The sequence below is a fragment of the Coturnix japonica genome, chromosome 5 (assembly GCF_054131305.1).
Source record: "Coturnix japonica strain WE chromosome 5, WE-NBRP24, whole genome shotgun sequence".
In the NCBI taxonomy this organism is placed as follows: domain Eukaryota; kingdom Metazoa; phylum Chordata; class Aves; order Galliformes; family Phasianidae; genus Coturnix; species Coturnix japonica.
In genome coordinates, this window is record NC_140667.1 from 43513966 (window position 1) to 43658144 (window position 144179).

Consider the following 144179-nt stretch of genomic DNA (forward strand, 5'->3'; position numbering starts at 1 on the left):
GTTGCTTGACCCATCTGCTTTTTTGTACTGTATTTTAACATTTAGGTGAAAATTCATTGATAGGTTATTTACATATGTGTAAAAAATGACCTGTCATTTCTAAAGTCTCTAATCCTGTTGGGTTGCATTCAACTAATGGAAGATTCATTAACTGCATCTTCTTAAATACATCTTAAGTCCTATGTGAATCTTTTATTCATTCCAGGTTTTGCATTGTTTATTCATGGTTTCAGTCTGAAGTGATAATTCTGCACCACGATGTTTACCACTAACAGTTATTTAACACTTAGTCAGGTGTTAAGCCTATAAATAGTTTAGCTGTTTGGCAGCATTTAGACCCTGAGCCATAAAAGTCACTGGCTTTCTTTCACAATGAGGTCAAGTCTATTTGAAGGAATAGCCTGTTACAAGGACACAGAAGTCCCTGTACCAGGTTTTTTGTTGTTGTTGTTGTTGTTTTTAATTATTTTTCTTTTTTTAAACAGATTCTCTTTAAAGTCTATTTACATAATTCGTGTGAAATATCACACTAGATTAATTTCCTTGTTGAATCACTGCAGACTGTCTCTATTCATTCTTCAATCTTTATTTTGAAGTAACAACCTATACATTACTTGCTGAAGAGTTTTCCTATTTTCTATCTCACTGTGTCTGCCAGAAATTAGATTCCCTGAGATCAGAAGCTTAAAGCCCTCAACAGCAGAGGTATGAAGTCCAATGCATTTTTCTAACTAAACCCTGAAATACAGTCACTTCAGCCACCTTATTTTCTTCTCTCTCTTTGGGAAGAATGAGGTTTGTTTCCTATTGTGAGAGCTTCTCCAGCAAAGGCACTTTATATAACCTCAGACTTGCTAATAGTTTGGACTCAGCAGACTGGGCAGCAATCTCCATCGTTCAGGTAGGGACTGTGGGGAAAAGAACAGTGGGTATTTTTTTTTTTTCTCTTTTTTTCTGAGCAACCTGTTTTAAGCATCTTCAAAACTGTGGGGAAAGACCTTGAAAATGTAAAGTTCCCACATTTAAAAACTGGCAATTGCAAAGCAGTACCAATTTCTATTTTCAGAATTTGTGATTGACCTCAAGATATGGTAGAGGGGAGAGCTGAGTGCTGACTTTTGAGTGCTCCTAGCTGGTTATCTTGAAGCAGTTCCCACTGCTAGACAGTACCCAGCACTGAGATTAGGTTGTTATGCAGATATCCTGGTCCTTTATAGGTATTGCAAGGTGCAGGCTCTTCTGCAGGGGTCTCTAAGCAGTTAGAACGTACTTGGCACATATCATGCAGAGAAAGCACAGTAAAGCATAGGTGATAGGTGGTAGATTGTACATATACCCACTTTGCTGTCCATTTCCCTTGTGTCTTCCTACTGATTACCTGGAATATGGTGAGGCTTCATGGCAAGAGCTGTCATCAGGAAGCACGATGCTTTCTCAGCTACAAACCAAAACGTAAAGGATGTAGCCATCTTGTCAGGCGATTACAACAAAAGGCAGATGACCTCGAAGCCTTTCTATGGGAATACAAAGCTAGAAAAACTGCATTGTTTTTAAACATATTGTTTATGGTTTATTGAGCCAACAGAGTCACGCTATCTTAAAAACTAGTTTTGTGGTGCTGAATGTCCTGCTTTTGCAAGAAAGCCTTAGAGCCCAGAACAGTATATAGCAGCTGAAGAGAACGTTTCTCCAATTTTTGCTGATTGCAGATGTAAAATATATTCCCCTCGTGAACATGCTAGAAAAAATTCTTGTCAAATGAGTGGTGTCAGTGGCCACTGCTCAGCCTGGACTCTCTCCCCAATTGAAATCTCTCATGGATATCAAATGAGTTCCTGGAGAGGGGCCAAGCACAATTCAGGCCATGGCAATATACAGGGTGCCTGAAGACTAATTTTGAGCCATGTTTATAAAATGTTGCTACTGAAGTTGATTTATTATAGTTAAAAGATTTCTCCCAATATTTTGGTTAAATTAATCCTTGTTATTCATTATTTTAATTTGGATTTAAAAAAGAAAGTTTGTCCCAACTGAGAAGAGAAAGCCATCCTACAAAATTCCATGTCTTCATCTCTTCCTGGATCTGATGTTCCAGGACAGCACCCAAGAAGGTCAGCAGGGTGGCTCAGGTGTCACCTGCCAGGCCTGCTGGCACTGCTCTGGAGCTTTTCCTTCTACTTGCCAGTGGCTGAGTGCTCATGTTATGCTGCTTGAGGTTCACCTTGGTGAACTTTCTGCAGACACAGAAATGCAAAAGCTCTTTGCAGAGCCTTAAGGCTTGTGGAGGCCCAGCCTACGCTTGTGCTGGCCCAGCCCCAGGGAAGGCTTGGTAAATACGCAGGAGACTCTTGGCATCACATAGAAGCTATTTTGTAACTGGGAGCCATCATAGGTGGCCTTCTCTCTGTGAGCGAGAAATGCAACTTCAGGTAAGCTTTCTCATTTCTTCCTCCAGACATGGTAAGTGAGCTTTCTCAGCTTTAGATGGATGGCAGCATCTTGCAGAAGAACAAACTGGAGCTACATGTCACCCTTGAAAATGTTCACGTATCAAGTGAGCAGGCTGCCCAGAGGCCAGCCAGATCATGGGGAAGGAACAGGGCCAAGGACAGCAACGAAAGAATTATTAGGAAGCTTCCAAAAGAAAAACTGAATCCCCCAATGGGATTTGTATTCCTTATGTCTGATAGGATAGAGTTAACTTTTTCCCTGGTATGGAGCCGGTATGGAGCTGTGTTTAGGATTTAGGGTGAGAAGAATGTTGATTTCATGCTGATGTTTTTGTTGTTGCAGAGCAGTGCTTACAGTACAACAAGGACATTTCAGCTTCTCTTACTGTCCTGCCAGCCAGGGGAGGCTGGGGGAGTGCAAGAAGCTGGAAGTAGACAGAACCAGGACAGCTGACCCTCAGTATATAAAGGGATATCTCATGCCATTATGGTATCATGAGGAACTACAAACCTGAATGAAGTTGGCAGGCAGAATGTGAAGCAGATGCAGCTCAGGAGCTGCCTAGTCAGTAGTCAGCAGTTTGCGAACAATTGTGTTGTACATCACTCATTCTGTACATTGTTTTAACATTATGATTATTATTTTTCCTTACTTTTCTATTAAATTCATGCATTTTATCTTTTTCCTTGTTCTCTCACCCATCCTACTACAGGGGGAATATGCAATCACTATATGTACATCTACACGTGCAGCATGCACACTGCACAAAGCATTGCTGATCTCATCTTGCTGCAAGTCTGTAACATGAACAGCAGAAGATTAGGCTCCTTTTAGTCAATCTGGCACTAGATAGGGTGTAAAAACTGTTCTTGGCTGAGAGATGTCACAACATGTTTTTCAAAACTGATCTTTTCAGGACTCAGCCCTGGGAATGTAAACCTGTGGTGTGGAGTATCACTGCTGAAAGCTGCAGAGCACACAGGCTGCTAGAATGAATAACTACGCTCAGAGACTGCTATATATGGACATATCTAGAAAGTGAGAATTGTTATGGTTTTTCCATTAGTATTTCAAGGGCTCTTTTCAGCCTGTCCCATAGCAGTTTGGCAGAGTAAATCTCTTACTAAGGAGATAGCAGATGCAGAGAAATACTTGGTTAGAGGGCGGTCAGGGGAAGGGCCACAAAGAATTCAAAGACATTTTTCCCAGGCTGCTATGGCCTTGGGCCCAGCTCTGCACCTTGACTCAACTCTTTCAGTCATGAAACAAAATCCTGAAATACTGAAACAGGGCAAAATAATTTACCTTACAGAAGTGAAAGGGAAAGAGGAAATCAGTTCAGCTTATAGTCTCAAAGCCCAGATCATGGAGATCTAGTCTGCATATCAATGAGTTCTGAGTGAGGGCAGGAAACCATACAGGTAGTGTAATGATAATGATAACAATAAGTAACCCCATTACCATATAGTTAATGGGATACAGAGTCAGACTCTTTTTGCACGTTCTCTGACCCCGCTCTCCATGCATTCCTGGCTACAGTGTGCCAGCAGGGATAACCTCATGCCCACTGAATGGAGTAGGCTACAGTGCGAGGGCTCAAATCTTATAGCCTTTGAGGGAACTGGAGGCAAGTAGTGGTTTCCTGTAGAAGAATCCTTTTCATTTCCAGAATAGAACTGCACAGAACCTGAGAAACTGCAGTCTGGTTTTGGAGACCAAATTCAAAGCAAAAAGTTACCAAGAAATTACAAAAACAGACCTTTGTGAGCAGCTCTGCACAGATCTCCTCCTGCTGCAGGATCCCTACACTGTGTTGTCTCAGCAACCACAAACCTGCATGGAAGTGACTCCTTACCTACAAAACATGGTGGTTGAACTACAGGATTTTAGTGGCCTTTTCCAACCTTAATGATTATATGAAACACAGGGGATCTGCTGATGGCTGGCTGGTAAAGTCCTTGCCCAAGATTTACAATGTCATAACAGCACATTCAGTTCACAGTCCTGCATGTTGCCAAGTCCCTGTACAAGAGCAAGGTTGCTGGAAAACACAACAAAGTGGGATAGGAATCCTCTCACAGTACTTTACACTGGAAGGTAGTGAACCAAGCCCTTGATTTTTTCCTCACACCTATCTAAACAGAAGAGCTGTTTATGCTAAAGTTTTGTTTATGAAGAGTCACTGAATTAGACACTCCTAAGTGAGTCACTGGTTGATGAAACAAGAGGCATTCATTGCAGGCAGCATCAAGTTCATTCAGATCTAGCTTATAACTTTTCCTTTTTTCCGAGTCCAAGGGTAGCATCAGTTTTAATAGCTGCAGCCACTCCTCAAGATCAGCCCTCCTTGACTCACCAATTATCCAGCTAGTAAAAAAAGAAAAAGATAGGACAGCAGATGAATACTGCTCATGCTCTTAGCCAAAGCACAGTGGACAGTGGGCTGGGAAGGGCTAGAATGACCAAGATGACACTTTTGCCTTCCAACTACACAGAGCATGAAAGAATTTCCTGCAGCTGGTAACACAGATGGGAGACCATCTGCAATGGCTTCTCCTTCCAGAAAAATTTGATGTAGCGGTTCAGTGGCTCAGCCGTCATGAGATGAGAGACCCAGAATGAACCAGTATTGTGGAATCATAGAATCATTAAGGTTGGAAAGATCAATAAGATCATCTATACCAACCATCAACCCTTGCCTGTGATCGCTCTAGACCATGTCACTCAGTGCTTTATCTACTCTTTTTTGAGCACCTCCAGGCATAGTAACTTCACCACCTCTGCCAGTGCCTCACCACTCTTAATGAAAGGAAGTTTTTCCTAACACTCAACCTGAACCTTCCCTTGCACAACTTAAGGCAATTACCTCTCATCTTATTGTTGTTACCTGGGATAAGAAACCATCCCCCACCTTGCTACAACCTCCTATCCCAGTGGGCTATATGGAAATAAAACAACAACAGCAATAATAATAATAGTAATAATAATGGTAATAAACAGCTGTGCTCACACTTCTTTGGAGAAGGACTAGGATCTTCCTTCAAATTTCAGAGGGCACTCTGAAAGAGGGCACTCATCTTGTTCTCAGTCCTTATTCCAACCTGGATTGACGTACCTGAGTTTGTTAGCTTTCTCTCAAAAATAAGCAGCAGTTAGTGCCATGGTGAAGGCACAAGAATAAGAGACCTGGGCTCTTCGTTCTTCTTGAAAGGCATGAGTTAAATCAGCTCATCCTATGTTGCTGCACGTACAAACTGATGTGATATTTCTCTTCTGTCCTTAAGTGGTGTGTGGGCTCAAGTCAACATCCTATGTAAGCTGGGTGAAAAATGAAATTTGCAGGGCCTTTAGATCTGCAGTTTGCTCTCTGTCTCCATCAACTTTCCTAGAGGGCAGGGCATTGCACTGCTCACCCCACACAGAGCGAGGCCAGGGCCTCCCAGGGTGAGGAGGCTGAGGGGTTACTTGGGGTTCCCAGACCCAGGGACGTGGGAGAATGACAGCTGCAAATGAGAAGCACAACATGCAGTTCTGGCTTTGACAGTGGTCTTTCATGTTTTTGGAGAATAAGTCAGAATTTTTCGCTGAATGAAACAGTTCAATTTCAGCAATAATGCTTTTCCCCCTCTAATGAAATGCTTCAAAGCACTTCAGCCCAAACTGAAAGCTTCTGCCTATCATTTTTCTTTTATTATTCTTTTCCTTCAGCCACTCAAAGTCCCTTTTTCCATGAGAAAAGCAAATGCTTGGCATCACTCTGGGCTTTGTTTCTGTGGCAGTGCTACTAGAGCAGAGCAGTGCCAATGTTACACTAGGTTCCACTGGCATAAATCAAGAGCCCAGACACTGTTATGGCCGGAACTCAGAAGCCGTTCATTTCTCCTCATTGCATCCCTGTAATGTAGCCTGTGCAGTGTATGAAGCACAACAAAACCAAACACGATTCAAATCCTTTAACAGATAATGGGCAGAAGTTAGTAGGCCTGACATTTCCAGACTGCTTTATGATGTGGAAAGACACAAGTTAAATGATAAATCAGACTTTTCCAGGCTCTGGAAAAGCTGTTTGTTTATAGTATGGGTCTCAGTAGGATGGCAGGGCTATTTGTAGACAGCTTGTGATAATGTTGTTTAGGTTCCCTTCTTCCCTCTTGCTACAGAACCTACTTCCAGAATTAACTACATTTTACGCTGACCAATAGCTATGAATCAAGTTGATACATAGGAATCAATATGCTTCTGAATCAAAGATGTGCTTAATGATGCTATTAAGAAATGACTGTTTGAGTGCTGGCTTTACCAGCTGAGTGAAATGGAGGTATAATCAGAACTATCACAGCTGGGTTACATTGGGATGTAACTTTGAACAGTCGCTTTCTGCCAGAAGTCAAAAGAACTGTTATGACCTAAGACGTTGTTTTCCCCTCCCTAAGAACAACAGGTTGTATGGTTCAGCTTGTGATATATTGGTGGCTTGGAAAACACCGAGATAAAAATGCATAATGCAGAAAAGCAGAGAGGACATGTCACCAATAAAATGCTTCCCCTGTCACATATGTATCCATATAGCAAGATCTGCTTGTTGCCCTATACAGAGGAGTAATTGTGATTACTACTTTTCCTACTGCTTTTCCTTTGCTTTGCTCCTACTTTCACCCGGGAGGAACCCTTAAAGGTACACACACTGTCAGGGCTGTTGAAGCAAAGTCCATGGCACCAGCAGCTGCGTTTACCGGGGTGTCCCTGCCACCCAGCGTCTGTTCCGCGCTATTGCCAGGCGTCCCGGTCTAATTGGTCCTGCAAAGGAATTAGCCGACGAATCTCCCGGTGCTTTGGCTGGGTGCAAAGATACTCGAGAGGGAGAGACAGCCTCTGTGGCTTCCCCAGGCACACCATCATCGAGTCATTAGGCACAAGGGAGAGACAAACGCATCTACGTTATTCCTTCTGCCCGTCCTTGTTCCTGTTTCTATATAATCACAGCTTTTGTAAGCCTCTATTCAGATGGGTCTGCACAAAGCAGGATGGTCTCTGCTCATCAGAAGCCAGAAAACCCTTACTCATGCTTTTTACAGAAAACTTGAGACCTTTGGTATAAGATGCCAAAACTGCATTTAATCAGAGGAGAGCAAATCAAAACAGGTATTTTCCATGTTGAGTCCTGCTGTAGCAGACAATTCTGTGTTAGATCATTTGCATGTTTTCATCTAAAATGTTGCTGTGGTCCACAAAATAGTAAAAAGGGTAAAACACAGGGGAGCTTAGTGCATGCAACACAGCTGGGTGACTAGAAGGGGTGGAACCAGGATCCACCTGTTCTCAGACCTCATTTAAGGGTTGGCAGTGGAGGTGAGGGTATTCCATTTAGAGATCCCTGCTTGCCTGTGGACCTTTTGGGCCTTCCAAAGGTAAGCAGCTTTTTTTTTTTTTTTTTTTTTTTTTCCCTTTCTTTATTTTTGTGCCCATTGCTGTTGCATCTGAGTGGATTTTCACTTGTTGCGGTCTAGGATCTTGTTGCCCTGATGTCTTTTCTGTTGTGTTACAGCATAGGGCTGTGGGTCTTTTCCAACATGTTGCTTTTTTGTTTGCTTGTTTGTTTTCTTAAGCCTTTCCCCATTCTAGTCCTGCTGCAAAGGCCAAGCTTAGGGCCTCTGCTAGCCTACCTACCTTTGATGACTGGGAAAAGCATTGCTTGCATAGAAGGGACCTAAACAGATTATCCTGCCTAATTTCTTCTAGGGGCTAACATTTATAGCATGTTACTGAGGGCACTGTCCAGCTTCCTAGGGATGTTTGCATGTTTTTTCCATGGAGGAGCTGACACCTAGATGCTGAGCATTTTGTTTGATAGAGAACATTAAAGGGAAACATAGCACCCCAACTAGGAAGTCCTAGGGGCTTAATTAAAACTGTACTGCCCTATTTTGAATTAAAAAGAAAACTAATACAGGACATTTTAACTTAACATTGGCTTAGTTATGATTTCTATGTGAGGAATTAGCAGGAGCATAACCACTGCATTTATCTTAAAAACTTAGGGAGTTCCTAAGTTGCTGGAATGCAGCTACAGCTGGCAAGAGTTTGTTCTGGTGCAATAGCTGTATAAGTAAATGTGGGGAAATGTGCATATGCAAAAGGAACAGGGGGAGTAGTAGGGACTTCTATTGATATTTTCATTATCAACCATGATGAGCATCAGCCAGAGACTGTGTTGTGATAATACTTGGAGAAGTGCCACAGCAAGGCAAGGGACTTGGTGGCAATAAGATACTGAGACAGGACTCAGAGGATAGAGAACACTCTTCCTTTCTTCTTATCATGCCTCATTTTACTTTTACAAGAAGCAGACAGGGCTCCACCAAAACCAACACTTCTAATCGTACAGCCCTGATGTTCCATGTCACATTCTGAAAGTATAACAGAACTGGAGTCCCCCTAGGGCCTCTGTGAAACAAACACAGAGCCCATTAGTGTGATCTCCCAGTTTGTTGGCTGCTTCAGTGCGTGGTGCAATTCATAATCTGACAGCAAATTGTATTTGTTTATTTGAAATTCAGTGCTGGTAGGGAAAAATGTACTGCCAGATTTGCCGGGACACATACAGCCAATGAACAGAGAGGAGACCTGTTTACTGATTTGGCACCCCAATGGGCACAGCCCTGCAGGGTCCAGTCTATCCTGTGCTCAGTGCCTGTAGTGCAGGGAGCAGGCAGGAGCTGCAGCCCCGTGTGTGTGTGCCACAGCATAATAAGAGCTGGCACAGATAGGCAGCCGCTGCTCATCAAGCTGTCACTGCAACCCAGTCCATCCCCAGCACCTAGAAGTATTTCATCTATTTTTTGAGTGTTTACTTTTTCCACACAGAGTCCACTGAAGAGTTACATGGAAAGGGAGAACACATAGTTCTGGTCACTACATGTCAAAGAAAGACTTGTCTTTCTTCAGCTCCCTCCCTCTCACCTCTTCCGCTTCAGCCATTTGTGGCAGGGCACATTCACCACCCCTGTGTGTACCTGTGCACTGGGAAATGGTGCCACACATTCAAGAGCCTGGTTTACTTTTCAGGGCATACAGCACAGATATAAATACAAGTAAGCTAAAGAGCAGGAACATTTATTTAGAGCACTACTTGCCTCAGCAGGGAACCAATGTTGCACAGTTGATTGTTCTTGCAGTTTCACCCCATTGTGGCAGATGGAATTCATTGCAAACTGAATTCTGGTCCCAGCCCCTGCATGTGAGGAATGGTTTAGTTAAAATGCAGCAACAAGGATAGTTGCCACTGCCAAACGCTACACAAACCTCTCTGTCAGATTAAGGCCCTCCAAGAGTCTGTTGTCTCAGGATCTTTTTGTTGTTGTTTTCCTTGTAAAATAAGGCATTACAGGAAGATGAAAAATGCAAACATCATCTTAATGGCAAACAGAGCTGCCATAGCTTCTTGTGACAATCAGGCTCTTGTGTACAGAGAAGCACAGGGATAGTGATGGTGCTATTTTCTAATTAAACAGGTCCTGATAAACATTACTCAATGTTTATTTGGTTCTCTCATTGATCGTATTTTAAACAAGACAAAAAAATGAAGTTTCATCAAGCTAGAGCTTTTTACACTCCAATCTCAGGTCTTGAGTCCTTCTTAATCTTTTTTTTGGTCAATGAATCTGTGTCATTTTTCTTGCCTTCATGTGGGAAATTGGGAAGAAGGAAAGTTGGTATCAGGCATCTTTTGTTTCAAAGGCTTGAAGATGGTGCTTTTTTTTCTTCAAGATTTAGCTGGGAGTGAATACTGAAACACTATGACATTTTCCAGTTAGCTTTTCCTTTGTTTTTCTTATTAGGGAAGCATGTACTTTGAGTGAGAAGTGAGAACACCCTAGTTTCTGTTAGCTAAAAGCTAGGTTATGTTGCATGTATGAGTACATACACATATGATGGAATGATCTGCTAGGAAATGGACTTTTGAAAATGTTTAAGAAGGGGCACATTATGCATCATAAATGTGACTGGTAATACATGGGAATAAGCTTTATTCCCATCTGGAATTTAGGAAACTTTAAGAACCTGGGAAAACAAATTAAAAAGCAGAACAAAAAACCTATGAAATGTTTCAGCAAATGTAATTCTCACAGATTTTTAAACTTGCCAAGAAAATCATGCTGCGAGGTCATCTGAGAGCTGTGAGGATGGAAGTGACTTCACTTGAGCTGGCTTAGAAACAACACTGCAGTAAACAAGCACAAAATGGGTGGAAAATGGATCAGCAGCTGCAGCCTCCTCACACCTTGCCCCTCACAGCGCTGTCATTGCCAATACAGGTGCAGAAATCTAATCGATTCCCGTCAGTACTAAAATCACTTATACTGTGGAAGGTATTCCCATGAGGAAAAGAGAATAAATTTCACTCGTATATGAGTATCCACAGTACTAATTAGACTCTTATGATTACACCAATAATAAAAGGACATCAAACCTCTAATTAAGCCAGGTGTACTTTGTAGTGCTCTCACTCATTTTTGAGCCTAGGATTTGGATTAATGTTCTGAGACTGTAGCCATTCCCTACAGGAATTTGGCAGTTTATGCCATCAAGTTGGTTGCTCTGGAAACAGGCCTCCATTTCTTCCAGCTTAACAACAGGAGCTGTTGAACTCCAAGACAAACAAATGTAACAGCCCTATTCCCTTGCTTTCAGAAGCCAATGAATTTGCCTTGGGAGTAGTAGATTATTAGTTTTCACTTTTCTTATCCATTCTGCAAGACTGGCCCCATGAGGAACTTTTGACTGACTCGATGAAACACTGGTGCCCTTAAATACCTTTCATGTAAGTAATCTGGAACAGGTAATCTCACGTGGACAAGAAAAATGTCAAACAATTGCCTTAGTATCAGAAGGGGAAGCAGCTACAGGGGGTTACAAAACCAGCACCATTTCCTGCAGCACAAGGGCCTTTTCTCCACTGTCCCCTTTTTCTGCTCCAGTCCTACAACATCACGTTTTTCTGTGAAATGACTGGATATCACTTCAGCAGTGCTTGCTGGATTACCAGTCCTTTGCTAACCCCTCGACTTTATGGTCATCTGAGCTCCTTCCTTCATCAAGTCATTTACTAGACAGCCTAGAATTAGGTATGCCAAACTGACCTTGTTAGCACAGTGCATATCATGCTTTCTTGAGTGTTAAAATACTACTGTTTCTTACCAGCTTTTTCTCCTGGCATTAGAGCACAAGCTGGAAACCATTGGGAGTGTGCTTTGCTTCCTTCTTGCCTCCTTATGGATGTGGATTTGCAAGCTGATTTAGGAGAGCTGAGCAAGGGCAGGCACTTGCTAAGCATCATCTGCTTAATTACTGTTTCCTCCACACATGCCCTCTCCCTGTGGTGAGCATGGTGATCATGTGGTGTCTGTCCTGTTCTCAGAGAGGTGCAAATTATTTCCTACATGCCATGTGAGAGATGCGTGCCAGAGCTCTAGCATGTGGTAAGGCAGCTCTCCAGTTTCTGCTATGCTGTTTAATTTACACACAGGGGAAGAGAGAGGAACGCTACAAAGTTTGGGAAACTTAACTGTCTAATGGATGAGATCCTGTCCAAACACTCTTGTTGGCAGTTGTCAAACCACAGGGATGCTTCCTTCTTCTGTGTATGAAGTTGACTGACCTTCCGTATTCACAACATAAAAGGGAATAAAAGCCTCAGAATCTACTAGGGTTTCAGTTTTCTGTTATGTAGTACTGGTGGCTCTGTACCAGCTTGGCCACCTTAAACACTACACTGCATTTGTGCCTTAATTAATCTATTTGGAGATTGCTCTTACAGCCTAAACAAACCTAATTAGTCTATCAATTAATGGGTATTTTAGTAGACATAAGCTGCCACAAAACACAACATTACTTGTTTGAGGCCTTAGCATAACTGTTATGTCAGTAGAGCATTACAGAGGTATTTCTCTACTACAGATTTTATTAAGTACTGAAATTAAATTCCTCATAGGCACTTGATGTAAAATTATTCAAGTCTAATTTGTAAAACATTGGCAAGTAATTAGAGCTGGAGAAAACTATTTCTCTGCCACCTTCTCCTCCTGCAGCAACCAATTCTACATTGGAGGAGAACAGTTAAGCAGCACTACTTTAATGTTTATGTAATGTATGTTTACATTTGTTAAGACATGATAGGGTTCTTCCTATAGGTAGAAGATTCAGGGTATTCTGGTAAGAGACTCATAAGGGAGAGAGGGCAATCAAAAGAGAGCTTGCTGGGTGTTAGACAAGTATCCTTTTTAATACAGATATTTTAGGGTCCAAGCATGGCTTGGGTTGCTGTAGGGGTACAGCATCAGTAGATTAAGAACAGAGAACTCATGCTGAATGCTTCAGTAAAGTGTGGGAGAGAACCAACAGCAGAACATGGCATAGGCAAGCATGAAGAAGGTGAGGAGGAGTGCAGAAGTGTCATGCTTCATCTTAGGAAGACTCAGCAAGACAGTGGGTTGAGGGCCAGACAGAGGGGTGGGAGTGTGATAACTAGGCTGTTAAGCACAAGTAAAGAAGAGCTGAAAAACTCCACAGCAATGATCTCTGAGAGGAAATTATATTCTCCCTACCTTCCAGGTCAATTCTTGTTGCTATCACATGGAATTATAAATTGCCCAAGCTGTCCTATCTCACACAGATTTTCATACAAGGAAGCTCTGGTGTCAGGATTCTGATTTAATTTTGTCTAACGAATTGTAAGCAAAAAATATATCACAAGGTACAGAAAAGGCCCACCTGGTCTTCAGGCCTTCATGGATGCAAAAGACAACCAAGTTTTCTTTCCATAGCATGAGAATGTGATTTTAATGGTACAAGGATGGGACAGAGGAGAGACAAGGTGTGCTTGGCTTTGCTCAATTCCTTTTTCCAGCTTTCCATGCAAGGAACGTTCTCTTAACTGTGTAGTTTTTCAGATGTCACAATGATTCCAAAGCTGTTTCATCTTTTTATGTGGGTGAAAATAAAGAATCTCACAATTTCTTCCTTTCTCTCTCCACCAAAAACTCCCCCTTACACCCCAAAGGACATCAGATGAACAGTGAAGCAAGAAAAGCTTCATATAGAATTGATAAGCTCTGGATGCTTATCATAAAAATTGTCACTGCTCTTCTTCCATAATGCAAGGAAGCAAGTGAGAGAAAAGTCCTCTGAGGGATAGAGGAGCAGGGGAGTGTTCAATTATTTATAAAGGAGCAAAGACCTTGTTTTTCCAGAATCAGCAAGTGGTGGGAGGGGACACAATTCCATGCACAGATTTTGCTTTGATTAGTTGAGTCGAGTGGTGCGGGTGCGCTTCCTAGCAGGGCAGTGACAGAGGTTCCATACCTGAGACACAAACGCTTTTCTCAGTCTAGTGCTGGCAGGTGGAGATTCTCTGTGCTCCCACCAGTACCAGACTCCCAACCAGTCTCTGTTGTGTCTTGCCTTTTGGGTGGTTTTATCCTGAATTCTCTCACCTTGTCTGCTAAATGTGACAGGCATGAGCTAAGAAAGACTTAGAAATCTCAAGTAATTGAAAGAAAGATACAGGCTTTGAGTTTTATAGCAGGTACAATTTAACAAAAATTCAAAATACTTTTTTTTCTGACATAGCTTAAAAAATACTCTTAGAAATTATTTTCCTGATCAGGTAAAGTGATTTACAAGTACAGTTATCAGAATGCACTCTTCAAAAGTGATGTTTTACATCATTTCCATTAAAAGAAAGGCTATGATTCAAATATGCTTTCAAACACAGACTCAACTCCAGATACCAATTAATAAAATGTTTCATAGCAATAATCATTCCTGAGAAGTTTGCTTGGATTGTAAGTCTAAGATCAGTTCTGGACCCGTGCCACCTTGACTTTTTTCCCCCCCATGTTCTGAAACACATTAACAAAGGACTAAAGTAATTAGTGTGTAACAGAATTGAGAAATTAGATCAGCAGAGAAAGAAAACTGGGAAATACTCCCATTACTGGAACTATAGGCTTGTCGGTAACGCTACCTATATTTGCTGCCTTTCTCAATGAACTGCAGTACAAGCTAAATCTGTGCTGTCAGCAGCCCAGACTGTTCTGACATCCTTTAAAAGAAAATTAAAATTCAAATCAGTTTGTTCACAGTGAGTTTTACCCAGTAACTTTTACATGTCTTATAAAGAGAAGCAATGAACAGAACTATTCCAAAGCTAATCAAGTTATAATAAAATAGAGAGTAAGGAAAAAAAGCCTAAGAAAATAAAATCAAAGACGAGATTCAGGAGTAACTCCATGTTAACAGTGCCTTTTAGATAAATGTTTTGCTGTGTGCCTGCACTACCAAGACAAAAGCACCGTCCCGATACTGTGTGTCTTCTAGCAAAATATCTTGTCAGCCTTGTTAGGGATAGTTCTTGATTATATTGCAACTAGTGAACTTGCTCAGTCTAATTTGGTTTTACTGATTTCTTCCTCTTGGCTTGTTTTTTTGATATGATACTCAGAGCAGTTTCTGTATTGCCAGCTGAAGTCTGAGGCAGGAGTAGTTTCCCCATCTGTGTTGGGTACTTCGTTTTCATTAGGACTTTAAACAGTGGCTGGGACAGCATGAATTTCAGTTGTTTTTTCATTCCTTTCAGCATCTTTTGCTTCTGGCTTTCTTCTTGCTCACTAGTTTTTTTCCCTTTGGGAAGAAAAACAGAGTGTTATAACACAAGAAGAACTTACACTGGCCTGTTTCATCAGTCTCTTGCAGTGGTAGGGGGGAAATTTTATGTATGGGAGGAATGACTGAAACTTAAATTTGTCTCCAGCAAGCTATGCAAGAAATAGGGACTAAATAACTGGCAAGATTCCGGGTGGCAATTACAGAGTGCTTCACTCAAGAGCCACAAGTAACTTGGATTGGATGCACTGTTTTGCAACTCACCTCAAAGTACAGAATACTCAGAGTGTGTCAAAACAGAGTGCTAATTATGCACGTACTCCTAGAAAGTTTAGATAGAGCTGTTGCACTGCCAGGCTCCTGACCTGCTGCCAGACTACAGGTGGAGGGAGCAATAAGTAGAAGTGAATATATAGCTTCTTTGACACAGAGGACTCAAACAGGACACACCACGTTGTTAGACTGTTTTAAGACAGTTACTAGAAGTTAAACGGTTCTTTTCCTGAGCTGTGTAGACTTGGCTGTGACTTTCCACAATTGTCACGTTTTCCCCACTGACTGCAGCACTACCTACTATACAGTCATTCTGAAAACACCAGCAATACTGCATACTAAGTAGTAACACTTTTGCTTCTCCCTTCTGTCCTGCAAAGTTTAACTGCTTCTGTGCCATAGTGGCACTCCTGCACACTAGTGCTACAGGTGTAATGGGTATAATCAGTTACAAGGTTTTCTACTTGCCCATAAAAAGGTCTTCATCAATATCAACTTCAAGAGCCTCTGCAGCCTGCTGGAGCCAAGAGTCATGTTGCTTTGCACGACCATTGAAAAATTCTGCCTTCTCGATCTGTCGTGCCAGATTCACCCGCTCCTGCAACAAAAGTGCATTTCAGATATTTTAATCAAGTTATTTTAATCACTCTAGCAGAATCAATGTTTCAGAGCGTGCATTACAATGCACCTGAGGTGTCAGTATTGCAGTTCCTTACTGCTGTTCTAGCAGATACCTTACATAATACAGATGTCATCACTTGCCAAAATGATACCAGATATCTGTGATTGAAGAAAATACCTTCTTCCGATGTCCATGGTGAAACTGGACATGGTAATTTTAATGATACCTTTTTCTGATAAGTTTCAGTGGCAAATGAGGCCTCATAGTGTAGGACAGGTTTTAGAAAAGCAGACAACTCAATACTTAAAAGAAGAGACTGACAAAGACCATTAAGGGTCATGCTTTAGTCTGTTCCCAATACAAAGACTTTAAACATCTGAATAGAGCCATCCTGACTTTTCAGCAAAAAAAAATATATACCCCTTCCCTGTACTGTTTTTGGGGATCTAGTAATAAGAAGCTCTATGTAACAAGTAAGAAAAAACATAAGTGATATTTACATCTGGACAATTTTCCTGGGCCAGTTATTGAGGAGAAACCACAAATATTGGTTTAAAAAAAAAAAAAGTGTGATTAACTTCATCTTCAAATCCAGGTCCTGAAGAGTAAATGTCATATGAAAGTTGTAAAGAATGTGATTGGCAACACAGTAATGTTGATAAGCAAGCAGTTACTTAGGATGCAAAGACTTCTTTTATTTCTTTACCTTGATTGCAGTCATATACTTTGTTTCAACTGGGAAAAGTGGCAGCTCTTCACTCTTTGCCAAGGTTTTATAAATTTTCCTAAAGTTGATCAAGTCATCAGGGCCAATCAACAACAGGGTAAGGCCTTCGTTGGCAGCTCGAGCTGTTCTACCACTTCTGTGTACATACAACTCAGAAGTACGAGGGACCTGCAAATATTCAGACAAATCAGTCATGAAGCTGGTCATGGGAGGCTAGCAGCAGTTTGTCATATTTTGATCAAGAGGTTGTCAGATAGCATCAGGTCTTACGATAAATTGCTTTTATATATCCCTGACACATTGCATGCAACACAGCTGAAGCATGAAAGATGTTGACTAGAGACAATTTCTGTCTCCTGGTCTAGTATTCTTCCTGGCATAACCCCTTATGAGCCTTCTAGCCCTCTGTCATTTCATTTGCAAATGAAATGTGTCATGTGACAGTTTTTGATCTTAAAGTTGAGCAAAAAGCAAGGAGAATCTTGTATGTTATGCCATTTCTTATATATAATCACACATTCATAAAGTACTACATATCACTGACAGTCGCTGTAGCAACAGTACAAAGTATTACAAGATAGTTCAATTAAAGATGATGAAGCCCCTGTACTCTTAAGACAGGACTAAGAATTGCAGCTTTACAGTTTTGGGGCTGCTATCAAAAACAGTCAGAAAAGCTTGCTTCAAAACCAAAATAGTAAAAGTAAAAACGTCAAAGGTATCTAACCTGGTAGTGGATGACATGCTGCACATTAGGAATATCAAGGCCACGAGCTGCAACATCTGTTGTCAGGAGGACACAGCTGAAGAAGTGATAACATTTAATGAACATAAAATTGAAGAGTAAACCATCTGCTAAGAAACATAAAATACATGACCCACAATTCTACCACAGCAGTTTAAGAAACAAATTTGTACTATCTCATCTGCTGGGACTACACTATTCATTTGCCAGTACAGAAAATGATATCCAATATTACCTCACAGGCAGTCTTGAAATAGCAAAAATAATGCAAATGTTACCTTCAGCGGGTTCGTTCTGTTTCCAATTATGGAATTCCCTACTTTGTTGGATCCCGTTTTCCTATGCTTTTATTCTCTCCCAGTTCATAGCAGCTAGCACAAATCACTATTCAACAAATAAATCCAACCTCTTGGTAGGGGGGTAAAAGCTCTCCTTCAGTACATTTTTCAGTGCTCTGCCCAGGCTGAGTTTAAAGTATAATTAGTCTAATATGACCGTACCATTAATGATATGGTTGGTACCTTGGCAGGACAGAAAAACTAGTGTTCCACTAGTTAAAGAAATCACATTATTATTAAGATTTAATCAACACTTTTGGGGGCTGAAGTACCAAGCTGCACTCAAATCTCTAAGTAAATAAAAGGTAGAAATTTAAGGTGGCTAATTCTGATCTGATAATTAGTATTTTCCCTCACCCTTAAGAACGAAGGGCTTCTCTCAAAGCCATTCTTTTACATAGTCTGTTGCACAGACTGAAGTCTGCCTAGGGTATGGAACAACCTGTTTAAGAACAATAAGTACATCTCCCAGCAGCTGAAAAGTTAGCTGTAGACAGCAGGAATTTGTTAAGATTTTATGACATCTGACTGCATACCCTATGGCTACAAGGATCAAAGCAGAAATAAATAGAAAATTCTGTGGCATAAATTCTGCAGGCAGCTGTTATAGATGGTTTCACAGATTTCCCCTTGCCATGAAAATCAGCATACTCTGAAAATGCCTGGTCTGCCTCTGCCAAGGCAACTGATATTACATTCTGCAAAGGGATACTGCAGATCAGTCATGACAATACAATCTCTATTTCTCATGCCCAAGTCTGCTACTAAGGTACAAATTCCAACATAATCAGACAGCTGGTTTACTGAAGCACTGAGACCACCAACCTGACTCACAAAGACTAATCCAAAGCCAGAAGGAACCAAAGATTCTTAAAATGCCAAGACAGGCAAACCAGGGTAAATCTGACTGCCTTCTTTCATAACATTGCTCTAGGTTACCTTGACCCTCAACAAACTAATTTGCCTAAGCAAATCTGAAGCCTAAGCTGACAAAAAGTGATTTATGTTTTGATGCTTAGTGAGATGAACCAACTTACAACAGAAGGTGCTGCAGAGCCAAGGCTGAGGGCAGGAGGAGGTATGCAACATAGTTACAAAACCACATGACTGACAATGGGACAAGTAACAGATCCTTCAGCAATAATGATCTGACAGGTTGAAGAGTAATTTAGATTTCAAGGTGACTCCCCAAAACCACCCCTCTTCTAACAGAGCTGTTCTTGCCTATTCCCCCTTGCCCTTTACATGATTTCTTTTCTAGTAGGACATAAAAGCAACTTACCTCTCTCGCTCAGCAAACCGTTCTAAGTTTTTTAGCCTTTGCTTCTGGTGCATGTTGGCATGCAAAGGAAGAGGATCACAATTTAAGATTGTGAGGAGAGAACAGAGGCGTTTTATACAGTCTATGCTGTTTGCAAAGACCATAGTTCTTCCTGGATACTGGAGAAGAAAGTAATATAGGTAATAGTCTTTCTCATTTGTGTCACAATGGATTCTGGTCTCCATCAGAGTCTCAACAGTAGCTTCTTTCCTTGTTAAGTCTACCACTTTGGGTTTGCCCTTTATTCCTACTTTTTCCATCAACATTTCTAGTTTGGTCTTCTTGTCCATCTTTTTAGCATTCTTCTTCTGTAAAATTCTTATGGGAGTCTGATGGACTAATGTCAGAGTGGCAGAAAAAACGAAAGTCTGTCGTTTAGGATTATATTGTGAATCATTTAAGACTTCTAACAACTGAGAAAGCTCCAAGAAATGACCTCTTTCAACCATTCTGTCTGCCTCATCAATCACAAGGCACCTGTCAAATAGAACACAGAGTATAAATAGAGTTGCGTAGATAAATGCATATCTGATATACTTCAAAAGAACCTTTGCTGCCAAACACATAGGGAAAATTCTGCAAGTAAAACCCAAAGGAAAACTAGATGTGCTAGCACAGCTTCAGTAGCTTTCATATTTCCTTTAGAAACCTGTTATATCAAAAAGAATAAGTGAGTCAGTAACAAAAAACTTTAACATTTCCCTCTCTTAACATAAGCACTGTGCGCTGCACTAAATTACTCTGGCAAAGAAATAAGTTATCTTACAAAGCTTAAATCGCTTCATCAGTTAATCACACTATGCAAGTGACACCCAGTTCAGCATTTAGCAGTTAGTATTAAAGGCAACTTTACCTGAGCTGACGAAGATTTGAGAGATGTGGGTGTCTTTCTTTAATTAGCTCCCACAGACGGCCTGGGGTTGCTATCACAATTTCTGGCTTGCGATTCAGTACACGTTCTTGCTTCTGCGCTGCCATGCCTCCAACTAGAATAGCAGTTTTAATACCTAGGAGATAAAGATAATAGTCTTTGTCTGATTTATCAGTATGTTTACATATTATCCAACTCACAAAAATCTGTATCATAATTAGCATTAAGCATCTTAGCCAAGAAACTGGTCAAGTTCTGTACACCACCGAAAACTTGATGGCAATGCTGTCAACTTAACTAAGTAATTCTCATTATAGCAAGATGCCCCAAAATACCAAAACCAAAGCCAGCATTCCTTCTTCCATTGCATACAGTAATGGGAGGATAGTTGGACTACATGATCTTGTAGGTCCTTTCCAACCTTGCGATTCCATGATTCTATAAGCACATTACTATTAAGAATAACCAGCAGGTTCCTCTAAGAAATGGACTGAAGAATATCCATTTTGCTAATAACTGCTCATTTGTTATGGACTAGTCTTAGCATGAATATCAGTCCCCAGTTAATGATTCTCTGGACTGGTAGCGCAGAAACCTCAAGTTAGGTTTAAGCAATTTTCAGGTACAGAATGAGTTCAGCTCTGGGAAGCGCATACCACACACACAGCTTATTTCCCTTTGATTCTTCAAAGGATACAGTGGCCCATGTGGTGAACTCAGTGCTACTGTGCAAGGTTCTTCCAGTATCTGTGCTACCTCACATCTCTTTTCTCTACTTCTTTTTCTGTAATTCTATGCTTTTAGGTGAGGATTTGTTCCGAGTTTATTACAGACAAAGCAGGCACACATCAAAACTGTTTTCTCACAGGCTATAGCAAATATATAATCACTTGGGCAGTAGATTTGTATATACAAACAGCACCACTTTATCAGAATTGTACTGACATAAATTGATTGTTTCAGGCTACGAGTTAAAATTAGCCTTGCAATCAGCTGCAGACTGATGAGCACAGCAGGTTACATAGACACCAAAGGAAGATGTGCTTAAACAGTTCACTGCACTACATACCCTCTTCAATAAACAGTTGCTGCTGTTGGAGAACAAGGGAGTTAATTCCCAATTCTCACTATCTTTAGTACTTCCACATCTTCACTCATTCACTTAACAGATATGCTAACCTTTGATTTGGAAGAGAAAGCAGGATGAATTTGATTTCATTAGACATGTTACCCAGCAATGTGCCTAACTACTGTTGGAGGTAAATCAAATAATCTACCATCTATGTGGAAGAAAGTATGTACACTGGAAATGCTAAGTCATGGCTTCAACCAGTGATTGAGCACCTGGTAGGAAGGCAAGGCCAACCCAGGGCAGCTCAGGTGCATGCAGTAGAGCTGAGTAACCTGAAGGGGTGGAGCCAGGATCCATCCCTTCCCAGACCTCATTTAAGGGTTGGTAGTGGAGGTAAGGGTATCTTGCTGAAGATCCCTATATACTGAAGGTCTTCCAAAGGTAAGCAGATTTTTTTCCTTTGATTTTGTGTCCGTGGCTGTTTTATTGGTGCTTGCTTTCATTTACTGCAGTTTAGGATTGGGCTACCTCACTATTATTGCTGTACTTTCTTTTACATTATAACATTACAGTATGTTACATATTCTGACTCGACACCAGTACCAAGACCCAAACTTGGCGTTATCTGGAGTGAAGCCCATGAGGTCTACATACCTGTAAACTTTGCAACTGCATCAATGTGGTGCTTCACTTGCACAGCTAATTCTCTTGTAGGAGTAAGGACCAGTCCTAGAAGAGGTCTCTTTTTATGGAGTCCAACAGCATGTTCTTTGTTGCTAGAATCATATTCAGTGTTTTCCTCCACCTTCACAGATTCTGTCGCAAAAGATGCATCATCTTCATCTCCACTGTCTTCAGCCTGCTGATGTTTTCCTTTTTCTGCTTCATCATCATTTTCCCATCTCTTTTCATCGTGATGCTGATAAGGCTTTTTAGAAACAGTGTCATTTATGCTCACTGAGCTATTTGATTTTTGCCATTCCAGTACAGAGTGAATCATAGGAATTGCAAATGCAAGCGTTTTGCCACTTCCTAAGAAACAAACAAACAGAGTAAAGCAGACTGACAGAACATGAAGGTTACTTGAAAAGATGAAACAAGCAACAACCAATCACACTCTGTTTTTTAAAACATACAGTTGTAACGGGCACAAACTCCTGATCTCTAGAAAACCTGAAACTTGCAAGAGTTGCAATTCCTGTTCTCTTGATACATCTCTTTCAGGTCAGCAATAACGTATTTCTGAAGGAACAGGTATTTTTCCTATCTCTAGCAGGTCAGGCAGATTCATTTATTATGAACGTAGTTTTAAAAAGCTGCATTTTCAGTCAAGGTTTGTTTTTTTTTTAAAGAACTGTGTGCCTGTAAGGAAAATACAATGCCCTAATTGACAGTTCAGATCTATGCCCTCCAAGTAAAGAAATAAAAAATGAGGCCAAGGACAAACGGGAAAGTATCTGATGGATTTGCTTCCATCTTTAATTTGCAGTAGTGTGTGTCACTTTCTGAGACTGTATTTTGACATACTCCAGCCTATAACTTCTTGATCTATCAGCAGCTCACATTTTTATAGTCAAAACACACAAATTTGATTTAAAATAGATAAGCCAGTCTAGAGAGAAGGTTGTCAGCAAAAAGAAAGGTGATCCCTACTATAATTTCCAGGGTTCGATGCACCAAACTGTGTGTCACATCCCTGATATGTATTCCATCCTGAACTATCTACCACTAACAGAGATGTTAGGAGAACCTTGATAATACAGTAACCTCAGTTAAGCTTATCATAAATGTCAGTTTATTAGTCATAAAAGAAGCATGCAGAGCACAAGACACTATTACACTATTCCTGGCAGTGTGTTGCTGCTGGAGAGCAGTCCTCTGGAAATGTCAATTCCTTGGGCAGTATTAGTCTATATTAGAAACCCACAGTTGCCTGCCAAAGACAGCAGCACAATATTTTGTCTACTGAGAGAAAAGCACTTGTTGTCAGTACCACTACCCTGATATTAGTGATCCCGAATCAAATGCAAAGCAGTCAATGTGGTGCTAATGTCAGCTCTGCACCTAAATAGATTATGGCAGTGATAATCAGAACCATTCTGCAAATTCTAGATTCACTCACAAATTAAATAATCACCACACAGAACACACTATCTTCACGATACACAGATCACATCTGCAAAGCCAGAACAGTCTACCTTGGTGTCTCCAAATCTGAGAGCATAAACTAATGGACATCCTTTTTATTCATTGTAGATTCTGAGATTTTACAGATAAAATTTGGTTTCTTAACTGAAAATCTTCAGTAGTTCTTCACCATAAATAGATGGTAATGAACAGAACTAGTTAGCTTCACAGTAAAAAGAAAGAAACCTTGATGTTTTCTGTGTCTGATCCCCGTAGGGATTCACTGCCATATCAATATCTTGCTACGGTCTCCTATGGTGCTAACAAAAAGTGAAGAATAGTTGTTTCATCCATCAGTGTCCTTCCTCAGGCCCAATGCTGAGGGAAGCTGCAGGATGTGAGAAAGGAGTGTTTCAGTTTCTCCCACCTGCAACACTTTGACAATTGCTCACATCTCTCAAGTTTCTGCAGGAATGCTGATGACCCATTGGGCTCTTAGGAGGGAACCAGACTTTCTCTCATAAAAGAGAAAAATAAATGAGCAAACTAGCTCAGGGTTATGCAATATTAGGACAGTGAGAGCACGGCTGACCATTAACTGTGATTTCTATTCTGCAGCTAGGTATGAGAGGGATTTGTTTTCGTGCACTACCTAAATGGCACCTTTTTGCAGCACAAAAGCACCATTTAATTTTTCAGTTTCATTTTCAAAGACGCTCCCTGTGGATCTTTCCAATCTTATTAAAATCTAATAAGACCAGCATGGCTTCTAATTAAAATAAAAATGCAAATGACTGCATATCATATTAAATTAGTAACTATGCCTCTATGCTTATGAGCAGTAAATGGCTTTACAAGACAAGCAGAGAGATGAGGGAACTAGAGTAGATGAGAAGAAAGTGAAAGAAACCTTTAAACCAACACATCTTGTGTTTGTGCTTCCCATTTTTACTTATGGGGAAAACAGGTTGCAATGTAAAAGTAGACAAAATTAAGGTGTGAGCAGCTCAGACTTCACAGTACTGTTAGGTAAAACAGAAACTATAAGAAATGGCAAACAAAGCTAACAGTGCTCAAAGAAAAAAAGTACCAGGTGGTCCCAACCTGGACATGAGATTGTACCTCTACAGTTGGTAGAGCAATGTAATACTTCAAACAGGGCACCTGGTGAGCTTATTTTGCTACAGTAATGTCATGGTATCACAGGCCATATTCACAATGCATAATACTCTGAACATGGTCTTTCATATTTGCTGCTTCAAACCAGTACTAAATCATACCCAGAGAAGCCTGGTTCTTTGCTTTGCCTTGACACAGGGACATCATTAAAACTGGGCTGTTAAAATATGGCCCTGACTTCATTCTGCCCTTTGTAGTGTGTCACTTTGCAGTTCTTAAAATAAGAGCTAATATGAGAAATAGCAAAAAAAGAGACTTCTGTCAAAAGCATAAAAACTCATCAGGATTTCAAAGCTTTGCACGGTCTACCAAGTATAGTATTAAAACCTTGTAACTGATGAGCACAGAATAATTCCACCCTTACAATGAACCATTACTAATTCATTGGACAAGAAAAATCTAGAAGCCTTTAACTTGCATACAGAAATCGTTAACAAGCTGCATTTGAAGAGGGGAAATAGAAACCTTACTGCACGTACTACCAGGTTAACAGATTCATACCTGTTTCTGCAGCACCAAGAACATCCATGTTATCCCGGATGGCAGAAGGCAAAGTTAATGCCTGAATAGGAGTTGGAGCACTAAAACCCAGGGAACTCAAGGCCTTCAGCACTGGCTGAGGCACAAACAGGTCTCTCCATGCAGACACATCAGCTTGGTGATCAGTTGAGGTAGACAAAACTTCTGTTGTCCAATTTTTTACCTTTTTTGAAGTAGTTACTGGTGGAAAAGCATCCTGAACTTGAGAAGTCTTATTTTTAACTGCCTTCTCTTTCTTCTTTTTTTTCTTTGCAGCATTTTTTGTGTTTGACGTGCTCTCAGCTATATGTGCACTGACCTTATGATTTGCCCCTTTGACTATTTCTTTGCATCTTTTCTCCTCACCAACTTGCACGTCAACTTCTGTTGCATTGGTATCATCGCTTTTATCTGCTCTGGTTCTTAAATCTTTGCACTTCTTTTTCTTTTTGGGAGGGGTGACAGCTTCTTCTTCCTCCTCACTTTCTTCTTCTGAAAGATCCTCAGACTTTCTCTTCTGCTTGTTTCCTTTCCCCACTTTGTCTGAACTTACAAGCTTGTACTCCGTAAGCTCCTCCAGGCACACGACATCTTTAAACTGCTCATCAGCAAGTAGATTGGGGTCAATTTCCACAGCTTTCCATTTTCCCACTACTTCGATACCCTTTTGCCTCAGTTTAGCAGAAGATGTAAATCTTCGTTTTCTGAACTTCATTTTTACCTACGAAAACACTGTGAGAGAATAAAAACAAAACAGGGCATCAGATCAAAAGAATGAGGATTACATTGAGAATACTAAAAAGAAGTGAATTCCAAAAAGCATAATTATTTTCCTTTCTTAAAAAACACTTATGACTGTGAAAAGCCTTGAACATACCTTAAAAAACAAAACAAACAAACAAAAACCTAAAACATGCTCTTGTTTCAGCACCATTAGTACTTAACACCTCCCTTTTCATCCTCTACTGGATATGGCCCCATCTGTTTGATTCCTTCACTTTAGATATTTATAAACAGTGAGGTCCCCTCTTAGTCTTCTCTTGTCCAGGCTGAACAGCCCCAGGTCTCTCAGCTCCAAGCTTCTCATCACAGAATCATGGAATCACTCAGGTTGGAAAAGACCTTAAGATCATTGAGTCCAACCACAACCTAATCACACTACCTTAACTAACAACCCTCGGCTAAATCATGTTCTTGAGCATCGTCTTTGTGGCCTTCTGCTGGTCTATCTCTAAGAGATCCCTGTTTATTTTTGAGCTGGGGAGTCCAGAACTGGGCATGGTGCTCCAGATGCGGCCTCACCAGGACAGAGCAGAGGGGAAGGATAAAATCACAGAATCCTTAGAGTCAGAACAGCCCTCTAAAGGTCATCTTGTCCAACTCCCCTGCAATGGAACAGGGACACCCACAGCTAGATCAGGTTGGTCAGAGCCTCATCCGGCCTGGCCTTGAACGAGGTGCCCCCCAGGCCCAGAGCTCACCACGATCACAGGGTCAGGGCTCGATCAAAGCTCGCTCTCGGTTGCCGTTAACGTCGCCCCACGCCGCGTGTGCTCGCCGTGGGCGCCGCCATTACAGCGTGACGTCACTGCGCAGCGCCCGCAGTGAGCCCCAGGGGACGGAGGGAGGAGGAGCGTAGTGCGCATGCGGAATTGGGTCCTGCGTGAGCTTGCTACGCTGTTTGCGTAGTGTGCCTAGCGCAGGTTACGCAACGCTTCTATCCTTTATGAGTACCCTGGTAGCTATGGTGCTGTTTGCATGCATTACACTATTGCAGGTATTAGATGGTGCATGCCTGACAAAGGAAGAATGGGAAAAATTGCCATTTAAGGCCAAGGACAAAAATAACACTAAGTCATTTGAAGGGCAGTTTCAGTTCCAGGTAATTCTCATTAATGCAGATCTGTTAATGCATCACACGTGGAGTTGCTTCCAATTCATATACTCCTAAGAGCAATTGAAGTTTGATGCTGCGTCCTCATGTTATGTAAGAAGTGAGTTTGAACCAATGGGAATCCTCAAGATCAGGAAGCAAGATTTGATACAGTTAAACCTGCCAACCTTATTTGTGTGTGGTGAACTGGGGATGCTGATGGCATCAACTTGTTGTGTAAGAGGCATTAAGGTTCTGAATTGTTTTGGAAAGGCGTAACAGGGGAAACTGAATACTTGCTTAGTTTTACAGTAACATTAATCTTCCTTAGTATAACCTCAGAGTGACACAGCTTTGGTACTTAGTGATAAGGCTTTTTCTACAAGACGCTCACATTTGTGTCCTGCAGGAAAGTTAGCTGTTACACAGGTGGTAAATACAGTTCTGTTACCTGCAGTGCAGAGTGAGCTGTTGGTTAAAATGACAATGAGAAGCAAAGCTTCTGAAGATCTGCTTTTCATCCTAAGGCATCCTTAGATCAGCAGTTACATAAATACTAGGGAATTGTAATTTGGAGATAATAGCTAGTATTAGTAGTAGTTATGAACCATGCCCCTTATATGTTTGTAAGACTCATATTTGTGCAAACATATTTGATTATTTTATCAGTAATATCTAAATGATGTAATCCAACTATGTCTGAGGGTTCAAGAGAGGCTTGATGTCTTTATTACTTAACTGACAACAGATCATCCTGTCTATCCCAACTGTAAGCTTACAGTTTTGTAGATGAGTAGCCCAGAGATCATGGATTATTCTCATTGGATATTACATGTTTTGTGAATAATGTTTTGATGCTTTGTAAAATATACAAGGCTTCTCCTAGAGTAGGTCAAGCCGGAGATGTTTTCCTCCAGTACATTTAATTCTGGGATCAGTGATAGGGTAGCCAAATTCAGGGCTAGGTACAGCTGAATCTGCATCTGAGCAACTGATGTAGGTTTTCAGTGAGTAACCAAATCTGTAATGACTTAGTGTATTTATTATTTTTCTCTTTCTCTTGCAGGAAGATCAGTAGTTAAGCAGGTACTGGGATCAGTGTATGCTTAACTACTGACCTTTTTAGCCACTACAGCTAATAGAAGAATGTCACCGTATCATGATTTATATGGGTAATGACCTTATGGCACATTTTGCGTGACAGACATGTAGCCTCCGGTCTGTGGGGTAATTGAGTTCTCTTGTGACTTGCAGGCTGTAGAATTGGCTCTTCTGTCTTTGCTGGAATGTCAGATGAGGCTGTTGGCAGGGTCTTGGGGTGGGAACATAAAATCTTGGTTTCCTTGCACTCAAGGCCTTTGCTTCTGTATTTAAAAGTTCTAAAATATCATTTTAGAGCTGACAAGATCCATTAAGACCATAAAAATAATAGCTCTGAGAGAGAGACTGCGAACTGGGGGAGAATTTTATGTTGGATTTTTCTTTCTGTATTCTACAGCATTCTGAAACCTTTTTCCTATGTCTCTCCAACGTATTTATTTGAAAGCAAATAGTCCTTTGCCAGCATCGCTGTTTTTTATTGGTGTTTTCTTTTTATTTTCCTCTCTCTCTCTGTGCTTTTAACTTTGCAGATGATTTGCTTATTTACCTGAAGTATTTTTGGTATAGAAAGAACACTTTGCCAAAGACATAGTGCTTTTTCTTCAACCGATGGACTCAGAAAAACAGGACAAGATAATCTGCAGGCATGAGTTTTAGGAGCACTGGCACATTTAACAGTACTTACAATAGCAAACACTTTTTCAAGTACAGATATCAAGGTGAAGATTTTTCTGAGTGACTAAAGAATAGCAGGGGAGCCTTTGTTTAAGATGAGCTAAACATTTGCAGTTGTTGCAAGTACAGTTAGATGCAATAGGTACTTGAGAATGTATTTTGGAGGAAAGAGTAATAAAGGAAGTAATGAAGATAAGGAATGAAATAACATTCTGTATTGCTTAACAAAGTGGAAATGTGAAATTTGGCTGTTTTACTTCACATCTTATTTTTGAGGGAGGAAAGAAAGGAGGTAGGATAAATGGTTGTCTGGACAGAAAAATATAGTTCATCTAATATATCGGGACATGGTCAAAATATTTTTATATGAAAAATGGTTAATGAGAATTGGTAGATGAGAATTTTGAGATGGAAAGAATAAGCTGAAGAGAGAATGAAATGTGCTTGAAGGAGCACACTGGCGTGTAGATTGATAGATTGATCTATTCGATGTAGGGAGCTTACTTGAGGAGTTCCTTAAATCTTGGGGACTAATCTTATTTCATTAATAACTTTGATACAATATTAAATTTGCTGATGTCACAAGGTTACTAATACAGAAGGGAATTAAGTTATCTGCTTGATTGAAAGGACTTGGAGGACCAGAATAATGGGATGGTTTTATTCCTGTGAAGTGCAGCACCATTCAGCTAAGGCTCATACTCAGAATTTAGACTATTAAGGCAAGAGTTAATTAGTTTTAGATGATTGTGGACAAAAATGACTTTGTGTATTAACTGATTACAAGATAACTATGACTACCAATGTGGTATGTTTGCTAAACTAATTCCTGTGCATCCCTTCAGAAAAGGTATGATATCTCTGAGATTTCACTGTGTACCACTAGATATTGTTCTGGTCACTGTTATTCTGGAAAGGTGAAGTAAAACTGCAGCAGATGCAGAGAGGGCTGTCAGGGTGACAAGGTGAATGGAGAGCCTACGCTAGTGGTGATATCTGAGCGCTCACTTTAACCTAGGATTTGTGTAGGTATGAATACAGTCTTTAATTTCCAGGAAAGAATGAATGAATTAAAGTACAGGACAACACTGGCACAAAAAGAAATTTAGTAAACTGGCCAACAGTAATTTTAGGTAGGAGATCTGAAGTTTCTATGGCAACTAGTGAGTAAAGATTACTCAAAGACAAAAAGTTGTTAGTTTTAATATAAGATTTGACATATTTATGGCAGATCTTTTTCATGGTTGTCATAGCAAGGAGCTAGACTCACTGGCTTTCTTTGTTAGGAGTATAACGATGCCCATCTGGCTCTGAGGTATGGCAACTGATGTTGCTTCACCGTGTCCACAAAAGCAAACTCCTTCCCTTCCTGAATTGGGGCGCATGTATCCTTCCTGCCTATGGGGAAGTGTTGGGGCTAGCAACACTAAGCTCCAGCCCCTGTACCATGCCCGGTATCACTGGATCCATATTACAATGTATTCCAGAGGTGTACTCATATTCACTGAGATGTTTTTCAGTTCCCTGCTCACTGAAAAGGGTTGAGAAAATTCCTGATAGAAGGTTGTATAGAAGAACTCCCTACTGAGGAGCTGATGTCATTGGGATTTTTAACGTTATTATTCCTACTTCTAAAATGTAAATAAATTCTGCTTTATGTGTATGAATAATTAGTAAAGCTGGGGAAACAAAGCAACAACAACTACAAAAACCCTATTCTTTTTTTAAAATACAAATAAACTTCAACATTATTTTATTGGAGGGCACTACGTTATTGGAGAGAGTAGGAGAGGCCACTTTACAGGTGATGACAATACAATGAGTACTTTTCAGTGTTTTCCCTTATACCCCTTTTAATTACATCGCTGTTACAATGATTTGACCAAAGTAGCAAATGAACAATCAGAGTTTTTCTGCAAATGGCAATAGGAAAATGAAGCAACAGTTTCTTAGCAACGAAGTGGAAAATATGCTAAATAATATATATATATTTATATATTTCCTGCTGAGGCTTTGTATGCTATGTTCCAAGCGTTGTTCTAAAGCAGACACAGAGATTAGATGGGAACCTGCTTTGGCAGGGGGGTTGGACTCAATGATCTCTGGAGGTCCCTTCCAACCCCTACAATTCTGTGATTCTGTGAATGTTGTTACACGTTTGCCTAGACTTGGAGGTTATCTGATAAACAGCTATTTGTGTGGACATTCTTACCTGGAGTAAGAATGGAATAAGATACATCTCTTTGCAAGGCCAAGGCAGTAGATTAAATGTTAAAGCTGCATTTTTGAAGGGTTTGGTGAAAATAAACCAATAAAATATCCCAAAACATTCCAGTCATAGGTTGCTTATTTGAAAATGGTGAACTGCAGCTGATGCAGCTCTGGCTGTCACTTGTTGCTGGTGAACAGGTTGAATCAAACTTCTGCACGCTCAGTTTACGTGCTGAGTTGAACTGTGCATAGTCTACGTAGTGTACTGTATGAATGGGCATTAATATTTTCTGGAATGTTAAATTAACAGGAAAAAAAAAGGGGGGGGGGGGGGGGGGGGGGGGAGGGCAGAAGTGAAAAAATGAGACATTTAATTTAATTTTGAGACATTTAATTTAATTTTGACCTTTAAGGAAATTCTTCATTTCAAAAGGAAGTATTCAGCTAAAAGCATAATGTAAATTAGAAATATATAAAGAAAAAAGCCCAAAACATTAAGCCAAAAAAACCCTGGAGTGCTTACACTGTCTGAAAGCATTTACTGGAATGTCCTTTTGCACCCTCCAAACCAGTTATTTTATATTCCAGCTGACACAGGCATTGCAATACATGTTGAGACTTTGTGAACTTTTGATTTCTCTGTGAATAATTCAGTTTATAGGTTAATTCTTAGGAAGGCGTAACAAGTAAATCAAAGGATCATAGCCTTTTCAAAGCCATTTCTAGACAGCGGGCACCTGATGCTGGGCAGCAAAGAGCTGTGTACCTGTGCAGTACAGCAAATCCCCTCACCCAGAGTCCATGGGCTGAGTGTGCTGGTAGAAAAGTCGTCCTCTCCATCTTCTATTTTTTCATTTATGATTCATACTGCATTCATAGATTATTTCTTTAGAACTTGTGAATAACATTATTTTGCTCCTTCCACTAGGTATGCATGTCATTTTTCCTGGGTGCTCTGCAGTTTTCTCCATCAATGAAGGATTATTCAAAATCAGCCCTGTTTTGACTTTCGCAAGATTACACAGCTCCTGTGCTAAAATGGGGGTTCCAATTCACTCTGGATTTCACAGAAGCATTATGAAATAGCTCTTCATGCCATTGTAATAGCTGTGACAAGGTTGAGATTGAAGCTGGAAGTAGAGCTTTATTTGCAAGAAGAGAGTACTGGAAAAGTGAAGTGCTGAAAGCAGCAACAGTGTAAGGGAAATCATGTGACTTTCATCACAGACAAGAATGACAGACCAATTGGGAAGGGTATGTCTGCAGATTAACTGCTGGGGGGATCCACTTATATATGTGTGGTTTTGGAACAAAATGTGCAAGCATTTTTGCTTTCTGTCTGTCAGATGAGTGCATCAAAAGGGAATAAGTTTGAATTCAGGCGAGTTAATACCTCCTGTGATGCTCCTTCTGGACTGGTATTTAATGAACAAAAAAACTTCTTTTAGTTTGCTTCTGCTTTTTGCATTTTCAAGTTGTTATAAAATTCTACCACAGAAATATTTCATGTATCTACTGACCTTAAAATTTACCTGAGTTGTGCCTGCACAGCATGGCCTGGGCTGAATCATAAGTACTGATTTTTAAAGGCATTAAGGGAGTTGTATGCATCTTTATATATATAATATATAAAAAAATATATAATATTTTATATATTTAAAATATATAAATATATTTCATATATATGTATATATATATAATTATATATATAATATAATATATAAAAATAAAAATTATTATGTATGTATAATTTTATATATATATTATTTTTATATAATTATATATATATATAAGGTGTGTGTGTGTGTATATATATATATATATATATATATATATATAAACAGCCTGTTATTTTGTGGCTTGTAAAATTAATACAGAATATAATATGAAAAAACATCCTAGTTGCAAATGTTAACAAATTTCATTCTTTAAGACTGACTTTTCCAGTATCTGACTGGAAGACTGCAATAAGTTTCTAATTTGAAGAGCACAAAAGGAAACTTCTTTGGTCTCTTAAGACCTTTAAGATTCATAAGAGCCAATTGCAAGGTGAAATAACCAGAAATGAGTTGTGAAAGAGCTTTTAAAAGGGTTTTCTTGATTGAGATTTGAAGATGTTGGATGTCTCCAGAGCCAGGACTCAGAGAACATTTTATAAAGCTCTTCCTGCCTGGTCACTTTTCCTATTTACAAAGGAGATTTTAAAACAGTATCTCGTTGTGCCTCATCACCATTCTTGAAACCAGGGACTGTCTGGGCTTTCTGTTACATAACAGAACATTATTTATTTGTACTTTGGATCAGGGTTTGGTCTGGTTTTGTTTTACTATTCCAGTGGTTTAAATGAGCGTGGGGTTTGGCATATAAAGCACACAGAGAAATAACGCACTGTGTTCATTTCTTACTGAATAAAAGCTGAGATACTGATTATAAAATCAAAGTTTATCAAATTCTCAGCAATAGGCTGTATAGCATTACCAATTTATGGAATTACCAGAAACTCCCTGGCTACTTGAATGCTCGGCACTGTTGTGGATTCCCATCCTGTCCACTCCCAAAAGTGCTGTCATACCGAATTCTTCAGAAAGAGAATGTTCTCCATGTTATTTGTCCATCCTTAAAAGGGCAAAAATTGGCTTTTTCATTTTTTAAGTACTGTCCTCGTACATCCAGTGTACTCTGTATAAATTCTACAGACTCAGAAAGAGTCCCTGTGCCAGAGGGGAGGTAAAGGGCAGTAAGGAGGAAGAACACGTGTGAGTGATGCACTCGCTAGAGGATCGCTAATCACTGCCAAGTTTGTCGGTTATCTTACTGAAATTGAGTTTTTAAAGCGTTAATCGGGAGAGGAACCTGCTTTGGACTTTTCACTAAATTCACAACGTTTCCAGCTTCGTTCTAGGTTTGCTTCGAAATAGTTTGGAGAGTTGGGGGGAGGGTACGGCTCAGGTGCTACCAATCACCGGGCCGGAAGGGAAGGAGATGCTTCGGACGGCACCGCAGGGTCGGAAACACCCAGGGAGACTGTAGGGACCATGGAGAGGTCTGCGTGGTCACAGCCGCGCCGGGGAACGCGGGCAGAGGAGCCGCGAGGGGGCGGATCGGATCTCGCCGCTCTCGGAGCCGTTCGGTCCCGCGTTGCCCCGGCGACCGGCTCGTGGTGCTGGGGCGGCCCGGTTGCGGAGGCTGCCGGTGTGCGGGGCTGCCCCGGCTCTGCCCGCAGCTCTCGCCCCCGCTCTGCCCGCGGCGCCGTGCGCTACGTCCGCCTCGGGGGCTGCGCTGCCGGAGCGGGACGGAGGCGGGGAGCATCACTGCGCCACGGCCACCGACCGTCCCTCCCCCTGGGGCGGGGGGGCGGCACCCGGGCTGCGCGGCGAGGCTGCTCCGCTCCGTGCCCCGGCGGCGAGCGGTGGTACCCGCAGCCCGGCACTGAGCGGCGAGGAGGGGAAAGTTGGCTCCTAATACCCTCACCGGAGGGTTACCGGGAGGGGCACATCCCGCTCCCTGCTCGGTCGGGAAAGCGGCCGTACAAAGTTTGGCGGCCGTGCCGCAGTGTGCCGGGCTCCCGGTGGCGGTAGGCACGGAGGGGGCGTTGCGCGGTGCCGGCAGCGCTATGTGAGCTGCGGGCGGAGCGGCGGCTGCCGGGGGCTGCGGCGCGTCCATGCGCCCCATACCCTGCTCCAGAGACATGGATTTTGGGCAGAGCAATCTGTTCGGGTACATAGAAGACCTGCAGGAACTAACTATTATAGAGCGGCCGGTGCGCAGGAGCCTGAAGGTATGTGCTCGGAAATAGAACGATGCTTTGCAATCCGTGTGTGATTGTTGCTGGTTGCGTTTGTAGGCAGCTGTCCGGATGGGTGGTCTGTTTTACTGCGCCGGGGTATCAGAGATTGTTTTCAGTCATTTTGGAGTAAAGCATATTGAACTCTAGGTTTCTAATATTCTCATCATGAGACTGCTATGCTGGGGGGAAAATAAATAAATAAATAAAAAGAAAGAAAACCAACAAAAAAGAAACTAAAACAAAAAACAGACTTACTTTGGCTTTTAGGTTAATGTACATGTGACTGATTTTATACTTTCTTTCAAGTGTTGAATAGCGATAGTGTCTGACATGGGGCTGTGCTTCAGTTCCAGTCCCTTTCCCCCAGTGAGGGATCAGTGGGACTGAATTTGAGATGTTGGCTCAGGGATAGTGTTGAGAACACTCCTGGAGCATCCCTGGGTGTGGGGAAGAGGGGATTGGTAAAAGAGGATTAAAATAAGGCAGTGGCAAGGCATTGTTAACTCATAATCTCTATTTCACACTCGATAGACACCAGAAGAAATAGAACGATTGACAGTTGATGAAGAACTCAATGACATTGAAAGGGCTCTTTACCTGCTCAGGTATTTCCTCCAGCATTACTGTGAAACATTACTTACCTTTGTGTTTACATATGGCTTTTTTAGTGCTGTTATTCTTCATTCTCTTCATTTTCTGTCTTGTAGTAGTTGTTGTCTCTTACTTTCTGCTATGCTGGATGTCTAAGTAAGGTAAAGACAGATACCGTAGTTGTGCTTTTTAAAGTTGCAGAGCCTATGATGCCTGTGTAGGTGTACCAACATTTTTGTTTCTAATATGGCTTTCACCAACATTGAGTTGTACTTCATCTTCTTTACCCCAGCAGATGGTTTTGTAAAAACCTCGAGTGTTAACATTAGTAATGCCCTTTATTCAATGCCTTCATATTCACTGTGAAGTATGAGTGGTTACACATGCTGATAACAGAGCTACTTCAATACATCTCAGCTTTCAGAAGAGAAGACTTGAGAGATTAGTTTTGTAGTCCTTATACAGTACTGTGGAAGATGCTCTGTTAATGCTTCCCTGTGACTTTTCATTGTACCACCCTCTTCACGTTCTTTAAAGAATTTTGCTTGTAGTTACTGGACAACTTAAATGCTGATATTCTAAAAAACAGATCACTTTCAGCAATTGTGTGTCATCTCTGAGATTACAAATGCTCTGAGGGATTTTGATTTGAGTATTTGTTTTTGCACAATACATAGTAATTGGAGAACCAGCTGCAGCTCCCTCTCAGTTTGCTTATTTTGCTGTTCTAAGTGTTCTTCTGGTCTATTACTGCCCTCAGTGTTTAGAGTACATAATCCCGATGCCTTAGTTTTCCCTTTCTGGGATGTGTGGCATTATTTTTAGGTAAGCACTTTTGCCTACTGGTATTACTCTTAGTAGTGAGTTTCTTTTGATGCTAAATTTTATTAAATACTGATTTAGAATCTTTTGTGTTGGAAATAGTTCCTGTAGTCAAAATAATCTGAAAGCAATCTGTTGACTCTAGGGAAATTCAGAGAAGGCATTTTGTATGCGGTGCATATCATTGGAGAAAATCACATCAATTTCATTTTGTACCTCACAGTAATCAGCTGGGCTGGCTTCCACCCACTCCCCTTATCAGCTCCCCTTCCTGTAGCCTCAAATTTCTTTCTTCTTTTTTTATTTTTTATTTTTTTCTCTTTTCTCAATAAAAATGATGTTTCAAGCAGTATGTCATTACTGGATCATTGCCTTGTTAAAGGGTGAAAGGTTCTACGTCATATCTTTCATGTTACTAATTACTTTTGAACTTGGCCTTGAATTTCTCTTGGTATCTTCATCTGCTTTCTCTCTACATGAACAGCTGTTTTGGAGAAATAATATTCATTTCCTTGTGCTGAAATGTTCATTATTTTTGCCTCTTCATAAACCTTTGTACTGAAAGGTGGCTTCATCTCTGCTTGCTAAGCTTTCTGTAAAGCAATCACTTGCTGTGATTGTTCAGGTATGTTAATACACTAATCCAGGGGAAGCTTTTGCTCGATGCTGCTCTCCTTGCACCAAGTAGGATATCAGCAGAGTTGAAAAGCTGCTTGCAACACAAATGGTATCCTTTATGTAATGCACAGAGGTATATATTTTTGGCTTGTCTGCTGTTTTTCATCTATTATAACACAATATCCCTGACTGTTCCTGTTGGACAGCAATGTAAACTTAGACTTTTTGTGTCTCATTTTCTCATGCAGATGTATTATTTGACTTCCTTAAGGTTATCCATTTAATAATAATAATAATAATAATAATAATAATAATAATAATAATAAAGGAATAACAGTAATTAAAAGTATATATCTTACCTTCAGTATCTACAAATAGTACTGAAATGCTTAATGTTGTGTCACATTGTTTTTTATATTGACACTTGTATACATTGAATCTTCTTGTATACTTGAATCATCTAGTAGAATTTCATTTTACTGAGGGAGTTATATTCATAGTAGTGTTGCTTGTACACATTCAGCACAATGGAGTTGAGTAATACTTAGTGAAGCCTTTGTGTGATCCAGCAAAGCTGATGTTTAGTAATTAATTTCTGAGCAAATACAATAAGAACCCTCATTTTGTAATGGTTTTCATTCTAAACAAACAAACAAATCAGTCACTTTCTTCACATTTTCTGGCCTTCTTTCCCTCCTGAACCTACCTCCACCCTCTTCTCACCACCCTGAAACTCAGATCCTCTGGTCTGCTTACATACAGAGCTATTGTGTTTTTAGTAGAAACTCCTTCCCCTCAGCACCCCCTCTAGATTTCTGCTTCCAAAGCCTGAACAGTGTAGTCTGAATACAGATGCACTAACATCCTATTTGGAGAGAAGTCTTTTGCTCTCTGAGGTTTTAGTACCTGAATAGCATGTATGTATTTCTTCTTATTATTCTTTTATTATTATGTGTGTACATACGGCTCCTGGTACTGAGAGATTTCTTTCCCAGCTCTCCTACCAGTCTCATCAGTTTACTCTTTTTTCATCTCTTGTATTACTTCTCATTTGGCAGTAATACCACAAGGTTTCTGACATGCTTTTATATTTTTTAATGTCATTCTCCATAAAGCTATTTGTTTTGTCTGGGCAACACATATTCATATCCATCTCGTAATCTTTCTTTCATTTCTAAATGTCATCTATCTGTATCTAGCCACAGTGTCTTGCCATATACTTCATTGATTTCTGTTGTCTTCTAATTATATAAATCATAGAATGGCTTAGGATGGAGGGGACCTTAAAAATCATCTACTTCCAACCTCCCTCCCGTGGGCATGGTTGCCAATACATGTCTATTCATGTACTTAGTACACAGTGAGCATATTGACATATTAACGCCGTTTGAAACATCACTTTCAAAGGGATGTGGTTTCTTTTTAATTGGCTTTCTGTTGTTACACATTGTAGTTTGACTTTGTATTCTCAGGTACTGGTTGCAATTCTGATCATTCTAACAAGTTTGCTATACAATGTATATCATTTTTATTTTATATATATATATAAATTTATATATAATGTATTTTATTGTTGGAATGTGAGCAGCTTTCTTTTCTGCTATATTAGTTTTCGTCTCCAGATAGCAGTGTAATGAGGTAGGTTGACAAGATGATCAAGATAGAACTGATCGATTTTAGTCAGAATAGTCTTCAGCAAATGAGCTCCTTGATTTGCCTCATCAGAACTGTTCAGAAACTGTTTTGCGGGTGAAATGAAAGGCTCAGTGGCTCCCTCGGTGGCCAGAGTTGTTTCAACATGATGAAAGCATGCGTGAATGGTAGCTTTAGATTCATGTTGCTCAGAGTACTCAATTTTGATTAGATAATATTCTTCAATTAGACTGATCAAGTTCTATCTTGGTACGAATGTGCTGGAAAATCGGACTGTCAGTTGTAATCTCAATTAATGTTAATATTCTGGTTGAGAAACAGGGCTTCTTTAGACCAGGTTGTCAGGAAAAGTTATGAACTGTTGTTGAAATCTAATGGATTTCGGTGCACCACAGAAGGAAAAGCATCTCAGCATCTGGGGTTTAGGTTTCAGAGCTTTAACCTGAATGCCTTGTGTTTTCTGGTGGGTCTAAGTGGAATTACCTAGAGGTTGTATTCTGAATGTGTTTTCGATATTGCTGGCCCTAGAGAAGGACCAGGAGAACAGAATAGCAATGTATATCTCATCTGTATCAGTGTCAAGATGATCACTTATCGTAGAAGACCACCAGCAGATTAAGACTGCTGAAATGACTGAATGCTTTAACTCCTTGGCTTTTCAGGACATCATGACCTCTGTCAGGAGAGTGACCAGCAGTGAAGCAGCTTGGGGACAGCAATTTTTGCCTGTGGTCTTTATTTCCATGATTTCTGATATTTAATTGGAATACTTACTTTTTGCTGTCTTACTAGAACTCACCCTTTTGTGGCAAAAAGCCAATAGCAAACTATGTATTCTTTGTCTGATGCAACCTGGTTTGGATACAGGGATGTTTACTAGAACACGTTCAGTACAGCGTCTTGTTTTGAGAAGGCTTTTCTGATAGGCTTCCCTGGGGGGTTTTACATTGTTTTGTGCTTTGTGTTATTCTGTATTCAGCCACTTTGGGTTAATTTGTGCCTGTTTAGTGTTAAAGCTTCTAGGCCCTGACATTTCTGTTGTACTCAAAATACCAAGGTAATAGTGAGTTAACAAGGTGGAAGACTGAATTATTCACTCTTATGGGAACACACTGTACTTTGTTTTTTGGAGTGGTTCTGTCAGGTTAGAAAGAAACTCAACGCCTCCCCAAAACATTTAGTATGGATTTTGAAGACAGAAGAGATCTAGATTAGAAAGAATTCAGTGTTTATAAACCTAGCACGTATCTATAACAATAATTAGTGTGCCTTATTGTAGCCATCTTTGATTAGCAAGAGTATACTCAAATTCTGAATGTCTCTTTATGCAGTATGTGTTGTTAAATGTGAGCATCAAAGCCACCAGCTGCTACTTCAAGGATCGTTACTGTTTTTTTTCAGTCTTTGTGATATTAATTTCTCAGATTTTTTTTTTTTCCTCTGTAGATGCAAGAAACTCACCTTTTGAGTTAAACATTGTGTAATGTAACAGATTATAAACATTATCTAAAATAAACTGATTATTCATCTTATGTATTTATGGTCTTGGTGCCTAGGTAGGATGCTAAAGGATCCAGCTGTCACATCAAATGTGTTAGAAAATAATACTTTCGGCTATTACTTTACACCGTAAATGATATCATAAAAAATACTACTTTAGTTTTATTAAATTATGCCCAAGATAATAATGTCTGTTTTTAATTAAAATTTATGTTATGTAAAGGTTGCATTCACTTAACTGGATGGATAAATTGATTGCATGACCTTGTCTCTCTTATAGATAAATGCATACAAAATAGATCTTTTTGCTTCCTCAAAGTGAGAGATATACCTGTATTTTTTTGGAAACAATACAAAGTCACATGCTTTTATTAAAGTATAGACTTGTGAAAATACTTCTGTTGGTCATATTTGCTGATTTGAAATGACAGCCAAGGAACCAGTGGTAAACATACAAAGCATAGGTTAATACAGTGCTCTGAGAAACCTCAGAACACAATGAAGAGAGAAAAATGACTGCCCAGCTATTCAAGCTAGTAGGAGGGGGAGCATGGGTGGAGAGGAAGTCACGGCTGACAGATCACTTTCCCATCAAAAGGAGAACAGATTTAAATCATTTTGAGATTAGTTGAACTAATCTCAAAATTACGCTCAAGGGTCTTTGGTACAAGTTGGAATGGTTGGAGAGTATAGAATATCAGCTGCAGAGTATTTAATAACCCCTTTGACATTGAGGTAGACCTCCAGAAGTCTACAGGAGAGCTGCAATACGTTGGGGGCAGTGGTAGCCCTTCCTTATATGTTGATGCATTCTCTTTTGGAGGTGCTAATTCAGTTTGTTTCTGGGCATCTTTGGGCATAACTTAATAAGGAGAAACTTGGTAGCTGTGTATTAGTGCTTTTTCATAGTAAACACAGTTGAAAGAACTGGGGGGGGGTGCTTCAACATCTAAAAACTGTTCTATTGACCTCAGAAAACCTCACTGTTCTCCCTAGAAAAGATCTGGAATATCCAGCAAGGTATTTACAGTGCTTGTTTGTTTGTACATGAGGAACACTGTGCAAGAGTAACATGTTGCTCAGCAGGAGACTGAGTTTGTTTTGTTTTTGTCTAGATAGGCATGATCACTTAATAAATAACTTTATAACAGCTGCACAATTCATTTTGAAATGGCACAATGAATGTACAAGTATAACCATTCTCTTTTGTATTACCTTTCTTAGAAAGCCCCAACTGTTCATAACAACATTGTGTACTTGTATCTGATGATGCATCCAGTAGAAATGACAGTAGGATGTAGATAGGTGAAATACAATGTTTTGTGTTGGAATACACAAAATGCAGGCTCCTCAAAGAGTAGGTCCATATATCCATTTCTGTAAGTCTGAAAACACTTTCACAAGATGGTACCCCATAATGTAATGACTGTAATAGGCAGTGACTGAAACTAGTAATTAGGAGATTTTATTGCCATCTTCTGTTGTTTTGAGGACTACTTTTGGCACTGGGAGCCCCCTGCATGCTATGGCATGATGCTTCCATGGCCCTGCACTCTGACTTAACTCCAGTTTCTGCTGGCAGACAGAAGCAGCATTTAACACTGGTCCAGGAATTCTTCCCCTGAGACTTGTATGTTTCAGTTTTGAGAGTGTCAGAATAGTTGCACGTGCTGTTAGTGGTAGGGGTCTGGGACCTAACAAATGCTTGTCTTCTGTGTGAGTACTTTGAGACTCTTCTGAGTAACGATACTTGGTGCTGATATATTGCTTCATGTGTTTTTAAATACAGAGCTCTTGGAGATGCTTCCTAATTTCCACAAACTAAGGTGGAATGCACTCCATTATGCATTGGTTCACATTTCCATAGTTCATAAAGGGGAGCTTGCTTTACTGAGGTGAAATTCTGGTTGTAACTTAAGGGCTTCAGGAACTAGGACTACAGGCTTGAGTCTGTGCCTCAGCTGATATGTTGTGACAGGAATAATTGGGAATGCAAGAAGAAATAGTTCCATCAAGATTTAAAATTAATCCTGCTATCTGGGGTATACTTGTATAACTATTTAGCTATTTTTAGAGTTTTGTCTTTGTTCCACCAGTTGCTGGATGAAATGTCAATAATGTGGTAAGGTTATACTGATTCTATCAAGCCTCAGAGCCTGAAGCTTTATTTTTCAAAAGATAAACCAGGATTATTTCATCATTTAAGCAGAGATTTTTACACTGGGATAAGCATGATGGGAATGTAGATAGTTCTTGAGACTGAGGAATTCAAGGAAATCTCCTGTCATCCTTTAGAATTTCTAATGCTTTGGGAAGGGATGTATTATTTTATTTTTCAGGGCAACTTTCTGTGTAAGAAAACTTCTCTTCAGGTCTTGAATACAAACTGAAGAGAAATTTGGAAGCAATTTCTACAGTATTGACCAAGTCTGGAATAGAACATAATGGCTGAAGAACCAGCTGTCTAAATTATATACAGTTACAGGATTCTGTGCCTTAATATGAAGGTTTCTTCAGATTCTGACACTGAATGGCCCCGTGCTGTGTTGGAAGTGGCATCTCTAGCCAAAGCCAGAGATGTAGCCTCAAGGAGAGGTGTTCAAATATAGGCTAGCAATTCATAAGTAGCAAGAATTATTTAACTGGAATGTGATGGTGATATTCATGCTGTGTAAGTTAACATGACAGGCATTCTTTTGCCTTGTTTTCCTTCACCTTGCATAAATATCTTCCAAGATACAGCTTGTGTACAGATCTTGGCAGACTGAACAATAACAGTGTCCTTCACAGTCTTTGGAAATAAGAGCCTTCCAAACTCTGTTTCTCAATCTGTTTAAACTAGTTTTACATGGCTGTCACGTTCACCGCAGTTTCTGAAGTTGCTCCTCACTCCCTAACCTTGCTGGTTCATGGAGGCACTTCCTGAAATAACATTTCCCATTGAATGTGCACTCCCTATAGCTACCAGTTGAATGCCATTGTCTATGGAAGAAAGATGGCTTTCTGCTTTAAGTCATAATAAAACAGAATGAGAAAAGAGACAAAGAACCACTTGGAAACTTCTGTTAGATCTCTTAGGAACATCTATCTGAGGCCAGCCTTATTGCTGATACTTTTTATATGAAAGCAAGATACCAGGTATTTCATATCAATCTTACTGTTTGAATGGACTCTTGATACAGGTATTTGTATTTAAATTCTAAACTTTTAGTTTCTTTTGCATTCAAATCAATGTTTCTGTATGTTTCTTTTTGCAGAGTTTAATGTTAAGGAACAAAGCAATCAGGCAGTGGTTATGTTCCCCAGTATCACAATAGTGCTTGTTTCAGGAGCAGCTTTCTTCGTTCCATGCTGTTGTGTGTCTGTAGGCTCTGTGAATGTGCAACTCTAATTTGCAGATGAGCTGAGTCATTCCTTGTCAGTTGTGTCAATTCACAGGAGGACTGAGTGTGGAATTGCTGTGCTATTTGGAACCTGTTGACTGCAGTTGAAAATATCCATTCACCCCGTATATACTAGAGGGTTTTTAGACACTTGTCACTTTAGTAACACATTTTGTGGACAAGCAGCATTTCTTAGTCATTGTATATCTTCGAAATTACATACCTTTTTTTGTTTACAAAAATCACGTTAAAGTGTGATTTTTAGTTCCAGTGTTTTTCTCTGTAATTTCTGTTTTGTTTATATTCTTCCATTGCTTTACTGTAGCATAACAAACTTACATTCAGACTTTGTATCAGCTGGGATAAATTAACTGATAGGAATAGAACTGCAATGTGATAATGTTGTGTGTGTGAATCCAGGCTGAATGCAAAAACTGGGGGTACTGCTCTCATGGACTTTATTTAATTGGAGGGACTAGGAAGGTGTTTGTGGCACATCAGATGTTTGTAAAAAGCTTACATATTCTTTAAGTTTATATAAATAAATGTTCCCAATGAGTAGTAATAATGTATAATGAAAGATTGCAACCACAGTCTTACATATTTCTAACGAGGAAAAAAGATGTTTTATCCATCCTACTTGTCCTTATCCTTTTTTCAATAATCATCCAGTTTAATCACATTCTTCTGGCTTTGCAAATGGAACAATGCAGGATTTTCTGTGACAGTCCAGGAGGATGAGAAAGCCTTAGAAATTTGAGTCCACATCTTGAAGTAAAAAAAGTGAATTAATTTTGGTCAGTATCAGTTCTGTCCTCCCTTCTCTCTTACCTACAGAAAACTCTTGTTGAACAATGAAGACAACACTGGAGCCATCTGTTTAGTCTGAGATAAAATGGTAATTCCTCAAAGCTGCTGTATAACTGTTTTGGCAATTGGATCGGAGCAGGAAGTGGGATTCAAGCTGGGTCAGAGTGTTGATAACTCCACTGACACAGAGCTGCAAAGTAGGAGTCTCATTGCACTCAGTAATACCACTACAATTTGCTTGCAAGGGGTCATGCCCCCTGAATGGGGTGCTTTACTCTTTGCTTGTACTGCATGAAAAGTACAGCTGACCAATTTGTGGGGTGACTTTCTGAAGTAGGATATGCTTTTCTGAAAGTGCAGGGTGATGTCTGTTACGGTGTCCTTGCATGTCAGATGGATATGAAACTGCTGAAATTTAAGACATCAGAGGAAAGGCTTGGTTAGGAATAGTAATACATACTCTAAGAAAAACACTAACCATGTTTTTGCTCTGAGTATGAACTGTATTGTCTCTGATAGAGTAAGTATATGTAGAAGAGAAATGTCAAGAGCTTTTACTTCAATATGCATGTCTACATGGTAGTATTACTTATATTGTTTTGCAGGCCTGAAGATTAAAAAAAATGCTGGCTTTAGAGGGAGAAGCAGAAAAGATGCAGTTTTCACTGCTGAAATTGTAACTGAGCTTATTGAGGAGGAGGATTTATGTCCATATTAAATAGCAAAACATGAGTCATTGCCTCATTGCTGTTTGCACCAAAACGCTTCTGTTACAGTTAATCTCCTTTATGTAATTTCATTTAAAAGTTCAAGAAGAGAGAACCTATTTTTTCTGCCATTTTGGGAGCTAGACATTGTTTAGAATACATTTTTCAGGTCAAGGTTTATTTTTTCTCTTGCCTCTTATAACTGCATCAAGTCGTCAAGGAGGAAAGCAATAACTACAAATTAACCTCCTCATTTAGTATAGTTATTAACCCAAGAGTACATATATTTCTTCTTATTTTAATTACTCTGTAAAGCCAACTGCAGGTGCATTTTAAGGGTTGCTTATAAATTCTGAACCTCACATGCCTGTTGTATTATACGCAGATAAATTACTTGTGCTGTGAGTTTGTTATAAAAGATTGGATGCATACCAGCATGGAAAATAAACAGGAGGGGAGACCTGACTTTTATACATCATCTGATGATGACAGGACAAGGAGGAATGGTTTTAAACTAAAAGAGAGCACATTTGGATTAGATTTTAAGAGGAAGTTTTTTACTTAGAGGGCAGTGAGGCACTGGCACAGCTGCCCAGAGGAGCCATGGATGCCCCATCTCTGGTGGCACTCAGGGCCAAGTTGGGTGGGCCACGGGGCAGCCTGATTTGGTAGGGGGGCAACCAGCCCACAGCAGCAGGTTGGGACTGAGTGGGCTTTCAGGTCCTTTCCAGCCCAAGCCATTCTGTGATTCTGTGCTTTCAGTTTGATCACTGGAACTGTCCCACCTATTTGAAAGCAATGTTATAGAGAAATTTATTATTATTATTATTCCATTGCTCTTTTTTTTTTTTTTTTTTTTTTTTTTTTTTTTTTTGGAGCCCAACACACAGAAAACTGATTTCTGCCCTCTTCCCCCTTCTCTCCTCCCCAGTGCCATTTCTTCCTTTGCAATTTCATGCATCTTATTTTTCTTTTTCTTTGCCGTCATCCAATCAAAGGAGGAAAAACTGTATTGTATCAGTGGTTGCTTTTTACTGTAATTTTTCTTTTCTGTGTTACTTTTACAGCCATAGGAGGATACTGATGATGGCATAGTAAATAGATATGCTAGGCATTCTGGTGGTTAAAGCTGATATACTGTGAAGGATCTTTGCAGTTCAGTATATTTTAAATGTATTGAAAGGGAAATATATTCTTTTCTTCAGAGATGATTCTGAACTAATTTTAGTAAATGTGGGTGGAATTACTGGAAAATGCTTTATTTATTCATTCCATTGCAGAATGTCAAACACTTTTTGGGATAATTGTACCATTAGAAATAATTTAAAATATGATTCTGTGAAGGGGGAAGAATAGTCTAACAGGGGTCTATTTAAAATCATTGTAGTGGTTTTGAAGGTAGAGAACATTATTAAGACAGGCCTGGGATTATAATTACCAAAACCTGCTTGGGTAGAGAGAAGGATTCTGATGCTGTGCTCTTAATGATTTTTAATAAGAATGTAGAAGAAGATGAATTATCTGTGTATATATAAGACATAGTTTATTTTACTGTTTGAAATTATTCAATGCTAATGGCATGGAAATATGCAGGTCCTGTAATTGCTTCAGTTTGTTCAACGTGTTTCCTGGGTTATCTGCTTTGGTTATCTTTGCAGTCCAAGCTGTATGCCATCAGTGGAAGAAATCCTTTATATTTCTAAGAGATGCAACTCTTGACTCTTCTTTCATTTTAAGTAAGAAGATGAATTTTGCCCCACTTTCCTAAGTGAACATGAATCAAGAAAGCCACTTCTTTGTTTGACTGAATGTGAATCAGTAACAGCTTAAATTGAAGTGATTTTTAGGTATTTGCACATTACTCTTGGAAGTTACGTTTGATCTGTGGTTGCTGCTGATGGATGAGGAGACAGTGCTGCAGTTAGCTGTTTGACTTTGCATTGCTTGTGTACATAGCTGCTTTACTCTAGAATAGACATCCAATACTATTTGAAAGCATTTGAATAATTCTGTATTCAACATTTTAAAAATATCTCTTCTTGTCTCTTTCATTTTCTCTTGGTTCAGTTTACTGTGCCATTTCAGAAGTAGACAGTCGACTTGCATACAAAGTATGTTTCATGTACAATTTGTCTAAGTTAAAGCGTCTGATGTATCAACTTAGTTTGTTATTCTGGGCTATTCTTATTCTGCTTTTTAATGAAGCAACACAGATGAACAGACCAGTAGTGTTAGCTTTCGTAACCTGTGATATGCTTTTCATAATAGGGTGGTGATGGAATTAGTATAATGTAGTCAGATTTTAAATGAAGTTCAAAGAGACTTACAGTAAGGAATGAGGTGAAGGGAAGTGATATCTTCTGTTAGATCAGTCACTACAGTGTTTGTACATATAAATATTTATGACAAGATTCTCATCTACTTCCACAAGTGTCAGATTAGAGCTGCTATGAAAAAACAGTGTAGAAGTGATAAAATATGAAATGTGTTATGTTCAGGAAGAATGAGTATACATGATAAGCAGACACACAGTGATAAAAGTGGGAGCTTTTGGATCTGATGTGTATGATGCCCCACAGTAAAATGACTCATAAGTTGAAGAAGACTCTAAGTTGACTTCAGTACTTGGTAGGTCATTTGAGGCATTTATTTCTTCCATGCCATGCATATACAGCTATATCTATGGGTGATACAGTGAGTAGGACTGGAGGGATGCATATTTGGATAATGTACTAAGATCAGATTCATTTCTTCTTCTTTTGTTTATTTTCATATATGTAGATTTTATTCATATTTGCTCTAAAATTATGCTGGGCACATAGTTATTAAGTAGAAGACTGAGAAGGTGATTTTGGAAAATATATATATATATTTAATTGTATTTTTTAATATAAAAGGGTTATGATGCCAGTTGTAATGAGATGGTCATACTGGGATAGTACTAAGACTTCTGATTTAACTTAAAATGAACATTGGTTAAATGTTATATTTTCAGATTCATCTCACTTTCGGCAAATCTATAGAAATAGTATAATAATAATAATAATAATAATAATAATAATAGGAGTTTCTTCTCTATTAGATTTGGCCATAAGGTGGGAGTGGTTGATGGGCACAGCTTCTTGATGCTCCTTTGGACACTTAACAGTGTTGGGCTTAGTTCAGTCTGGTTTATCTCTTACTACTAGAATCTTGAATATTACCCTAGTTTTCATGAATGTGAAGGCTGGTGTACACAGATGTTAAAATGCCTTATTATCTACAGAAAAAGGCTACTTGTTTCCAGAACGATTTATATTAGTTCTGTTAGGTTGTTACGTGGCTTGTAGGGAGAGAGAGGTAACTCTCCCACTCTGCTCTGCCCTTGTGAGGCCCCATCTGGAATGCAGCACAAAGAAAATGTGGAGTTGTTAGAGTGGATCCGAAGGAGGGCCATGATGATGAGAGAATGTCTTCTATGAAGAAAGGTAGAGGGAATTGGGCTTGTTCACACTGTAGAAGACTCCAGGGAGACTTCATTGTGACTTTCTACTACTTAAAGGGAGCTTATAAACAGGAGGGAGACCAACTTTTTACATGAATACATAGTGATAGGACAATGGGGGATGACTTTAAACCAGAAGAGAGGATGTTTGGGTTAGATGTTAGGAAGAGAATCTTTACTCAGGACAGTGAGGCAGTGGCACAGGATGCCCAGAGAAACTGTGGATGCCCCATTCCTGGAGGTGTTCAAGACTAGGCTGGATGGGACCTTGGGCAGCCTGACCTGGTGGGGGGCAGCCAGCCCACAGCAAGGGGATTAGAAGAAGATGACATTTAAGGTCCCTCTCAACCTTGCCTGTTCTATGATATTCTTAAAGATCAGATATATCCCAAATATCTTCACATTTCCAGTGATCAGATAAAGCTTTTGCTTTGTCACAACATGATAGAGAATAATATACAGGTTTTCTTACAGCACTTATGTTGTCTATAAAACTTCTCTTATGTAATCTCAAAGCTGTTAATATTTCCACAACTAATTCTTCTAAACCTTTGTTCAGCTGAGGCTATTAAAGGGAGTTATTTTAACAAAATGACAAATCCTTTCCTGGAACTAAATCTGCTTGTTATACGCTTAAATATGTCAAATAGATGTTTAGACACTCATATAATTTATGCTTACAGAAGTATGCTTAAAACATAAGTGTAGATAGCATGAAATAAGAGGAAAATTACTGCATTTCAGATATGCCTTGGAGCAGTGTTTGGAAAGGACTGCATTTTTCAAGAAAATGAAAGATCATATTTTATCCAAGAAGGATTCATCTTGAAATACAATTATATTTGAATATTTGTAATTTCAGGACATTTTTCTAGTTCTCAGGATTAGGAGATATGGTTTAGGGGTTTCCTGTAGGTATGGTAAAGGGAGGACGGTTGGACTAGATGATCTTAGAGGTCCTTTCCAACCTTGTGATTCTATGATTCTATAATTAACCTACCAATGGTAAAATCTTCTATATAAAAATCCTTGCAATAAATGCAAAGAAGATTCTCTAAGAAAGTCTTATGGGCCGAGCACCTTTTATATTACTGACAAACATTCATCAGGATTTCTAGTTTGCCTTGACAACCACTGTACTGGAGAACAGAAATCCTGGAAATACAATTGCTATTGAAGGATTTTGAAAAGGGCAAAATCATGTCAGATGCTGAGCTTTTATATGAGGAGGAGGTTATCTATGAATCAATCACAGCATAGAGATGGGGACCTCTGTAAGTCATCTGTTTGAACGGCTTGCTCAATGCAGTCCCAGCTTCCCAATTGAATCTAATTTATTGTTATATAAAGTTGCTGAGAACTTTGTCTGGATGAGTTTTTGAATGTCTCCAAGTACTCTTCAACCTCTAGGCATCCTATTTCAATGTCTGATAATGCTTCTTGTGCATTTTTTGTCGTTGGTTTCTAAATTTTACTATATGAGGCAAAGAAATTTTGTAGTAGTAATCCATATCAGGTTGAGTTACAAAAATAACAACACAGAATTACTAGGTACGTAAATTCTGCGAGTGAAATCTAAGGCACTGAATTTATATTTTTGAAGTCATCTACAGTATGTAAATTTTGTAAATACTAAGAATAAGATTTTGAAATGTGTTTTGTTATTCGAATGCCTCACTCATCAAAGTAGGTAAACTTTTTTTTTTCTTTTCCCCTAGGGAATGTGGATTTGGACCAACACAGCTTCTTGGAATTTTGCACTGAAAATGATGTCATTGTGCTGAGTTAGCATGCTATTCCCATGCAGTTATGCATCAGAATTTCTAGGTTTGTGAAACTAAATTACGCAAAGCACAGATTTCAGTGCTTAATTCAATGCTATTTAGCAAATCATTTTTGCTGAACTACAAAGCAACAGTACTGAACAAAATCTGTACTTCAGTCCTGTCTACAATGCTCTGTTCTGCTCCTGTCAGTGCGTTTTTTGCAGGCCAGAGCCAGCAAAGGAGCAAGATGAAAATCCTTCTTCTTTTCCAACTCGCTTGCAGTAACATTCTCCTGAGGATTGTTCAGTGGCTAATTTGGGTTCATGCTGTAGAAGGAGCTGTAGTCTTCCTTTACCTTTCCAGATACAAGTATTTCTAATTGAGTATCTGCAAACTCTTTATTTATTTATTCTCATTTTGCAGAATCAGCTTTTAGAATTAAGTTCATGTTGAACTTTTGAAGCCTTTATTTTAAGTACCTACTTGAAAGACAAGAAATCTTATTGTTGGCTGGGATTTAGTCTGAAAATTTGCTTGTATGGTTGGAAACAGGCATCCTGCATGTGGTTGTAGAGTCAGTAGAAACATAGGCTGTTTCTCTGTGACTGGAAGAGAGCTCCTGGGGAGCTCAAGCCTGGGTGAAATTATTGTCATGACCTCAGGGTCTGAACATATCTAAGGGTAGAATCCATTGTATGCCCTGGCAAATCATTCCAGTGTTTAAAGAACTCTGATGTTAAGGACCTTTTTATTCATATACACATTTTTATTAAGGTTGAAGTGGAATTTTCTGTATTTCAGTGCACATTGCCTTTCGTCCTGTTACTAGGCATCAAGAACAATAATAAATGCTGTAAACTCTTAATCATTATAGTGGTCCTTCACTGGACTGGTCTGTCTATGAGATTTAGAGCAATTATCTGGTTGATGATGTTCTTTCATCCAGGATGCTGTCAACCTTCTTTGCCACAAGTGTAGTTACTGGCTCCTGGTAAATGTGGAATCCGTCAGATGTCTGGGTCCTGCCTGGGACCTGGCCTGTGCACGGAGTTGTTCCTACATAGCTGCAGGACTTAGAGAGTATTTCCCAATGTTGAGCTTTGTGAGATCCTTGTTGGTCCATTTCTCCAGGGTACTAGGCACTTTTCCTGTCTTTCTATGATTTGCATACTAAGTGGGGGTGCATTAAATGGCATCATCCAGGTAATTACTGAAAATGTTAGCCTCTAGTATGTATCCCCCGGATAAGCCTCTAGCAACTGGCTTCCAGCTGGCTGCTTTGCCTGGTCAATAGTTCGTCTTGTGTTCAGCCTGCAGCACTTTCCATTTGTCTCAATTGTTCTTCTCTCAATTTGACCATGAATGGAAAAATGGAAGCTGGTGTCAAAAGCTTTGCTAAAATAACATCCTACATCTGGGCCAGTCATCTCATTGTAGAAGGCTGTCAGGTTGGTCAGGAATGATTTCCCCTTTGCTAAGCCATGTTGGTTACTCTCATTCGTCTTTTTGTCCCTCATATGCTTAAAAATGGATTTCTAAGTGGATTTTACTCCAATTGCAAGGTGGTTTTGTGTAGTGTAGACATCATTGTATGCAGGTAGATGGAGACAAGCAAGAATGAGTGCAGGAGCTGAAGGGAGATGGCCCAGTGCTACTTTTGCCCTTGAGAAGTACCAGGTTTTTAATGAACCTTGTAGTTGGAGTTGCTCTTGTACTGCTGGCTTGCAGTGGTCAGCTGGGGTTGCAGAGATGATGAGAATTAAGATGGGAGTGTTCAGGTGTGAGAGCTTTCATCCCAGGATGACAATTCCCAGCATTATATAGTCACTGGTATCTCCTGTAGGATGAGCTCAGAAGATGACTTCTCAAGTTTTGTATTTAAATGGTGTTATCTGTAAGGTTTTTCCTTGCACAAAAAAAGATTGAGCTAAATTGCTGCTAAATATAGGGCTCTGTCAGTGTTCTATAATTAGTACTGTTAATAAAGGAATAGCACCCTCATAATAGTATTTGACTAAAGAGAATAACTGTTTAGTATTTATTAGTACAAAAATACCTTAATCTGAATGTTTAGCAATAATTCACTTTATTCCTAAAGGCTTTAACATTTAAAGGAGAAGGAACCAATGGTGTAGCTTTTTTGGTAGGAACAGAAGAAAAATCTTCCATGGTTGGAAAATTACAGGCTGTGTAGGTGTTGAAATGCCTCCTGCTTCACATTGTTAATTGGCAGCAGGCCAAGTGCTCAGCATTTCTGCCTTAAAGGGAAACACTGCCCTTCTCTTTGTATTTCTGACTGATGAAACTGGTTGTAATTTTTAGTGGTTAGAATTTCTTCTACCTTGATACAGACTGAATGAAGTATTCGGAAAATAGAGCTGCTTCAATTTACCTTGACCTTTTGTGTTATTACTGGGTAATATAAAGGTGTGCATGTTTTCCTTGCTGAGACTGCAAGCTGCATTGAAAGAAGATGTGGGCCTCTTCTCCCCTGTGACCCTTTTCCACTTTGGGGCCCCTAGATTTCCCTATTTTGCTTTAAAACATAATAGGAATTAGCATGTAGCATGCAGAGAAATCTGATATGCAGATGAAAAGCTTTATTATTCATTTCACTAAAATATCCAATAATGTGGTTTTGAATAATGCAACAATAATGCAAACTGTGAATAGATTATTTATTAATTTAGATCCCTTTCCAGTGGCTGACATAATACTGTTCTGTCACTGAGCTTAGATGATACTGAGAAACATGTTTTTACTGAGAGAACTTGCACATGCTTCCTAATAAGGTTGTAGGAATGCTAATATTAAAATCAGCCAGAAAATCTGTACTTTTATCCATTATCACTGGCTTTGAATGGTGTTAAAAAGGGTTTTAACTTTGCTCTATCAAAATTTTTCACCCATTACAGACAACGCTTAAAAATTTGTAGTGATAGATATGGTAACCAGCCATAAAATTGGCTCCTCAGACTTTTCAAGAACATCTATTTAGCTTAATTCTACATCAGTAATGAGTAGTAGTCTTAACAGTACTGTTGGTAACTTTTTTCATATAGGATAGTTACTGTATTTAAAAATAGCAGCAACAATAACAACAACAACAAAAGGTAGGTAAGAGGAGTAAAAAAAATCTACATTCAGAAATATAGGAAATGTTATTTGTTTTTATATGCTGTGAAATCTTCTTGACCTTGAAATTACTTATCTGAAGTTAGTCCTATTTTCAGGTGCTTGAACTTTGTATTAAAGTTTTGTTACTGGGTTCTGGTATTGTGAATTTATGTGCACCTCTTAAATATCATACTATCACTTTATGAAAGTTGAGAAGAGTGAGGAACTTCACATGATAATGAGTCGTAGAAAATGATATTTTAAATTTACTGCTACTGTTGTGAAGAAAATGGAAAGTGAAGGAAGAGAAACTGGTCATCACTGAGGTATTGGTATTAAGGTGGTATTAAGGCCACATGATAAATCAGTATGGAACTCAAGATCTGCTGACTTGACTTTGGTAGTCTTACTTCAGATCACATTATCTTTGATAAACTAAGAGGGATCATCTATGTATGAAAACATGAAATAGATGGATTTATCAGAAAGGAACGTTTTTGGATTTCCATTGACCAGAAACCATGGTTCTTAATATTTTGTGGTAAAATACATGGCTGCAAACTTCACAGGAAAATTGCCTTCGGGGTAGACAGACACCCATAATCATCTGAAGATAGCGTAATTTCATCATGAATTTTTAACCTACAGACTTTGCAAAAACAAAAAAAAAAAAAGAGAGACCTAAAGACAATATCAGGATTCTCACTATCTGGAAAGTTTTTGTTGGGGCAGAGGTTTTCAAAGGTTAAGGTACCGTACGCACAGTGATGGTTTGGAGTCAAAGTGTTCAATAATTACTCCTGTCTGCAGGTTGGTAATTTAGCACAGAAGTGAACTGTTGTGTGTGTTACTTTCCAGCTTGCAGAGACTGAATGAGCATAAACTGCTTCTCTTAGGGTATGCTATGCATTTGTATGCACTTAAGAAAACAGATTTAAATCGGCCTTCTTGAATGTACCTATAAATAACTATCATTTCCCCTCGGTTTTTTGAAACATATAAATGTTACGATTATTTAGCATTAGTGCAATATTTAGAACCTTTTTTACCTCTAAATGCTGCAGAAAGGCTTTGTATCTTAACTATGAATTGCCTAATGTACTTAAGTAACAAAACAAAACTGGAAGATTGTTATGTAAATCTACTTTATTGTGATGAATTGCTGTGCTTAGACCTTGCTGTTAAGCTCTTGTGTTCAAGTAAGACAGCTTGCAATGACTATCGGATGGGGAGTGGTATATGGAAATAGTTTTGAGTAGTTTTACTCTGACTTTCTTTTTTAAATGTATGTATAATTGTATTGCGCAGTTAATTGTATTATTACACTGTGAAAAATGCTCACGTGCGTATGGTTGAGTGTAATGTGCTCATTTATAATAGAGCTTCTTAACTTTTGGGACAAATTTTAATTTGTTGAGAAGAACAAATTTTATCCCTTGAAACAGGAGAAAGGATGTATTGATATTTAGTTGTATTGTTCATTTTGGTTATACTTGATCCTGTCTCTTTTGGATTTTCATATTGGAAATTTATTCATTATTCATATTCATATTCAAATTTCATATTGGAAATTTATCAGCTTGGGTATTTTTTTTCTCATCTCATGCATTTTCTTCATTGATACTTCATTGATCTACCATTTCCTTCCCATCTGCCTTCTGTTTTTATTCCTTTTCTTTTTTTCCCTCTTTTTGTTCCTCTTTAAATTGTGGGATACCATCCAGTGACATAGGTTAAGGAAAAACATAAAAGATCTGTAATCTAGTTAAGCTTCTGGGTTTTTCTTTAATCAAATTTGGTAATGTACATTTGATTTCCCTCAAAAATGCAAAATAGGTAGGTTTCTGTTTTAACATTACATGTATGTTCTTTTTTTCTGTGCTTTATCACCCATATTTGTGTGAAAGAGAAGCTTCCATAAAGTCACTGCCTTGATTGTCCAGTTTAAAAAAAACATCTTTAAACTTCTTGTATGTTTTTTCTGAAGCTACACTAAAAATCATTACATTCCATATTAGAAATTATACATTACAGCTTTTATGATTGAGATGCTTTTAGTGCTGTTTTCTATTTATCTAAAAAAAAGTAATGCCTGTTTTGATGTATTATGTGAATAATCTAAGGAGGGGGACAGAGGGTTGTTTTCTCTTTTTAAATGAAAGTTGTGTGCTTGCAATAGTCTTAGCAAGTAACGTATGTGTGTGTTTTTGTAAGTTCTGGGCAGGATGTCCAAGGAACGAGTGTGGTTGCAAATCTTCCCGTCCTGATGCGACAGAATCCTGCAGAAACGCTCCGTCGAGTTTTACCAAAAATCCGAGTAAGTTTGTGTGTAATGAGGTTTGAATGTATCTTTTTCCATCAGTACAAGTACATTAAAGAGGTGAAAAGAGGGAAAAAATAAATCCCAAATACTTATTTTGCAAATGTGCTTGGGGAGTAATGTCCATCAGATCTTCCCCATTAATTGACTGAACTTAAGTAGTACTGCAGATAGTATCTGTTATGAAAACTATTAAAACAGGAGAGCAGAAGTAACACTGGTAAAGATTTACCAATGTTTTGGCCCCTTTTTGAGAGCTCTTTTTGTGGACTGGCCACTCATATTGGTTCAATTTTATGTTCTCAACCTCATTCGATCCAACATCCCACTATCCAGAAAAGTGTGTTTTGCTTTTAGCTGTCCTAAGATTCATGTGCTACCCTCCACATTTTTGATACGCTACTGTTTGCTGTGGTAAATGCATTCTGTTCATGAAATGTTAAACAATAGTTCTGTATACCTATTTATTTGTATAAGAGGTATTTTAAGAAAAAAGAATGATTTGTTTCTCCAGTGCCCCAAAAGTAGCATGGAAGAATTGAAAAAGTGCATTTAAGATGTGGTTTTAGGAGCAGCTTCAATCAAATGAGACTGCATTATGGAAGCAGATATTAATTCTTATTTGCTATGTAAAGTGATACGAGGCAACGTTAGGAGTGAAGACTTTGAACATGTTACCATGCTTTTTAGAGTGGCTTTTGGTGATTCTAAGGCTATATATTATTTTTGGCTATCAAAATATCTGAAAGTTTGTTTTGATAACAGCAAATTGCTTATTTATGTTTATTCTTTTCCTTTTTTCAGGGTGTTGTTAGTCTTCTACTTGTACCATTAACATTTTGTTTTAGAGCAATCTCTGGTGTGGTCTCATGCAACTGACCACTTTGCTTTAAGCCTGTTTCTAATATACATAAATTGTCAGCTAAAAGACCATGGTGTTTGTGTGAAGCTTTTTGGGTGAATGTATGTGCTCTGTATGGTGAAAATAGATAGAAAATCATGAATGCTTATAGAAATTGTTTTCAAAGCACTATGTTCATAATTTTATGGGCAGATTCAGTAATAAGAAAGAGAAGAGAGCATGTGTTATTGTTTATACTGTGTCAGATATTACAGAGCTGATGTGTTTCCATCAAAGATATTTTCAGGCTATGCTTAAGTATTAATAAATTCTTGTTTTTATGCATTTATATAATAGAAAAATAGTCTTATAGATGTAAAAGTTGAGATTATAAGGTGCTGAAAATGAATGTTCTGCTTCAATTCTGCAACGAAATAATTCTTGCTAGTATGAACATGAAATAACAATGTGGAAGTGTGATAGTCTTTTCTTTAATAAAATATCAATTATGGAAATATGATTTTCAGTTCATAGTTTTCTATATAAGAACAGTGGAGAAAACCCAAAGTATGGTCATTAGCATGATTAGGGCCTGAGGCCTGGAAAATATCTGACAGTATGCTGGAAATTAGATCTTAGTATGTTCAGATCAGGAGGTACTTACTTTTTTAAAGTATCTTCCTGCATAAAGGATATTTAATTGAAAGCATTGTGTGAAGAAATAAGATTTAGGAACCGAAGGCAGAAAAATGGTGAATGCAGGAGACATTGTTAATAATAAATATTATCAATCTTTAATCACCTAACAAAGAAAAGCAGTGTGTTTTTCATCATGCAGTGTCTTAAATTTAAATGGAATGCCTTTCTGGGTGATAGATGAAATGAAACTTAAGCTAATGGGCTTGAGGCAGAGGTTGAAGAGTGAAATATAATAGCTTCTAGAATATAAACAATCTGTCTAAATCTAAGTGCTCCTTTTAGCTTTAAACCTTACAAATATTATTTGTATAGCCTGGTTCATAACAGTCTGAACTACAGTGAAGTCAATGAATGCTAAGTCCTAGAACGAATCCTGCAAGCTCTTTGCAAACAGACGTCAAACTTAAACTTGCTTTTTGTTCCATTCTGCAAATTTAATAATATTTCATTTTCATATTATCCGTTTGACTTTTGAACAGATGCTTTTAAGACAACCCAATTGTTGCATTTCTTATATGTTAAATCTGAGTGCTAGTAGATGCCAAGCTACCTGCATAAATATTCTGGTACATCCTGCTCTATTTTTATGATCTCTGTGTGTGTGTATATATATACATGTATGTGTGTATAAATATACACGCTCATTACTGTTCCGTACTGCCTGAGAAGGAATGAAATTTGAATTACATTCTGTTATTTCAGTGTTACTCACTGGATCAATAAAATATCTCTTATAATTCAAATGCACAAATAGCAGAAGTGAGGTGGTTGTCTGGTCTCTTCTTACATCTCAGTTTATGTTGTAGATACTATTATGTATTGATGAAATTGAAAGTCAGAAAATATATTTAAATGAACTTTATTTTTCTTAAAGGGTTCTTGTTATAGAATCAGATATTATAATATCTTCAAGTAATTGTTGTTAAGGGAAAATAGTTTTTAGCCAATTTTGTAGTTTCTTCAGGTTCTTGCATACTTATTCTTAAAACTTTATGTTTTTGAGTTTGAGTGTTCTTTCAATGCATTTCTGCCTCATGTTCTAAACTGATATAATTTCTAATTATACAGGAGGTGCTGCATGTTGCAGGAGTGGAAATGCAGTTAACAGCTGCTGTTTCATTTTTAACTGTACTGCAAGATGAATCCGTGTCCATTCATACATACTCCCACTCCTTCCTACACATCATTCTCCAGAATTTGGAACACAGGGATGCAGGTCAGGGCTGTAAGCTATGCTGTGTGATGACTGATTACTGCTGTGTGTTTCGTTTCCTTAGTGACAGTACAATACTCTGTAAAGCAGTAAGCAACCTTATACCTAGACTTGCATAAAATGAAATATTTATGCATGCTGACCGTGTACACACTGATATTTAAAAGTATTTGTTCACACTGATTGAAATGCTCAAAAACAGTTTATTTGAAGGACTGAATCTAAAAGTTGTTACAGAGTCCAAACTTCTACTAAGTAGCAGAATTCTGTGGTGGAGACAACTGAGAGAAGGGTTGATGTTTCTTTTGCGATAATTACGTTCTCTTAACTTCTTTTTGGTGTTCAAATGGGCCTTTTATCAAACCAGAAAGATTTATAAGAAAAGATAATGCTTCTGGACGAGGAAAATTTTCTTTTCAAAACAGAAATTATTTTCCCTTCTAAGAATTAAAAACACGGAGGAATATGAACAGAATTTGCATCTTACCCAATCTTGCTTCTTAATCAGAGTCAAGGAAAGGTTTGAGTTGGAAGGATCCTTAAATGCTAGCTGGTTCCAACCCCCTCCCACTTCCCACTAGACCAGGCGGACCAAAGCCCCACCTGATCTGATCTTGAACACCTCTAAGGATAAAGCATTCACAACCTCTCTGAGCAACCTGCTCCAGTGCCTCATCACTTTCACATATACCTAAATCTACCCACTTTTATTTTAAATTGTTACTCCTTGTCCCGTCCTGACAGAGTCCTTCTGCAGCTTTTCTGTTGGCCTCTTTAGATACTAAAAAGTCATAATGAATTCTCCCCAGGAACTTTTCTTCCCCAGTCTGAACAATCACTACTCTTTCAGCTCCGTACTGGAGACGTTCCTCAGTCCTCTGTATTTTAAATTTATAGCTTGTCTTTTGTTTCCTTTTCCTATTAATCTCTTCAATAAATAATTTTGTGAAACTGATGGATGTTTTCATATACTCATTAAATGTACAGCTTAAAGTATAACCCATTTCTTTCTCACAGGTGTCAGCAATGCATGGCTAGAAACTCTTCTTGCTGTAATAGAAGCTTTACCCAAAGAGACAATCAGACATGAGGTAATAATATAGAATCATAGAATGGCTTGGGTTGGAAGAGACCTTGAAGGTCACCTAGTTTAAATCCCCTGCTGCAGACAGGGTTGCCAGGTTCTAAATCAGGCACTAGATCAGGCTTCCTAGGTTCTCATCCAACCTGGTTCTGAACGCCTCCAAGGATGGGGCATCCACAACTTCCCTGGGCAGACTGCGCCAGCACAGTTTATATGCTTTGTAACACTTCCCTTACACTGAGTATTCTTAGTAACATGTTTTCATATATCCTGTTTTGGTTTATGGGATAGTATCACATTATGTGATAGCAAATGGAAATTCTGGATTTCTGCTGAATGGGTTTGAATGCTAGAGATGCGTTTCATTGTTTGCTTCTGTTGTTCTTGATGTACCAAAAGCCTAAAGCCCTAATTTGTCATTTGAGTATCTTTCGGAGGAGGAAGGAAATGGAACACAATGTTCTCCTTTACTCAACTAATTTATTTAGTTTTATTTTGAGCATTCATATTTTATTGTTAAGCTTAAAAGCTTTGAGACAGAGATAATTTTACTGTGTTTAGGACTATATAGAGTTGTAAATATGTGATCATTTCTGTAGTTTAAAAGCGCTCATTAAAACTGGCAGGTAATTAGAATCTAACACTGTTGAAAAATAAGCTTCTACAAGGTAAAAAGAAGTTACAGTCAGCTCCGAAATCTAGGTAGAGTTACTAATGTGCATTTGCTTTCATAGTCAAAGATCAGATGAGTAATAAACCATTTTCCGTATAACTTATGAAATATTTATTTACGAAGTATTCTAGTTAGCATAACTTTTCTCACCTCAAAATTTCAGTTAGTAAGAGAGGAGAAAAATGCTTTAGCAATACTGTTATTTGCTACCCTGCATATGTAGTATCCTTTTGTAGAGCTATGCAATGAGACTGAGTAGGGAACTCTGGCAGGTTGCCGGAGAACCCTTTCTCTAATACTCTCCCTGGCATGGCACCTGTATTTCCATGATTATTTCTGGGCCAAAAATAGGATATCTAAATGTGGAGTTCTGCACATCTTTGTTTGTGGCACCACAGAGATGATCCAACAAGTGACAGCACAGCTCCAATTAAACATGGAGATTTTCTGAATCTACATGGGAATGAAAACTGTCCCTGGTTATGCATAATCAATGGAAATTCTTGCTTCACAGCTTCACATTAAAGCTGATGTTTCCTAAGGGAAACTCATGAAAAAGGATCTCAGTGTTACTTTTCCTTTCTCTAACTTTTTTTTCTGTTGTTGTTAGAAGAACATATTTAACAGCTGTTGTGAAAATTACCCGCTAATAGCTATAAATATTCACATACAAGTTAGTCTCAAAATAAAAACACAAGTAGACAGATGTAAAACTGTGGCTGTGATATGAATCGTGAACTGCTATTTGGGCCAAGATATCAGTTTAATATACTATAATTAGAACTCAATATTAAAAATGGATTTTTAGTGGATTATTAATGCAAAAGTGCATTATTATTTTTAGTAGTAATTAATTCCATGAGAGGAGTAGATGACCGCTGGTATATATGTTTTTCTAGTTTTTATATTAATATTATTATTGTTTTTAAAGAAGGGAAATGCATTATTTACCTGTGACATTTCTTCTTTTTTCTTCATGTAGATCCTGAATCCACTTGTTTCTAAGGCACAGATTTCTCAAACACTTCAATCACGCTTAGTTAGTTGTAAAATCATGGGAAAATTAGCTAACAAATTTGAAGCTCACATGTGAGTAGATCGCATATATTTTTTAATTTCATAATGTGTATCAGTATTTCTGTGTTTATGGACAACAGTTACTGAGAAAAGAGTAAAATATTGCAAAAAGAAAATGTGTTTTTCTTAATGATTTCTTCATCAAGCTAACAATAAATAATAACAAAATGTTCACTACATAACTAGCATGTTCATTCCTTCTGATATACACCAAATTGTTACTTCAGCTTTTATATTCTTCCATGGAATGATGTTGGTACCATTTTCATGTCTTTCTTGTTTATTGATCATCCTGCTAGAAAATAAGACAGTGGATGTCTCTGCAACTTATGGAGGCAAAACAGAATTGACTTAGAGTTTAATATCATGAGGAGAAAGCCCTCTTGCGAACTCTTCTTCCTAACATCTTGTCTACTCAAATTTCACATGCAGATATATGTGTATTTTTTAGTGTAGGCATGTGGAGATGTATTAGCAGCCACTATCCAGTTCCTAGATTTGGTGTCTGTGGTATTGGACAGCAGCAGGAATAGCATAGGGAAAGTAAATCTGAATACCTTAACTGCCCCAAGTGGTAGGTGTAGCTCATTTTTGGAGGGTTTATTCAGTCTTACAATTCTAAAATATTTTCAGCAAATGCATTTCCAATCCATGGACCCACCATATCGTGTAAATGCTGATTTGGAATGTCCTTGGTTTACATGGGGAAAGATTAATCCGTGTCCAAATAAGTAGAGCTGTCCTATTTTTCAGTATGGTTTCTGACTCAATAAGCAACCTTTTATTAACATTCTGCTTTATTCTGTACTTTGTTTTCAAAAAAAGGACAAGATTAATTGGGATTTGCACTTCCATTTATATAATTTGTGGTATTCTTACAGTGTGTTCAAAAATTGTTCTGAAGATAGTTATTAAATGAGGACAGCTGTAAATGAGGACAGCCTTCCTTCTATCTCCATAGTGTAAAGGCTATAGTAGGGCAAATATGAGCAAATTACAGTGACTGTAAAAAAATCATCTTTCTGTTAGTATTTTTATCTGTTAGAAGTCATATATAGATAAAATGTGAATACTGTGGATTATATATGTTTTTGTTCTATATTAATGAAAATTGTGTCCTTAGAGTTAAAAGAGAGATTCTTCCATTGGTAAAATCACTGTGCCAGGATGTAGAGTATGAAGTAAGAACTTGCATGTGTCGGCAACTGGAACATGTAGCTCAAGGAATAGGGTGAGTACAGCTTGCATAACTACTTTCAATTGCAAAACCTTTATCCAAAATTGTAATGGTTACACCTAAAAATTCTTTCTAAAATTTCTAACTTTAATTCATGCTTTCTTAGTAAGGAATTTGGAGTGTACAGTGTTGTTCTTAGAGATTGTAGTTGGCTGTTTTACATTTTCAGATTTTTATTTCTTTGTGATAGTAGAGCTGCTGAACCATACAAACAGTGCTTCCTATGCTAGGAATTAAAAAAAGTTAGTCTTATAGACTTGAAGAAATACTGAAATGAGTTTCCTTGCGTCATGTTACACACGTGGTTAGATTAAATCTCAGTAGTCCCTCTGGCCTTTCCAACTGTGAATTTATGAACAGATTCAGTGATGAGGCTGAAACCAAAGCACTTATATTTGTTAGCATTGACACTTGTGGAAATTATTTTTGTGCCTGTGGAATATTTTTTATTAGTGGAGAATGATGTTGTGATTTAGATTCTGAAAACAAACAAAAAAGCCCAAAGCAGCACTATGAACAGAAAACCATGAAAGCACCAGAAATTCCTGCAAACAAGGCTGGTTACCTCTCAGCCATGAAATATCAGAAAGACGCATGTTTAGGCTGTTTTAGTGCACTCAGATGTATGAATGGATATTCATGGCAAGAGCAAAGGATTGCTGTAATGCACTTAATTTCATATTGTTTAGGTGAGGTCATGCAGAACAGTAATTCTAGGTTCCCAGGTAAACTTTCCTTTATCACATACAGAATAATTTTATATTTGTTTCAGGCAGCCCTACTGCAAGATCTTTGCCCTGCAAAAGTTCAAATATTGTGAAACAGTATTATTCATTTTTATTCATTACTAAGTAGTGTTATTAATTTGCTTTTGTATTTAATTGCTTTTATAACAAAAGGTAGATTGGAACGGTAAAGCATTGTAGCATTTTTCCATATTGAACGGCTTTAGATTTAAAAGAACAAATGATAGAAGAAAAGAAAGGCTGTATTGATTAATATTTTGTACTGAAAATTTAACACGCACTTTACTGAACTGAAGTACTGAATAATTTGAAATCACATTTATTTTTGCTGCATGTACGTAGCTCATGTACCGTTATGTATCTTAAGACTGAGTTCTGTTTAGTAGGAGACTAAAGATATGTAAAAGAGATGGTTCTGTGTATTTTCAGGAGCTGATCATGGTTTTTCTTCTTCCAGAACTGTAGTTTTGTAGGGAGGGGTTGTCCCAACTGTCATGTTAGAAATCTTTTAATGTCACCAAAGCAAAGAAAGCCACAAAAATAAGTTTTCAAAAAATGTCTTTTTGTTTTTAATTCCTCAATATTGTGTCTTCATCTGGGACATCGTCCTTTACTTTTCTTCTCTGGCTCTCCCTGTGTTGTATGTTCTTGTCTTCTCTAGTTGTCTTCCTCTTGTCTTTGTCTTTGTTTGATAACATGATGTATATATACACACATGTATATGGTTCCTTTTTGTGTTGGTGTTTATTTTGTTTGTTTGTTTGTTTTTGTTTTTGCTGTTTCCTTATGATATACAATCTACATTTCCATGGATTCCTCAGTCAATGCCTGATATAGCTGGGAATAAAATAACTGTATTATAGAATATGGCTGTGGTTGAAGAGCATTGCTTTCACATATGACTGGAATATTTTTATTGTTTTAAAAAGATCATAGATGCACAGATTTTCTTGACCTGTGACTCAGTCTGTTGAGAACAAAATTCATTGTTGACTTTCAGGCAGCACTTTTGTGAATCTGCATATTTGCTCTCAGCCATTTTGTTATATGATAAATACACGAGCAAAATGTTGAAATTGGAATGCGATGTGTTGTGTTGATGTTGTTTTCCTCAGTCCTCCAAATGCTGTTTGATATCAAGATATTCTAAGAGTGAGGAAGAAGAAACAAAAAAAAATTGTTTCTGTGCGTAATAAGGGGGGAGTACATTATACTAATAAATGGTCTTTTTGGAAGGGAAATAACATTTTCTGCATGCTGTTGAGTGTAATTATAATTAATCAAATTGAAGGTCTTATACCTGGAAGAGGAAAACCTAAAAACAACATAGATATTGTGAGTGGCAAATGGGACTATTACTGGCAATTTACCCAGCCTTAATGTAGTGGCTTAATAGAAGTAAATGCCTAAACATTAATTAGTGGTCCATTATGAATAATTTTCTTTCATTCTTTCCTTTCCACTGTCTGTTTTTATTATTTATGTATCTTTATTCACTGCTTTCTCTGTTGGTTTTCTGCCTGATCTCTTCCTAATGATTTAGATACTTTAATCTCATAGAGATGGTAGACTGTATTTTCAGTGTGTAAACTGTTGCTGTGTTTTATGTTGAGGATGAATAGGTAGTAGGAAAATAAAGGCAAAATAAGGAATTGAGCATGTTTTCTTGAATATGATGAAGGCACAGAATGACAGAAGTTTCATGACATGTTGTTACTGTTTAATGATGTTATTACTAAATTGTGTCGTGATTTTCTTGTAATACAGCATAAAAAAATCTTTAAAAAATGATGAATCATCTGTTTGGAGGAATACTGTTTAGCTGCAGTTTGATTTACTAGTATCAATAATAAACCTTACAAGGCACAAATAGTTGGTACTAGTTACTTGTAAAATTTGAAAATGTTATTGTTTGTATTGGCTTACTCAAGGAATAGTCTGATTGGGTGTTAAAATCTGACAGCCTAGAGATTGAGATTATTTTTATATTAAAAACTGCAATTGAAATGACAGCTTAACTCTCTATATACAGTTTCTCAAAGTGTAAAACATAGCTTAGATTTTGTCATTTTGGTTAATGCCCCTGTATATCATTTTATCAGTTTTTCTCTGCAGTGTTATGTTTTGGATAGTATTATAAATTCTGAATGCCATATCTGTGGCTATTTTGAATTGCCGAAGTCCCATTGTGGTGCTTACAACAGTTTTCACTAATGGCTGGGCAGACCAAGAACTCATTTGCAAGAGCACATCAAAGCAGACTTCTTATCTCAAATACACACAAATTCAAACACTAGAAATCTTGATTTCTATTAAAAAAAAGAAAAAAGTTTCTATTCTGAAAGTCTTTCATTCCTTCTTATGATGAAACTCTTTCATTATGACTATAAAACAAGCCTAAAAGACAGTGTTTTTAGGGTGAGTAAGGAAGCTGCATGTTATCTGAGCAGTAGCTGCTTACCCTCTGCAAAGAAGGCTCATATTTGGTCTTTGAAACATAAGATTTCTAGGTACTTCAGTCCCTAGTCATGTATTTAATCATTTTGACTTTGGAATTTACTCCCTTGGAAATTTATTGAGGAGTTCCTGAATAATTGATCAGAGGTTTTCTTAGTGAAATAGCTGGACTTCTTTGAATTTTTTTCAGATTTCATTTACTGTGATCTATTTGAAGTTAATCTGAATGCTTTTTTAGTGATGAAATTTCATACCTTAAGTCCTGAGATGAAATGCATGTTTTTATTCAGTTTTCATTTTGTTTCAACTTGGTCAGTTTTTCCTTTTTGGCCACCCTAAGAATGACTAACTCAGTATTTCAGGGTAATTTCAGAATTTGGTTTTGCCATTGCAACTTTGATTTATTATGTTTTATCTTTAAATGCTTGCCTCAATCTGCAGGACAGAACTAACCAAAACTGTAGTGCTTCCTGAATTAGTAGAACTGGCAAGAGATGAAGGCAGCAGTGTACGCCTTGCAGCTTTTGAGACATTAGTGAATCTGCTTGATATGTTTGACTCAGGTAAGGACTTCATTTGGACTTAGTATCCCAGTTCTCAATTCTTCAAGGCATAAATGCATAAATGTAATTGAATCTTTGTTCTCCCTGCATTTTTAACACATTTCTGATTTTTTTCTCTTCTATCCTTTATGTATTTTGTGTCTTGTAGTGCTTTAGTTTTTTAAGAAAGGTGAACCAGATGTCCACAAAAGCTGTTAATTTCTTACTCTAGGTTTCTAATATAATGAAATGAAACCCAATTAGTAAAACTAGTGTAAAAGTGATAGGAGTATTGGGTTGCTAGTATGATGCTATTAATCTGCATAATATAAAATGTTAGTTCAACATATGCAGATACTTGGCTTTGTTTTGTTGTTGGGACTGGCTGGGTTTTGTTGATTGGTTGGTTGGTTTTGGGTTTATTTTGCTATTAATTTTTTTTTTGCCTCTTATTTGAAGTAAAGCTTGTTGTAACTACAGACTGTAGCTGCAGAAGCCAGGTTGGGGCAATGATGTGAAATTTATGTGTGTGTCAATAATCTTTTCAGTTTTTAGCAATGTTACATGTTGAACACTCATAAATTTTGGGGCAAAAAACAATTCTTCATAAATTGAAGTGTGCACAACTAAACAAATCTATTTTGGAGATCTAAGAATTAGCAATTGCTGTTTAAATCACTGTAAATTTGTGGGTATATGGTACTGAAAGCTTTCATCTTTGCAACAAGAAAACATGTGTGTTATATAAAGGTTTTCATTGTATTTAAAGTCAAAAGTGTAAATGCTTGTAATTTTTCCAGTGCTCTATGTCTTTCCTCTAAACAACATGAATATTTCATGCTTCTCCAGGTGCAGGGGTTCCTCTTTATTCAAGGAATGAGAAATTTGTTGTCTTTGGTACTCTTAGTGGCGGTGAGGTGTCCACATTCATGGTGCTTGAGTACCCATCACAATTCAGTTCAGCAGTGATACAGCACATTTTAAGTGGTTACTGTAGGAGAACGTTCTGGGTAAATGCAGTCACTTGTTCTGCACTCTGTACCAATTTTTTTCAGGGCTGTGTGTAAGACAGTGGTAGGCAGCTTTTCTGACTCAATGTCAGTTGTATTCTCCACTGTTTTTCTACAAAATTGAGGTGTACAAGGAAGTGAAGTAATTGAAAGATCCTGGCTATGAAAAATAAAGTATGTTAAAAGCTCAATGAGTGATTGTTGATCATTGCTCATTAATTGCCACTTTGCTCTTTATACATTTTCCAACCTCTTCAGTTATTTGTCTTCATTAGCAACTCTGTATTTTGCACCGCATTTCCCACTCCCACTCTTGTGTCACTGACTGTACCTCCAGATACGTAAGTGAGGAGCAAATATTTACTTTACAGGAACACGGTGATGAATTACTAAAATACATGACTGTGTATAAGCCATATGGAGAAATACATAAAGTAGTAAGATTTGGGGGAGAATGTCATCAATGGACATTTTAGCAGTTAGTGTTTAAATTAGCAAGTAAGCTGGTAGGTTGACTTTCAAATTCTTGAGCCATTCCATTGACACTGTCATGTTTCAGCTTCCCTTTTTTTCCTGCTCATCTTTCCCCCACCTTTCCAGTTGCTACTGCTTTTAGGTATCAAAAAAGAAACACTTAGAAAAATAGATTAGGGCTTCTTAACAGGCTTACAAGGAATGTGTCTGCAGGTGTTTGGTTTGCGTAGGTTTGGTTTCATGGCTGAACTACAGAACAAACTTCTCAAAGAAGATGACCCAATATTATATTCTAAGGTTTCTTTCCCACAACATCACAATGTTTCTTCAGGTCCGCATAAATGCTTTGTTCATCCATATGTGTTTGCTGAAAATGGGAGTTAAATTACCATTAAAAAAAAAAAATCCAAATCCATGTAAAATTGGAATATTTTAAAATACATTACTTTTATTTAAAAAAATTCAAAACACATCAATTTCCTTGAATATTTGCTCTTTACTTCATGTGGGAACAAGGTGCTTGGCACTGTTAGCTGTATTTGCCATTATTTATTTATGTTGTCTATAATTATTTTGTTTCTCTGTGAATTTATTGTTTGCCAGAAGATTTGCTGTTTCCTCAGTAGGTTGCAGAAATTCACTTCTGTCAGACCGAGATTTTCCTTTTTACTGTCATCATGTCTTACTGTCTTCATACTATTGTAGGAACTATTATTGCTAGAGTACTGCTGTATTGTTTAATTCCCTTGGTGAACAGAGAAGTTAGCAGTTGTTCATTTATCCTCTGTCCCAGTTTTTACTGGTAAGTAAAATTTCCCTAAAAACACACAAAGAAAGATTTCAAACAGGCATGGTATTAAAAATATGGACTTCTACTATGGTAATGTTCATCACTGCCTCTTGTTTTCTGCCTTCAATGAGTGTGTGCCAAAATCTCCTGAGCATGTTAAATGATATTTTTTGTAACTTATTGTACAATATTGTAGAATGTCTTTTAGGATGTTTCATAACAAATGGTTAACTTTAAAAGTCTCTTTTGTCTTTCAGATGATAGGAGGCAAACTGTTCTCCCCTTAGTGAAATCATTCTGTGAAAAGTCCTTCAAAGCAGATGAATCCATCCTAGTTTCATTATCTTTCCATTTGGGAAAACTGTGCAATGGATTATATGGTATGATATAATGTTCTTTAAAAACAAAAATAAAAATGATGGGAGGTCAGAAAATCTGAAGCACTTGGAAAAATATCCTGATTTCAGTTAATTGGATGAGATGATAATTCAGAGAGAAAATACAGCACTACAAGTCTGAAATCATCTATCCAGTAAATATTAGATTTTGTGAATTTGCATCTAAGCTATCCGTTGGTTTATTGCTCTTTTGTGTTTAAACAGGGACAGAAGTAGAAGCATAATGGCTTTTATTTATTAACTTGACTGATTTATTTTGATAACTTGTTGGATATTCTGGATCATCTGAGTTGGATGACTGAATTTTTGAAACTAGTAGTCTTTGACAGTGCAGTATGATGCTAACTTTGTGTGTTCACTTCCATGCTTGATATCTTTTTTTGAGGTACGAAAGAATAAGTGCAGCCCATAAGGGACTTCTAGGGAGATCTAACAGCATGTGGATTCCCAGCTGCAGCTGAGACCCATTCTGTACCAATAGTTCTTGTTTTCTGTACCTCAGCACATTTTCATGGCAGATCTCTCAGTGATCACTGCTCACTTTTATCCTTTATACAGAGCTTAGCTGGGAAGGGGCAGCACACATTTAAGCTGTGGAGAATTTCCTCCTGGACTCTTAAGCCCTTTGGTATTTCTTACAGATCTTAGAAAAGGTCATTTATTGATCAGGTTTGAGACTGTTAAGGTGACAGCAGCTTCACTACAAATAACCTGAAAGGGCTATTTCGTAGTGCCAAAGTGTTGTTTACAGAACCCCAGAGCTAGAAGAGTCCATCCTGTTTTTATCATGTATTCACAATCTTCTTTAGGTTGACTGACTTTAATTGCTGATCTCTCAACACCTCTGAACTGAGTCTGGCTAATTCACATTTTGTTGAATTGCTACGCTTTAGGAGAACTGAGCAAAATGAAGGGGCTTTTTCACACGTCTTGCAAGCTAAATTGCTTTGTATATTGTTCACTTTGAAATATACTCTTTTTTTTTTTTTTTTTTTCCCAGCAGACTGCAGTAGTTTGATGTTATTTGTTGAAATGCAGGCTATGAACAGAAGTAACTCAAAAGTTGTGGTTTTGTTTCTTTTTTTTTAAAAAAAACCTTATGCCTATTTAGTCTTTCCTGTCATATCTGGCTAAGCATGGTGCCCTGCTGTTGCCTCTTATCTGTTCTTCAAGCAATTTTGAAGCAACTTTACAGATCTCTTTTTGCTTATGAAAATGTCAGCAGACATGCCCTTTTACTGCATCTTCTGGTATTTGCAGGTCTTGTTACCTAGTACTAGAAGGAAATGGAATCTGTTTGAGAGGTTTTGCTTTTGTTGGGTTGGCTGTTGCTAGTTTTCTTGTTTCATTTTTGGTGTTCACAAGTAGATTTTGTGATTATTTTTTTTGTTGTTGTTTCTTTTTCTTGTTTTCTGTTTTTTAAACCACAAAGTTAATCTGAATTATCTAAAATGATATAGCTTGTTCCTTCCCCTCTCCAGCTGTTAAATGCCAGTATCACTTCTACCTTTTTCCAGACTGATATGGCTGATATGATTTCATCAGCTAGTAGTTCTAATACTCTTTCATACTAGAATAAAGCACATCTGAACCTTGCACATTTTGAAAACCTCTCTCGTGGTTTAAGTATTCCCTGACCTTTTCCTTCTCTTCTTAGAGCTTGTGTCTTTGGTAATCTTATTAATTGTACTGAAGCTGATTATTCTAGCCAACTTTGAGAAATTAAAAAAAACAACAACAAAACCACGAATAACATTTCAGTCTCTTGGTAACAATCAGTAATAGCTTTCCTCTGTCTTGATTAGAAATCTCCGTTTTTCCTTGCTCATTTGCTTATAAATATATACTTCTAAAATGACCTTTTCAAATTTTAGAATTCATCTTACTGATTGCTTTCCAGTTCATGTTCTATGATTTTATTCTTACACCTCTTTACTATCTGCTGCAATATGGCCTAATTTTTCAACTTTCTACAAGCAATCAGTCTTCATGTGACTGATGTCTGTAGAGATCTGAAAATGGAATAAAGATGAAAATCATGCTAGTGGGTCAAAAATTTATATTTGCAGTCCTGCTGCTAAATTCTTGATTATTGCAAGAATTATGTAAACAGAAGTCAAGATTCAATCCATTACAGGTAGCTGCTATTTTTCTTTAATCATCTTTCCTATGTAATTTGTACTGACGATACAGGGAACACAACATGAAAAGCTTGATAGATTTGCAAATGATATTTGTTTCTTGAGCATTATTAATAGCATTTCTAATGAGAATAGTAATCTTACTCTTCTCACTTTAATTTTGGAGGCATTTTTACTCCTGAGCAGCACTTACGGTTTTTGGAATTTTATAAGAAGCTCTGTACACTGGGCTTACAGCAGGAAAATGGACACAATGATAATCAGCTACAACTCCAAACTCTGGAACAGGAAAAGAAGTATATTTCAGTGAGGAAGAACTGTGCTTACAATTTTCCAGTAAGTAACATTAATTTGAGATTAACTAAATGTGTCACGCATATAACTCACTAAATAGGACTGCAAGAAGGACAGAGAAGATATTGACAACAATTTTATATTATTAGCCAGATTCTAGCTCTTCCCTGGAAAATTCAGGTTAACATCTTATACTAGAGGTTGACCAAAAGAGATTTGTCTTTGGGGGTTCTGAGAAAACCATTGGAAAGTTTTGACTGAGAGATTACTATTTCAAGACATAACTAATTTCATTCTTGCATAGAATCATAGAATGGCTCATGTTGGAAAAGACCTTAAAGATCATCAAGTCCAACCACAACCTAACCATACAACCCTAACAACCCTCCACTGAATCATGTCCCTGAGCACCACATCCAAACAGTTTTTAAACACATCCAGGGATGGTAACTCAACGACCTCCCTGGTGAGCCTATTCCAGTACTTAACAACCCTTTCTGTAAAGAAGGTTTTCCTGACATCCAAACTAAATTTCCACTGGCGCAACTCAAGGCCATTTCCCCTCATCCTGTCACCAGTGAGAAGAGACCAACCCTGGTCTTGCTGTAAGCACCTTTCAGATATTCAAAGAGAGCAATGAGGTCTCCCCAATGACAGGTTACCTGTCTTTTACTCCAAACAATTATTACAAAGTCCTTGAGAAACATGCCTGTGAGACAGGGTAGCCAATTTCAAATCATCCAAAGCTTTTCACATTTTTTGTGTGTCTTGAGAATGCAAGGACTTGGAGATTGAATCTGAATGATTAAATGCATGCTTGAATCATGTTCCTGCCTGGATTCAAAAAATATTTGCAAGTTTATATGAGGTCGTTAAATCTACCACTCATACTTTTCAAAATCTATTTTGTATTTTGACATAGAGCATTTATATTTAAAGAAACTAAATTTGTACCAAGAGCCAATAAAAAGGTTATTTTTATTCTGCCTTTTAAAGATAACACCAACTATGTAGTAAAAATCTGTTGGTTTATTTGAGCAAAAGCAAGTTATGTACACACACAGTTGAAACTGAGATACTTTAGTGCTTGCTAAAACAGTCTGCATTGCTCTGGTCTTTAATTACGGCTTCTGCTAGTTTACTGAAACGTCATTTATAAAAGAGACTTTATTGCCTGTGTTTTTAATCTGTCTACAGAAAAATAGCTTGCAGTCTCGAAGATTTGTGCAACCAACGGAGTCCTTAATTCTTTAACTTGTCTGACGTCTTGTTTTGGCACAGCCATCAAAAATATCACGCTTTGTCTTTAAAATCACAGCTCGTTAACTCTCATATGACTCACTTGTTGAAACTCAGTATTTTCTTCTGATGATCTCTGATAGTGTGACCCTTTAGCAATACAATTAATAGAAGACTTTATTTTTCCACAGGCCATGATTGTTTTTGTGGATCCAAAGAACTTCCATTTAGAACTGTATTCTATATTCTTCTGCCTTTGTCATGATCCTGAAGTTACTGTTAGATATACTATGGCCATAAGCTTCTATGAAGTACGTCTACAAAAATTCTTTGTTGGTACTGAAGTATTTCTGTTTTATGTTTTATTCTTTAAGCTCATGTTTGTGACTGTTCAACCTATAGAATAAGACTTGAAAGAAGTTGCTAAATTATTCATTTCATCAGAGATGTTCAGTCTTTTCTAATATGTAATTTTAGCCCATAAACCCTTTAGCCTGGTATGCAACATTGTCTACAAAACTCTATTGTGAGGTGAGCCTTTAGGAAGTGAAAGCTGAAGGAAACTAAAGATGGTCTGGTACCAGAAACGAACGTGATTGTAGTAGTTAGATTATTTGAAGGTTTTGAATGCTATTATAAATAAGTGTCACAGGAGAAAAGGGGCTTGTCACTTTGGTCCTGAAAGTCTTTAGGTCTAGACCATCTGCAACTATGCTGTATTATATGAAGACTACTCACTTGTAATAAGTCTATAAGTAATAAGTTAAATGCTCAGATTTAATACTTGGAAAATTCTGCAGATGTATAAGCACATACTGTGTTATTTTTATAAAACTTCAAAAAAATCTTTGTATAGATACAGTTAGCAATATGGTGTGAATTGCAGAAGTGAACATACACTCTCTTCTGAATGTTGCAATCCATATAAGAGATCTTCAAGGTTTTCATAGTGTTTTACGAAGAATCTTCGTAATGAAATCCTTAAACTAAACTAACCTTTCATGCCATTTTGTAGCTGAGGGAATTTTAAATTAAGCAGTTTGCTGAAAGTATTTAAATCAAGAATAGAGAAATAAATGAGTCATAGATTCACCAAGATTAGAAAAGGTCTTCAAGATCATCCAACCGTTCACCTGCCACCAATAATTCCTCACTAAATGATGTCTCTTAGTACAGAAGCTAAACATTTCTTGAACACCTCCAGGGTCAGTGACTCAACCTCCTCCCTGGACAGCCCATTCTAGTGCCTGAGATGGCTTTATTTCTGTCATTTCAAGGGATTTGATGGGTTTCCATTTCTCTCTACTTGTTGATGCCCTCTCTTACTAAATGATAATCCAAGATAATTACTAAAGTTAGTTGTAGTTAGTTGTGCAGTTAGCATACCATTCTATGTAATATTTTGTCAGCTGTATAACACTTTCAGGATTCTGTCTGAATATATGTAAAGTATTCTAGTTCATTTAAAAGACCAAACATATAAACTTATACTTCAGTCTGAATGTACATTTAGTGCCAGTCAGTGTATTTTTAGAACCATAACTGAACAACCACGTGACAGCCAGATGTGAACGAGTTATGGCATTTATTGTTAACTGGGTATGCTTTTCAATATCTGCCTGTAGCTATTTCCTTGAGGTTTAATCTTGATTATAGAAGTAAGATATTATCTTCAATTGGCTCATATAAACAAAGAAAGCTATTAAAATTCATAAGCTAAGTATGCACCGTAGCAAAAATCTCATTCCTGAGGGTTTTCTTGTATTCACTGTAAAACCATTTCTGCAGTTTGGAGATGGACTTTTAGTATTTTTTAGAAGTTTTTATGTGGTTCGGGAATCAGAGGAAAAACAGTTAAGCAGTTAAGTCCTAAATTTTATCTATCTATTTATTTACTTATTTATTTATTGAAAGTGTGAAATAGTGTTAAGACTAAAACCATTATTTATCAGTTAGGTAACAAGTCTGTCTCTTGTTTCATATCCTCTGTACGAGCATATTTTTAGTGTGATCAACAGGGAAGTACATAACTTCAGAAAGCTGATACTAAAAAATTGTTCTGCAAGTAACAAGTAAGCATACGTAGCATAATTGCTATAATGCCAGGGAACTAAGGTATGGTTTACCTTGTTATCTTACTGCCTTTTTCATTTGTTTGTTTCCTTGTATGTTTTAGGTTGCTAAGCTTTTAAATTCTAGTGTGTGTACAATTCAAAAGGAACTGGTTACACTATTACAGGATGAGTCACTGGAGGTAAAACACTTTCTTTGGAACTTGATTTTGCTTGTTACACTGAGGCAGATTACCTTGATGTTTAGGAATTCTTCAGTAAGACAAAACAATAGCTGCTCAAAACCACAAGCAGCTTCTGTTTTGTCTTCTTTCTAAGGGTTCAAGCCTAATGTGAATAGAAAGGAGGAAAATAAGGATAGAAAGGAGGAAAATAAGGAATTTGTATTCAGATAACCCACACTGTGTTAGTTTGCTTTTCAGAACATTCATTTTAAATGTGTTATTAATTGTTTTATTTATTACCATACAAATTATGTGGAAACATTTGCTTTTGATACTGCATTGAAGTATTTGTTAACAACATTCCAGGTTTTACTTTTTTATTTATGTTTCTCCAATTGAAGAGGAGGTGAAATTTGGTGTGGTTCAAAGATCAACATTTTTAGAAAGGATTTCAGTCCGTGATCTGGTGCAGAACTTCTGGCCATTCCCAAGATGGTTCAGTTTAGTGAGCCTAGGTTTCGACCAATGTAAAGAATTAATCACTTAAATACATATAACAGACAGTATAACAGGACTTGTCTTCTTTTGTGTCAAAATTGGTCTTTCTTCTCATATGGAGCTATTCTAATACTTGAGCATTTTGTGCTGGTTTTATTTGTTTTTCTAACTGGAGGGTCTTTGGATATGGTGTGGCAAATTGAATTTTCCTTTAATGTACTGATTTTTACTTTAGTATCTTCTGTTAGGCATTTTCAAAGGAGTTTAAAATGTTTGTAGAGCATCTACTTATAGCTTATGAAATTCTGACCTGTTTTAAAAGATTTTTCAACTCCAGCACTGGAAAGTTGAGACTCAGAAGCAGATCGTGGTTTGGAAAAACTTCCGAGTTATCTAAATAGCAAAAATATTCAGTGCTATAGAAATCCAGATCAATGCCAAGTAATATTTAATAATAATATACTTTTACAGTCTAATTTTGAAACCTAATTTCTGACCTTTGAAAGTAAGATTATTGCTAATTAATGTATCACTAATGAAGGCTAAATATTCTGTTCTAGTTTATGGAATTGTCATTTTTCTTAAGGCAGGAAAAATTGCTTTTAAGATTTAGATGGCAAACATCCAAAGCACATTTCTTTGTGGCTGTTGAGTCTGTTACTTAACCATCTGTGAAAGACAGATCTTTTAGAATGCGTGGATGTTCATTTTGAAATATTGTACACTATGAATGTTTTAGAAATGACTGAGTGTGGTATTAATGTAAGTCAAAGCTATAATTCTATTTTTCTAACATGGAACATATAATACTATATTAAAATATCAGACCTCATTAGTACAAGTACGTATATGTTGCATCTTTTTTAATCTCCATTGATGTAAGAGAGCAATAACAGGAGATGTCAGCAGGGGTATTATTGGTGAGAGATACAAATTGGCTCAAGTTAATTTATAAACCTAATTCATGCAGCCTTTCTTTAAATAGGTTTTAGATGCTCTGGTAGGTCACCTTCCTGAAATCCTTGAACTGATGATTAATGGAGGAGAAAGCAGTGGATCAGAAAGCAAGGTGGGTATTCTTACGTTTCATAATGTACTTTCTAAATGTAAATGGCAGGTAGTAGCAAAGTTGTTTCAGGTGTTTGAGGATCGTTTTGTAATTGTAATTAGTAATTGTATAAAAAAGGTTTTCTTGATCATTTCTGCTGTGGGGAAATACAGAGCTACTTTGTTGGGTTTTGGTTTTTATTTTAATATTATTTGTTAGTTAATATTCAAAAAACATTTTAAAAGATTGTATTTAGTGTAAGAATGAACAGCATATCCATGCTCTTTTTTTTCCAGTTAAACACAGATTGGCTGAAATAGATCAGATTTTGAAACGGAGTCATTAAGTTGAATCAAAATTAGCAACTTTTTAAAAAAAAATTGGATTCACTTTAAATGAGTTATTTATTTATTTTGTATATATTTATGTGAGAACTGCCTACAGTTGCCATTTGCAGTTACAGTTGCTGCCAAGAGAATGTCTATTTCCTGAGGTAAAGGTACTGAATTAGGACTTCAGAGATCTGAATTCAGTTATCAGCTTTGCCAATTTAGTTTTATGTGGCTCTGGACGATGGTACATTCAGGAACTCCTCACATGTTAAATGGAATGTGAAATATTATCTTCTATTTCAGAATGGTGATTTAAACATACTTTCCAAACATACAGAAAAACTGAACTATTCCAGCAATATAAGTACTGAATGTGGTTTTTTTTAACCTATTTTGGACACAAGTTGAAGCTGTATTTTAAAATGTGGGTTTCTCAGGTGATTACAACTGTATACATGTTACATATGTGACAAATGCATGTCAAGTCTGGTAGTGCATATTTCACTTAGCTTAGTTCAAAAGAGAATTGATCTTGACTATTATAAAATCTCCTGGGTGAGAAAAGGTGCACAACTCCTTTCAAAATGAAGTTGGAAACTGTAACTGCAAAGTTTGAGAGCTGAGGAAGAGGGGATTTATTTGGCTTAAGAATGAGAAGACAGGAGAGCTGTTTTTGGCTGCAAAGGATATTTCAAAGAGAACACTGATTGGTTGTTTCTCATTGTGAGATGAAGGGTCTGGAAGTGAAGGTGTGTTTAGCTAGGCATTGGAACAGGTTTTTGAGTAGTTATCAGTAGAGTTTACCATGTGTGAGAGGTGGTGTAACCCTGATCAGATTTTGTTAAAAGAAATGAGGCCTATTGGAAATGGTCACAGTGTAGCTGATTCTGGCTGAGTGGAGGAATAGCTGGCCACTTAAAATCTTTCCTTCCTTACATTGTTGTGCCTTGTTTTTAAGGCTTAGTGATGTACCATACAGGCAGAAGGTGTAAAATTAGGTTTATATTTTTATTTCTAGTTGCTGTCTATTCCTGACTTGATTCCAGCATTGACGACAGCAGAACAGAGAGCAGCAACTTCCTTAAAGTGGAGAACTCATGAGAAGTTACTACAAAAATATGCATGTCTCCCTCAAATCATATCAAGTGATCAGATTTATTACCGTTTTCTTCACAGAATGTTGACAATCATTTTGACAAACGTGAGCCTGCCTCTTTCTGGTTCTTCATTTGTTTAGAGTATTTAGAACACTTACCACTAGGTATTTTTAGCATTATTTATAAATTTATCTTTAAGTAATATTTCTCATTGCATATGGTATATCAGACTGTTTTATTTCATACAAGGCTGAAAAAATTCTGAGAACTTTTCCCCCCTAATTTGAGGAGCAAAATTTGTATTGCCAGGTTATGGTGTTCCTTTCTCAACACTCTTCTTCCCTTTCTTTGTGCTCATTATCAGTTTGCTTCTAGGTAAACTGAAAGTCATTTCCAAGTTTCACTGATTACTTTGCATCATGTTCCATTCTTTGAGAGGACACTTTAAGTCTAAAAGTGAGCAATCACTTAGAGCTACTGATCTGAAATTGTAGTGAATTGATTCAAGAGTGAAATTGTTCTAAGAGAAGATGTTCTAAGTTTTGTTTTCTAACACCCACAGTATAGCAGATGCCTTCCAAACATGGAATAATTTAAAGCATTTTAGAATCAGATAAATAAACAAGTTAGAAAGAATAAAGAAATGTTACATAATTTTGCTCAAATTCCTTATTCTCAGTAATGTTATGCCTTTTTTATTCTAAGATGTACATATGCTGCTCTGAAAGTAATGCCTCCTATTTATAGCCATTGGAACAACAGCAGGTACATAGAGAACAATAACACTGTTTGATTGAGCGAAGTTGCAGCTACAAAGCACTATTTTTCAATATAGTCATCGTCATTAGCTATGCGTTATGAGCCTATGCATGCCATGCTTATAAATATCTGAACCTGTGGATGTGACCCAGTGTTTTGCAGCTGTTATTGTGGTGTCATTGTTAGGAGAATGTTCTCCATGAAGTCCATCTTTCATCAGCCCATACAGATGGAAATCAGAAGGTGGCAAATCCAGACTATACAGTGGATGTGGTAGCCAAGATAGACCTTATGCTCTGTGGTCTTCAAACTGATATGGGGTCTGGTGTTATTATGTCACAAGAGAAAGACAGTTTTCTCTGGCTTGACTCTGGAAGTTCCATCCTTCAGCATAGTCAGAGTTGCAATGTAGTGGTTAGAGTTGGTGGTATGTCTGAGTTCTGGAAAATCCAGAAGGATCACAAATTTCTGTCCAAAAAGACAGTGTACTTGTCTTGAACTTTTTATTTGATGGGGAATTTATGTAATCACTCCATGGACTGCCATATTGATTCCAGTTTGTATTGGTGACACCACTTCTTGTCACTGGTAATGACCCACCTCTATCAGACTTTGCAATATTCCAGCATTACCACCATCCTTTTCAATGCATTGAAGATGATATTTAGTTCCATATGTGGTTCCCTGGTTGTAATCCTATGATTTGCGTGGATAAGCTGATTGAGATGCTCTGCTGGGGGACTGGGACTTAGATGATTCCAAACCCAAACCATTCTATGGTTCATTTTGTTGTGTGACAGCTGTATATGGCCTTCTGGAGTGCAGTTTGTGTTTCATGTCACTGTTGCCACTGCTGAAACACACTCTGCTTAGCTTTTTTCACATCCACTGTTTGGTCTCCATAAATGTTTAGCAAGCATCAATGAATGTCAGTGAATACTGTTCTTTCCACATGGATGAATTGATTTCCACACCTTTGCTTCATCCACGCTCCCATCCATGGTCAGACACTGTTTTGTCAGAGTGCCCCTCTGCTGCCATCGGTTGCATGGCAACAAAATGTAATGGAATACTGGTGGGAAGTTTTGACCTGTACTACCATATCACCAACATCATAAAAGAGGAGGCATAACTTTTGGAGCAACCCTTTTATTATTGCAGTGCTTAAATGGATTTATATTTATTCTGGTAAACGTGAAATAAAAAAAAGATTGAATCAGGATTTCTTACTTAGCAACAAAAATAGTAGGTGAAAGTTCAAATAAATCAATTATAAACTCACTAAAATCATTGAATAAAGCTTATATTTCTTTTGCTTTGCCTCTGATATTTGAATTAAAATGTGTATGGTTAATATCCTGTATTGGCATAATCCTCACCAATCTGATTTTGTGTAACAAACGTAACTTGATTGCTAATAGACGCCAAATAACTTAAGCTTTTCTATAAAAGCTCTGCGTGTTGACAGGCTTCTCAGGAATTGTATTTGAGTTGATTAGAGTTCCTATTCTTCCATTCTTCTTGCTAGGCTGCTCTTTTCTGTGCTGAGTCCTAGGCTTTATTCTCAGCGTATGGAGAAAGTGCGTTATGGGAAGTGAAGATAAAATGGTACAATATAAATTGTACTTGATTGAAACAAATATCAGTTTAAAATTTTAGGACCAAATTTCCCAGTAAAAAAAAAGCATTTTGCAAATAGTTACACTTACAAAGGAGTCTGTTATGGCAACTATAAATCTACTCAACTTGAGAAGAGTTATGGTTATAAAAAGTAATAGAAACCTGAAAAGAATGCATTTGTAACTAAAATTGCTCTGAAGAAACATGAAATCATATTGAATGCCTGTTAATCTTGAACTGAAAGAAATGTGATGGTATTATACTGCAAGAAAAAAAATTGGTAGCATTTCACTATGAGAAAGAGACGAGCACAGGCCTTAGTAATCCTAGTAGAGTGATAGTATGGAGTAAGAAAAAGTTACTAGTACTCATTTCCAAAAGCTTCCTAAACCTGAAACTCTTTAAATTTCAGCCTCTCAAGTGCCAGAGATTACTTGGATTGAGATTATTTACTAGCTTTTAAACCATTTGCCCTACTTTTTTTTTGAAAAGATTTCAATACATTTGAAGATTTTAGTTGTAATTCTTCAACTTTGATTTACCATGATTTATTACTTCTTGAGATTTTGTATGTTTTAATTCATATTCTTTCAGTTGTGTTTGACTGTGTTTCCTTTATTTCTCTGAAGAACGTCCTTCCAGTACAAAAAGCAGCTGCTCGAACTCTCTGTGTTTATTTACGTTATAATCGCAAGCAAGAACAGAGGCATGAGGTTATTCAGAAACTGATTGAACGTAAGATAATTTTTTCTTGTTTACTTAGAGATGCGAGTATTGACTGAAGATTGGTTTATGGTTATATGCATTCAGTGTAATTTCCTGCCTTCATTGGTGGGATTGCACTTAGAAGACATTCAGTTGCACACTTTTTCACCACTCAGAACAAAATTTGAATATGTGAAGAATATGATTGGGTGAAAGAACTGGGAAGAGGCAGTGTGGGAAACTGATAATGTACCAATGCTCCTCCAACCCTACTTCTTGAATCCAGAACTGTTCAGCAAGAGGTGCTGCAGTGCATAAGCAGAGTTCCTCTATAATTCTCTGAAGGCTTCAACATAAGAAGTGTTGAATAATACATCCCAGAAATTAATTTATGAATTAGTTGGTCACGTGAATAAGTGGAATTTCTGGCCAATGTTATGTTTTAAAGACAGACTAGAAGGTTCAATTATTCTCATTAACAATTTTTAATGTTTGAGGAGTAATTTTAAAGCGCGTGACAAATCTGAAAGGCATACCAGGCTTTGTTCAACAATGAAACTAGCTCATTTGCTAATAACATTTTTTCAAATGATTGAAGGAATGAATTGGGTATCTGACAAAAGTGCGCACTGGCAGAAATGGTTACTGAGTTTAGAGCTTAGGCTCTCATGGAAGTCAAATGCTAGCCTTTCACATTTTTGAGTCAAATGCTAACCTTTGAAATGTGTTCTAGCTGACAATGAGGATGTTTTGTGGATAATATTTGTGGATTGTTATTTTTCAGAACTGGGCCAAGGCAAAAGCTACTGGAACAGACTTCGTTTTTTAGATACTTGTGAATTCATTATGGAACTCTTTTCAAAATCATTCTTCTGTAAATACTTCTTTCTGCCTGTGCTTGAACTTACACATGACCCAGTGGCAAATGTGAGGTACTGTACTAAGAGTATGCAACAATGTACAGGGAAAAATCCTAAATAACACATAAACAAATATTATGGTTTTTTATGGCTTGTTTTAAATAACTGGGCTTAAATGAGAATGGACAGTGCCTTATCTGTGAGCAGTTCTAAAGCTGTGGAGGGTGTATGGGCACATTAAACCACAGAAGCAGGTCAGTCTGAGTGTCTGGGGAGCTGATCAAAAGTACTAAGCTAAAGGAGTAAGAAGAAAAAAAATGAATATTTCATGGGAACAAGCTTAACTTCACTTTCCATTAATTTCCATCATTTTCAATATGGTGATATACAAAGATAAAAACACAAGTAATTATTTCAGTGGTCATATTTTAACAATGAACATAGGCATTATCTTATGTGGAAGTTTTCTACTTCATTGTTAAAGTTAATTTCAAAAGAACAGAAAGATATAAGGGGATTTAGGATGCTTGTATTTTTTCTTTAATTTTACAGTGATTATTTATTTATTTATTTATTTATTTATTGTTCCCTGAGTAGCCTGAGACCAGGCAATTCATTAGCTATTACTAATAAGAAAATTGTTACTTTGGTGTTCTTTTGTCATTTATTTTGTAAATTTTGCACATTTGTTTCTGATGTGAGTACTTCGTGTTGTCATCCTTAACGCATCTAGATACCAAATATTGATGACCTCTAGAAACAGTTTGCACATATGTGTGTGCGTTCAGTGAAGTTTGCATTTCATTGCCAAGAAAACTGGTGTTTAAGTAGAACTTGTATTTGTTTATTTATTTGCCCCATTCAACAGGGTCCCAAACCTAAAAATGTTGGTTATTTACATGTAGATTTCATGTTCTTGTGTTAAGATGATAACAGAAAAACAAACAAATAAAAAAGACTAATTTTTTGTCATCTTAAGTAGCTTATTGATTTTAAAAGCATTATGTAATGAAAACCTTAATTGACTTATAGTCCATTATAGTCATAATTCTTTGTAAAGATTAAAATATTTTGAAGGTCTAAAAAACAAGAAAAATTCATGTAAGAACAGTCTTTTTAGTGTTGTTCATCACAAAGCTATCCTCCCTGACACAGGACTGTCTCTGAGCACAGACCAGCAGAATCTGAGAACAGCAGAGATTATAAACATATTGTCCTTGGTTTTTTAAGCTTGATTCTTCTAGATTAATACAATTTGCTACGCAGTTGCAGTCAGATCAAATGGAGAGTATTTTGTTTCACTTAAATATATGAAATTCTTTATATTTAATCCGCAGTGCTTTTCAATTTTAAATTGAAATGTAATTTTCTATATAACCTGTAAGCTGTTTAGAAGATCTATCTGAGGATTAAGGCCGATCAATTACTTCAGACCTAATGGAATTTGGTTTGAAAGCACACAGAGGCACTGTAGCCTCTGCTACAACACTTCTGAATAATAATACCTAAATAATTATATGCCTTGTTTTCAGAGTTTAGGTTTTTAGAGTCAAATGGTAGCATGCAAATCTAAAGCTAATGCTTATTAAACAATCTGTTTCAAAAGGTTATTTTCTTTTCCTTTGGTAGAATCAAGCTGTGCTATTTGTTGCCAAAAGTTAAATCTACTCTGAAGATTCCTACTGATAAACATTTGCTTCAGCAGTTGGAGTTATGTATACGGAAACTTTTGTGTCAAGAGAAAGACAAAGATGTCCTGACTATTGTAAAAAGAGTAAGCAACACATTGTTTTGGGGTTACTGTTAAAAGGCAAAGTTTTGCTTTCTGTCTCTTAATGTAGGAACTGGAGACTAAAGACCTCTAATGACTATTTGTAATTTTGGACTATTAAGAGAAAATGTAATGTGTTCTGTCAAATCTAATAGAAGTAGTGCTTTCTTGGTTACATACATTGCAGTTATTTTCTATCTACTTGAGTTAAAGATTGTGTGTCAGTGAAAAATTAGATATGGCTCAAGACCCTAGTAAAAGTCATCAAGAGCCTTCAAGGTAAATGTGTCTGGCTAGTTGTTTTATTTTACAGAAACAGAGAAAGCATTTGCAGGACTTTCAAATGCTACAATACCTTTATAAAGTAAAATCCTCACAAAGCAGTTTAAGTCATGTTCATGCTCAGTCTCAAAGGAGCTTTGAAGTAGCTAAAATAGGTAGTTCTCTCATGGGGCCAGTCTTTCGGTGTATTTTGAGTTGTGTATTGCTGGTCAGTTAATCCTTCATTGTGAGGCTTATCAGTGCTCTGAAAATACTCTGACAGTTCTTGAATTTAAGCATTTGTAGCACAAATATTCAAGCATAAGCTTCAAATGTTTCAGAAGAAAGGACATGCTTAATTTTGAGTTCTGCTATGCTAAGCTTTCTCATCTCCCCAGTTTTTGAGTTAGAACAGTTGTGGGTTGCTGTTGAGTAGGGATAAATAATATTTTGATTTTTTTTATAGACAGTGTTAGAATTGGACAGAATGGATATCTCTTTAGATGCTGTAAGTATTTACTAGTTTTAGTATTTACTAACTGCTTTTAATTCCCATTTTCATGTAGTGATTTTTTATTTTTATTGATTTTATTTTGAAGTTTCAGAAAAGATTTTACGAAAATGATTTATTGGACCAAGAAAAAGAAAGACAAGAACATCTCCTTTTGGAAATGGTATATTTTATCAGTATGATGTCCTTTCTTTATCTTTTTCAGTAGTTTGTAGCTAAATATTACTGAGGCAGTAATTTTAAGGTAGAGAAAGCACATTACTGAGAAACCCAATAGATTCACAATCTGTGTATGATTTCATTTTACACTATAAATTAAGGTTAAGTTCTTCAAAATATCCTGCAATTTCTTTTTCTTTGCTACCAAAATTTCACTGTGTCATTCAGAAAGGCCAACTGGAATTAATAAATATTAAAACATTACGCCTCTATAGTTCTTAAGCTCCGAGAACCTCAGTGCACCTTTGAAATCTTCAGGGAGCTTACTGATTTGTCAGGTATGTATGACATACTAATGAAACATGTCAGAATTCATACACAGCCTCCATAAGAAAAGTTAAAATCATGACATCTTTTTTTCTACAAGAATGGTGAAGGAGGTGATGTGAGTGTTGCAAATTTCTCTGTTAACCAGGACATCTGCAGCCTTACAAGAGGGTGTCTGAATGTAGGTCTTACTGTAAAAAACAACTACAAAATACTTAGGATTTGGAAGTCTGCAGAATGCTTCTCCTACTTACAAACCCAATTATCATCTGCTGTGACAATAAGCAAAAGAGACAACAGGCACTTCACGCATCTTCATGGAGCCTGGGTTGGGTGGCTACAAGAACTGTGGTCCTCCTCTGCAGCCTAGTGAGAAGCTAAGAAAATGTCAGGCTTAAGAAGAGACCAGGTTTCATTAGCCCAGTTCTGACTTCTTGCATAAGTGCTTCTCTAGAGTGAGCTGGAACAGGTTCAAGACTGTCAAGAAATTGTTGATGTTTCCTCTGCAGAGTGGTTACAGAGCCTGCATTTGTGGCCCACTTTGATATCAAGAAGTGATATAGGCTTTCTCTTGCAATGCTAGTTTTCTTAATCTGTGATATCTGTCTCATATGCATCCTGCCTCCTTGCATTCAAGGTTCAAACATTTGTTCTCAGCATACATACTCATTTATACACACATTCAAGGTTTTGATCTTAACTTCAGCAGTTTTGGAGCAGACGCAATTACTGTTTCTTATACTGGACGCATTTGGAGGGCTGTGGCAAAATAGCTTCCAGTGAGCTTTGTGTTTTAGTCTTTGATAACATTATTATTTTTACCCTGTTTTTACAGCTAGACTGCAGAAGAGTACCCATATTCCTGTCACATATGGGATAGATATGGGCATACCTTCTGTATCGCAGAGATCTCATTTTTCCATACTCTGAGAGGCATACTTTTGAAGAATTGGTGTTGTACACATAAAACTGTGGCATGTCACAGTCCTGAATAGATGAGAAGCTACAGACTTTAATAGTGCTAATAAGATTATTAATAAGTTTCCTTAATTTTAGTAGGAGACTTAGTAGAATCTGTATTCCAGCAACCTTGACCTGAATTGCTTACCCATTTTTGTGTATGGAGATTGACTTTTTTTTTTTTTAATATCACTCAGATAGTAATTAAATTGAAACAAAAGAATGTCATTAGAATAATTTGGGTTCACTTTGCATTTTTGTTCTGAATTTAGTAAAGAAGATAAGCTAATACTGTAGGTTTTTGAGTTTAGATTGAAAGCCATGGACCAAGAATTCTGAGACAAGTATTGGCTTAAAATTGTGTATACAACTGTGTTAATGCTATATACTGTATGTGGATCTGCTTTTGGAAGGTATTCTAAGGCTAGTTAATACTGCAGAAATGTATTCCCTAAAATTGAAGTATTCTAATACTTTTGTTTTCTACAAAGACACACCAACTTTGGATGCTTATTTTAGGCCTTTAAAAAGTACGTGATGCACTTTACAGTTTAAGAAAAACGTTTTTATTTATGTTTGAATTAATAATATATTCAATTACAGTTGGATTAGTATCTCTGTGTACTTTGGTCACATTTGTTATTTTCTGCATGTTTGACTATCAAAGAAAAGTTTTGAATGGGAACTTTATCTCTGAGGCTCCTTTGTAATTAAAATAAACTTTTTTGGTGAGATTTATACAGTAAATGTACCCTCATTTCACTCTGTATTATTTAATTTGTTCTCTGGATATTCATTAGGCTCTGTAGTAAAGAGTTTTTCAGTGGGAAAGAGCAGAAATTAACTGGGTTGTTTGTTTGTTGTTTTTTGTTGGTTTTTTTTTTGTGAGTTGGAAGTATGCCTTTTTTTTGGAAGATTTCTAGCCTAGTTGTAAAATGATTATCGTTATTATTAGTAGTATTACTGTTATTGTTGTCAGATGAGTAATATTTAAGTAAGTTATTCATTTTTTAGGAACAATTAGAAAAAGAGAAGCAGCAAAATGAAGGAAGATCTGCAAATGTTAATGATAAAATATTTGAAAAGAAGCGTAAGTATATTTGTATGCATGTTGTTTGTGCGCATTTTACTCTTACTTAGATAGGAGACAAGGACACAGAGGAGAGATGCTGTTTATGTTGTTAATGCCAGAACTCTGGAAAAATTAAAGTTTTTTTTCTATGTACTTCTAAAGACATTTCTGAAAACTGGCTTAATTGTGGTAGAAGGAAAGCTTTTGAGTTTAATAAAATATCTGACGGCTTTTAGTTCTCTGTTATCTTTTATTTTAGAATGTAATTTAAAAACTTGTCATTCGTACTTCTTAAGTATTAGAAGAACCAGATTAGGTATTATTTCTGCTCACTGCTGGACTTGTAATATGTGATAAATCTATTTTACACCGAGGAGTATTTATATTAGGGTTGTGTTGTTTTGTTTTCTTTTTAAGGAAGAGATAATAAACCATCGTCAGTGTTGGTGAAGAGTATGACTCTTTCTTCTGGGAACTCTTCTGGTGCCTCAACAGGTGAGGATTATTTAAACAGTCCTTCTAGAATGCAGTTAAAGCCCAGCAAAACTTCTGTCATTTTTGTGGGCCGGTGTTTCAGTTAAGCAAATAGGGAAACAATTTGTTCTTAGAATGGAATGGATTTACTACATTTTAGTTTTATTTTATTCTTTGGTCTATAATAGATAACATAATATTTACTCATTACTATAGAGGTATTTGTATTGGTTCCTTCAGGTAACAAATGTTGACAGAATATGATACTAAAAGGTCTTATTTACTGAGTAAATGCAATGATTTCCATACTAAAATTGTTTATTACTTATAATTTTAGGCAAAGAAGACAAAAAATCCAAGCTGGTTCGAAGCCAGTCTTTCAATACTCAAGCACTGCATCCAAAATACAACAACATAGACAAGTGCTCTAAGTATCTTTTTTTATATTAATTGATTAACTGATAGGAAACTGTTAAGAAATACGTGTACTTGAAACTCTAAAATTAGTGTTCTGCCCACTGTTTTTTGACCCAAATTTTCAGCTCTCTGTTTAATTGGGTAAAAAGGTACAATTTGGAACCAAGGGAGAAAGCAGCATTTTAAGGTGTACTACAAATTCTTTAGAATTCTTTTTAAGTTAATGTATCATATATGAATTTGTTTTCAGTATTGTTTGATCTAAATTGTTTAGGAAATGTCAGTGTAACTTTCTCATTTAATTTTTTTTTTTTCAGATAAACTTAGAAATATTGTCAAATATTATCAAACAGTAGGATGGAAATTTATAATATTGAGAAGAGTAATTATGATTTTTTGTTTTGCTTGTTTTTTAAGTAAAAGCTCTGCTACAGGATATACATCTTCACTATCAGGAATGGGGAAGAGTTGTATGTTATCCTTTAGTGGTAAGTAGGTTATTACATTTTATATATATATCCGTTTTTTGTGAGATTGTTAAGTATGTGGGCACCATCAAACAGGCATACTAACAGGTGTTATATTCCTAAAGAACATAAATCAATAGCTACCGATTTGATTAAGCACTTAAGTTTTAGTTTAGTTGGTCTATTTTTCTGATTTTTAATTTATTTTTCCTTACTTCCTATTCATTTAAAGTTATGGTTACAAAGAGTAAAATTAAACATGAAATTGGCATTTCTTGATTGGCATTTTAGTTAAGTAAGAAAGCAATTGTTTTTGCAATTTGTCTCTGCCTGTCTTATATGAAAAAAGATGTATAGTGTCCAACTTCTAATGAATTAATTGAAAGGCTGCCTTTCTCTTTTTCTGCTTTTGAAGGGTTTGGATGATTAGACTGAGATTAGAATGAGATCAGTTCTCTTTAGGAGGAACCTTTTTCCATTCACTACCAGTAGTTATTAAATAATGAATAGATTTTTAAAAAGTTACTTAAGAAGTGGAAACTATTCACGTACAGCAAGTTAATCTTTTGCATTATCCCTGTAGGAAATATCCAACTCTTGCTATAGTAAAAACAGCTAATTCTGTACATTCTCTGGTTTTGGGGGTTGTTTTTGTTTGTTTTCAGACAAGATTCTTTTTCTAAACTACAGCTCTATTTCAGATGATTCATTTCGGACTCGTTCCACTGGTAATAGTGGGAATGCTACCTTCTCTTCCAGTTCCTCCCTCATAGCTTCTCGCAACTCATTTAACTCAACTGACCAAAAGAACAATGGAAATAAAGAAAGTCAGTCCCGAAAGATGAGCATGTAAGTGGCAGACAAGAGGTCAGATTATACTTATGGGTAACATCTTCAATGGGGACTCTGAAGAGCGCTGTAAAATTAAGCCTGTATTTTTGTGGGGGTTTTTTTTGTTGTTTTTTTTTTTTTGTTTTGTTTTTTTAAATCAAAGTTTTCAAATGCAAAAATAACAGGATAGAAACGTGATATTTGCAATTACAAATACTTTTAAAATTGTTCTGCCTTCCCTTTTTAATTAGTATTTCCTATCATTTGCTTTGCATATGTTCAAATTCAGCTGGTAAAGTGTGGGGTGGGTGGAAAGAGACAATGTGAAGGATAATGCATTTGGTGTATAATAATTACAGTCACTGTGATTTAGCTTGCTGTAGTTGGAGAAACAGAATGCATGTATTTAATTTTTCCTTTTCCTTCTTCTTATGCATTTATATATGTTTATGTATTACTATCTAAGCATTTCATGATGAATTTTTAACAATTACAATGAACTGGTGATGCTAGTTGTTATTAAGATTGCCTTTTTTGCCTTATGTTAACCATTTAGATTAAAAAAAAATAAATAGGCATCTATCCCATGCATCTCTCTCAGAATGCTTTTCTGTAAACATTAGCCTAAACAGTTCAATGTTTTGTAAGACCAAAATGAAAAGTAAATGTGTTTGCTCCTGTAATTGAAATGGAACAATTTTTTTAGAAAATCTCTGGGCACTTACTCAGTCAAACCTCTGTAGACTGTAGTAGCTAGCTTTTTTTTCAGATTCCTTTTGCACAGTAGCTTGTAGTTCTGAATTACTGTCATTAGACTAGCCGTAATTTTGGACTCAAATGGTGATTATTCTTTGCTAAGTGCTTGCTTTGCCAAAGCACAGTGGAGAAGGAAGGTGTAGGAGCCAGATACAGCAAGAAAGAGAGGTTATTTGGGACTAGTAGACTTAAGAATAATAGAAAATACAACTAGTGGAAAAGAAGGACTAAATGGAAGTCTGAAGGAAGGAAGGAAGTCTAAAATGGTAGGAGAGTCTGAGAATGAAAGGAGTGTCCAAAATCTGAGGCTATGACTTGCTTGGCAGATATCATGGAGCTGAGATATGGAGCCTACACTAGACAAGGAAGTGGAAAGACCTGATTTTCCAGGTGTCAGTGGGAAACAATAGTGCTATCACTCTTTCTGGTGACTTAAACTCAGGGAATGTATAGGTATGGTGCTGAAGGACACGATTAGTGGACGTCGTGGTAATGGATTGGCAGTTGGTCTTGATGATGTTAGAGGTCTTTTCTAGCCTCGATTCTGTGATTATAAGAAGTAAACGTGTATGAAATCCTATTTTTTAACTTCAGTGTTTTCCTTAAAAAAAAAAAGGAAAAAAAAAAGATCAAAACAGGACCCCTGACTTTACTCACAGATGTGAACTTAAAAATTGCAAAGTACTAAAATATAACCCTCAAAAGTCTTAAAAAATATCAAAAATGTTCTCTGAACAGTTTATATTCATCTACTTGTATGCATTATATTATGATGCAGTCTCATATTCTTTCTCAACTGAAATTTTATTGCCTTAACTATACAAGAAAGAAATCAAGCTTGCAGTCACCAATTGTTTCTAAAACTGTGCTTTCTTTGTAGAAGTTGGAAAGTGGCTACTGAATAAAACTGAACAGTATATGTTGAGTATATGTTGCTTTCACAGAAAAATTATCTTAAGAAGATGCCAAGTCAAATTGCGGTCTATCCCTGTCCTTGGCAAAGTTTAATGAACTCTCTGAAATACTTCCCACAGTACTTGCTTTTCACAGGTTGTCAGTAGGTGGTCACTTATGTAAAAGGTTTTTTTCCTATCTGTTACTTAACATAAAAACTGACATATTTTGTTTGAATAAAAAGGGAAAGAAAAAAAGACCGATAGAGAGCAGCCAATACCTTTGAATTCAGACAGGAAAATGAAAAATAGGAGACCTGGCTTCCAGTCTCAGTGTGCTATACTGACATGAATACCTTAACAGCCTATTTGAAAGTAGATATCTCATTAAGCACAATGATCTAATGCTTTCTTTGGTTCAGAAAGTCCCAAAAATGCTTAGGGTCAGAAAGCAAGAGGATATACCAGGAGAAGAAAAAGTTTTAGAGAGAGAAGAGAGGACTTAGGATGACCTACATTTAGCTCTGAACACGCATTTTAATGTTATGTGTTCTTATGGGAAAACGCATCTCCCAAGTTCATGTAGTGTCTATTGCACTGTAGAGTCAGTTTCTCCTTTGTGATCTGGACCAGTAGTTAATTGGTTTCATTTAAAAAAATGGAGCAGTTCTACAAGGAAATAGTAGAAGGTACAAATTCAGGAATAGTTGGTGGTAAAGGCATCTTCATGACCTTGATGACCGCAGATATGTTTATGTGTACTTTCTATTTATCAGAAAGTCAATTCTGGTGCTAAGAAACTCTGCTTAGGAAAAGTTTTTCTGAAATATGTGTAATCTCAAGAACAAACAAAATATAACCAAAAGAGTCTGCTTCAATGAAACAATGTTTTATGAGTTAAATGAAGAAATGAATATCAAAATATGTATCCTATTGACAGAAATAACTCTCACTGAGAGTAAAATAGGACAACTGTGTTAGAGTTTCAATTGAATAGATGCTTGTAAATGAGTGTCATCAATACACTCATTAAGGCAGAAAACCTGTGAGAAAATAATTGAGCATATATTTATACTATATCATGATGTAAATTTACATATGTCCTCGATAAATATTGCACTGATCATCTTCATTCTGACACGTCCTGATCTTTTAGTTTATTGACTCTGCTGAATGAATAAGGGAATTTGTAGTCAGTGTGGGTTTTTTTACTTAATGACATATGTCTGTGAATAATGGAAGAAGAGGAAGCAATCTATTGTTTAATAATTAAAGATTAACAAATATAAGTAGTGATTCTTAGTTAAAAGGGATGTATATTGGGGCAAAATATTATTTTTCATTTTTTTCCATTAAACTGTTTTAGTGGATATCTGCAAAGATTCACTTCCAACAGGTGTAGAGTTGAAGAATTTCTCTTTTCCTATACTTCATGTATTCATAATGTTATAGGAACTTTTCAAAGTGCAGAGTTAATTTGGTGCAGAATGGAGGTCTTTACTTTCCATATTACTTCCACTTCAGAGAATTGTACACAGATTAATATATTCCCTCTTCTTGGAAAATAATATAATTGGAAGAAAAAAAAATCTTAATAAAGCCTGCTCTAGTGTTCACAGACAGGTAGTAGGAAAATGACCTATAGATTTGGTGTTGTTTGCCAGACCTTTGGTAATATGCAGGCAACAGAAAATGAAAGAATCATGCTGAGGGTTGTACCTGTAAGCATTAATGGTGAAGCCACAGAAGAGATGAGTGCCTGATTTTAAGAACTTTGCAGAATAGGAAAGAGTCACAAAGAACACTGTTTATTTTATCCCACAAGAGACCTCATGTAAGTCAATTCACAGAGCAAATGTACTGATTTGACTTTCTGAAACAGAGTGTCCAGTCAGAACACAAATTGTTTTGGAGCAGAAATAGAGAAGATTTGCAAGCACCAAGGTCCATAAAGAATTCTAATCTTTTGCTTTGCTTTATTGTTTTCTTTTAAACATTTTCATTAAGAGTGAGAACTGATGTTCTGCTTGAGTTTGTAATGCAGTAGCAGGACTCATTTCAATATACATTTAGCACAAGCTGGTATTTTTCAGTGTTTTATAGATTTACCAATAAAAATAGCCAGCTTTATAGGCATCATTTTGCATCTTGTCTATGGACATGCAATAAGTCTTTAGATTTTATTAATCTTCCAATTAAAACAGTGGAAATTAACTTCAAGAATGAGATGTATCGATTTTCCACCCTTTAAAAGGTGGGAGTCGATTTATTTTTGCATTGAAATAAATTGCTTAATGATAAATTGATATCAATATTTTATTAGATTTCTACAACTGATCTGTAAGATATCCACAGTGGTGCATAACAATTTTAAGCATAAGTGTCTTAAAATGATGTTTTTCACTCAGTCATATAATTGCTTTAGGAAGTTGAGCAGATGATTATATAGTTCTGCCGCTAATTGGTTATAATAAAATGTTGCACACAATAACATTTTATTGCTTTACTTAATAATATAGCAACGACTTATTGTGTTTCTTCTTTTGCATGAAGAAAAAACAGAAAGTCAAACTCCTAGATCTTCTGGAAGGATAAGAAGAGAATGGGTGACTTCTGGAAGCGGCAATCTCATGTAATAGTGCTGGAGCAGCACATGGGACTCTGTTATGCCTGGGGTGATGAAATGCATCTTGCAGTGCTAAAACCTTTTACCTTTTAAACAAAATCCCAAGTTGTAAAATAAGTGATGTAATGGTTGCAGACTTCTAATGTTGTAGTGAAATGTAATGAAATGCAACTTCAGCTATGTGCTTTTCACTGCTGCAGCTAAAGAGAGGATTTTGGTTTCTTCCATTATGCCTTTGTAATTCAAATTCTTGGATTTAGAATGCACATATCCATTACTTAATTGGGTCAACTTACAATTTTATTAATTCTTAACATCCATATTTTATTCAAGAAATAGAAGGAATTGTCATGAACATGAAAAAGTAATCCCTCATTTTAAAGATCTTTCAAACCTAATTTCAGATCAAAATCCAGATCCATTGGTCTGTTTCGTATAGGTAAAACACAAACTTCAGTAGCATTGTACTGTGAATCTGGAGGTAAAGTTTTTTACACGTACAATGTAAAGTTCATAGAAATTCTATATATTTCACAGCAATCTAAAAGGAGATGTCTCCAGATGATATTAAAAAAAGAAAAAGTTTATTTCATAAGTTTTGTTGTATAAATACTTGCTTTAATTTTTAGTATTTCAAATTGTATTTTCACTTGAATAATTTATAATGATGAATCTAGTTTTTAATTAGCTGTTATTGCAAGCGATCATGCTTCAGTGATGTCAGCTGCATTTGTTTGTATTAATGCTGATGTTTCTATCAAAATATGTCTGTGGAAAAACGTTCAATTCTATTTTAAAAAATTCTAATTATGTCAATACTTGAGAGAGAGCATATGAAGCTATTGTCAGCTTCTCTATTTCGATATGGAAGCAACATAAATATATTAATATTAGAAATAACTGCTTTTTTAACTCTGTTGGTGTATGATAAAGATTATCTGATTTGTGAATGCATATGCGTGTGTGGTTACTTTTTATAATGTGACAACATGAATGATGAGTTTACTCAAAATAAAACTAGGACGATGCTGTACATGCATGTTCTTGAAATAAATGTTTTTTCCTCAGGGCATCTTTTATAACTAAAATAAAAGCATTTACCTTTGGAAAATATTTATTTAACATAATAATAATGCTAGATTTATGCTGTCTTGTGTGAAGTGCAAGAAGTTGGATTTAGTAGCGTTTTCTTATCTAAATACTTCAGCCTCTTAAGCCACATTTGGATTTAGGTATTTTCTCTTTTTCTGGTCATAAACATGATTTCGATTCTGTGGAAACACTCAAGTTTCAGTTTGCTCTGCAGCTTGGTGTGGGCTCCTGATAATCAGATTCATTTAAAAGCTGCCTCAAGTACGGTGATGTTTTTGACATTCAGTAATGCAGATGTGCTGGCTCTTCCCAGGTTTTGCTCCTGTTTTCACTGATGCAAACAGGTACTCTCTCTTCCCCATGGCTGGCTGCCTCAACATGCTGGGTACAGCTGTGATCCTTGGGCACCAGAGACTGCTCAGGGTTCTCAGTTTGACTTCTGCCAGCAACCAAATCAAATCAGCAGTACTCAGCTGCAGAACAGGATTTGTTTGTGACTCAGATACCTTTATTAGAACACATCAGAAAAGTTAGTGACTTCCTAGACTTGAACCCAAGCAATTTATTCTCTCTATAAGCATATAATGAGTTCTGCATTGTCTGTCATCTGTTTCTTATTAGCTGTCATTTGTCTGTCACTTTTTAACAACTTTATTTAATTCTCTACTTAATAACCCTACCACATATTAAAATCCTACTGTGTCATTTTTCAATGCTCTTTTTAGACTTCTTTTCATACTGTATGACTTCCTTATGTAGTACTCCTGATGTCCTGTATATCCTTCCATCAGCCCTTTCTGTGTTACTTCTGTTGGATGGCACCAGTACTTCCCAATCTACAGCATTGTTTTACCTGCAGCTCATAACACCAGCACAGATCAGCAATGCAGTGATGGCTATAGTAGCATTCCTTCTGCTAATTGTTCTGAGGCATAAAGCAGTGATTCTGTTTACATTCATCCAGTTAGGTTAGATATGCCTTATTAATGCAATCAGGTACCAGAGTCTCCTCCGTAACTCCTTTTGTGAATGGATTACAGCAATGTCTGAGTTTCTGTAAATGGACAACTAATAGTAACTGTATTTTTATTTCTAGAGCTGTTTGCTAGCCTTACTCTACTTTTACCCTGTCATCAAACTCTTCTTCACTTTTGTGGGAAATATATAAGCTTAGGTCTTTTAGTTACGTAGTTGAGAACAGCTTTTTCATTGTTTTAAAGTTATACATAGGACTCAATTAAAATTTACTACGTATTCATGTTCCAGCTGTTCTTGCCATAAATATTCTGTTGGAGTGACTGCACTATTTGAATATGGTGATTTGTAGTGGTTTTCATAAATATCTGATCCTGAAATCCAAAAGGTGTTTGCAAGCTATGTGAAAAGTTCTATTCCAGTTTTTGTGGATATATGTCTTTATATTCTACTGTCTTCATTTAAGTGTAGAGTTTCATGTTGTCATTTTCTCTTGTATCTAGATGATAATACACACAGAAATTCTGCTTTTAGGAGAGATCCAGGTTGGTGTTATGAAGGAGGATAGATTCTGATTTTTCAGGTGCAGAATGTCTGAATATCTTTCAGAATTATTTTGTCTTTAGGAGAAAATATTTCAAAAGCAGACACATCACAAAGTCATTTGAAATGCTTTGAAAGAAATCACTCTCCTGGGCAGTGCAGACTTCATGATAGACAGTTTCTGTAGAAATAAAAATTTCTGTACAGGGGCTGTAAATTCTTTTTTCAGGCTTGATCCTGCTTCTGTTGTTGTAGGTGGCAAAAGTGGGTGACACCAACGTAAGCCTCTTAAACCTCAGTACAACAGAAGATAGCACTGAGAAATATAAATTGTTTGGGAATGAGCTTTCTCAATACTTTGGCATTTGAATCTTTGATTTTCATTCAGATTTGTCATTAAAGAGTTGATTTTTAGTTCTGTAAGTTTTGTTTGTTTTTAATTTGCCTGATAGATTTTGCAGGAAATATGTTTGTCATTTTACACCCTCATGCATTGATCTTGTCACTTAAACATTAGTGAAGTATTACTAGGGTGACCTATTTCTTGCCGTAGAGACAGAACAGGTTTTCACATTTTTGTAGTTTGCCTTTTATTCTAATGTAAATAGTAGTTTAAAGAAAATAAAAATAAAGCCACTTATCACAATAAAAACTGTACCTTTATTCACAATTCTGTTGGGTCAACCACCCTGCCAATGAAAAGTAAAGTTTTAAAAGTTTCTTCAAAAATCATAAAAAGAAATGGTCGGTCCACTTTAATGACAGGAGGTGCTGAGAATGCAATTATTTCAGACCCGGTAGCTGCTGCAGCCTCAGTCCCTTTTTCATCCACTTCAATGACTGCCTTTTGGACAACCTGAAATACAGTGCAGAGATAAAACAGATAACAGAAATAAATGGAAACATGAAGAATAAATTTAAAAATGCCAGAGATTTAATTGAATTAGGCTTCTCCTGGGGGTTACAAGTAGATCTGTGCAATTTAGCGCTGTATGTTACTGGTACTGCATATTTGGTCTCCTTCAGAAACAGGAGTCAGTGTGGCCATCATGACTGCAATAATTAGGGTTCAGAAGGTAGTATGGATATCTTTGCAGTTCTCCCTGTTCCACTGAGGCTTCACTTCTAGATCTTGAAGCTAGTAGTGTGAAAGAACCGCTGTATTTGTACAGAACTCTTCTCTGACATGCAATTGTACAAGAGAGATTTTCACAAAAGCAGGAGGTGTGATTTCATTTCTCACAAATTCTTAATGGCTGGCTGTGAACTGTCATCTACGGTTGATTTTGTGAGAGCTTTAGGCAAATGCACCAGTCTTGTATTTCTCCCATGTATTTCTAATTCTCACAATTGTTAGCACAGAGTAAATATGGACAGCACTGAACCATAGTCTTGGTTTGGTCTTAGGACTGCAGCCCGAACCCAGCAGGACCTGATTCTTTTACCTTTTCTTTCTTACAGCGTGCGTGCACCTCTGAGTACTTCTGTATTTAGGTCTGTATTGGTGACCTGCCTAGGCAACTTGTGCATTCCTAACACCCAGACTCTTAATTCTGAGAATAATTTATGTCAAGGTAGTTGAAAGGCTTCACTAGTGTCAAGCTCGCTGCTAAATATCCTTAAGTAATGAAGCCAGCTACTGTGACTGGCACTTTGTAGCTGATGAACATATTGCTTCTAATATCAGCAGCTACTCTTCAAGCAAGATCACTTTATGGTAACACAAAGTGAGCTGCTGAAAATCAACAAGGAATAGTTACAGATTAAAGGGAAAGGAGAAAAGTGTTGCAAATTGCCATTGCAATTCACAAAGGTTAAATTGTTTATTCCAAGTGGAACATTACTACGATTTTCTACATTAGATGTTTATTTTGTCTGTGATCGTTTTTCTCAGAAAGGTGGGTCTTTTTTGTTGTTGCCATTTTTGTTTTTTAAGACACAGCCAACACAGTTTTGAAAACCTCTATTTGAGTTTTTGGAACTTAAAGTTACCTGTTTACAGTATTGATCTTTATAATCAATATATACATTTTATATATAATATATATATATAATATATACAATCTTACACTGTATTCAGTGTAAGAAGCAGTCCATTTGTTATGGGTTGTAATACAATTGTGTTGTGATGATGCTTTAAGGTTCTATTTGTCTATGACAAAGTGTATAATTCTTTAGTGGGATGCGTGCTGTTTAGGATGTGCAGATTCAATACACTTGTAAGATGACGTTCTTTCCTAGTGGTGGATCTGTACAACATAGTACATGGACACTCTGTTTAATATAATTCAAATAGCAAATAATTTTAGTAGGCTTACCTGGGAGACTGTTATGTATTTTTGATCTGTGAGATGACTAAGATCTGCTGTACGTGCAAAGAGATTTTTAATTCCAAGAGCATAAAGCAATTTCTTCATTTTGTATTTTTGTTCTAGTTTGAACTTTGGAAATGAAATATCGATATTTCTGTTTAAAAAAGAAAAAAAAAGAAAAAAAGAACTTTGGATATACAGTAAGTTATTGCTGAAAGATGTGGTTCTCAGGAATTAAGCTTCACACAAACAGTAAAAACAAGAGGCAATGGTTAAAGATTCTCAGCTGGAATTTAAGCTGCCAGAATATCATCCCTACTTTATTGAATGTCAAAGATGCTAGAAATAATTTCCTTCTCAGTATAAAGCACTTTCACAATACTTCTAGTGCCCTAATACTGGGATGACATTTTTAGTTATTGACCAGTGGAGAGGCCTTTCACTTCAGGTATTACATTTCATAGGAGTAATTTGTTATTACTTTTTTTTTTTTTTTTTTTTTTTTTTTTTTTTTAAATCAATTTTATCCATTTTTCTGGATTTTTCATTGATAAGTAAAGTCCCATAAATATAAGTATTTATATAATTCATAAATATTAATACAGACATTTGTAATGCACTTTTCTTGGCTGCGCAGAATTTCAAGAGAGAAGGTGTATGGAAAACTTGGCAATGCCCTCAGAGACGTTTCTGACTGAGATGACCAACAGACTTGTCAGGGTTGAAGCTTTCTCCAGAATATATAATCACTGTTCTGCTACAATGGAAATAAAAAGCACAGAGGCTGACAGGTCATAGCAGTACCTGCTCTTCATGTTTGCGAGCCAGGATTCCACAAGCTCCATTGTCAAATGGTCTTCAAGTGAAACATAATCTTCCCCCTTTTCTGGGATAACAATTAGCATGTAGGCTTTGCCTTTGTAGGGTAGTTTTATTACATAGCACCGTAAATTCTCATCATAGGTTGAATTTATTTTATCTGACTTGAACATCATGGGTACTTGCACACTTCTGTACTTGTTTATGTGGAAAGTTTCCATTTCTGTAAATTTTGAATTAAAGGGATAGAGCCACTTTCCTGCAGAAAGAAAAATGAAATAATTATGTGAATTCAGTCTGGTTCAACAAAGTGTTCAGAATCAACAAACAAAATCTAGAATCTGCAGCAAGTTAAAGTGAATGTCAGTTGTGTCTGGGACAACTGGATGACAACTGCAGTATGCTTAGAGCATGTTCTTTAGATTTTTTACAGCAGGAGAGTGCACAAAATAAATTGCTTCAGTTGCAGGGAAAAGGGGGAAATAATTTTCTGTGTCCAATTAGTTGCCAGTTCAGGTTCAGAAACCAAATGTGTTCAGAACCATAGAGTTCAGAATGCCATCTGAGCATGTCTTTTATTAACATGCCATCTTCTCTGAAAATTTCTACCAGCTGCTCAACATCCTGTTATTAAGTAATTATATGGTCTCTTCAGTGGGAATTCAGCAGTGCATTATCTGAGAAGGTGCTTTGGAATGTGACCTCTTTTAGGCAATTGATTCTGATTTCTGCACTATCACTCAAACTTTCCTCTGGTTGTCTGCAAGACAAAGTAAACTTGGTCAGACAATTGCCCAGTACCTTGCGTTTAAAAAACTGTTCTGATTAGGATTTCTTTTCAATGGCTGAGTAAAAACTTAAAAACTTTAGTCACGAAGAAGGATTATTCTGAGAATTGATATAGTGCCTTTTGTTCTTTATGACTCTGTGTTGTGTGGAAGAAAACATAAAAGAATAGTAGTTCCCTATTACAAAAAATAATTTCTTGTTAAATAAACTTATTAGAAGAAAGTAAATCTTTTTAGAGATTCAAGCAGTGCAGGAAATGTTAATTAATTTAAGATTCCCCTGATGTTGGTAAAGTCAGGCTTCTATTTCTTCTAATAAATAGCAATTTTGCAGAATGAAAACAATAGTTACCTTTAAAAAAAATGTAGTCCAAAAGTAGCAGTTTAGAATGTCGGTCAACTTCTTCAAAAAGCTCTGATATTTTTCCCTTGGTCCTTTGTTTAACGTTTTGATTTATAACAAACTTGGCTTGTGTGATGTTTTGGAAGTCTACACACAGGAATTCCATATCAAAGTACTGCTTAGATAAGTTGAGGAAAGCTTCCCTGACTACAAAGTCCTTTTGGATAAAAGAAAGAATACCTTGCACAAAGAGAACTTCTTCATTCGTTGTGATGTTATCTTTCAGTTGTTTAAACAGTGCTGGTAAATAATGGCGATCTCTGTCCTTCAAAGCATGGAGGTTTAGAGCTTTTGCTATTTGTCTCTGTGTTTCCCCTTCAGCTGCCAGCAAATATGTAGCCATAAGGGTTGATACAGAAAAGGGAGAGATAATTATATTGTTATCAGTTTTCATTGCAATTTTTCTGTAGAGATTAAATCCAAAATTTGCTGTCTTTTCAGTGAAATTGTGAAGAGTAAGGTCTTCAAAACTTTGCTCTTCCAAAGGTTTGGAGTCATTTTTATGTTGATGCCATTCTTCAGAAATACTGATGTTTTTATTTTTTCCTAAAAAATACAGCCACTTGTCCTTCTTTGGAGATTTAGGTTTGATGTCAGCCTTGCTGATTTCAAAACATATTTCACATAAAAAAAGTAGATAAATTCCAATTTTCATGTTGGTATCTAATAATGAACTTTTTTTCTTCTTCCTCTTTCTTCGTCCTAGTAAAGAAAATGGGGAAAAAGAGAACTACTTGGTGATTTTTTAATTTATTTCATTCACAACATAAAGGTCATGGATGTAACAAGGCAATATTTCTAAATAGTTAGCGTACATAGTGTAAACCTATGATGATGTTCCTATCTGAAGGATCAAATTTAGACCAGTGGAAGTGAGAAACTTCTAAATTTAGTAAAAGAGTTCAGAAGAAATGCTATCATCTGCTATTGGCAGTTCAATTTGGAAGTATTTCTCTGATTTTTTTCTTGTAATTTCTAATTCCTTTAGAAACTGATGACATCTTTAAGCACCAGCTCTCCAGGCAACAAGTGTCAGAAGTGGCATTTTCCCTGAATGGTTCTGACCAAAGATTAAGGGTGATCTACTGAGGAGATGAGACCTGTAATGTCCTGTTCTTCATTGCCACTGACAGGTGGCTTGTAATCTCCATTTATGGGTCTTAAGCATGGTTGTCACTCTTATGAGATCCATCTATTGGTAGTGGTCTGAGAGTTACCATTCCTTTGCTCATTCATTTGTTATCTCAGGTGTTTTATATCAATAGCATGCTACATCAACAAGATAAAACTTGTTAGGGGAAAAAAACAACACACCAAACACAAAACCAAACCAAAACAAAAAAAAAAACACTTGAGAAACATAAAAACTGTCTGATTTGATGAAAGCCAACCCAGAAAACAACATGTCCCTGAGAGTTAGAGGTTGTTATATTAGAACAGACGCTTAAATCATATTACAGCCACTAGGCTTTGTTCCAGAAGTGGTGAACTCCAAGAACCAATTGGAAAAGTACTTATGTAAATTTTCAAAGTGACTCAGAGCATTCTGGAATTCCACACTGCTCATTACTTTTGCAAACTATGAAAATCAGACTTCTGCCCTTTAACTTATGACTTGTTTTCCCAGGAGAAATTTTAGAAGATGTATTTGTCTAGTTATGTTGAAAACTAAAATCAGACAAAAACAATCTATCTCTAAAACAGACAAGATATTAAGCCAAGCTTATCAGAGTAAGTCAGGATTAATTCCACTGACATATCGATTGCACAAAGCTGATTTAAGGTGAGACAGAATCTGAGCATATGGTATGTCTACTCAGTCATTCATCTAACTGTGTAGAAAAAAGTGGTCTTAAAATAGGTATCCATAGTTTATTAGGGAACCAAACACTTATAACAGTCAAGATGAGCTGTCTTTCACATGTGTGAATTAAAACAAAGACCCTGATGATACTGCGGCACCAGCAGCTCTTTGTCAAATATGTTACTTGAGGGCCACTATTATTGAAAGATTATTATCCTTTAAAAAAAGGTTTGAGTACTTTTTTACTTTCTCATGTTTTCTGGTTCATTTGCAGAAATGTTTGTTTAGGCTAAAAATGAGAGACACTGCAGATTTTACTGGTATCTGTAATCATATCTCTTGCTGGTCAGCTCTTCCCTTGATACATCATGGAGAGCTAGGCTTCGAATACATTCTTGACAAGAATTAAAAAGCTTCTATCTATCTAGTTCCTTTTCAGGATCACTAATCATTTGGAACTTTGTATACAAGCAGTAAGTTAAGTACTTCTGTAAATATGAAGGAGGCCCAAGGTGGCCCTGGGCAAGCAGGAACAAATTATGCAGAAAATTTTTGCCAGTGAATGTGGTTGGCAATCCACTGCCAAAAGCATCAGAAAGAAGGTCAAAATTCAGTGAAAGCCCAGATAGATATTGTTAAGACACTGTAGGCTTTTTATGCAATACACAGGGCAGCTCTCAAGTTAATGTTGTGGCTACAGTGTTCAATTCACTGGTGATAATTTCCCAGTATGTGGCTGTATCAGGGAAGCCAACCTCTGTCTTGCCAAGAGAACCAGGCTGAAGTTTTAACCTCAGTGTCATGTAGAGGACAGTGCTATAGCTGCTAATGTACTGCTGACAGCCTAGTATGTACAGTTATTTCTAGTTGGTCAGCATGAAATTTCATGTTACTGCTTATAGTCACAAAGCCCTGGAAAGCTTATGAAGTTCTGAACTGGAAATACAATGTCATTATGAGTAACAATTGCATTGCATAATTTCAATTCACTTCCTTCTGATACAGGTTGCTTATTACTCCATTCAGATCATTCTTCTGATCACCTGACATGGGATTCCCTGTCATTTTATGCTTCATTGTCCAGCAAATACTGGAGCAGGTTTGTCAGTGCTGTATCCTGCCCGAAAATACTGTGTTTCAGTGACAAGTAGCACGAAGGCAAAACAGTTGTTCAACAATTACAAATTTATACATGTTGTGAATTCTGAGCAAATTTAACAGAGGTTCTCTCATCACCAAACAATATGTTTGGGGAGATCTGGACATGTTTTCCAGAAAAGCCTTAGGTAAACTTTACTATCAAATGTGCAAATATGCTTTTCAAGCATGAAATGCAAGTATGCTCATCATTCATCTTTCCATTAAAGTGATATGTGAATATTACTCCCATAAAGTGGCACTGAATTACTCTTCATGAAAGAAGTCTTGAATACAGGTGAATTTTCCCATTGCAGATTGAGCAGGATGTACAAGACCACTAAGCCGGCACAGAATCCATGTGTGTAGCAGTGGCATGATAATAGGTGAAACAGACAGAAACAGAATTATCAGGGTTGGAAAGATCACTAAGGTCATTTAGTCCAAACACCAACTCATTGCCCCTCAGTGCAACCTTTACCCTTTTCTTGAACATCTCCAGGGACAGTGACTCCACCACCTCACTGAACAGCCTGTACCAATATCTCCACTCTCTTTTTGTGAATAATTTTTTTCTACAGTCCAGCCTGAGAGGAAAATATTGATTGTATGACCCATAATTAAAGCAATTCAACAATCTAGAAAACACATGGCAACTATTAACTATGGCTGTTTAGTTAAGGCTCTATAACAGTCATTGTACAATTTGTGATTTGGCATATGGGAAAGCTGGTTTTATTTGATTGCCATTTATTCAGAGTTCAACTGAATTTCACAGTTGCCTGTTTCAGGCTGTGGGAGTTAGTCTCAGAAAGGTACGTTGATGCGAGTACAGAGACATTTGGGTGCCAAGTCACAGGGTGTTTTTGGCAGCCAGGTGCTGTGCTATTTTTCTTGGAGATAATAGGTCACGTTCTGTACTTGATGTGACACAGATGGGCTGTAATGACTTAATGGGGAGGCAGTGAGATCTCTGAATTTTGTGCCTTCTCTTGAGTGTATGGCAGTCAAGGAACACTAAAATATGCAATTTACTGTGGCTGTGAATATTTTTTCTTTATTTTTCTTTGCCATTAACTCTTGCTTTATCTTCAGTGAGATGCAGATCATGAATGCATTCATGATTGTTTAATCTGTGTTTGAAGTAATCTCCAAAAGTCAAATGAAAACCCAGCTCTCAGCTCTATGTGCTGGCCCTCATCTAAGCTGATATGCTGCACATCATGGCACTTAGGAGGTCTGGATTCAGCAGGAGCAGAGTAGGGAAGGGTTTGCCTTGAATTCATCTCCTGCCTTGGCAAAAGGTGCACTAGCTGCTTCTGCAGATCTGGGACACTTATTCTCCCCAGCCAACCATAACTCAAAGCTGTTAAGAGCTCTTACAATTGCCAAGCACCTCTATTCATTGTGTAGTCTCCTTCTTCTGTGGGAGGTTAGATAGGCACAAGGTACTTCTGCCTCAGTGCTGTGGCAACAAAAAAGACTCTTATGGACCTGAAAGTGTGTGAAGCTTGCCCAGGGAATCATCCCTTCTTCAAAGTGGTAACCCTGAATGCTGCAAGATCAGAGACAGGGACTGGAAAGCATAGCTTCTGGTAGTATTCCATCACAGAGGGAAGTGAGGCACTGGCACAGACTGTCCAGAGAAGCTGTGGATGCTCCCCATCCTTGGAAGCATTCAGAGAGAGACAGGTTGGATGGGTGTCAACCAGCCCATGGCAGGGAGCTGGAAATGGGTAGGCTTTCAGGTCCCTTCCAACCCAAACCATTCTATGAATCTGTGATTTTCTCCATCTTCTCTGTGCACTGCAACACCTGACAGCACTGCCCTTGGCAGATGCCACTGCTGTATCTTGTTCTGAAAGGGCTGCTTGATACTTGGCTCAGAAAGGCCACCAAGTTTTCCCAGGAAGATGGGGAGACCAAATGGGGAATGCCAGGTTGCACTGCCATCCCAGCACAAATTGATTTCAGACTGAGAAGATGGGCAGACCCAGCCCTTGTGTACATACATGTCCCAGACCATTCAGCACTCAGGGATGGAGTTCTGCTTCCACATGCACACACAAATGCCCATTTGTTACACACATCATGGGACTAAGAGCCTCAACATTTCACTATACGGTCATTGCAGGACTGAGATTGCAAAAACGTAACATAAATATTGCATCAGCTTTGTCATTCAGTAACAGTTAGAAATATAGTATGTCCTCTAGGACTAGGATAAAACAGTTTTGGTAACAATAAGGTGATATTTTTGCACATTATAGGATTGCATTTTTACATTGCTAGAGTGAATTAGAGTTATTAGTGATATTAGTGAATTATTACTAGCTTTGAGAGCTTCCTTTACAAAAGGAGTGCCAATTTAGTTAATAAAAACATGATAAAGTTACTTTTTCAGTTTTTTTTTCTTTTGAAGTTACTATAGTAAGAGAAACATTCAATATATTATAACACTGATCAAGATCTACAACCATTTAAATAATCCTAATTAGGGAATATATGAGAAATATTATCTACATATAATATATTTAATAATATTAACATACATAGTAAGACAATCCTCCTCTTTACAATTGAAATGATTCAGATAAATCCCAACTTACCTATTAGGTAGTTTCTCTGTTACTTAATCAACTACGTTCAAAAACGATGTGAATGTGACTGTCCCATATAGAAGATTTTCAACAAATATTTGCTCTTCCAAAGAGTGATCATCTGGCTTTGCCTGTTATAAATTAACTGCTTGATAAACTCTGAGTGACGTGTTTCCCATAAATGGCATAAAGAGGGAGGGTTATATTCCGGTAAATACGTTATTTCTTTCATGGGAAGCAAAAGAACAGTAAACTCTCTGCATCCAGCCCTTCAGCAGCTGAGTGGGATTTGGCCACACATGTCTGATGAACATTGAACTGCCCATGAGAATTATTTTATAGACAGGCCCTAAGCTACTCAGTATCCGAATTCTGTTAAAAATGTTACATTTCATAAAAGGATACATCAGTATTCAATGGGGCTAAGCCAAACTAAAGAAAGGGACGGAGGAGATGCAGAGCATTGCAGGGGTGTTGTGAGCTCCCTATCCTTTCAGTGTGGTCTTTCCTTTTAGAGGAGAGACCGGGGCTTCATTTCCTTTTCCAAGAGCATATTCAGTAAAGTATTTATGAGTATGTGAGAATTAACAAGTGGTAAACACAGAGCAATGTTCTTCCTATAAATGACCAAATGGGGCAATCTGGTATTCATAGAATCATAGGATAGCTTGGGTTGGAAGGAACTCCAGGGATCATCATATTCCAACCCTCCTGCCCTAGTACTAGACCAGGTTGCCCAGGGTCCCATTCAACCCAGCCTTGAACACCTCCAGGGATGAAGCATCCGCATCCCCTCTGGGCAGCCTGTTCCAGCACCTCACCAACCTCTCTGTGAAGAACTTCCCCCTGACATTCAATCTAAACCTTATTACCTTGAGCTTAAAACCACTCCACCTTGTCCTATGATAGTATTCCTGCAGAAGTTCTCCAGAATTTCCAGTTTGATCTTGCCTGAACTGATCTGATAAGTTGTTCTTGGAGCTTGAGCACTGTTAGTTGGGCAAGGCATGACTTTAAGACAGGTAGTCTATTCAGTAATTGCTGTAGTGTGGGCATGATCACTCTTCACCATTTTGTTCATTGTCTTATTTCCCAGTGAACTGTGAACACAGAATTTCTCATGCTCCTAAATTACATCTAAAAAAACAACACTCCTAAATGAAACAGAATGTTTCATTCTGATTTGGATTGCAGAAAATAAATTTAAAAAATAAGGCCTTATAACTTGACATTACAGAATTTGTCTCTAATTGTCAATTGAATTGAAACAAACAAACAAAAACAAACAACAAAAGAACATCCACTGCTTGCAATTTAAGTGGGAGCTTAGCCAGATCCAAGGATGTTATTTTGGAAAGACAATAAAGGAACTGAGCATCCAGGACTTGGTGCAAAAAGGAGTTGTGTGTTGCTGGTAAACATTATTCATTTGATAAAGCTCTTTTAAAATAGCCTTATTTTTAAAAGCAATTCTTTTACTTCTAGGCCTGAAGTATAGACAGTGTTTTAGAGAGCACATGAATATGAGACTGGGCTGAGTTAACATAATTTGGCCTATTGATTAAACATCAACTGTGAATGCCACAGTGGCTTTATTACTTCAGTTCTCTGATGAATTAATGTTTTTTTTCTACTATGTAGTCTATATTTATTTATGGTTAATTCAGTTGTATTTGAGATTCAAATTTCTTCTCACTGCTTGGAAGAAATTTGCATCTGACATGGCTAAACAGCACTGTGTTTCTGCAATGGGGTGATAAGTCTTTGTATGGCTGTGGCCCAAAAAGACAAGACAAGAAAAACTGATGTGCACAAAAACACACCCAGCTTTTATTCCTAGCAAAATTAGCATAGTTATTAGAAATGATAATAGCAACCAAGCCTTCCTAGTTCTTATTCCTGAATCCTCACATTCATAGTCAACGCTGAAAGCCTTGCTTGAGTTAAGACTGAAGAACAGCAATTCTGATATCTGATATTCAAAAGCTGAAGTCTTGTGTATTGATGATATGGTTGTGGTGAAAGGAAGAGATCATAAAGCATTCAAATCTTTCAGTTTCTCCTGATGCACATGAAACACATAAATCTTATTTTAAATGGAAGAAAAAGGAGGTTGCTATGAGAAGTGTTTGCTCTGTACAGAGCTCTGAGAGAGCTGCATTGTTCACTAGTTACTCATGAAGCCATTGCTAGCTTTTCATGCTGGGTAATACCTTGCTGAGAGTATCTTCCACACACAACTGGGAGTAGCATATTACTCCCACAGAGTACTATTTATATTGTCAGTCATCCCTTGGATTCAACAGAGCTTTTTGAGCAGTAAAACAGTACTCGACTTGTGGGAAGCAGCCAAACTATACATACTTGAAGAGTGATTTTCTTCAAGAGGATTGCTTGTGTTGCACTGGCAAAAGTGCACTTTTCTGCAATTCCACTTTTTTGGGCTTTATGACAAAACCACCCCTGAGACCGGAATAAACAATAGCAATACACGTGGACTGTCACCCAATTGCATTTCTACTAGGAGTTTTGTCTTCAGAGCATGGTCACAGTGCTGAGAATGGGCAGTTGGCAACTGAAATGTCAGCAGAGGAGCTGACGACCATCTCTTCTGACAAGTTTCTTGGATGCATACACAGCCCTGCATAAGCCATCAATGCTAAGTAGTCCAGGATCTCACAAATGTGTTTGGCAAAAACCCCATGTGTCCTGGCTACCTAGAGGCTGATTTTGCAGAAGCTGTCTTACCTGTTTGCTGTTTGTTCCAAATACGCAGGTGATCTCTTTTACAAGTCCTACAAGTCCCTTTCATCCTTTTGCAGTACTTCTTGTGGTGCTGGCAATTTCTCTACTTCAATGGCTGCTTTATTAAATTACATTTTTCAATCTGGTTTAGGAAACCTTTGGTTACAGGGGAAAAATTGGTCATCCTATTTTTTCCCCTATTTTGGGCTTAGGTCCCACATGCTAATAATTGGATCCTTTCAGTTACAAGCTCCTTGGTACAGCATCTGTGTCTACTTGGGTAGTGTCTCTTTTCCACACACCATACCCCATTTCAGCAATGGTCCATAACTTGAGAACAGCTAAACCTCAAATGCCCATATGATGGGTGTAGCAAAAATGCTAAGTCATGGCTTGAATCGGTGATTGAGCACCTGGTGGGAAGGCAGAGCCAACCCAGGGGAGCTCAGGTGCCTGCAATGCTGCTGAGTGACTGGGAGGGGTGGAAGCCAGTCTCCATCCCTTCCCAGACCTCTTTTAAGGGTTGGCAATGAAGGTGAGGGTATCTCTTTCTGAAGACTTCTGTTTCCTTGGTGTCTTGTGAAGTGAATTTTTTTTTTTTTTTCTCCTTTCCTTTTGTGTCTGTTGTTGCTTTGTTTGGGTTTGTCCTCATCTGCTGCAGTGTCTGTTATTATTGCTGTACTTTTTATTGCATTATAGTGTTACAGTGGGTGTGATCCCTGTTTGAGGAGATCAGGCTCTAGAAAGGAAGCTGATTGTTTAGTTAAATGTATCCTTATCAAAGTCCCAGTAAGAGATCTTAGAGCTGCCTTTCTTGCTGTACTCAAGGTTCTTTCATGCTAGAAGCCAAGTAGATACATCCACTGGGAAACTGTGTCCTTAACTAGTTGCTATTTTGGTTTCTTGAGGGTAGGCACAAAATATTTCCATGAAGCTGATGGAGGTCAGTCAGATGTTCAGCCCTGAGCTGGAATGTGGTTAGAAGAATTAAGGTAAGCTTATTGAATTTGCTAAATGTGATTGAACTATGTTTCTTGCCTAAAAAAAAAAAAATATGTCAGTGCACCAGGAGTAATGCAGTAGATACACAGTAGTGATTTTCAAGGATCTGTATTCTTTCCTCTGAAATGTCACAGTAAGATTACTCATAATACATAAACTAATATGCTCTGACAGTTATGAAACAGTTCTTCATATGGTCTGCTATGTGTAATTTGTCAACTAGATGACTCATCAAGGTGGCTGCTGATTCTCCTACTCAGAGTGCATTATAATTGAAATCAGTGGGATGCAAGTACCCTGATGGCTCCCTACTATGGAGCTTATAATCTTGACCATCTTCCTAGAGAACTAGGCTCATGAGATTGCCCATCTGTGATGACTACTATAGTGAAAGCATCTTCAAAATGCATGTATTCATGCATCACACTTGGGGTAGGCTGGATGTGTTTCTGTGTCTAGTACTACCAGACACATGATGCAGTGAAGCTGTACGACTTCATATCATAAAGTATCTCCTTTGTTTTTTCAACTTCATAGTTAAATGCAGTCTAATTATTCTTGATTAGGCAAAATAATAATTGCCGGTAAATCAGATATTACTGTGAAAATCTTTATGGGAAATGTGAAAACAATGAAGTGAGAGAAAAGTGTATCTGGGTAAGTAGTACCTTTTTTTTTTTTTTTTAATTATTAGTTAAAACAAGCAGCTATCAGCTGTGATTGAAGTAGTGTGAATCCTGCTTGTTCCAGGGACTGAGTTACTGACCTTTAAAGACATTCCTATCCTCACTTCCTGTCATTCTCTAACTCACAATAAATGATCACTTATTCTCAATAATTTAGTTGATTTTTTTTTTTTTTTTTAACATATAAGAACCAGACCTATGGCAGGGGATGGCTGGTGTTTGTCTAGTCCCCATGGGACCAGCAGATGTCATCAGAACCTTTATTTCTTTGACAGAAGAACTATGATTTTTGTGTACTGTGATATTTGCCCTTTCCTATGCCTTACTTAGTCTGTATTGTGAGATGTAACACAAGCAAGCAAGAGACATAAACTTAAACAATTCTCTCTTTAAAGTATTTCTATCCTCTTGGAAAGTCATCTGAAAGTTTCTCCAATAGATGCTAAATGCATTTTCTATGTTAGATTCCCGAAAGGATCAACTTCAGTGGCAGAAGTTACAAAGGGTCTGAGAAGTTAGTATGTTTAGGGAAAGGAAATGAAAGGCATTATTTCATCAGGGAGTCATAAGATATTGATGTTAGCTACTGTTCTTCTGGACTTGGGATATGATGATTTTCCTGCTATTCTATGTTTGTGTATTGTGCATACACCTCCTTACAGCTGCAATAATTAAACTGAGGTCCTGTGACTTGTGGTCTTTAACTATCTGGCCTGAAGCAATTACTTGGTGAAATGAAGAAATCTGTCCTTTGGTCTTTTGTAAAGGACAAGGAAAAGATGCCCTCCTGTACCTGTTACATGTGCTAAGGCTTACTGAACACCAAATAAGTGTAATTAATGTAAGCCACACCACTCTGAGTGACAAAGAACTGTTCACTGTGTTTTGTTTTCTTGTTTTCCCCTTAAACATAGACATCAAATACTGTAACTTGCTTCAGTTCTGGTACTGGTTCTCATGGCTTGAGTGAGCTCCCAGTAGAATGCATGGAATGGCTATTTAAAGTAACTTTTCTTCCTGAAAAATGTGTGTATTTATCTGGCTGTGCTTCCACAAAATATTTTAGCACAGGTTCACTTTCATTCAAGAAATATTGTCTTTTCAAACTGTTTAGGTGCTCTAAAATTCTGAGCTTCAATGAGATGAGTGAGTATCAAAGTGCTCCATTTTGTTTCTGTTCCCTGATCCTGGGACCACTCCCCTCCTGAGATTTTTTTATTGATGGTATCTGAGCTTATCTGGAAAAATAAAAATGAGGTGTGGAAGGAAGAACACATCTTTGTTGTGAACATTTCTTTGAATAAGGTGTTTTCATATGGCCGTAACACAGCTCTTGGGAGTTTGAGTTTAAAGGATAAATCACATAACATTACACAAATGTGATATCTATAATTATCAGCCTGAAATGCAGGAATATTGTGCTGTTTATATCTATCACTGAGTCACTTTTTAAATGCTAGCTTTTGAGAGACAGAATTGGTATACTAAAAATCTATCAGCTGGGGGGAGGAGGGGAATGCAGTAACTACATGGTTTTAGTCCCATGAGGACAAATATTTACATAATTGAATAGTCAAATGAACAGCGATCCTTGTCTATGAGCTGTGAAGGGACACTTTCTTTTTTCATAGGAATATTGCTTTTAATATGTAGGCAGTGCCAGGTGTGAGGTGTTAATTATTCATTTCCTTGATTTAAGTGCTATATCACTTAGCAACCTTACTTATCTTTGAAATGAAACATTTTTATAGATGCACATTTCTAGTGAGAATAACATAATAGAAAAACATTTGTGTAGTTTATGCAGGAATGTCTTTTGTTCCTGATGGCATCCAGTTAGAATTTCTTTCTTTTTAGAGGCTTCCTTCAGAGGTAGTACTATAGCACTTGGTTGCTGATCATTGTTCCTGATATTTTCTGGCTAAAGTGTCCTCCAGCTTTGGAATGTGAGTCATTGGTATTTCAACTTATTTGCTTTAAAATGTAATCTGTGGTTATATTTTGTCTGTTTCTCTTTCCTTCTCTCCAGTAACCCCTGGAACTATACTCTGCCTCCAATTTGAATAAATAAAGTCTGCAAAATTCGTAAAGTTGAATTACTTTCTCTAGGATGGAGGTACTTCTACAGCCTGTATAGCTGGGGGAAATTACGTGCTTGTCTTTGTTAGTCAACAGAGGTTCCACACCAGAGTGTGAAATTCAATTCCATGCCTTTTATTCAAAGTCCTTCTGTGTCAGATGACATTTTGTCAGACTGCCTGTCTGCTATCTGTTGCACAGCGACAAAATGGAATGTACTGTTGTTAAGAAGGTTCAGTTTCTGTTGCCACATCTCTGCCACCTCTGATGTAATGGGCCAGCAAAATAAATTAAGAAAGATTATTTTAGAAACTTCTCTTGTATATCTACATCTAGTTGTGAAAGGATGTTGGGAAAAGAGTAAGACAAGTTAGCAGGAAGCCAAGGCTTTACTGAACTGAGATAATAAATAGTAACCATTCTAGCTTAAACCTGGCCATTGAAGGTCTGTTCCTTAGGTAATTAGTAAGCTTGGCTGCATTGCTGCTGCTGGCAATGCAACCTCTGAAAGCTTACTCGTTTAGAGTGGAAGGTTGTATTCCCAGAGGACATGGACTACAGGCCAGTGTAAACCATCTTCACCATCAGGGTCCATATGAAGAGTCAGCAGTATGTAAATCTTGCTTTTCTATGCTTCAGCCATAGGCAATGCTTCCAGCTCTGCTCCATATGCCTTTTCTTGGAAAGATTCCCAGTCTCTTACAGTCAAGAGTTTCTACAACCTGAAGAAAGCCAATGATATCCTGTACTGTATTATATTTAAAGTGAATGGTGTCTCCAGTGTAGTAATCGCAGTCAGAACAGAATAAGTCACTGAATACATCCACAGCATCCTTCCTACCTTCCAGAAGGTTTCATTTAATGTCTTCAGATTATTCCTTTTTTTTTTATTTTTTTTTGTTTGTTTGTTTTATTGAAAGCACCTACTTTGCTCCCTGTATAATGAAATAATTTTTGGAACCCACAGAAGTCCCTTTATACAGAACTATGACCTTGGTCAACAGCTGATTATTGAATGGGTATGAGATTTCTGCATCATATAATTTGCTTTTCATAGGGTATTCATTTTTTCATTTTGGCATTGTAATGAACATGGAGGCATTTACATTGACAGGAGGTTTAAATTATAATTCACCACCCATTCTTCTTCAGTGAGCAGTGGCGTCTTCAAGTTCCAGCCATTGTTGTTCTAAAGAAAAGTCAGTCTTGTGGTCAGACTTCTTGTCAGCCAACATTTCTGCTCTCTAGGAAATAAATGTAGGGAGAATATGATATTTTAATTCTATTTTATTGACTGAGTGACTATATTTAACAAGACTTTTGTTCTGTTGGTCATAGAGAGTAGTGCCATCGTGAATGCCAGTGCAGTAATGTCATGAGATTAAGAACTGTTTTAAGAGAATAGAGAAACTGAAAACAGCGAACATTCTCATTCATGTGACTTTCACCCAGGCTTATATCTAAGTGACCATACCTATGCTGCTGCTTAGGTGCATCTTATCCATAATAGATATTGAAAGATAGATCTAAGTCTGGACACAGGGAAGTTCTGCAGACCCTTTTGGTAGTGAGAATGTAAACACTGAACCTACTTTAATGTTTGTTGTAGGTCAGACTTGCTGATACTTGTCCTTGTCTATATTCTATACAAATCAGACTGTATAGGTAAATGTGTGTGGTGTATCCAGATGGCAGCTCAGCTCCTTCTTAGGCTTGCATATATTTATGACAATGTGTTCAGATGTTCATACCCCTGAAGTTGTTTATGAGATCAAATTGTTCTTCCCAGGTAATGTATAGCATGATAGTCTGTAGAAGATGTGCTTCTGCTGTGCCTCACAGCAGACTTCTTAGAGAGAACATACAAAATAGAGAAATGACTTTTAGTCTTAAGAAATCTATAAGACACAGACAACTCAATAATAGTGAGGAAACAACAGGGTTTTTGTTGTTTTGTTTGTTTTTCTGATGTGGGAATGTTCTATTATTGCATCTGTAATATACAGCTGATATAGAGCTGACTACATAGCTAAATAATATAGCAGAAATATAATGAAAATGTTACTACCCTAAACCCTTGTATGGACTTTGAATAAAAATAGATTTGATTGAACTTAAACTCTTTTTCAATTTACGTGAGTAGTGTTGTCTTATACCAGAGCAAAAATTTCTGTATGGGTGAACTTACATTCTGCATTTGTCTTGCCTTAAACTAAGCCTCAATTTTGTGCATGCAGTTGTTAATGGGTAAGTGAATTGGTTTTCAAGAGTACATGCTGTTGCTTGTGCTTTCTTTTTAACAAGCTACAACAGGTGATGCTGTGCAAATGTGACAGCTTCCACTGCTACTGAGCATAGTGGGAACTGTTATTTTGCCCATGTCTTTGTGACTCCCATACTCAGCGGAACAGCTCCTACCCCAGGTGTGCAGACCATTCACAGTGTGAAGGGTTTTTAGCTCTTGCTGTGGGAACTGGGAACTTAAACTCCCCCACTGGAGTGGTTATACTGGTACAGCTGTGCTGACAGCTCTGCAGCCTGTGCTGCATAGAAATGGCATGCATTCTCCTTGTAAAGCAAATTTCTGATGATATAGCTTTTTTACTTCCCTGGGCTGGCTGTGGGAGCAGCTGTCCTTGCTCAGGCAAAGGTGAGCTTGGTCATTAATTATGCACATGTTGCAGTTTATGTTGGTAGTGGCACATCTAATTCAAGTGGATGTGATAGATGCAGGTGTCAAGTCCAGTCTGCAGAATGGTATAGAAAGACTGCAGGCGAAGGAGCTCAGACAGATGAGGTTGCAAAAACAGAAGTTGAAGGCAGACAGAAAACTTTGTCCGAAGCACTAATGAAATGTAAATGCTGCTTTTTTTTTTTTTTTTTTTTTTTGTGTGTGTGTGTGTGTCAGCACTGCTGGAAAGAAAAATAAGCTGTGTAATGGAGTCTATCCCAAGTTTTACCTCCTAGTTTAGAACAGAGCAAGAGGGCATGGGGGTGGAAGAAGCATGCAAAGTCAGCATGCTAGCTGCAAAGCAAACATCAGGGTTATCTTAACTTTACCTTGAGACTGGAAAACAAAGATATCAACTAGCAAAGCATTTTCTTATGGAATAATCTGTACTGTGCTTTGCAAGCATCTTCACCACAGTTTTCTATAGGTTTGTTTGGTTATAATAACAGCTTTAAATACTCTTGGGATCTCAAAGCATGAAAAAAGTATGAGTGCATGGGTTTGCAAACACATTCATCATAGAAATGCATTCATATATGAAAATGATGCCACAGAACATAAAGCATGGATATCAAGCAAATGGGTGCAGACCCAACAGGACATGCCTGAGATGTGTCCCTTTGTCCCTTAGCCAGGGTTTGCTCAGGAGAATCAATTACAGACACCTCTAATTACAGATACCTTGATAGCATGTCAACCTGTGCCATCACTGGGCAGGAGCAGGAAAGAGCACTAAAACCCAGTGTTTCTTCTGTAAGGTCAACAGAAATGCATCTGGGCTGGGGAAGCAAACCAGCTTTGAAGCTCTGTCATCACAATTGTCAAAAACATCCAGATTTTGTGCTACCTTGCTGCATGTCACTTCCCCATCTGCAGGGGAGTTGATACAATAGGTAGAACAACTAAGCTGAAGAAAAACAGTCTGGCTGTCTTGAAGGATGTGGTTTTTTGCTTTTGTAATGATTTGGTGAAACGTGTTCCAAACCTGGAATGTTGGTCTTACTCATTTCAGGTTGGAGGGGATGACTGAAAGTTGGCATCCCTCCTATGGGCAAGTTATGTGTGCCCCTTGGGAAGCACAGGGGCATGGAGGGGCTCACCTGCTTGCTGTGGACACTGGAAGTCCTGTGTCATGTTTGATGGGAGCCCACTTGGCAGTGGAGGCTGGGATTCACAATCTCATGTCTCCTCTCTGCAGCCCTCACCAAACCTTACTTCCTGACCCAAGTGAGTTCATGTGAGACTAGGTCCTGGTGGTCATGGACAGTAGACCAAGCACCTCCCCGTGCTAATCTAGGAGACTGATCTTTCTTGCAGCTTGCCAGTATAAATATAACTTTTGTATCTTGAACCTTATATTTGTATTTCACACAAAAAATCTGTCTCTTTTAGAGAGTGATTGTTCTGTGACCAAGGAAGTCTGTTTTGTGAAGGAAAATACATGCAGGATCAAGCTGTTTGAAGGCTGTTCAGTTATTCTGGCTCTGTGGACCAGCCCTCATGGGTTATGTGAGACAGCACTGCCCTTGTTGCACAGTGCCATAGGGTGAGCTTGTTCCCACTGCAGAGCTATATCATGTGTGTCTTTTCCCCTACTGTTTGAGGAGCCAAAGATATATTACAAGGACTTTTTCATATAGACTCCAAATATACTTTGCTAAAGCTTTACTAAGAGTCTTGGATTCACAAATATTAAGTTACAAGAAACTTTTATCTGTGGCCAAACATGCAACATTATTTAAACAGTTATCTCCCTTGCTTTGAAGTCTGTTATTTCAACACACCAGGCAGCCTGATTATCTATGAGCTGCATCATTTAGCAGGGAAATAGCTTCTCTGTGACAAAACATAGCAATCCCATAGGTATGAAATAATGGGTAGAATTACATTAGGCTATAAAAACAATTACCATTGTTACAGGTTTCAGCTTTGGTTCTGGTTACAGACTAAGTCCTCCGAGAGTGATTTTGACATGTGGACTTGCACACAGGGTTTTAGTCATGACTCCTTCTATCTAGCTGTAGTGGACTTTTACAAGGGGGGAGGAAAAAAATGTTTTTAAATAGTTTTATTTTTTCTTCCTAGTTATATGGAGGTGATTAGCTGGAGGTTTTAGCTGTGTTTTTCTTGTTTGTCTCCTCAGTGAGACACTGTTCCATTTCAGTGAACAGAGGCAGGATGATGCCTTCCACCAATTTGTAGCTGACTGCCTCAGTTACTGACGATAAGAAAGAATAAATAGTGATGAAAAAAGTGCTTTTGGTCAAGTTGCTAAATATCTAGTGACTGAGTAACAAAGTGTCAGCATGTCAGATAAGATAAGGAGGCAAAGAAATGGAGTTTTGCACTGCTTCGGTTTCTAGGCTGAAGAAGACTGAAACACTGCTGGTGAAACGCGTTTTTTTTTCTGACCACCTCAGCCAGACGGAGGGGACCCTGTTGGCTCAGGAATGGTCAGCTGTCAGGTCACTGGCTGCAGAACAATTATCCTGGCTGCTGCTTTTTGTTGTTTGCCTGTAGGGAGTGATGGTAGTTAGTGAGGTCCTCATCCCCTCAGTCTCCTTGCCTTCACTGTGTATATATTGTGCTATACCAGTGCCTTTTGATTAAACTCATGATGTACTCTTGATCTAAATACAACACGAGATGGCATCTAGAACAGCTCTGTGAGGAGGACCCAGCATGAAACCATGTGTTGGCCTTTTGTCTCTCTTCCCTTCTCAGAAACCCCTGGGACTATCAGTGTGCCATATGCTGCCTTGTATGCGAAGATGAGAATTTACTAGCAGCATTACTGGTACCTCAGCATTCTTTCCTGAGAATTTTAATTAGTCTAGTTAAAAAAAAAACAAATTAAAAAAAAATTACATGAAATTAAAATTAACACACAGGAAGGTTTTAGCATTCTCTGTACTCCCTCATGTTATGGTCACCTTTTCTCTGCCTTGCCCTGCTTGGTCCTTAGGTTAGTGGCATCATCCCTGAGGGAAGGGCACAGTGGAAAGCTGCATCCTGGTCCTTGATGGCAGTAGTGTTAGGGTGGTGGGTACAAACACCAGGGTCCATCTGGCATCACTTTTATATATTTTGTATTTTTCCATATAGTTTGCTCCTTCTTCATTGGTTCATGGGTTCTTGTACACTTGATCTTACTACCTGTGGTGTGCCACACATTTACTGAGCACTCAGTCTGTGTTCTTCTGTTTATCTCCAAGTCTAGTTTTACTCAGCTCCAAAGGCTGCAGCCTTTTGGAGGTCAGTAACTGTGTACTGGTGAGCTGTTTATGGCCCTGAGGTCTCCAGTGTCATTCTGAGCCTGAACTTTAAATCTTATCATCCCACTCCACCTGTACTCTTTCAATTCCATTCTAGGGCCATAGACAGAACACACACTCATTCTTCATAATTACTGATTACAGAAATATCTGTATTTCTAATGATGTATAGGTGTTATACCATGCAACTATATGAATATGAGGAAAATAATAAATTGGGTAACTATCACCTGAATATTGTATCCGTATTGTTATACATAAACAAAACTCCAGGCAGGCCCTACGAAGTTAGGCAAAGCCTGACAGCTGCAGAGACCTGTACCCTGTGCTGCTGCAATGATAAGGGTCTTTCTGTCTCACCAGAATTCATCCAGGTCACCAAAATTTGGAGTGGCCATGAGTTTGAGCCTCACCCCCAGCTGTGTCAGTAGCTAATGAATGTTCTCCCTAATTACTTCTGATATGCCTCTCTGCTTTACTGACAATTATACCAAAGGGAGCAACTCAGTGAAAGGGGAGGGCTGAAAATATGCCTTTATGCCCAATCTTTGCCACTCTACTGTAAGCACCAAAGTGATGGTTACCAGGAGGCAAAGGGCCCTATTGCCACCCTGCCCTAGTTTTGGGAGTAGGAGGAAAGCAAGAACTGCATAGCTGAACCAGCAGCATCCACCTCCTGCAGGAATGGTACGGGTGGTGGGAGGGAAAAATGCCTGCAGGAGGTAGAGTGGGAGGTTGTGAACAAGAGCTGGTGCAGAGAGGAAACACAAAGAGCAAGTATAAAAGGGGAAAATCTGTTTGGTGATGCTTTCTGTGATGAGAGCAAGTTTCTGACAGCAGGACTTGGTGGATGGAGGTGAGATAAGGATGGGACACATAACAAACAGCACAGCATGGACGTAGGCAGGGAGCAAGCTGTCTGCTGCTCTTTTGTGCTGAGTGTGGTGCCTGCCTCTACTTCAGCACTGTCTCTGGCAAATCCTGCAGTGGAAAAATCACAGTAAGGTGTCAGTAAACCAGGGGTTGTTGCCTGATCAAGCAAGCCTGGCAGATGGCTCCCCAGCACTGATCCTGACACTGGTAGGAAATCTCTTGTGAGGATGACAGACACCCGTTGTTGGCTGTCACTCTGTTTTCTCATGGTTGGCACCCAGACATTGCCTTGCCTGTTTTTCTGCAACCTCCATAGCACAGAGTCTATGCAGGAGAGACACTGCAGAGTGCCAGTTCTGCATGGCAGCACATTTGCTTCTCCTTTCCTTCCTAGAGCCCCATGGTCTCATTTTTTTTTCAGAATGTGGGAGAAAAACAGAACTCCCACATTCAGCTTCCGACTGGGGCACATGCCTACGAGGGTATGAAGGAAAGCAGTCTCTTTCTCAAAATACAGACTTACAGCCTGAAAAAGCTGATTCAGCTGATGTGGGGGATTCTCTTGATCTTCAGATCTCTCCCAGTATCATGTGGGGACAACCCTCTTCCTTCTGCATTGTATATCCATTCCAAAATGATTTATAAGCAAGGGAGCAAGATTTAGTCTTGTGGCTGCCACAGATAATTGTGTATCTGGGATACTGTGTTTGTTTTGTCCACATTTCTTGATGTAAATCACAGACCACACTACTAAGATCAAATACATCAAGTTTTTAATCCAGAGGAAACAGGCATGGCTCTTGGATGTTCAAGAAATGCTTACCTAAAGATCTGACCACACTGAATCCTCTTATCCCTAGAGGTTTCACTGTTGTTTCTCTGTATGTCAGATAACTGTAGGAGTGATGATGGCTAAGACTGGTCCTGTTAATTCTGTATTGTGCAGTTAGTTATATTTCAGGAAGATGACAAATCTGTGTGGTCAGACAGGTTGCTTTAGGAACTATTTCTGTGCGCCTATCAGGCCACAGAGTCACTGTAACAGATGGAGATGAGTGCAGGAAGGAGCCAGGAAGATGGGATAGCACATGTGTATCTCATTCACCAGGATTCCTGCCATCAGTGTTTGTCAGTTGGTCACGAAGTTTTCTGTTCAGAGATTATGAGCAGTTAGTCAAAAAGCCCAATCAAAGACCAAGTGTGACAATTAACTGGAGAATTTTTATTAGAAACATGGAAGAAAAAGGGAACATTCCTTTCAGCTGTGAAAGAGAGACAGTGCTTTAGTCTTCCTCACATGTATCAGACTGATAAAATCACCCTTGCTCTAATTTCATAGACACTATTCAACATGTGGCTAAAGCCTTTTGTGACCCAAGCAATTTGGCTGCTCCTGCAATGTTTCCTGATGCTGTCATAATATTTCACTTCCTTTTAAAACTAAACAGTAATATTCCACTGTTATACAAACGTTTCACTCTGAATATTGGCAAATCTTAGCAGGTCTTTCCTTGTTTTATGTCAAGTAAAAAAGTCATTCTTTGGTAGATGAATTTAAAACAATTTTTGTACTCCCTCCTAAATCAATATGTTGAATTTTTTATAATGATTTGGAATAAGAACACTTGATGAAAAAGAGCTGTACACTACACTGTTGCAAATGGAAATAAATGTCATACAGTTTCACAACTTCTTTAATTAATAATAATAGTTAGAATTCATATCTCACTTGTGCTAGTGGTAGTTGGGTTAGATATTTTTCCTATGAAGAGAGTACTGTTTGTGTCTCTATCAAAAATCAGCATCAGAAAGGGATGGTTGAATTCAATGACTGGAGCAAGAGTCAGCGCCATCATTTTAGGAGAAGTTGCTTCTGCTGCCTCAGAACCTCTCTCATTAACTTCCAGAGCAGCCTTATGGAAAGCCTAGGAAGAAAGAAAACACAGTCATACTGGGCAGAAACCAACCAGCTGAAAGATGAACCAGACTCCATTTAAATCTCTCCTTCGTTGGAGGGTCCTGCACAGACGACTTGTAGGCACAGAAGAGATGTGAGCTGCATTGCTGTAGGCAGCTGCTTTAAATGAAGACCAGGACAGAGCAAAAGAAAGCTCTTTAGCTTCTTGTGAGATAAATGAAAAGTGGAGAACAGACTCTGCTTTCTTCTGGGTCAAATGCTTTTATTTGCCCAGTTACTTCTGAGGAAAGGAGGCATCTGAAGAGGAGGAAAAGGGATTGTTTGGGCAAATACAAGATAAACTGCCACAACATTCACAAATAAAAGAATAATAAATAAAAAAAAAAAATCTCTTTTATCCAAATTGCATCCCCTAATCTTGAGATTTTCCTTGATCATTCTTTCCGTTGTTCTTCTTACTGCCTCTCACCAGCCTTTCCTCCTCATGCTGAGATAAGAAAGGTGCCTGTGCCCAGCTGGCCCTCAGATCTGGTAGGGCTTCATACCTGTCTTCAGCCATTGTGTCCCAGGGTGATCAGAGTGCTGCTCTGCTCTTGTCCACTTTTCAGGTACATGTTAGAGGGGGTCAGATCTGCACTTCCAAAACTGTGTCAACAGACAAGTAGGGCGGGCTGTGGTGTGTGTAGGAACATTTATAGCTCTTCTTGAGGAGCTGAGATTTGATATGCTTCTCACGCTCCAGATACACCCAGGGAGATCCACTTGCCCTGGGAAATCTCCCAGCCTTGGGAAAAAGAACTGTGCAGCAAACTAATCTGATCACTGTCACTGACAGCCAAACTCCCCTTGGTTGTGAATTTACAGACTGAAGCCAGGATAACCCTGGCTATGACAAGCTAGGAAGCCAAGAGCTGTGTTTAGCTGATATTTCTGGACACCACAGGTACAAGTGTTTGTGAAAGGAAGAAAAGGGTTGGTGGCTACAGACTTACTTTAGAAACCTTCAGTTCCGGGACACCTGCGATGCCGGAGAGATCTGCCTGGTTGGTGAACACATCCACAATTCCCATCTTGCTAAGTATGTTTGTTATTTCATAGTGCCCAGAGACAGAAAATTTGGGGAGGTATAGTTGTATTTTGCTGTTAGGCAAAAAATAAACATATATAAATAATTAAAAACAATAAATGCAGAGGGTGACAAGAGATCTTTTGCAGAGGTAAATGTTCACAGGAAAGCTGTGCATTTCCCATGTTTGTCAAATACCAGGGGGCTGGACCATCCATAAAAATACAATGAGCACTAATCTGATTATTGGCTCTTCTCAGGGTAATACAGGTGCTGTAATTCATAGTAATAACAACGATATCTATCTGGTGTTTTGCTGTAGCAAATATGAGAGCACTGAGAGAAGGTGGGCAATAATGAGAGTCTCTTTACAGTCAGGAAAGATGAGACACAGAGGTGACAGCCCATATCACTCAATCAGGGAAGGACATGAAATAGGGTACAGACAGTTCTGCCTGGGAAAAGGATGTGACAAAGCCCAGCAATTCAAACCAGAGCAGTGCTTTGGCATGACTCAGGGGACGTCCTTCATCCTGACATCTAAACTGGGTGCCCAATCTTCTAACATCTCTCCTCTGCACACTTGCTGTGATAGAGTCTGTGTTCAGCAGTGAGATACAGACAGGGTAGACATGCAGAACAAGTTCTGTCCAGCTCCAGAGATCAAAATGTATCCCCCAGCATACTCCTGATGGGATTTGCACCACCTCCAGGCTACCTGTGTACAACTCCTGCTCACTGCATTTTTTGCTTGATTTCTTTCATTTGCTGTCTAGGGGCCCTCAGAGCCCTCTAGGCACCTATTGCAGGATTTGCCTTTTAAGTAGCTCACATCTTCTATCTCTCCCTGGGGAAACCTGCTGAACAGCCAAAATGAACAGAATTCAAGCCCCACTGCTGCCATCTTTATGTGATACTTCCCAGTGTATTAGAAGATGATAGGACTAAGCTTATTAGCACTAGAATAATCAAATTAGAAAAATTAAAATTGTCTTTTGGTTCTCCGCAACTCCTATGAAGAATTTATTTATATATTGGACTTGAAGGTGCATGCACAAAGAACTTATTTAGATATGGATTTTCCTAATTTTGCACCTGAAAATTACATTTTTTAATTTTCCACAGCTCACATATTAGCTCACATCCAGTTTGCTGCTCACTGTGTCTTTATTAACTGTGGCAGCATCTCTATAGCATAAGCCAGGAATCATGGGTGTGAATTGCAAAGCCTTGTTGAGAGTCAGGGCAGAGCTTGGTAAATTAGGCATGTATTACCTTGATATTACTCATCAACTGGTGCTTAGATCTCTTTCCTCTCAGTCAAACAAGGTTGTAAGACATACTAACTGACATTAGTTTCAATGGTAGGAGCTGACAGAACCCCTTCTTAGATTTTCATAGTTTCAGAAACAGAAATCCAGAAAATCAGGGTGCATGTAATCAGTCACCAGCCTGCTCTAACAACCACTGCAAACTGTAATGGTCGTTGTAAGGACAATATCTGAATGGGGCATATTACAAATTAATACAAAGTTATGGTTTATTTAGGGTTTAGACATATTTCTGAGTCTTGGTGTGTCAGTGACATATATAAAGGTAGAACATATTAGCTGAGATGTGACTAGGGATTTTGCCTTAGAACTTTCACTTTCTCAGTCAGTGGACTGGGTTTTAGAAACTCTATATGGGATTACTGTTCAGCACTCTCAAGACCCCATCAGAATGATATCTGCTCTGATGGGGAAGTATAAGGTCACTTAGGCATCAACAAGGGAAAAGTTAAATATAAACCAACTGAAAGATTTTTATAACTAGGATGCACAGGCAAAAAACAACCCACTCAGGTATCAGAGTCAGCAAACCTCTAGTATTGCATTCCCAAAAAAGGAAAAAAAGTATATAGATCTTGGTGCTGCTGCAACTGACTGACAGATTACCTCCGGAATAGATGGTCTGACCATTTCTTGACTTTTTCCTTGTCCAGAGTTTGCTCTAACTGCTTCATTTTCCCTTTTGCTGGCAGAATTAGAAACACAGTAGCACTTCCACTGTAATGAAGACGTACCACGGTGCAAGGCAGGTCCTTATCAAAATACAAGTCAAATGTGCCAACCTGATACATCATAGGAACTTTCACAGTAGTTTCAGCATCCACAAAGAACTCCCTTTCTTCAGTGTTCTCTGGTTTAAAAGGCTTTTCCCAGTTGCCTGATACAGAAAGGGAAATACAGCTGAATATCCCATGTCTCATCTCATCATAAATGGAATTTTATATAACATATATAAAATATATAATATATATAATAGTTGTATGCACCTATTCTTCCAATACATAAATTCAGTTTTCAAACTTACCATTTTATGATGTGTGTCACAGTAAAGAAAGAATCTTTTACTCAGTCAAGAGAGCATATTAGATTCCATTACTTCTCTCTTCACATGATCTTAGTGGTCTCTCTGTAAATTGTGATTTAAGGGCTCACCAGACAGCATCTGTACTCTGTATTTGATTCCTAATAACTTTAATAATAAGTCATCATCTGTAGATAAAAATTGATGTAGGATCTTATATCCGAGTGCTGCTGTGTCATCTTAATACCATATCCTGAAATCCACACTGGAAACACTGTTTCCACTTTGTTCCTTAAAATGCCTTCCTCTGCTTATCAGTAGCTTCTTTCATATGTAAATGTTTGCGTGTACATATTTCAAGGACTCCAGGAAGAAAAAAAATAGGTTTTCACAGTATATAATAAATTAAGCCAGTGAATAGCACACGTTTGTTCAGACTTCTAAAATATTAGACAAGCATTCATGCATTTACTGAAAACTGAAAAAAATAAGGGGTAACTGGAGTGTGAAAGTGTGCTAGGGCTGTACTGAGGCTGCATCCCAGAGCAGAGCTCCTGCATCTGCCTTGGGCTGAACTGAGCCCTCAGGGTCTCCTCATGTAAGGTTCTTCTGTTCTCCTTCACTCCAGCACATCACAAGGTGCTTCAGTCCCACATTTTGAAAAATTCTGCTGGAACAATTTCCCAGTAAGGCAGCTGATGAGATCATTTGGTAAAAACAAATAACACAAACATTAAATGACTTACCTCTAAAAAAAACGAAGCTAGCCAGGAGCATTATGGTCTGTGGATCCATTTCATCAACCAAATTAGTAATCTTCCCTTGTGTTTTCTTCTCTACATAATCATTGATCTCCTTCTTAGCCTCTATGGAACTGTTGAAATCAGTAGCAAAAACCTCTACTTGATACAAAGGTTTGACATCATCTAAAAACTTTTTTAGCGGTTTCATCTTCTCTGTTAGAAAGATTGCATTCCCCATGCTGAGCTGTACCCCACCCTCAGGATGGCTCAGCATGTGCATGAGATTGCGAAAGCCTTCATGTATCTCTTGCTCTTGAATTTCTGTAAGATTAAATGCAAGTCCTTCCAGGATCTGAGTCTTGGTGACTGACTTAGCCCCCATGGCCAGCATTGCAAAGGCAGCAGAGATGCTCACAGGAGAGAAGAAAATGTTCTTATTAGGTGCTTCTAGGGCAACCTCATTTAGAAATTTAAATGCAAAGTCAGCATTGTTTGGCACAAGTTTAAGGCAAGCAGCCGCTTCAGCACTGTGATGGATATGGTCGTTAGGTTCATTTGGATCATGTTCATTGTGGTGGTTGGCCGTTAGCTGACCATAGGCAAAAGCATGAAGCCCAGCCAGAAGCAAACACATATAAAATACAGTCTTCATCTTCTTGTATTATTCTATGGAGAAAAGGAAAATATATTATTAAGATAAACTAATTAATCAAGTAGAAAGAGTCACTGTCATTCTCATGAAAAAAAGAGCTGCTGTGTTTTTCCTCATCTCAATTTCCTTTAAAAGAAAAAAAAAAATAATCTCTTTCTAGGCATGTTATTTTTCCTCTGTTTTGTTGTTGATGTTGTTTGTTTGTTTTAGTTTCCCCCGACCTCCTGACCAATCTTCCACAGCTCTTTCTGCCTCACTCTAAATACCCCAAAAAGCAAAGTTCAGCGCTGATTTGTTGAATACAGAGCACCCTCAGCAGGCCAGAGTACAGAGCATACCCCGCCAGAAAACACACCATGACTAATCATCAGGGGGCTTCAATACTTCTGTGCTATTGACAATAACGGTCTAAAATAATCTCAGAGCAAGCCTTGACGTTTTGCAAATAAGGGGAAGAAAGAAAATTTACACAAACAGACAGCCACCAGTAGCTACATACAAATAGAACTGGAGCCATTAGGCGCAGAGATCTTTAAATGACCTTTTGGTCAGGCTGATAAGGCCTTCTGTTTCAAGGCAGAAAAAATAATAGTGGCTGTTTTTCAGTAGCAAAACAAACATAAAGCTCTATGTCTCCAAGGAATAAGTTCTCTTTCTTTCTCAATAAAAAGTGACGTGACACTTAAAAAATTACTTTGGGTTCTTATTTTATCTCTTAATAGACTAACCATACCATTGGAGTGGATTCACTTTCGACACAGCAAAAGGAGTCAATGACACTAACAAAAACAAGGCCTTATTTTTATCAGATGCTCTACTGGTCAAAGGACAGTACTTTTATCTTATCTTGTTACTCCTGGCTGTGTTATTTACATTTCTATACAGAGCTGACACTGTATCAGCTCTTACAGTTGGACATTGGAAACGTGAGTCCCAGTGGGCTTCATTTCTTGGGTATTCAGTGCAAAGAAAGGGTGAGAGATTTGCAAAGGATTTGAGGAAATAATGAGCTACATTTGCTAAAACTTGTGCAAGGAGATATGTTAATCTACTTGCACCTTTCTATTCCAGTATTATTTGGCTTGAAAGGTTGTGGTCAGAAAGTAATATGATCATGGTCCCAATTTCTCCATAATACAAGAGGGATCAAATTTTATTAGTATTTGAATATCTAGTTACTATTAGTCTTGCACAAGAGCAACAAAATACTTTGAGCTTTAATCAGATACTTAAATAACTGCAAGTCTGATGAAAGTACTTCTAAAATACAGACCTGCTGGCATTAACTCTATGGTATTGACAAACGCAATAGCCATGAGGGTCCCAGTAAGTACATTTTCAATTACTGTGCACAGTGGTTTTAAATTATATTTTGGCCTTCTCCTCTGATTCTCTCACTGAAACGATATGGCTCAGTATAACTATCCACTTCTAATTCAACATAACATCTCTCATTTTGAATATTTAAAGCCAGCTATGTGTGATCCGATACATTAGTCAGACTTTGAAATCAGCTCCCAGACATAAGCGCTAAATGTAAGCCTGATCTATTTCCATGTATCTACAGGTCTGAGTCAAAATGTGCCTCTGGATAAATTACTCACTGTGAATTTACTCAGCTGCAGGCAATATTATCAACAACATGAATATGAAAGAATGAAATATTTCGTTTTAAACCTAAATCACAACCTGCTCCCTAACTCATCACGTTTAATATCTATAAACAAATCCACCTATATGCTGTGTTTTGTTACGTAGGCATTGAAATATGCATTTCTATTTATTTGAAGTGCAAATTAGGAATGGAATTTAACTGATTTGGCCTCAAAATTATAGCTACTGGGTGCAGTAAGAGCTTTGTAAAATATTGGTTACAGTTTTCAGAAAGTTTTCTTCTACCCTGATATTTTTGCTCTATGCAGTTATGACATATTAGCCTTTTGTGTTTAGTTTTTACAGAATTAATTTCATTTTATTATAGCTTTGAATTCACAGATAATTAACTACAATCTGAATGTGAATAATCCATCTGTTACTGAGCACTGGCCAATCACAAACATTCAAGAATTATGAGTCAGCTTTTGCAGAAATCTTGGTAAGGATTGATTTTAAAATCATGAGATTATGAAATACTCAGCAGCTGTAGTGTGCAGAGGTCCTTTCTTGTGCGTATGCTTTCTTTTTTTAATCACTGAAGACAGAAGTAACACTGTTAGGATTCTTTGAAGAACAGAGGCACTTTCATGATGGAATTTAGATCCTGCAGGCCTTTAGAATATGACTGGGAGCTACTACCTCATATTTATTATTCTAGTTGTTATTACTGCATTTTAAGTTAACAAAAGATTATCCAATGGTAATAACTGTTCCCTTACAGAGCAGAAGATTCAGATCCTTAGGCTATCCTCATGATTGAGTTACCCTACCAAAAATAGTTGCTATCTATGTATTAAGAAACAAGGGCCTGGGAACATCTGCTAAAAAGCACTTAGGGAATTCCCTATCTGAAAAGGATAATTTTGAAGAAAGCTTTCTATCTTCAGATTCATACTGTCTTCAGAAGAACATTTTGCTAAGAGGCATTCTGTCAGATTGCCCACATACATGGGAATACAGTGAAGATCTATTCAGACACAATTTAATATTTACACTAATTTGTTGAATAGCCTGGAAGAAAGCCAGTTTAATTATCTGCTTCTTTTATTCCCTTTGTCTATGTCAGGCCATGACAATGTATGTTTGGTATTCAGGAAAAGGTTTCATTCATGAAAAGCTTTCAGTCAAACTCAACAATGGCAAAGGAACATGCCAATCCCTGCAGGATAATGATGTTTCAAGCAATTCATCTGTAATAGATTTGGTGATAACATTTCTTGAGCACATTACAATCTTCCCTACCATGCAAACCAGAAAGACATTACTTTTCTAAGATGCTCTTTCCTAGAAAGAAAATGGAGAAAACTGGGATTGGCTGTTGCCTCAAAATAATTCCACTAGAAGACCTAGAGCAGAATGAGACCAAATTTTCCAACTGACAGAACCTGATTCTTTGTGGATACAGCTAGTTTGTCCACTTGAGGGCTGATTTTTGTCTCTGTGATTTGGAGATCAATAATCATCCCATGCTGCTTCTGTAAGGGATCTTCACCACTAATCTCATTTTAGACAACATGAACACTTGCACTATTTGAAAACATAAGCAGTCATGTAATACAAGAGCCATTCACTCACCAGATGGTGCTGCTTCCCTCTTAAAAACAATCAAATGAGGAAATCTGAGATACCTTTTTCCTGAAAGCTGCTCTCTGGGGGGACTAGGTATAACAAGACATGACCCTACTACAATCAATACTGTCTGTTGGGCTCATCTCAGCTGCTCATGGTCATATCCAAAGAAGAAATTAAAACAATTCAAACACACAGAAGTCACAAGACTTGATTACTCACATGTGTATGTGAGAAACCAATCTCAGAAACCTCTTGCACGACTGTCTATTCACAGGATCACCACAGATGCACTTGTTCTTTACTGGCTGGCCTGAAAGTTCTCAGGATACCTTCCATTACGTGCCAGGATGAGCTCAGGCACTTTTCAAGAGTGATCAGCTTGACATTTATTTCTAAGATTCAGAGTTTTGATACATACATGATGCTTGAGAAGACTGCAAGCACAAGCCAAGGGTATTGGATTCTGTAAAGAATCCAGTCATTGTCACTTTTTCCATAAGTAATTACTTTTGTGATAGAAACATAAATCAGTTTTACAATATCCTTTAGAAATGCTTATAATCCTACATGGGTGCATTACTTTTCTCTGTATGGAGCAAACTTCTCTGTTAGATGTTTTTTGGGTAAAAATTCTAGGAATTTCTTCCAAATATCGAGCCCTCTATCAAATTTTCTTGCATAAACCCCAAATAAATCTTCTGCATGGAAGATTTCACCAGGAGTTGCAGCCCTCAAGAGTGGCAACACCCACTTCTAGGCTTCTTTTACCTGGAACACAAGCTCTCACTCATCTACCAGAGCACTCTTGGTATTTACTTTTTGGATCTGAGCTACTACACACACCAACGGAAAAAGCATTTCTGAGGCCAGAAGAAAAAAAGAAAAAAAAAAAAAAAAAAGGAACCAGTGCAGTATTTACAGCAGTCATGAATGGATCAAATTGAGTTCCTGGTTTCTGCTTTCCAGTCCAGCGTACACCTGACAACTACAGTCTCTACATGAACGTTACAGTTTGGCATTACTGTAATTTCAGCTCACCTGAGTGACTGAAAAACAACTTCTCCCTCCTCCCCCCTCAATTATTTTTCAGTCTGATGAGTAGAAGATACAAGGAGATGTCTCATCTGAAAGAGAAGTACAGCTCAGATATCCCATTCTCTAAGCAAAGATATTACTTCTTGAATATGACAATAAGTAAATTAGTTTAAAAACATCAGCAGTGCTCTAGGCACCCATCCCCAGGCTCTGAACAGGACAGGGCCTGTTCCCTCTAGCTGGGAAGAGCAGGAGGTATGTTGGGGGAACTCCCTTCTTTAGATGTTGAAGATCTGTTGGCTCCAGAGATCACCTTGCATCCCCACAAGGCAGTGACACCCTACTCTGCCATTCTTGGTAGTCCTGCCAGTCACCTAACAATATACAGGCAAATGCCTAAGCTGTGCCTGTGTGCTTTGTATCCAATTGGCCAAACAAGCCTCTTTACCACTGGAACAGTTGCTAAGACAGATTTAATATACTATGAAAGTCTTAAAATCAATTGTCTGCAATATGATCTGCTTTTGAAGTCTCTGTAGGAAAAAAATTACTACTTACAGCAGCTTTCAAGGATTCTGCTGTCCTCACCAGAACTACCTTGCAGCACCCTCTCTTATTTATACTGTTAAATAGCATTATGAAAGCAAAGCGTCCTCTAGAAAATATTAACCAAGGCAGACAGGCATTATTACATTAGGAATGGAGCAGAGCAAACAGTGAAGACAATTTTTTGGGGGAGGCACCAGACTTTTGCTGTATATGCATGGCCTAAACCTGACTTTGCTTACAAGAGTTGTTGGAGTTCTCTTGCATTTCTGCACAGTCCCCTGCCGGGAAATCAGCCCTTCACTCTAGCAAATAGTTTGCATACACCATTAACTCTGCAAACAGCCTGACTAGATACATTAGAACTACTGAAATGAGTAAAATTAAACACATCCATAATACTAAATAAAGCATTATGAAAAGACAGCTAGATGCATGCCATGGTGAGATCTCATCTCAATATTCTGCTTAGAAATATCCTGCTTCACTACACCAGACTTTTAATAGCCTTATTTAGTTTGTTTTAAATTATCTAATCATTCTTAACTGTCTAAGAAGGGACAGGTGTTAGGAACTTTGCTAGTAAACTTAAAGAGGTAATATCAGTGTATATAGTGGTGGAGGGTTGCTGTAGGGATAGTGATATGATGGCAGAGATAAGGCACTCTAGCACCCGTAGTGCCCCAGCCAGACTGGTGTAGCCATGCATGCAGGTGGACAATCAGCAACATTATGAACTGGTGTACTGCCACCAACTGCAAGTACTCCTAAAGTGCAAATGAGGAAGCACCAGGCCAGTAGGCTAGAACGTAACTTGCATGAAGGCAAGCCCATGAGGAAGGCCATTTGCGCTTTATATGATCCTTCTTCACAGCAAAGTCCCTGAAGAAGTCTGTAGCACCTACAGCACTACAGAGGAGTGTTAGGGTCTGTGCTAATGTGAGACTGGAGAATATAACAGATCAGTGCATAGCTGAGTACCCCACATCCAGCAGGAGCATCCCAACGGCAAGTGAGGGACAAAAATGGAAGAGGAAAAAAATGAATAAAATCTAATGCATAACGATCTCTGATCTTATCTTCTTGAAGCTGATTTTCTTTTTTTTCCTTGTGCATAAAACAGTTTCATTAACTTTCATAACATGTATCTTATCCTGAAATTTTCTGACACTCTTTTTCAATATTTGATAAAATAATATGCCTAATATGAGCATGCAGTATTTTATTTTCTAGAGTTAATGGGACGCTTCTCTGGCATTTTGAAAAATAATTCATTAACAACATCGCTGTTAGGAACTCTTCCATTTGCTCCTCTAGATCTAGGTCAAGCTACATTAGGTATCTTATTATTTTGAATTCCAATTTACTTTTTTAATATTATTGCAAGATCTTAATAACACTGTTTCACCTTCAGTAAATTGTCTCCATTAACAAAAGTCATCCAGCATGAATTCCCTTGGAAGCAGGCTGGTTGCAGTCCAAAATTAATGAATTATTCAAATTAGAAAAACTGCATGCTTGCTTCCCTGGTGGAGGAACACTTTGATCTTTTTTAAATATTTAACTGACTACCCTGAAAGCCATTCAAAACCATGATGAGCTGCTGTTCTGATGATGCCCTCTGGAGTACAGTGAGCACAAAGTTCCTTGTATGATGTGCCTAGATGATATGACAGTGTGGAGCTGCTGAAGGCTTCATCTTTCCGTGCATTTGTGTGCCTCTGTCTCTCAATTTGTTTCAAGGGAAACTGCACACTTAATTACACAAACTGCTCAGAAATGACTTCCTGGAAGAAGTTACTCTCAGTATCAATAAAGTAAAAGTACAGTAGTATCAAGGCTCTGCTCTAGTCCTTTCTAGCAAAGATATGACAGATCTTCATCCTTAATACAACATAATACTTTTGTAAAGAAGGAAAGGATAAGATATTGCTCAGAGGCCAGGATCATAGAATCATTTGAAGAAACCCTTGGAAGTCATTGTATAGTTGAAATAATACAAGTGTATAGTTATAATCACAGAGTAAATAGCCAGAGGGTACCTAAGAAAAGACTCACCAGTGCTGAGGCTTTCACTTCAGATGGATGCTGGCCAATGTTGAGGCTCACCACAAAAAAACAAACAAACAAACAAAAAAACAACAAAAAAAACCCCAGCTCCACAAAAGCACAATCTCCAGAAAGATATTAGTGGAGGTCAGCCCTTAAGTGGGATCTATGAGAGGTGGAGTCAAGCTCCATCCCTGCCAGTAACGCAGTTGAATTACCTTCACCTGTCCTCTTACAGCTGACTTGTTGCTTGCCTCAGATGGTTAATCAGAGATTCAGGCTGTGATCAACAGTTTCCCTTACAGTCATCTAATTCAAGTCCCCTGCGATGAACAGGAAGACCAAGAGCTAGATCAGGCTGCTCAGAGCCCCGTTCATCCTGAGCCTGAATGTTTCCAAGGATGTGGTAATTACCATATATCTCAGTAGTTATTTTTAGGAAGAGTTTGTGCTCAGATTTAATATATCTTACCATGTTCAAGGCTGAGTTAGCAGAAGTGGGCCAACAGGTTAAATGAAGATATGATTCTCCATGATAGTGTGCTCAACATCCTCCTCCAGCCTGGCTATTACACAAGACCATGCTCAGGCCAACAGTGTGCACAATGCTGGTTACACTCAAGACCTTGCTAATACAGAAACCACACATCTGTCTCAAACTGGGTGCTGGAAGAACTGATGGTAGATACCTGCTTCAACAGATGAGGGCCAACTGAGCATGTCTAAAAATGTGACTGTTCCTCTATCACCTTACCCAGTAAGTATTAAGCTGCCAAAGAGTCCCTTGAATTCTACTGCTTAGCAGACAGTTGCACAGCAGGATCTCCCTGAGAGTAGGAGCAACTGTTGAGGTTATAGCTGTATAGAGATCCCTAAAACCCTAGTGTTAAGATGCCTTGCAAATATAGATACTTGGTAAGTGTCTAACAGTTTATTTAAGCTTTGTTAGTTTTGCTGAGATTGTTTTTAGAATGATTGTTCACATATAATCCTTTAGACATAAACTGTTCACCAAATCTAGGACAAGGTGTTGATCCAGCTGCACCTAGGCTCCTTTCCTCTACAGTTCAAGAAGTTTGGAAAGCAAGGAGGGTGTGCTTTGAACCTTGTCACTCAGCAGGAGGGCCTCCTCCACATTTTAATAGAAACCATTGACCAAGCCTGGTACTACAAGAGGATTAAGTTGTACCTATTCTTCTCTGAGTAGGACCTTAGAAAGAAAAGGGGTCCACTCTGAACCTCATTACTCAATTGGAGGGTCTCCTAGATTAACGTGTTAACTCTGTATGCTGTTAATAATCAGGTGCATCTTTCCATCTTGAATCTTACTAAGCCACAGTCTTCTTTGTTAATTTACTGTATTTTATCAGTAAACACATTCCTGCCTCTCTCTTATCAGTGAAGTGTATGTTCCCTCCATCATGTTCTGCTCTATGTGTATCTGGAGTGCTATCTCCTCTTTTGGGTTCCCTTGTGCAAGAGTGATGATGACATCTTGACTGAGACTAGTGGAGGGAGTCCAGGACAAAAGTGGGGAGGCTAGGACACCAGGACTTAATCACCTTGTAGAAGAGAGGGTCATGCAGGAGGGTGTACCTGCAGTCTTCATCTGTGTAACAGGTAAAGTTAGGGAGAAGATGAAACCAGGGATGCACAGCAGTAGTGTGAGTGGCAGGTGATACAAGCTATAGCAAGGGAAATGAAAATCAGTATAATTAATGTTCACAGGGATTATAGTCAAACATAAGGACAGATTGCTCTTTGAGGTTGTGAAATCACTGTCCTTGGAGACATACAAAACCTGGCTGGATACGGCCCTGAGTGACATGATCTAATATCCAGGCTGGTGCTCCTTTGAGCAGGTGGTGGGATTGGATGACCTCCAGAGGTGCCTTCCAACCCAAATTATTATCATAGGATCCTCAGAGTTGGAAGAGAACACTGAAGGCCATCTAGTCCAAATCTCCAGCAACATACAGGCACATCCACATCACAGAGTGTTGCCTGGGGCCTTACCCACCTCACCTTGAAATCTCTAGGGATGAGGCATCAACAACATCCCTGAGCAGTGTGCTCCAGTGCCCCACCACCCTTGCTGTAAAAGATTTTTTCCTTATATCTAACCCAAATCAACTTCTTTGAGCTTGAAGCCATTTCCCCTTGTTCTGTCACCCCGGACCCTGTTAAAGAGTCTGTCTCCCCTTTCCTGTAGCTAATCCAAATGACTGTGAAATCCCACTCCCAGGAGACCCTGCCTCCATTCACACAACAGGTTTGCATTTCACCCTGTTGAGAAACCTCTCTGCTTCTCACCACGTGACTCCAGCGGCTTTTCCCCAAACACTCAGGAAGCTGTCATCTCCCTCATCCTATGGCACATAGCAGCAGAGCTGGCACAAGCAAGAATGCAGCCTCCCCCTCCACTGCTCAGACGCAGCCTCTGCCAGGGCTCAGCACAAGATATAATACTAGGAACAAACAAATCTGGCAGGCCATCTGCCCTCTTCCTAGTAGGTACACACACCCCACCACAATGGTGCCTAAGATTAGGCTGTGCTTTTCCCCTCTAAGACCTTGGAAATTTATGGAAGTAATTGTGGTCTCAGTAGGAATTCATGCAGCTGCCTTGATTTCTCTACACCTGCCTGTAATTATGTCCTGATAATGATATGATATGCTTTTCAAAAGCTTAGGTGGGAGGGGAGAAGGGGAAGTGTTGAGACTCACTCAGAATAACCAGACTTGAATGAACTATTTTAAAACCAGAAATGCTCCATTTTCTTTCACAAAGGTCCATTAAGATGGTCATTTTTCAGATACATCCTCAGTGAAGCATTCAAGCAGTTGAGAAAACCCTTTTTTAGACTCTACTTGCTTCCTATAAGATGCACAGCACATGTGGCTGCAGATGGCATAGCAGGTCTGGTTCTCCATGATCTACTCTAGGGACAGACAAAGCATTTCACAAGATGAGCTTGTGTGACTGTGTCTCTGATTATTGTCGGAGTTTGAACAAAGTGGAAAATATTCAAATGCATGTTAATTTGTTTTGTGCACTTAGATTTTTTTTTTTTTACTATCTGAGTAGAGCTGAGTTCTTTCTTGTGCCATTATAAGCAATATATGTGCGTGGGTCTGAGAACAAATGTTGACAGCTCTCCACTATTATCTGAGCAAATTTCATTTCTCTATCTGTTTGCAGTTATTCCCTCTTGAGAGCTGTAGGGAAGAGAAAGAATCAGTGAATCCATTGTTTTTATGCTCTAAAATGGTGTGGTCAGGACACCTTCAGTGTTGTACCTTCATTTTGACCTTGTATGGTTCTTTGGCCAAAGGATACCCACAGGTTAACAATTCTGCACACCTCCAGACCCATGCTGTGAGATGGATAGCCCATAAGACATTTAAAACCGAGGAATGCCAACACTTAAGGTCTTCACATGCCCTGTATAAACAGCAACTTTCAAATGCTTCTAAAAAGTATTTCACCTCTGCCAAGGTGCCCTTATATCTCTCAAATGGCCAGGCAATTGGAATCCAGCCACTTACAGAAATACCTGTCCCAGCAGACTAAGTCTAACTTATTCTCTGAATTGATTTCAAATCCCAGAGACCAGCTATGACCTGTCTGGTAGGCTGATTGCTTCAGTGTTTGCATTGTCTTCTCTTTTGACAGAATCTCAGTTTTTGTCCCATCCACTGTCTGTGGTGACTGGACACCCCAGAAATTGGTAGTATGGACTAGTGCAGGCTGTAACATCTGAGTCTCTTGGATGTGCTGTCACACTGTATGACATAATGGTGAGACATATCAGCTGTAAATTCCTGCTGTTACAAAATACCAGTATTTATTAGTGCCTTTTAGCCAGACAGGTGGGACAGGTAAAAAAAATATTGAATCATTCTACATGCAGAACAACTAAGGAGGCCTGATTTCTCCTTAATTCTGGATCACTGGATCCAATCTCACAGCACTTATCTCAGTACATTAGATAAGAGTAGGTCATATAAGACAACAGCGCCTTACTAAGCCTAAGTATAACCTAACTATTGCTTAGCTAGGCTGTATTTTAGCTCAACTATTTGCTAATGACAAGTACTTTGCCACTGGGGAGGATTAAGTTGGTTCGATGTGGTCAGTTTTTGACAAAACCAATTTCTTTTTGTCATCTCGTTTTTTTTTTTCTTGCTATGTATCATTTTGATATTTTCTAAATCCTTCTGATGGTTTTTATTTTCACTAATATTCCCAGCATTTTTCCAAGAATAGCTGTGGGTATCAATGACCTATAATTCACTAACTGTTTTTTTCTTATTTTTTGCTTTTCTTTATTTAAAGAAAATAAAGAATAATCCTTTTCCAGTGTTCTGAAATTTTTTTGCACTGTTGCATATATATAATATGCATATTATAATATGTATATATATATATATAATTTTTTTCCTTTGGCTTCTTTTTACTTGGAAGTACAAAGTCTCCTCTGCCCCTTTGCAGAGGCTTAGAGGGACATGGCAAGCTCAGAGGAACTGTGGGCTATCTGTAATGATAGGAAAAGCTGTAAGTGGGTATGCAGAAAGGTGATCTTCATATATGCACACTCTTTTTCTCTCTGCTTCCTCAAACTGCTGCTTGAGTAGGAATCACACACAGGGACAAAAATGGAGCTCTGTCTCTTTATGTAGAACTCATTGCAATCAGGGCTGGCAGTGTTGAGCTCTCTAACAGAAGGCTTTTAATTAGTAACAGATTAACCACTGAGAAATGAACCTCTTGTAAATGTAAATTTATTTTACTGACCAACTGTAATCAGTACATTAGAGGAAAGCAATACACATTTCCAAGTACAGAGTTTTTCAAAGGATTCACTGCTTCCCCTTGGTCAAGGGTGCTGCTGATCAACTCAATCAACAGAGGGAGGCAGAGGATATCAATTGTACAAAGAGGGAACCGATCTTGCTGATGGAACTGGTTTATGAAGAAGTACTTGTAGATATAAATTGTTCATAAAAACATTGTTTTCTGAGTAGGCAAATCGTAAGTGTTTTTCTTGAGCAAACAGGACTGTTCCTGTCCTCTTGGTGAAGGAAAATATCTCCCCATACTGTTGTGGAAAGATTGCTGAAAGATCACACAGCATCAGGAGGTCTGGGCACAATGGGGAAGGTGTTGCCTTACTGAATTGAGCTGGGAAGGGAGCCTGTGTTGGTGCTTGCATTAGGGCAGGCACAGAGCATGAGGGTTCAGTCCTTTATGGTGCAGGTGCAGGTTCTTAACTAGCAGAGATGGATTATTAAGTATGTCAGGTAATGGTGTCATCTAGGTATTTCTCATCTTCTTGGAAAACTACAGTTTCTTGTACCAGTAATTCCTTACAAATGTCAACTTTTTGGTGAATGCTTGGACCTTGTTGTATTTTTCTGGGGAAGTCCATAAGCTCATTCAAACTGGACAATCTGGAGCTGCACAAGCACTTGTCGTTGCTCAAAAAAAGCACCATATAGTAAAGTTTTAAGCATGTAAGTGACTGTGTTTTTAAAAATATCATATGATAATTTGCATGTACTACACAAAATCTCTATCAGTGACTGCAGAAGGTTGCCATTTGTATTGATAAGGAGAGCAGTAGCAGTATCTGACTCTTGCACCTATAATTAGAGTAAGTAAAATTAGGTAAAGTAAAAATTAAGTAAGTAAAAATTAGGGTAAGATTTTGGTACAAGTTTTGTTTCACTTTCCTATATTTATGACATGTTCAAATCAGTATCAGCTTATATATATTACATAATCACCCATCTGCTCCAGGGATGCAGTGACAGTTAGTTCCCTACCCCTAACTTCAACAGCAAAATATGCTGTGGTGATTTGTTAAGCCCACAGAAAAGAAATTAAGCACACAAGGGAGAGAATGGGAAGAAAAATAGCAAGGTTCTGTCTGAAAAAAAAATAAAACAAAACTGAATAGTTTCACTGAAATTCAGCATGAAAAAGGGGTTCACTGTGAACATTTACTGAAAGTATAAATAGCAATGACTGGTGATAGAATATTAGTATTTATTGCATTTCCACATGGTACACAAGGCTTTTCACAGTAGAGAAATGACAAATATGTTAAAAGGGAATCTCTGAGAATGTCTGGGTGACCTCTAGCATTCAACAAAAAGAAACACAGAAAAATAGTCTTTGTCAGATAGTTTAGTCTGATTTAATCTCTCAAAAATCCTTGAGGAGTGTGGCAGAGGTTTTGTTTGCTTAGATTCTAGCAACTAGGGTTAGTTAGAATTTTTTCTGTGTTTAGACATTTCTTTTAATCTCCAAAGAGAACAAAATGCCATAATTTCACATTCTTTCTCTAGTGTGAAAACTAAAAGAAGAATCAGGAATGTATACGTTGTTTCAGCAGTGTTTATTGATTAAAGTCAGTTAATCTTTCCCAGAATAGGAAATTGATTTTTGCTTTACAGCCCAAGCAAGCTTTCACTTCCCATGTGTTCCAGCTTCTTTGTGGTGTATCCTCATGCCTAGATATAGCCTGGCCTCAGGAAGGACAAAAAAAAAAGCTTCTCTGACACAAAAGCAGAGTGCAAGGGGGTGGAAGATCTCATGTAGGTACTATAACTCTCAGCACAGAGAGTTGGTCAGCATTGGTCAAATGCATGCTGAAACATATTTCATCTGATACCTCAGAAAATTTTTGTTTTACTGAGGAAAGTCTTTGCCATTTATTAAATAATAAATAAGAGGGTTGCTCCAAAAGTAATGTCTCCAATTATAATATGTTGGCCTATGATATCATAGGCAGATGTCAGTGCTTTTCAGTAGGGGTCGATCCTTCCCTCCAGTATTCCATTCCATTTTGTATCTATGTGATAGATGGCAGCGGGGGGCACTCTGACATGCTGGTGTCTGACATGGAAGTGCACATGAAGCCAAGCTGTGGAGATGAATTCCTCCATGCAGAAAAAAATGTTAGTACCAACTAACAACCATTGATGCTTGCTGAATGTTCATGGAGACCAAGTGATGGTTGTGAGTACAGAGAGGCAGTAGGTGGAACTTCATCTGTAGTGAGAGGGACAGTGATTCACCTCTACTGAAGTAGACAGTTACTAGCACAGCATACAGGTTCTTGTGGATCACCGGTGAAAATACATAGCTCATGGTGGCATCTGTGTTGAAAAATTGTGTTTTGTAGTTGAGAATTCACTCTAACAAATAGTGTTATTGTGCTCTTTGTATCTATTTTAGTTTTGATGGAAATAATTCATGGAATAATAGAATGGCCTGGGTTCAAAAGGACTACAAAGATCACCTAGTTTCAGCCTCCCGCTCTGTGCAGGGTCACCAACCACCAGACCAGGCTGCTCAGAGCCACATCCAGTCTGGCTCTGAATGCCTCCAGGGATGGGACATCCACGACTTCCTTGGGCAACCTGTTCCAGATCTTTACTACCCTCTGTGTGAAAAACTTCCTCCTAATATCCAACCTAAACCTCCCCTGTCTCAGTTTAAATCCATTTCCTCTTGTCATACCACTGTCCACCGTTGTAAACAGTTATTCCCCCTCCTGTTTATACTCTCCCTTCAAGTACTAGAATGCCACAATGAGGTATCCCTGGAGCCTTCTCCAAGCTAAACAAGGCCAGTTCCCTCAATCTTTCCTCACAGGAGAGGTGCTCCAGCCCCCTGATCATCTTAGCAGCCCTCCTCTGAACCCACTCTAGGATCTCCAAGTCCTTCCTGCACTGGGCGCCCCAGACCTGGACACTGTACTCCAGATGGGGCCTCACAAGAGCTGAGTAGAGGGGGTCAATCACCCCCTCTCTGCTGGCCAGATCATTTTTAATGCAGCCCAGAAAATAGGAGGCATTACTTTCAGGGCAATCTATGTACAGTAATATGTAGTATATAGCATTGTAATTATGTAGGGTGCAATCAATACAGCTCTAAAATCTCCATGGTGACTCTGCGTTATGAATGCTCCTGTGAAGCCCCAGTGATAAACCTCTGCCAGGTTTTTCTGTCCAAGTATCTGACAGTGAATTTTCTATGCACTGTTCAGTATAATCTCATTTAATTTTCAGCATTTTACAAATGGCATAATTCCATCTTTACAAGTTTCTTAGAATATAATTAGCACTGAATCATTTTTATATGGGCAATCAGCCATTGGATCTCCAGATGCCATTTCTTGGGGAACATTAGAAACTTGACACATTTTGGGTGAGAAAACATTAAAAAAAAAAACACCTGAGTGGATATCTGGTATTTCTAACATTAGTGGAACTCAGAAACTGAATTTCTTACTCGCATTTTTCCAAATTACGATTGCTTAGAAGAACCCTAACAGTACCATTGCTGCAAATGATATAACAATATTGGCAAAGAAATCTAATTTCTATTTACTGTCTGACAAACACATGCTGTAGACTCACACTTTTCAGAGAAAATGTGATTGTACTCATTTGCTCTCAAATGCTTGTCAGTATTCACGTTTCTGTAGCCAAAAACTGCACGTTCCTTCTCTCTGAAAAGCCTTGGGCTGATTTCTCTGGAAAATATAGCACAACAAAGTCCCTGGATTAGAGAGATCTCATCATTTTTCTGGCTCTACCCATGAAGATCCCAGTACACATCTCTTCCATTGAGTAACTGACAGCTGATCATGCAATTATCATGTGATGGGCTGTCTGGTATATGCATTGACTGCACAGTGGTCCTCTCCTCCAAGATGAATCCCATTAATTAGCTTGAATACCAAACAGGAACAAGTTGAAAGTTATTTGCTCAATAAATTGAATTTGCATTTGAAGAACCAGTATGGGAAGAATGGGAGATTTCTAGTAAAATAGAAGTGAAAGAATAACATCAAGGAACAATAACTAATGTATGAGATGAGCTGCACTATCTAAATCACACCATTTATAATCTCTTTCAGTGATGCATCTTGTCCTTAGACTTGAAACATTACACTTTTTTAAAGTCCTTTCGGTGGAGGCACAACATTTCCTTCACACTTGCTTTGCAGCTGACAAGCACCCCTGCTCCTTCATAGCTCTGTTCTCAGAGGATCCCTTGCATTCAGGGCACAATGTTCTGCTGAGAGCAACTCAAGTGAACTAATTTCAATTTGAGAGTTTAACAGGAGTTAACCTGGACATGTGTGATGGAGCTGGTGATACCACAGCTATGTGTGATGTGAACAAGACATTCCAGGAAGCAGGACTAAAACCACCCAAACTCTGTAAGGCTGCATCTTCCTTTGCTGCCACTAACAGTACTATTCTATAGCAGGCAAAAACAAACAGCAAAGAATGGAATTATTGTGAAGATATTTCACATAGATTTAGCTGGATATCCAAGTTTCCTCCTGGAGATAGTGGTGTTTCTGCAGTTCATGAACTATAAGAATGGGAAAGGATGAGCTGAATTATTGTTCATGCAATACTGATTTGCCCTTGTAGTGAAAACATGCTGGGCCCATGGTACCTTCTTACCTGACAACTTAATACTCAAGGAAAATTAAAAGTGGTCAGGCATTTAGCATAATCAGAATAAAGAGATGCAATGTAGATGTCAATTAGTGATGCTACTGAGCCATCGTAGACCATTTCCTTTTTTTGCCTGTGCGTGAAGCAAACCATGAAAGGCTGAGGCTGTGTTACAGTCGGAGTTTCCCAAGTCTCTGCAGCTTTTCTAACACAAGACTCCCTGGATTCTTTCCCACTACTGGGGCCTCTGCTTGGACAGTCTCCATCTGCTGAAGTACAGGTAGTTGTTGTCTAAAATTAAGTAGACACTGATGCACTTTACAAATTAAGACTAATCCTTCTTAAAAACCCTACAAATATCTATTCTTGTAGTCAATGATTCATGCTTGCCCACCGCTGCTTCTATAAAGGTTTCATTTAAAAATTCCTCTTCACAACAGTGAAACCCTCCTCTATCTCACTGTCTAAAGAAGAGCTTTTTTGGTTCAGGATATATTAACGTTGCTTTAGTGGGCTTAGTAAATGGCATGTGAATGAATTGATCTCCTGAATGAGTTAACCTGTGAAACAGACAGCCAGTGTGAGTTTAATGTCCATAGCTACTGAAATAGAACAGTATCTGCAGTGTTTTTAAAAGGACCCTACTTTGTTCATTTGACCATTACAGATTTTTGATCTGTTTTTGTATTGTTTGAACAGGCTTAACCAGTAAGCGCACTGTTATACATTAAACAGAGTAAACAGAGTTATTACAGTAGCATTGCTCTTCAGGACACAGATAATACTTGATGTATGCCAGCACAGTAAATAGCAAAATCAGCATTTACTGTGCATTCTTGGGTCACAATGGCTCCATTGTTTCTTGCCATCTCCCAGGGATCATGCCAGGAGTGAAAGGCCTCCTTCACCTGATTTTCTGATCCAAAGTCTTCAGACGAAAGCCAACAGCAGTATGGTTCCAAGATCAAAGGAAAGCTCAGAGTTAACAGAAAGCAAAACAACATGCAAGGGATAGCAAAAATTCCTGCAGTTCAGTCCATACTGTCCTAGAAGGATCAGGGCACAGGTGATCAGACCTGTTAGCTATTAGTCATGGAGGTACATTGTGGTGAAGAACACAAGTCATTGTAAAGAAATTTGTTTCAAAGTTGCTCAGAGAAATGTAGAGTGAGGTTGGTAAATGCTTGGGAAATCTGGGTCCCCACACTTGCAAAAAAGCTGTGAATGCAACTGTATTTAAAAAGTGGTATCAATCATGCTTGCATTTGTGTCTACCTTTATACAGCCTTTGAGGTTTGCAAGTCCAGCAGCCATGTCAGTGAACTCGCTGGGTCGATGCCTGGTGTGTGCCTGTGTTAAACCAGTTGCAGTCTGAGCTGGCACTGTCACTTGGAACCAGCAGCCGGGTTATTGTGAAAATGAATATACCCACCGGATGCAAGGGGTAGATATTCCTTTCCTCTGGACTTCCCAAATACAAATTTGCCACACTCAGACCCATGACTTTAACCTTATCTTTTCATTATTTATTGTTGCGATGGTATCATTTCAATTGCTTCTCTTTCATTTCCAGCCCCTTAAAAACTCTCCCCAGCTTTCCTGCATCTCCCATTCAGCATCAAAATGTCAACCCCCATTTACGATTCACTCTTAATGATCATCTCCATTAGTTTTTCCAGGCAAATACTTTATTTTACACACCACATCCACTGATCTGCAAACTTATTTAAGATAATCTCTTGAATTACTTATCAAAGTCTCCCATTTGAAATGAACACCAAACAAACAAAAATGCAGCATAATGATTATTCCTTATACTGTTGAAGGAGATAATAAGGAAGATTTATTTCTGTCCTCTCTGCAGTCTGACTTAACAGGTTTTAATCCAGAATGAGGTGGGGAAAATAGTCTTATTTTAGTTGGGGTATGATGTCTCCTTCAACATGACTGCTCTGGGGAAAATATCAAGAGAATGATTCCTGGTTCTCTTTTCTACCAGCTGCTTAAGATGCCAATGTTACCGCCTGTGAAGAAATTGCAGAACTTGACCCCACTGCCCGTGGATAGAAATATAAGGGGAAGGAAAAGACTTTATCTTATACATGTCATCTGGTTCCAAGTAAAACTAAGGAGTACTTCTCCCTTGCAAAGAAGGTGTTTAGCGGCAAAAGATTTTAGTAAATATGTTCTAAAATGTTTTGAAGTGTCTCTAGAAGTATTTTTCCAATGAAAATGTGAAATTCATTGCCCTCTTATTATTGTGCAAAAATTGAGAGAACAGGTTGTGTCTCATATTGTCAGGGCATAGGTTTCTGG

General features: G+C 37.9%; 4 protein-coding genes across 12 annotated transcripts; 1 reads left to right on the forward strand and 3 right to left on the reverse strand.

Moving 5' to 3' along the window:
- Window positions 1–13141: 13141 nt before the first annotated feature.
- Window positions 13142–26500, reverse strand: DDX24 (DEAD-box helicase 24). The gene is made up of 9 exons (XM_015865398.3): window positions 26390–26500; window positions 24891–25640; window positions 21738–22115; window positions 19994–20147; window positions 19102–19617; window positions 17464–17539; window positions 16716–16904; window positions 15856–15985; window positions 13142–15132 (listed from the first exon to the last, which is right to left on the reverse strand). The coding sequence occupies exons 2-9, from the start codon at window positions 25621–25623 to the stop codon at window positions 14897–14899; spliced, it is 2412 nt and encodes an 803-aa protein (XP_015720884.2). The 5' UTR covers window positions 25624–25640; window positions 26390–26500; the 3' UTR covers window positions 13142–14896.
- A 7618-nt stretch (window positions 26501–34118) lies between these two features.
- On the forward strand, window positions 34119–93954 carry PPP4R4 (protein phosphatase 4 regulatory subunit 4). Of its 6 annotated transcripts, none has more exons than XM_015865362.3 (25): window positions 34119–34546; window positions 35087–35160; window positions 55221–55323; window positions 57935–58082; window positions 59097–59170; window positions 60819–60925; window positions 62037–62144; window positions 65795–65916; window positions 68427–68549; window positions 70875–71044; window positions 72433–72552; window positions 74418–74495; window positions 75961–76044; window positions 77374–77556; window positions 80461–80566; window positions 81321–81468; window positions 83026–83170; window positions 83895–83936; window positions 84028–84102; window positions 86400–86475; window positions 86875–86952; window positions 87269–87362; window positions 87766–87836; window positions 88517–88664; window positions 92849–93954. In XM_015865362.3, the coding sequence occupies exons 1-25, from the start codon at window positions 34430–34432 to the stop codon at window positions 92871–92873; spliced, it is 2619 nt and encodes an 872-aa protein (XP_015720848.2). In that variant the 5' UTR covers window positions 34119–34429; the 3' UTR covers window positions 92874–93954. The 6 variants fall into 6 exon arrangements, with proteins under 6 accessions (XP_015720848.2, XP_015720849.2, XP_015720850.2 ...); XM_015865363.3 differs by having other exon boundaries at window positions 87269–87353; XM_015865364.3 differs by lacking the exon at window positions 84028–84102.
- SERPINA10 (serpin family A member 10) lies at window positions 93200–105442 on the reverse strand. 3 transcript variants are annotated; one of them, XM_085550522.1, is made up of 6 exons: window positions 105404–105442; window positions 99803–100555; window positions 98648–98921; window positions 97850–97997; window positions 96190–96387; window positions 93200–94519 (listed from the first exon to the last, which is right to left on the reverse strand). In XM_085550522.1, exons 2-5 carry the CDS (start codon window positions 100506–100508, stop codon window positions 96196–96198), a joined length of 1320 nt encoding a protein of 439 aa, XP_085406648.1. In that variant the 5' UTR covers window positions 100509–100555; window positions 105404–105442; the 3' UTR covers window positions 93200–94519; window positions 96190–96195. The 3 variants fall into 3 exon arrangements, with proteins under 3 accessions (XP_085406648.1, XP_015720855.2, XP_015720853.2); XM_015865369.3 differs by lacking the exon at window positions 93200–94519 and having other exon boundaries at window positions 96172–96387; window positions 100034–100555; XM_015865367.3 differs by lacking the exon at window positions 93200–94519 and having other exon boundaries at window positions 96172–96387.
- A 14544-nt stretch (window positions 105443–119986) lies between these two features.
- LOC107315236 (alpha-1-antiproteinase 2-like) lies at window positions 119987–130368 on the reverse strand. 2 transcript variants are annotated; one of them, XM_015865370.3, is made up of 6 exons: window positions 130338–130368; window positions 129783–129868; window positions 124868–125530; window positions 123707–123977; window positions 121696–121843; window positions 119987–120710 (listed from the first exon to the last, which is right to left on the reverse strand). In XM_015865370.3, the coding sequence occupies exons 3-6, from the start codon at window positions 125514–125516 to the stop codon at window positions 120504–120506; spliced, it is 1275 nt and encodes a 424-aa protein (XP_015720856.1). In that variant the 5' UTR covers window positions 125517–125530; window positions 129783–129868; window positions 130338–130368; the 3' UTR covers window positions 119987–120503. The 2 variants fall into 2 exon arrangements, with proteins under 2 accessions (XP_015720856.1, XP_032300715.1); XM_032444824.2 differs by lacking the exon at window positions 129783–129868.
- Window positions 130369–144179: the final 13811 nt, after the last annotated feature.

Excerpts from the sequence above, each read along its gene's own strand:
- DDX24 (XM_015865398.3), bottom strand. The coding sequence starts at position 25,623 with ATGAAGTTCAGAAAACGAAGATTTACATCTTCTGCTAAACTGAGGCAA. Across the intron at positions 19,618-19,993 it reads TCAAATCTTCGTCAGCTCAG|GTGCCTTGTGATTGATGAGG; the intron begins GTAAAGTTGCCT and ends TCTATTTGACAG. Across the intron at positions 15,133-15,855 it reads TGATGAAGACCTTTTTATGG|GGAAAAAAACTAGTGAGCAA; the intron begins GCAAGTAGAAAA and ends TTCTTCCCAAAG.
- LOC107315236 (XM_032444824.2), bottom strand. The coding sequence starts at position 125,516 with ATGAAGACTGTATTTTATATGTGTTTGCTTCTGGCTGGGCTTCATGCT. Across the intron at positions 121,844-123,706 it reads TCAGACCATCTATTCCGGAG|CAAAATACAACTATACCTCC; the intron begins GTAATCTGTCAG and ends TTTGCCTAACAG. Across the intron at positions 120,711-121,695 it reads CGGAACTGAAGGTTTCTAAA|GCTTTCCATAAGGCTGCTCT; the intron begins GTAAGTCTGTAG and ends CTTTCTTCCTAG.
- SERPINA10 (XM_085550522.1), bottom strand. The coding sequence starts at position 100,508 with ATGAAAATTGGAATTTATCTACTTTTTTTATGTGAAATATGTTTTGAA. Across the intron at positions 97,998-98,647 it reads CTCGCAAACATGAAGAGCAG|AAATATCGATATTTCATTTC; the intron begins GTACTGCTATGA and ends TTTTTTAAACAG. Across the intron at positions 96,388-97,849 it reads AATACATAACAGTCTCCCAG|GTTGTCCAAAAGGCAGTCAT; the intron begins GTAAGCCTACTA and ends ACTGTATTTCAG.
- PPP4R4 (XM_015865362.3), top strand. The coding sequence starts at position 34,430 with ATGCGCCCCATACCCTGCTCCAGAGACATGGATTTTGGGCAGAGCAAT. Across the intron at positions 71,045-72,432 it reads ACTGTGCTTACAATTTTCCA|GCCATGATTGTTTTTGTGGA; the intron begins GTAAGTAACATT and ends ATTTTTCCACAG. Across the intron at positions 83,171-83,894 it reads TCCTGACTATTGTAAAAAGA|ACAGTGTTAGAATTGGACAG; the intron begins GTAAGCAACACA and ends TTTTTTTTATAG.